This window comes from Tamandua tetradactyla, chromosome 1, assembly GCF_023851605.1.
Source record: "Tamandua tetradactyla isolate mTamTet1 chromosome 1, mTamTet1.pri, whole genome shotgun sequence".
Classification (NCBI taxonomy): domain Eukaryota; kingdom Metazoa; phylum Chordata; class Mammalia; order Pilosa; family Myrmecophagidae; genus Tamandua; species Tamandua tetradactyla.
Genome location: NC_135327.1, coordinates 187136683 through 187280861, shown reverse-complemented (window position 1 = coordinate 187280861; position 144179 = coordinate 187136683). Strand labels below are relative to the sequence as shown.

General features: G+C 38.2%; 4 protein-coding genes, 1 non-coding gene and 2 pseudogenes across 6 annotated transcripts; all 7 read left to right on the top strand.

Moving 5' to 3' along the window:
* The first annotated feature begins 1525 nt into the window (after positions 1-1525).
* On the top strand, positions 1526-18828 carry LOC143673671 (TRPM8 channel-associated factor 2-like). Its single transcript, XM_077148483.1, has 8 exons — positions 1526-1662; positions 6517-7146; positions 11679-12649; positions 12929-13026; positions 13730-13943; positions 14267-14506; positions 15341-15678; positions 16795-18828. The coding sequence occupies exons 2-8, from the start codon at positions 6524-6526 to the stop codon at positions 17050-17052; spliced, it is 2742 nt and encodes a 913-aa protein (XP_077004598.1). The 5' UTR covers positions 1526-1662; positions 6517-6523; the 3' UTR covers positions 17053-18828.
* A 14167-nt stretch (positions 18829-32995) lies between these two features.
* Positions 32996-33149, top strand: LOC143653657 (small nucleolar RNA SNORA62/SNORA6 family). The gene has a single exon (XR_013161454.1). It is a non-coding gene; the product is annotated as a small nucleolar RNA SNORA62/SNORA6 family (small nucleolar RNA).
* Positions 33150-41443: 8294 nt separating this feature from the next.
* On the top strand, positions 41444-69520 carry LOC143673678 (olfactory receptor 10AC1-like). 2 transcript variants are annotated; one of them, XM_077148495.1, is made up of 2 exons: positions 41444-41653; positions 65341-69520. In XM_077148495.1, exon 2 carries the CDS (start codon positions 65363-65365, stop codon positions 66338-66340), a length of 978 nt encoding a protein of 325 aa, XP_077004610.1. In that variant the 5' UTR covers positions 41444-41653; positions 65341-65362; the 3' UTR covers positions 66341-69520. The 2 variants fall into 2 exon arrangements, with proteins under 2 accessions (XP_077004610.1, XP_077004613.1); XM_077148498.1 differs by lacking the exon at positions 41444-41653 and adding an exon at positions 64697-65141.
* LOC143673686 (golgin-45 pseudogene) lies at positions 49687-52270 on the top strand (annotated as a pseudogene).
* Positions 51742-52779, top strand: LOC143682041 (golgin-45 pseudogene; annotated as a pseudogene).
* Positions 69521-92806: 23286 nt separating the features above from the next.
* Positions 92807-93748, top strand: LOC143687589 (olfactory receptor 2F1-like). The gene has a single exon (XM_077164678.1). The coding sequence runs from the start codon at positions 92807-92809 to the stop codon at positions 93746-93748; it is 942 nt and encodes a 313-aa protein (XP_077020793.1).
* A 32796-nt stretch (positions 93749-126544) lies between these two features.
* LOC143687580 (olfactory receptor 2F1-like) lies at positions 126545-127486 on the top strand. Its single transcript, XM_077164667.1, has one exon. It carries the CDS (start codon positions 126545-126547, stop codon positions 127484-127486), a length of 942 nt encoding a protein of 313 aa, XP_077020782.1.
* The last annotated feature ends 16693 nt before the right edge of the window (positions 127487-144179 follow it).

Below are 144179 nucleotides of genomic sequence, written 5' to 3'. Positions count from 1 at the left end.
ACGCAATGTAGCACAGTCTAGCAGCTTGGCATTCCTCAGCTCAGCACTTGCAGCTCAGCCCGGGCCCTTGGAGATGGAGAAAGAAATCACCCCGGGGAAAGTTGTTGGAACCCAGGGGCCTGGAGAGAAGACCAGCAGAGACCATCCTGTGCCTTCCACGTAAGAAAGAACCTCAGTGGAAAGTTAGCTGCCTTTCCTCTGAAGAACCAACAAAATAAATCCCCTTTTATTAAAAGCCAATCCGTCTCTGGTGTGTTGCATTCCGGCAGCTAGCAAACTAGAACAGTAGGTAAAACTAAAACTAGACAGCTACCTTCAAAACCCATTAAAAACTATCTCTATTTGGCACAAAGTACTGTGCATTAAACAAATAGTTACATGGAATAAAGAAATTCATCAAATTAACCATTATGCACGCTATCTTCCAGCGAATGGACATTTAAAGTATAAGCACTTGGTAAATCCATTTTCAATGCAATAGCTCTTCTTATATCATGGAACTCAGAATACTCAGCCTGGCCCTGCCTGGTCTGCACTGGTATTCCAGTTTCCCAACCTAGGATCAAAAAGCAAAGACAGAAGTCCATGAATGAGCGTCTTCTAAGGAGACTCACTAATGCGACACACCCAGAAGTGCCACTGACACTGCTATTGCTTTTCTTGTTAAGGCCTCTATCAGCTTTCCTGGGCTGCTATAACCAAGGACCAACAGACTAGTTGGCTTAAACTAGAAATTTATTGTCTCACAGTTCTGGGAGGTTGGAAGGCTGGGAAAGAGATGTCACATACTATATCTTTGTTGATAGACCCATGCTTCCTTTTAAGGGAAATAATCCATTCCATGCTTCTCCCTTGGCTTCTGGTGGGTGACCAGTGATCCATGGCATTCCTTGGCTTGTGGCCACATAACTCAATCTCTGCATTCATCCCATGCCAATCTAGTCTCTCTGTCTATGTTTCTTTTATTAAGTGTATCCAAATTTCCTCTGCTTATAAGGGCACCGGTCATATTGGATCATGGGTACACCCTAATACAGTTTGGCCTCATTTTGGGGGAGGAGGGGTACATGGTCTGGGATTCGAACCCAAGTCTCCTGCAGTTTGCCCTCATTTTAACCACATCTTCAAAGACCCCTATCTCCAAATAGGGTCACATTCAAGAGACCAGAAGCTAGGACATGAACATATCTTTGGGGGTGGTGCAACTCAATCCATAACAGGGCCTTACATCATCCAGTCAACTTTTCCTATAAATTTTTGTCCATGTTTCTCACTAAAGGTGTCCAGAATTTTGCAGAGACTCTCTTGCCCACCACAGGGAAATACCATCATGTGGTATAATGATGATATATGGAGAATACTTAAAGGTGCTAGGGAAAATCCAAGAACCTGAATCACTTCAGTTGTGGTTACATACTCAGATGCAGAGACAAGTAACTTGGAGACTTGCAAAATGCACAACTTGAGTGCGGCTCATGTATCCAGGGGAGTTTCCCAGCCAAGCACCACCCTTCCAAAAGGAAGTAGGAAGAAGAATATTCTTAAAGATAACCACACTTTCTTCTCTATATATACCATCTCCAGACCATCTGCCCCTCACTTCTGTACAGAATTCTCTTCTCCCTCCACACTAGACCCGAGCTGTAATCGTAAGACAAATAGGTAAGCTTCTCCTCTGACTGTTTCTAGTATGTCAGTTTCCTCTGTTGTGCAGGCATGGAGGGTGGGAGGACCTACTGACAGTCCTTTCTTTGTGTGTAGAAGCTGGGGGTTATGTACCTAAGGTTTAAGGTAGCACTGAAAGATTGTGATCTGTTAGGTTTTGTATCAGTGAAAGGTCTAAATGTGTGTGCTTTAATTAGAGACTTCCTGGGCACAAAGGTGTCCAAAGTGGGTGAGAGAAGATTCTGTGCTGTTTATTTCTATTTCTGATTTCCTTAGTTCTCTGATTCACTTCTGCTTCATCCTCTTTTTTTTTTTTTTTTTTTTCTTTTAATTTTCATGCCTCGTTTCTCTTTCTTGGGACTTGTCCGTCAAATCTGGTTTTGTCTCTTTGGCTATCATAGGCAATCAGATTACCAGGCTGATGGGGATTTAGAGAATAGGGCATGTTGTATTTCAGGTGAGAAAACTATGACCCCGAGAGGTAAAAGAACTAGCTTTATATCACCAAAGTTTTCAGGTCTAATGGGTGGGCCATGTTAGGCAGCAGTAGAGCAGGTGCTTCAAAAACAATTTAAATTATTTCTGAAATGATTTCCACATTTAATGTTTCAAAAAACTTTTCATGTTTAATATTTCACTGCTGGAAAAATCAGAATGGAGTTTATTTTTCTCTTATAGTTTAGTATATGGTTTGAATTGTAATTACATACAGAGTACATGAGGGGCACCACCATCTAGCCAGCACTTTAAGGCTCTAACGTTCTTTGTCTGGTTCAGAGCATCATATCAGTAATGACATATGATGGTCTTGCTCTTAATCTCATGATCTTTAATCTACAATCTTGAAAGCAAAAGAGATGTCACATACTATATGTTCTTTTGATAAAATTAAATTCTACTCCAGGCCTCCTTCCTGCTAGGAAAGTTGCTGACAGCTATTTAATGGTGGATCTTTCCAATTCTACCAGGGTTTTGCAAAAGTAGGGGTGTGAAGCAAAACACTCAGGAAATCTAGTCTGGCCCTTGATCCATCCTAGTCATTATTGAGATGTCCACCGTTTAAAACATGATGGCCCCTTCAAATCTAATGGTTTTGCTGCTTTCTTAGGCTAGGAGATCTATCTGAATGGATCCATTCTCCTTAGAAATAGCACCCAAACCCTCCCTCATCATCTGAATCTCAGATGTTATATATGAGATTCTCCCATCTTCCTGGGAGCACTTCTCAGAGGCTGGCCACAGGTGCCCTGTACCCATGGAACCCACTGCATCCCTTTCGCTCCTTGGTCTCAGCCAATCTCTCACTTCAGTCTCACTGCTTCCACCTTCCCACCTTCACCCTCTTTTAAATATACTCCTGTCTCTCTCTCCTTACATCTTAGAGGAGCTTAAAGTTTCAGAAAACAATATCTAGGAGAGGAGCTACAATTTTTGGTCTTGTAACTAAATTTCCTCCTTGGCTTTATGGCAGACACATTATGATTCACTTTTTTTTTATTAGAAAAGTTGTGAGTTTACAGAAAATCAAGCATTAAATACAGGATTCCTATATCCCACCTCACCACCACCAACTTCTATTGATGTGGAACATTATTCCAAAAAGGAACCTTGCACATTTTAAGCCTTAGCTTCCCATTCTTTATTCCCACCCTATCCCCTGTAGTCTATATTCTAGATTCTAATGAGTTTGCTTATTCTAATTGTTTCAAAACAGTGAGATTATGCAATATTTGTCCTTTTGTATCTGGCATATGTCACTCACATGAGGTCTCCAATGTCCATCCATGCTGCCGCATGTATCAAAACTTCATTCTTTTTTATGATGGAACAATATTCCGTTGTATGCATATACCAGATTTTGTTTATCCATTTATGGGACGATAGTTGCTTCCATCTTTTGGCAATTGTTAATGATGCCACTATGAACATCGGTATGCAAATATCTGTTTGAGCCCCTGTTACCAATTCTTTGGGGTATATACCAGTGGCTAGAATGCCGAGTCATACGGTTGTTTTATATTTAGCTTTCTGGGGAACTGTCAAACTGCTTCCACAGAGGCTGCACCATTTTATATTTATGATTCACTTTTGGTCTTCCAGCCTGAACCTTCCCCCATGCATCTTCATCCTGAGAGCCCTTGCCTCTGATAAAAGAAAGGCTTGTCATGTAGTTTAAGAACTCACAGCTTTATTGAGTGATTCATGAATTGCGCAATGTCCCATTCAGAAAGTAAAAGGGAACTTTTCAGGGGGTGTGGAAAGAGGAAGCTCCTCATATAGGGCAAGTGAGGAGATGTTCTGATTGACTGACATTAAGTCTCCATCATATATTGGGGGGGTGGGGGGTCTTTCAAAGTGGAGAGCAGATATTCTTTGATTAGTGTGTTAAGTTTGTCCATTTTGATAAACTATCTGTACTGGACAGAAACAAGTTTTACCACCAGGTGTTGCTTATAAGCAATCCTGTAGGCTGTGTTCCATTTTCTCAGAAAACCCCTGTAGGTCAATTGTTTTGTCTTCTGGACAAGGGTCTTCTCTCAGCAACATCCAATATCATTTTCCTGTACTTAATGCTTCCCACTCCCCTGTCACAGGTGCTCAGACTTGCGCTTTGAGTGGAAGACATCTGCCCCATGTATGACTGTCCTATCTCCATCTGGTATCTATCACCAGTTTTATTATCTGCTTGGTCATCTCTCCTCTTTTATATCCTGATTCTCTGGGGTGAAAGGAAAATGGGTGCCAACTATACCTAATCTCTAATGAAACCAGAATGGCCCTTTAACCTGTGCCTCTCTGTTTGCCCAAGACCTCCCCAGGCTAAGCATACCTTGGCTTCTGCATTACCAATCTTGTGTTCATCATCTCAAGCAAAGCCAGGAAATACACTTTTACCTTTCTTTCAACACTTAAGTCTTGTCTCTGAAATATTTCTTTCTGAGGTTGAACAATATCCTTCCAGGTTTTATTACATAAAACAATAGATTGCTTCATCAAAATAAAAAGTGCCTTTACAAATACATCCAGCCACAACACTGATAACAGATCAAAACACTTACCCATTAGTTAATTATTAGTTAATCTAGACCACAGGCACTTGGAAAGCCGACAGAAAGAAATATGGTCACTACTGGTTTCCTTAAACTTGCAGAGGGGAAATTAAGTCCTTTATCTGAGGACCTATTTTCTACTGTAGCTCACAGAGCCTGTGCTAGTGCCACTGATGATGAATCATTTGCTGTGCCTCCTTGCCTCTCAAAATGAGCATTGAAATTCCCCTACTCTTTCTTCACCCATCTCAATAGATGGAAGAAGCAGAGAGGATGTTTAGTTTGACTGTTGTTTAGCTACTAATCAGAGTAGCTTCTCGACTGTGCCACTGTTCACATCTGAGTTCCAAAATGGACCAAAACTATGTTTCATGGCTCTGAAGAGCCACCTATGGTCAGTGCCTTCTATGAAAAAGGCTCAGTTCTCAGAATAAATATGGAAAGCTTTTCAGAAATTGCCTTCTAATAGATATTTTTAATTTTAGTAATGAGAGTTGGAAAAATGGAAGGGAAGGAATGTGGCTTTACAGGAAATCATGACAAACACTAGAAGTCAAAGGCTATGTTCACATTTGCCAAGATCCTTTTCTAAGGGAAGTTGTAGAAGGCAGAGTTGAAAAACCTTGCAAGGCAAGATCAGGTACCTTAAGTAACCTTAAGTAACAAGGTGAAAGAAGAATTCATATTTTACCTATGGTGAATCTTTGATGGTTTCTTATCAAGGGAATTTATGTGAGAACAGACACCGGGATTGAAGGACCTTATTGGTTTAATCCAATTCTGAAATATTAAGAACTAGAACCAGGTTAGTGGCAATAGGAAAGGAAACGGAAGTAACAGATATTTGACAAAACTTGATTACTAACTGGGTGTTCAAAAAGGAGAGAAGAGGGCAATCATGATTCTAAGGCTGTAGGTTTCCTATCATTTTGAGAAACCAGAAGAGTAATAAAAGTATATGAATTTGGCGGGCCGCGGTGGCTCAGCGGGCAAGAGTGCTTGCCTGCCGTGCCGGAGGACCCCGGTTCGATTCCCGGCCCTAGCCCATGTAAAAAAACAAACAAACAAACAAAATATAATAAAACAAGAAAATGTTTAAAAATGTTTCCCTTTCTTCCTCCCTTCCTTCCTTTCATCCTTCCTTCCTTCTCTGTCTTTCCTTCCCTTCCTCCCTAAAAAAAAAAAAAAAAAAAAAAAAAAAAGTATATGAATTTGATTTTGTTAATATAGTGGACCAGTCTCTTTATACGTGTTTTATTCAATCATTCTTCACATCGCAGCACTTTGAGGCTGATGTTATAGTCCCTCAAGATTAGAAAAGTGAGCTTAATTATTTGATCTAAAAGTAACTATTTAGATGCTAAAGATGAGTTCAATGTCCTATATACAGAGTTTGGACTAATAACTGTAAAGTTCAGTATGATGAAGTCCAGGCTAGGGATGAACAATGAGGATTATTTACAAGAGTCATGGATGAAGAATGATGCAAATATAATCTCTGTGAGCAGAATGGGACTAGAAGAGAAGAGTCAGCTGAGGACAGAGCCATGAAGAACATCTGGGCTAGTTGACGGATGTTAATGTCCGAGTAATGAAAATAAAGAAAGTGAAATATCTTTGAAAGCATGTATATGAAGAACTCTATAACCTGGAAAGTCAACAGCCTAGTTTAAACATATGAGTCTGGTTAAATGCTTTACTGGGTAGACACTATAAAGAAGAAGTTAACTGCTGCCTTTATCATTTAGGATTTGTTTATTCATTCACCATACTGAGCCTGTACTTTCCTCTGCATCAACAGCTAAACCATGATGTTGACTCCTGTTGCTGCTTTCAAGGCCCTCGTGGATGGAGTGACAAGCTGGGATATTCCCCAAAATCTACTCCCCAGTGAACTCCTTCTTATTGGAGAGGCTGCCTTCCCAGTGATGGTGAACGACAAGGGCCAGGTTCTCATTGCTGCCTCTTCCTATGGCCAAGGCCGCCTGGTGATTGTTTCCCATGAGGGCTACCTGACAGACCCTGGGTCGGCTCGATTTCTTCTCAATGCAGTGAGGTGGCTCTGTCCCTCCCCCTGGGCTCCCATTAGAGTGCATCCATCTTTGGCATCACTAGTAAACATCCTTCAGGACTGTGGTGTAAAGGCACATATTGGAACAGAACCAGGTGACCCTCTGGGAGCTTACTGTGTCAATGCCTACGATGATACCATGACTGAAAACCTGATCCAGTTTGTGAAGCATGGAGGGGGCTTGCTCATTGGGGGCCAAGCCTGGTATTGGGCCAGTAGGCATGGCCGTGACAAGGTGCTGTCCAGGTTCCCTGGGAACCAGGTGACGAGTGTGGCCGGAGTATACTTCACCGATGCCTATGGGGAAACAGGCCACTTCAAGGTCTCTAAGGAGATGCCCAAGATCCCACTCCAAGTCAGGTGAGTGATATTTCACTAAGGAGGAGTCTGATCCATTTTAAAGGGCAGCCGAGCTCCTCATTTTGAAGTTGTTTTCAGTCTGGCACTAAGGATAGAATCGTTACAAAATACTAATGCAATTACAAAAATTGCCTGAGGCAGAGAGGGACAGTTCTGTTGTCCTCTCCTAGGTATTAAATGCCTCTCTGTATGGAGCAGTTTACTGCCACCTAAAAATTACTCCAACAATTTCTTGAATGAAGGAAAGACTATTTGTTGACTCTGAGACTAGGTTTGACAAATTTATGGAAGCTCCTTAGAGCAAACTTGCCTTGAAATGGGTTATGAGGAAATGGAACAAAGAGAAATGTAGCAAGAAGAAAGTCTTAGAAATGGGAGAGTGAGTACAATGGAGAGGATTTTGAGAAGATGGGATTAGGATAGAAATGAAACTGAAAGATTTAGGACCTTAAAAGCCAGAATAGAAAGCCTTTAGTCATCTGCATGGGCTATTTTCAGTATTTGGGATTGGGATTTTCTTATCTAGGACACCTGAATGCAAGAATGATGGATGCCATATAGAAAGAGATGGCTGGTAAGTAGAGAAAAAGACTCTGAAGTTCATGGGAGACAAGGATTATATGTGTTTACCATTATGTCACTAGCATGTAGTGCAATATTGGGCCTTCAATAGATGCTAAATAAACACTGAATGAGTGAATGGAATTAAGGTGACTGTATTCCAGGACAGCAAGGAGAAACCAACAAGTTACAGTGTATATCCTTACCTTTGGGAACTTCTCTCCAAGAAACAGAAAGGGTGGAAGTGGGGGAGGGTTCTATTGAGCTGATGAACGTGGACCAGCAAGGTGATGAAGCCAGAGGATGGGTGTCATGGAAGAATCAACTGAGGCATCTCCTTCCCATAGTGGAGCAAGATTCCTTCTTTTTGTAAAGACTACTGAAATATTGGACAGGTGATAGGATTTCTCATAAACCTAAGACTGAATCAAATGTCTATAACTATCCTGTGATTTGTATCCCAAGAAGTTGATACATCAGTTTCCCCTCATTTATCTAATGACCCTGTATATATAAATCTATCTCCTTCTCTGGCACAGATGAGTAGCATTGCGCGGTGTGACTATTCCTAAATTTCTTTAACTGTGGAAATTAAGATTAGATCTAATATGTGCTGCTATTCAAAGTGTCAAAACGATTATCCTTATAAGTCCTTACATACAAGTGTAAATATTTTTATATGAGCCCAAAAAGGTGAATAGCTAGTTCAAAAATATTATTTTTGAAGTATTAATAGATACTGACAAGTTGCCATTTAAAAAGGTAATACCAATTTGCACTCACAACAAAAATATACCCCTAGACCATTGCCAGTACTGAATATTATAATTTCTGTTTTGACATTATTGCTAGTACAGAACGTAAACATGTTATTTTTTTTGTATGTTGTATGGCAGGGGTCACATTTCATTCTTTTTCCATGAATCCCCTTATTGCAGCACAATTTGTTGAATTTTTGTTTTTGTTTGTTTGTCTGCTTTTTGTTTGTTTTTTGGAAAGTACATGGGCCAGGAATCAAACCTGGGTTTCCTGCATGGCAGGCGAAAATTCTTAAAAATGTTTTTTTAGTTTATGTTTCTCTGATTACGGATGGTTGAGAGAATAGATATATTTATGGTCATTTATATTTCTTCTTTGAATAGTATACTTGAACAATCCTTTATCCATTCTTTTTATTTAGTTTTTTGTCTTTACCTTATTGATTATGATGTGCTCTTTATGTATTATAGACAATTCTTTGTCTATATTGTATGTTGCAAATACTTTTTCCACTATTTGTGGAAACTGTTTTTGTGCTATATTTTAAGAGGTCAAATTTGTCAGTCTTTTTCCTTCATAACAACTGTATTGCTTAAAAAGGCTTTTCCTATTACAAATTTATTTTAAATTCTCCTTATATTTTCTTCTAGAACTTTTATGGTTGTATATTTTACATTTAGACCTTTAATCTGAAAGGATTTTTGGTATTATGGGATATATATTAGTTCTAAATGTATGGAGAATTATCATGGCTCGATTTATTGAAAAGTCTATATTTACTCACTGAATTTAAAGGTTACTTTTACATATAATAAGTTTCCATATGTATATAAATCTGTTTTCAACTCTATCCTCTGATCCATTGACCTGTTCATCTAATTCTGTACAAACTGTATTGCTTTCATTACTGCAGCTTTGAAGCGGGTTTTAGTATCTAGAAAAACGAACTCCTCCATCTCCACATATCATATTACTCAGCTCTTTCAAAAATGTCTTATGTGCTTTGGAAGTTTATATCTATAGATTCAGCTATAGAATCAGCTTTTTAAGTCTTTTAAAATATTTTGGCATTTTGAGTGGAATTTCACTCAATTATTATTTGGAGATCATTGAAAACTTGAAATAGTGGATCTATTCATCTCATTCATTCATGTATTCATTATATTCTTTAAATTTTATAGATTTCACTAGAAAGGCTTTGCATATTTCTTTGTAGAAATATACTTGATTTCTAATAGTTATTTACCATTGTGGATTATAAAATTATCCATCTTCTGTTTATTGCTGATTGAATTTTGATTTCTTGAATTCAAACACCACACTGAAGTCTTTATGGCTTTATTTTTTAATAATATTTTGTCATTTGATTCTCTTAAATTTTCTAGTACATGGGATCTTGCCAGCAAATAGTAGAATTTTTTATTCATTCCATTATATTTATTTCTTGCATTATCTAGTGCAGGCATTAAAATTGTGAATAGTAACAGTAAAAACTGGCATCCTTGCCCTTTTCCTGATTTAATAGAAATGCTTCTATAGTTTTGATATTATGTTTCCTATAGACCTATTTTAGCGGATGCTCTTCATTTATATAAGCAAGTTTCTTTCCCCTCATGATTTGTTCTTTCTAAAATTAGGAAGGAGTTTTGCCAAATGGTTTTTGATATCTATAAAAATTAGAAGTTTGTTCTCTTTAAGTTAACCACTAAGTTACATTGATATATTTTAGAAGTTCCTCCCTCTCCCAGAAACTAAGGTGTTGAGATGAAAAGGATATTTTTGCTTATGCTTCATTAGACGTAATTTTTTGTGAACTACCACCCTTATTCTATAGATAGTGTAGCTTAATCTCTCTTGTTTCCTAGTACTGGCAGCAGTGCTTGTTCACTCACAGAAAATCTCAACCATAAGGAGTTTTTCTTTTAAATTTCCAAGTTCAAAGATATCAACTTGACATCAAAGATAGGAAATCTTCAGATAAAGATAGAGAAAATAAAGAAATCTACAGAGTTGGGGCTTAAACTAAGGGCTATTCATTGTTTTAAGAATGAGCAGAAAAAAATGTCAAAGCATTTTCTCAATTTTATGCTAAAAATTTATTAAGAAGTAACTTTCAGTAGCTTATATAAAATATGTGCTGAATTAAATTTAAATTTTAAACATATATAAAAATCACTATTTTTCTGGTTATGAAATTAAATTCAGGAAGTGTAGAAAAACACACACAAAATTCATCTATAGTGATTCTACCCAGAGCTAATTACAGGTAACATCCCAACATATATTCTTAAAGTTGTTTTTCTACACTTTCAATAATATTTTCAATATGATTTTAGATTTCTCTGCATACACTATCTTCATAGGCTGAGTTTTACACTGACTTTCAATTTTTGCAATTTAACAAATATAGGCCCATATCAATATTTATTTACTGACCTACAATTTTGGACAGCTAGTGAGAATACAATTTAATATTGAAATATTTTATAGTAGTTTAAACAATTGATATTTTCTTGCTCAACTTAATAGTTAGTAAGGAATAGACTAAACAGTTTTCTCTATATAATAATTCTAGAGGATTTATTTATTTATTTATCTTTTTTTTTTTTATATGGGCAGGCACCGGAAAACGAACCTGTGTCTCCAGCGTGGCAGGCGAGAACTCTGCCACTGAGCCACCATTACACCACCTAGAGGACTTATTTTTATAGTACAAAAAAATAATTATAGCAAAAGACAGATCAGATCTCTAATAAACGTAGCTTAAGAATTTCGCAGCTTTTTAAATTTGTACGTGTGTGCATGTGTATGTACGTATGCATGTGTGTGTGAAATATAAGGACTCCCCTCTATAGCAAATTTATAAGCAGGACTACTCTCTATTGCAATGATAAATGCTATGTCTTGTTTTTAACTACACAAATAAACAAATTATAGATCAAAATACTTAACAATATTGACTGAGATAGCAGATTATCCTGGAAAATTTCTCTGGAAAATTCAGGATGTTGGGTATAAATAAAAATATCACTGCTTTGTGATATTAATTATGTAAAATCAAAACTGATTTAAAGAAGATGTACAAAGCAAAACTAAAATAGTAATCTCTTTCCTCTTGCAGGTTTTGTACCAAATGAGTTCAACTCTTGAGTATTAAATTCTGTCTTATATTCTCCTATTGGCACTAATGAGGGAAAATGTCTCTTTTCCAGATGTGGGGAGGATCTCAGTAAAGATCAGCAGCAGCTCCTAGAAGGGATCTCTGAGCTGAACATCAACGGAGAAAGACTGTTCTCCCATGTTCTGGTGCATGGGGCCCTGGCCTTTCCTTTAGGGCTAGATAACTCACTTGGCTGCTTTCTTGCAGCTGCCCGCTATGGCCATGGTCGGGTGGTGCTAAGTGGCCACGGGGGTTTTTTACTTGATCCCAGGAATCACCCATTTGTGGTCAATGCTCTGCACTGGCTGGTGGGGCATCAGAAAGGGAAAATTGGTTTGAGCTCAGAAATGCTAAATCTGGGCCCTCTGTTATCAAACAACAACTTGGAGTGGAGTAGCACAAACCTTATGACGAGTGACTTGAGTGTCTTTTGCTGCACCTCATTAGACAACCTGGATGTCAAGAAGGTGGAAGAATTTATTGCAGAAGGTGGGGGTTTGCTGACCGGCAGCCAGGCCTGGTGGTGGGCCTCCCACCACCCAAATCATAACTATATGTCTCAGTATTCAGCTAACAAATTCCTTACACGCTTTGGCCTTGGAATCTCAGATGAGATCATCAGTGCAGGCTGTTTCCCAGTTCCCAAGCCCGGGGCTATGAACTACCACATCCGTGGTGCTCTATCCCAATTCCAGTCTATGCTGCACAACAAAGGAAGAAGTATGGATAAGAACTGGCTGGAGAAACTCATAAAAGACTGTTCCCACTTTTTTCTAATCCCACATGAAGGGATTCCTATCTATGAGTCCGTGCACAAAACCATCTTGAAAATTGTGCAACAGAATGGCCTACCACTTGTGAATAAGGAAAACCCAATCAGTAAAGGCAGCAATCAAGCCGTCCTGATATCCTTGGCCAAAGACTTGGCTAAATCAGGAATAGACTGCTCTCTGTTGCTCCGGGGTCAGACTCACTCCTTTCTCGGTCCCACAAAATCTCCCATCACCATTGAGATCAGCCCAGGTAAGAAATGAAGAAGGGGCTTAAGGCATATTGAGATTAGCTGGCTTCAGTAGCATGCTAGGGACTTCCCTCAAGAAGACCATCTATTTTCTTCCATGAGCCTTTAAGAAGATGGGCTTTAAGAGTTCTAAGTGAATTGTGCGATGCTTGAGTCAGGATAATAGTTGAGGTAAGGTGTGCAAGGGGTTTGTAATCGCCCTGGGAGTGATGGTGGGAATTCTGCTTGAAGACAGAACTATAGGGAGGGGAAGACTTCACCTTTCTCATGGTTCTTGTCAGACAACAACAATTCCTGGGTGAGCACTGGACTCTACTTACCTGAAGGACAAATTGCAGAAATTACACTGCCTGATGCTGCTGTCACTGCTGGCTTGAGGGTAAAGCATTCTCCTTCCCATTAAATTAACTTTTGTCATGTCCTTAGGACTTTTACTTCTACAATCAGTAATTTCTTTGTTTCTCTAAACACCACCACCAGGAATATAGGGTATGCACCACCAGATCAGGAAGTCGTCATAGAAAACCCCAAGGTTGTTTGAACAGCAAGTGGAAGAAAGACTATAAAGCCCCTGGCAGAGCCTGGCACATGACAGATGCTAAAGAAACTTCACTTTCCTTTATCTCTTCCCCCTCCTTTGCCTGCTATCAAAGCCTTTCCAACGTTTACTCTTTCTCACAGCGTCTGAAAGGTTATGACCTGCCTGGCCAGGCTCCAGACCATACCCTAGTTATGCGGACATCCACAGACACGGACTTTGCCCTCTCCCATCTGAGAACCTTAGGAAAGACCAGAGGCATGAGCAGTGTTTTCTCTGCATCAGTATTTGCCTTGAGACTGATTTGGGTTTAATCAAAGAAAAAGATTCCCGAAGTCTATTAAAAAAACAGGGAATAATTATGACCAGAAAGGGGCGCCCTGGAGAAAATGGATAAATAGTAACTAACTTTTTTGAGTTGGGATTCTTCCCATGCCAGAATCCTGTCACACTCCCACACACACACACACACACACACACACACACACACACACTCCCATGGTGATTTCCTCCATCTACCCTTGGTGCATTCTCACTGTTACAGGTACAGATTGGTTGTCACGTTGATAACATAAGTGGTGCCGAAACTTACCATCGACCTCCTGAAGTGACTCACAGTTACAGGTTGGATAGAACAAAGAAGTCCATCTCCTGGCTGTGGGGGGGCCTTCTCTACATCATCGTGCCCTCCTACAAACGGCTGAGCCCTGTGTCTCTTACCATCAGTGGTGCTGTGTCTGCTCCATACTTCAAGCTGGGTGAGAGGGGGATTTAGGATCAAGTAGAACCTTGTGCAGAGACAGGTCTTTGGTGGACAAGGGCCAAGTTGTAAGGGAGGGCAGTGGCCTGAATGATGGAAATAAGGGGAGTGAGACTTGAAAGCTGAAAGTGAGTTGGGAAATATGGACACACAGTCCTTGGAGACTTAAGAGAAGGGTGGAGTAATGGACAGGATTTGCATTTTATGTTATAACAAGAAAAAACTTAATTAAGTACAAGATTATCTCCCAGTGTGGTCAAAGTCATATAGTTTAAACCCAAAAAAAGTGGTATGGGATAGGCTGCTAACCTTTATTCTCAGGTCAGACATCCCAGGAGGAATGGAAGAGGTGCATCCAGGAGAACCCAGTTCCCTGGGGAGAGCTGGCAACAGACAACATCATCTTGACAGTGCCAACTGCAAACCTCCGTGCCTTGGAGGACCCTGAGCCTTTACTCTGCCTCTGGGATGAGGTAATGCAGGCGGTAGCCAGATTGGCAGCTGGACCCTTTCCTTTCTGCCGTCCTGAGAGGATTGTTGCTGACGTGCAGATCTCAGCTGGTGGGTGCTCCAGGGGAATGCTCTGGAAATCTATTTCCCAAACAAGCAAATGTAACTGAATTACAAAGCATAATTCTTCTAGGATCAGTGAAATTAACAGTACATTATGACACTTAGAATTCTGTAAAAATGTTCACATGTAAGAAGGTAAATTATTTTAAATCTCTAGACAAAGAAGAGTCACAGAGTAATAAGAATGGAGAAAAAAATCAGTGCTAGATATACTCATATGACTTCATGGAAGACATAAGAATTGAGTAGGGTCTGAGTTGGTGACAAAAAGTGGCTGGGGAGGTACATTCTATAACATTGAGCGGAGTAAAGATGTTTGTTAAGTATTGAGAAAATTGGAAAAAATGCAGGCATTTAAGAAAAAAGTGAGTAAGTCTGATTGTCACCCTCAGGCTCTCAAAATGATTCTAGGAGATGGATTAAGCCTAATTGAAGAAGAAAGGACCATACTGTTTTCCCTCACAGAATCCCAAATCTAGACACAGAACACCATAGTACTGATGTACATAGAACAGTCCCTCCATGTTCAATATGGAACAGTCATTCATTTATTTCCATTTTTACGGAAATGGAAATAAATGAACGGTAACATTAATATTTACATTCTATATACACATACTCTTTCAAGGTAGGGAAAAGAGCATAAAATTCTGGTATAAGAAACAGGGAAGGGGACCAAGTAGATTTCAAATAAACTTAGGAAGAGAGGTAAAGTCAAGTGGGAGCATCAAAAATACTGAGTCTCCTGGGTTGGTGAGGACATATATTCTACAAAGAATGTGATATAACATCTCATCTTTTCTTCCTTATTGCATTCTTCAGGCTGGATGCATTCAGGCTACCCCATCATGTGCCACCTGCAGTCAGTGCCTGAGTTTCTTAACAAGGAGACCATAAGATCCACAGGCATTTGGGGTCTCATGCATGAGGTGGGCCACAATCAGCAGCAACCAGGATGGAATTTCCCCCCATACACCGCCGAAGCCACCTGCAACCTCTGGTCAGTCTATGTGCATGAGATGGTCCTGGGCATCTCGAGGACTCAGGTTCACCCTGATCTGTGTCCTCCAGAACGAGAGAAGAGGATCAAAACATACTTGGATAAGGGAGCTCCCTTGCAAGACTGGAATGTGTGGACAGCCCTGGAAACATATTTACAGGTATTGGGCAGAAATGGAGAGAGATGAGGACCACTAGACCCTACACCCATGTAGCATCCTGCTGATCCAGAGCCCTCCAACTCCTTCAACACCTCCTCTAGCCATGGTTGTACCACCCCTTGTGGAGAAAGGAGCTGGGCTACATGAGGGTGTCTCCTTGCAGTTCAGTTTTTACATGTCTGAGATGGATAATGCATTGATAATGATATGTTCCCAGTCTCCTCCTCTACCTCAGAACACTGTCTGCTTACTAGGCAATATAGAGGAACTTCTCTTTTTTTGCCTTTGTAACCCTGGTGTTTAGCACAATGCTTGGAACAAAAAAGACATTTAAAAATTGTTGATTATAATTAGTATTAGACATCTCCCAATGTGTCTGATGGCAGCCAAACAATAATGAAAGAATGGCAGTGGTGCTTGTTGAAAATTTCTACCTTATCTTGCCCTGTAGGCCATGATTCCCCAAGGTCACAGATTTCTAAATGATGGTCCAAGAGTCTGTCCCTTCCAGATCTAAGCTCTATCATCCTGACAACCATGGATCCAGGATTATAGAGCACCAGTCTCAATTGTATGAGTCCATCCTAGGTTTAGCCACACAAGATACAATCTTACATATCTGTCAGCCTCTTCTTCATCTACAAGTTATAATCCATACTTGCTAAGAATCAAGTCTTCAACAAAAAATAGAAATTTCATTATGTGTTGGGTGGAGGGGAGGTTTTCAAGTAGTAGGATTCCAGATTTCCAGATATACAAGATGAGAGGACATCCTCACCTTAGTCAGATTCAAATCTTTACCACTAAAGCTTAGGAATGAGAGAAATAATAAGACCAAAAGTGACTACCATTTATTGAGAGTCTACTATGGATCAAGCAATGTGCAAGCACAAATTCTATCTTTGAGATTGGCAGAGGTAGGATAAGATATGGGACCAGTCAATAGAATTGGCTATTAGACAATAGAGAAGAAAGGGGCCACTGATAAGAAAGAAATCAATGTTAAAAGATGGCTTATACCTAAACATGGCCATGTAATTTTTATGTGGGGTGGTGGTGGTGGCGGTGGCTTTTATAGACTAGATACCTCACTCTGCTCCTTCTTTATTTTTCCAGCTCCAAGAGGCCTTTGGGTGGGAACCGTATATCCAACTTTTTGCTGAGTATCAGACCCTGTCCAACCTGCCCAAAGACAACACTAACAAGATGAACCTGTGGGTGAAGAAGTTCTCTGAAAAAGTACAGAAGAATCTCGTTCCTTTTTTTGAGGCCTGGGGCTGGCCAATCCAGAAGAAAGTGGCTGATACCCTGGCCTCTCTGCCAGAATGGCAGGAAAACCCCATGAAACGGTACATACCTTTTAGAGGAAAGTGAAAGATTGTAGATCTGTTCATTATGGAACAAGATCGTTGGATGCAACAGACTTATTCCTTATTTAAATCAACCCGATTTTCAACTTTATTGTATTTTTAGCCTTATTCAGAATCATCCTAATTCTTTTTACAAAGTAGAGAGTAATTAGAGAGTGATTTTCAAAATTAGTAGTATGTGCAACTCAAATTTTCTCTAGTTTAATTTTAAAACTTGAAGGATTTGCTTTCTGATTTGTTTGTTAAGATTTTGCATTTGCTTTATTGGGCAGCAGGAAATGCTCAGACTGAGACTTCACCCTGGGAATATCTTTCTTTGGATCCCTTTGGAACACCTTTCTCCTAATCCTAAAATTATTGCACAAATTTCTCAAATAAGTTTTCTCTAGGGATTTTGAACATAGTAGATGGTCAACAAATACTTGTGGATAATGAATAATATTAACTATGTGATGGAGAACCCATTATGTGCCAGTCAGGGTGCTAAGCACTCTAACTGGACTGAGTCTTTTCATGAAGGCAGCAACCCTATGAGGTAGGAAGTATTACAGGCAGACCTCATTTCTATTAGGAGAATGTTTCCTGGAAGTGAAAGCTCTAATGTAATAGGTTAAACTCTATAGAGATATGTTCCATGAAGCTACTGAGAGGTTATTGACATATATTTACCCTCCCAGTGTTCTTTAGACTTATTCTCTTAGTGCAAAGGACCATATTCATCCATCTGATGTCCACAGGCAGAATTTGCCACACAGCTTATCAAACATCCTATTTTATTTACTCTTTGAGAAATAAAAAATTCGCTGACAATTAAAAGTCTGTTATCCTCCCTGCCCTTAAATTAGCCATTAATGGCAGAAAGATAGACCAAAGTAAGCAAATTAAATAGATGCTGGCTTGTGCCATGCAAACCAAGGAAAGCTTGGCAAGCATGCTGTTACTTTTTAGTCCAGATCTTGTGCAAAGGCAGTCTTCTATGCTTGCACAACAGTGCCTTTGCAAATTCACGCTGACTGGGGTACTGCTACGTCATATATGCATATGTATATAATTTTCACTAGCAGATTAGGAAAATTGAATTACAAAGTGTCAAACTAATGGTGGGGTAAGATTTGAAACAGATACTTAATTCCAGATCCAGTGCTCTTAACTGAAAAAATGTACAATCATAGGTATTTTCCCCAAATTTCAAAAGGCCAATATATATATATAAAATATATAAAATTGCCTTTGTTTAGAAGACTCTTTCTTTTTCGTCTTCCTATGAGCCTTTCTTTTGAGAACAGCCTCTACTTTCCCCATGAATTAAATGGGGCTGTCAACCAAGGGACTCCAGCATTCCCATCATAGTAGGCATGAGATCATGGATGGCCAATGAGAGAATTCCACCACCTGAGACCTAGAGACTGCTCCTTGGAAGTTCACACGACCTCAGAAACACCTGTCAGTGTCCTTTCTTGTTGAGTGACAAAAATCATTGTCGGAGAAAGCATTGATTTCTTTTAGAGATCATGGATTAACTAGATCATTTAAGCCTGGAGCTGCCTGGGAATGCCATGATTTTCACACAAAGAGAGTCTGATGAACAATGAAACCAACATAAAGGAAAATGATGACAAATCAAAAACAAAGAGCTGTATTCCCAAGAATATTGTTCAGGACTCTAGATCAAATAGTGTTTCAAGCTCCAGATCAACTCCCAGATTTTTTGCTTCCTTATCAACTAATTACTTATTAAAATTTTGTTTTGACCAGTTTGAATTGGGTATCTATTATTTATCAGAAAAGCCCAAATAAAATATTTTCCTCTTACTCAAATCCTCTCTAGTTTACTATTAGAGCAGTGTGATTCCTGTCTTTTGTTGCAGAGTATTTGCCCTGAAACAAAGCCTCCAGGCTTCATGTCTCCTTCCTCTACTCACAGTAGGTGAGTTTCACACAACACAAGTGCAGGTTTGGGCAGCACAAGTCAATTGACGCCTAATGGTTAATGATCATTAGGCCCTATTCTAGTTTGCTAGCTGCTGGAATGCAATATACCAGCGATGGAATGGCTTCTTAAAAGGGGAATTAAATAAGTTGCTAGTTTACAGTTCTAAGGCTGAGAAAATGTCCCAATTAAAACAATTCTATAGAAATGTCCAATCAGAGGCGTCCAGGGAAAGATACCTTGGTTCAAGAAGGCCGATGAAGTTCAGGGTTTCTCTCTCAAGGGAGAAGGCACATGGTGAACACAGTCATGGTTTCTCTCTCAGTGGGAAGGGCAAATGGTGAACATGGCATCATCTGCTAGCTTTCTGTCCTGGCTTACTGTTTCGTGAAGCTCCCTGAGAGGTGTTTTTCTTCTTAATCTCCAAAGTGCTGGCTAGTGGACTCTCTGCTTCGTGGTGCTGCAGCATTCTCTGCTCTCTCTGAATCTCTCTCATCTCCAAAATGTGTCCTCTTTTACAGGACTTCAGAAAATAATCAAGACCCATGCAAATTGGTGGAGACATGCCTCTACCTATTCCATCTTAATAGCCACTCTTGATTAAATCACATCTCCAGGGAGATGACCTAATTACAATTTCAAACATCCAATGCTGAATAGGGATTAAAGGAAGCAGCTGCCTTCACAAAATGGGATTAGGATTAAAACATGACTTTTCTAGGGTACATACATCATTTCAAACCAGCAGAGGCCCCCACTTACAGAATTCCATGAATCTGGGACCATGTAGTCTTCTGTTTTTAAAAGTTCCTTTGGATAGATAGGATAAACAAAGGAACTAGTTTTCCCAGCTTTGGAAAGACACAGTCTCCTCAGAAAGGCTGACTAGTGGTTTTTTGACTCATCTTTTGGCCCCAGTTTAAAGATCGTTTCTCAGAAGACACATTCATGTCTTATATATCCTGTTCATCTACGGTCATACCAACTATACTGCATTTAATTCTTTTCATCGCATTTGCAGTCAATGCTTTTTAATGTTTTCAACCCCTCTAGACTGTAGGTTCCATAAAGGCAGGGCCTATGTGTGTGTTTCTCTCAGACTTATCCCCAGTATGAAGCACAATGGCTGGAATATAGAAGGCATCCAACAGTTATTTTCTTTTTAAATGTTTATTCTAGTAGCATACAGGAACATCTAGTAACACATAGTAATTCAAGTTGCTCCAGTAACACATAATAACTCTAATACTATATAGTAACTTCAGTAATTCTAGTAACATGTAGTAACTCAAAATTTCTCATTTTATCACTTTCAAGTGTGCAATTCAGTGTTACCAATTGCATTCACAATATTTTCCAGTCGTCAATAATATCCATTACCCCAACTTTTTCATTATCTCAGACAGAAACTCTTTGCCTATTACATGTTTTGTGGACTAAATAAATTCATACAAGACTGATCAAAGATTTCCAACTTCTGTCCCTACTAAATATCCTATAGCAACCTACAATATTTACTGATTTTCAAAGAAATGTTTTCATTACTCTAGAAAGAAGTTTCAAATACGACTTTAATCTTTCCTCCATTTTTTTTCTACCTCAAACAGGCCCTAAAGTTTGGTCACTTTGGTGATCAGATTGAATGACAGGAAATATCCCATTAGTCTCCTTTCTTCCACCCTTTAACATATCAGATTCAGTACTTATGAGAATGTTTTCCTCAATTTTTATGTGAAAAATGATGATGGAAAATTTCAGGGGAAATAATCAGCTTTTTATTAAATTTCTTAGATGTTGACATTTCATGGACTCTGTCTCCCCTTCTTTCCACACCTTTTCTTTCCTTACTTGACCTTTAACCAACATTAATTTTGTAGAAACTCTTCTTTTCTCTGAATTATCATCTTATCTGGTCCTATGTGTCATTAAATTCTTCATCAAGGACATTCCCTTAAGTCAGTGTGATCCCTAAATCTCTTTACATCATTAGCCAAAATAGATCAAGTCCTTTCCCATCTTTCCTCAAGATGGCAGACTAAGCACAGACTCCAACTTCTTCAATCCTTGCCCTGAATTATGAGCAAAGACAAAGACCTTTTCTAGAACTCTAAAACCATGTTAGAAAACTAGAAAGCAGGCTTTCCCTAAAAATCTGGGAAGATGGTATCACATGGTAAAGGAAACTAAGAACCTGCACAGGACAAAGTGCTGGAAAGCGCAGGAGTGACTGGGGATTTCCCCCAATCCAGAGAAAGCAAATCAGGGGAACAGAAATATCTAAGGAATTCAAGAATGATGCAGTTCAGTAACATATGTATATTTGTATATTCATATATTATGTGAGAAAAACTTTTTGACCATGCAGAAAAATAAATTGAATAGTTTATGACTCATTCATCATTACACGTTTTCAGGAAACTAAAGTAGAGAGAAACTTTCTATAACGAATAGTGCATCTACCGTAAACCTTCAGCAAGCATTATACTCACTAGTAAAATGTTAGAAGTATTCATTCACATAAAATTCAAGAAAAAAATAAAAATGCTCGCTTTCAGTGCTACTTTCAGCATATACATGGGAGTTATCAATGCATTGAGACAAGAAAAACAGGCAAACTGGAAAGGAAAAGAAGAAATGGCCATTATATCTAAAAAATAGGATCCTCTGTATTTTGGGAGTGGAACTAATAGACTTAGTTGATAGTCTGAATGTGATGGGGAGAGGTAAAGGGAAGTCAGGGTTAATAGCTAGGCTAGGTCATCAGTGTTTTGGCTACCTTTAACTGAGACAGTGGGCAATGAGAGTATAGGGATAAGAGAAAATATCAAACAGTCAGTTTGAGTCTAGATTTTAGAGATTTGGAGTGGGAATTAAGAAGAGGTACTAAATAAGCAGTTTGATATAAATTTTAGATAAAAAGTCAGGGCTAAAATATAAATTTGTAATAATCAGAGTATAGACAATCTTCAAAGCTTTAGGTCAAATGGAATTACCTAAGAAGAGAACATTGAGAATGAGGCAGGCAAATGAGATTGGAAGAAAGAAAGCCTGAACTTATTATAGTATCACAGGAGTGTGAGGAAAAAATAATCCCTCTTTCCCACCCCCAAATAAAGGGGATGTCTACAGTCATGTTGAATGCTGATGAGAAAGTCATATAAAATGAGGGTGAAATACCATTGAAATCATTAGGTGAACTTGACAAGCAGGTGGTGGCTGAGTTAGAAACCCAGCTGGGATAGGATGAGGAAAGATTGGGAGGTGAGGAATTTGAGATCACCCATACTGAAAACGTTTTTGATACATTTTTCTTGGTGGATAAATGGAGTGATAATTGGAGGGGTAAAGGGTCAAGGGAAGGGTTAGATTTTTAAGATAAGATACTGGAGAATATTTATGCATCAATATGAATAATCCAATAGAGAGGGAGAAATTGTGGCTTGGTTTCGAAGGAGAAAAAAGTAAAATAAGTTTAGTTTTACATGTAATTATAAGATAGTTTACAAGTAAATAAAAACAGATTAAATAAAACGTGATCCATAGTACAGCCAAACAAGCTGATTTTCTTTCAAGCTGATTAGATACAATATTTGTTATAAGCTTGATGTTTAAGGGACTAATGTCCCTTAAGAATACATATTTTGTTTCTTTTAAAGAGTATAATTGGTTCAGATATTGTTTTTGTAATAATGAAATATCTGATTTTTTTCCTAATAATACTATCTAACGTGAGTAAATATTTGTGTTTCTGGGATGTACCTACATTGACAAAAGTCTTGTTAATTCAGATCTAAAAACCTATGAATAAAAAAGTATAAATTTGATTAGATAGGGGGTGCCTAAATCAAACTCCCTGTTTGAATCTAAATGGGAGGCAAGGTCTTTCTTCATAGCACACTAACTAAAATGCCAAGTATTTATATTCCTTCCCCTTGCCCAGTGTCTCCAGTGTAGTTACTCAAAGTCCACTGGGACTTTGAATCCTAAGCAAAGGACTGAAGGAAGAGTAAAAGTATGGCTTTAGTTCTGTTAGTGGCATCCAGGTCCAGTGGTCACAGCAGCAGCATCCTAACCAGACCCTTCTGTGGCATACATTTGATTTGCTTCTAACATCTAGATCCTTGGTTCCTAGTGTCCTCAGGCCTTGTGTTCCACAAATACCATCAATTATGAGAGTTATCCAAATTGCTTCTGGTAAATTCCTTTCCTGCTGAAGTTCAGCCAGATTTTCTCTTCTGTTGCTGGCCAACCAGGATCCCTGAGTGATTCACTAAATATGCTCACAGCTATGGCATCATAGAAGAGGCTTTCCTTGGGTTCTGCTCCAATCTCCGGAAGCCCAAATAGTACCTACATTTTCTTCTTTGCATAACCGTTATTTATTTACAGGTCCTATTTTGCTCACAGTAACTAAATCTTGGCCACTTCAAGTTGTTTTTAGAATCAAGCAGAGGAAAGAGAGAGAAAGCATGAGTATGATAACACTTATATCCTAAGGAAAGACCTCCAGACCTCTAGAACACAAAATCCATGCTCCTTTCCTCTGTGTGTGCCACCCTTCCTAATGACTAATTAGTGCATTGCATATAGAAGGGTCTCGGTAGATATTTGTTCAAAAAAATGAAGCCAGAAAAAGAACTGATAGGAGTACAGAGTAGTGGAGCAAGAGGTGAGGTTAGTGTCAAGAAATAAAATATTCTCTTCCTTTCGCTGATGCCTTGCACTACTCTCTGGCTATCATTTCCCTTATGTGTAAAATGAAGAGGTAAAACAGCTCAAAGTATTTTTTTCAGCTCAGAAATTCTTTGATTTGGTAATAACTACACTTAGGATTGGGAACTAGGACTGACTCAGAACTCTGCTGTGCAAGTTAAAAAAAAGAATTCTTTCTTTAGAAAGAAAAGGTGGGGATATATCTTATTTATTTATCCCAGCACTCATCAAAATAAATGTAGCTTTCTTAATTAGTAGCATTGCAAATGTTACTACTACTGTGTGTTTTCCTCTGCGCATACAGGTATGAGCTATCATGGGGAGGTACTGAGTTCCTGCCCCATGAGCTGAACTGCAATGTCAATTGTAAATATTGCCTTGGAGACCTGGCCAACGGGTATTCCCACAGCATTTCCTAGGGCTTCTCTCTCCTGCTTCTCCGGGTTAAACTCACTGATGCAAATTGCCCAGCTGGGTTTTAATTAAAGCACTGCTTCCACTTTCCTTTGGGTTTTTTTTTTTTTTTTAATTATATGTACTTCTCCTCTCTGTGTCCTCTGCGATCATCTTTCTCTTTTCCCTTAACCTCCTCCACAGAAGGCCCATGGTGAGGAGAGCTGACAATAATGAGCCTCTAGGAACTGGTTCAAAGCCTTCAGTAAAACTTTCTAAATTAAACCCTTGAGATTTTAAGAGTTGTAGTTAGAATGCATGATTAAAGTAAACGACCATAACCCTACCATCTAAATGGCATAGCCCTGTGCCCACAATATTGCCAAAGCCCTAGCAGAGATGGCTAATTCCTGCCATTGACCATCCCACCTGCAAAAGTGTCAGTGTTCTGCTTGAACATTTTGCAAAGTGTCTCAAATCTCCTGTGATATGAAGTTAGGAGATTTCATTTTTCACTCTTAGAATCAATGATTTGGTGAATATCTATGGGGACAAGTCTTTGCATTGGTGATAATTTCCTCAAAATAGATTACTAGAATTGGAATTACAGAGTAGAAAAGTTAGAAACATATTAAGAATTCAATATATATGCCATATTTCTTTCCTTTTATTTGTTCATAAAAACAAATATTTACTGAGCACCTATTACATACCAGGCGCTCTCCTAGGTGCTTGACTATGGATGTCAACAAGACAAAAGAGGTTTCTCATGGAGCACATGGTTAAGGAAGTTAATAAACAAGTAAAATATATATATATAATTGTGAATGCCAACAAGCAATATGAAAATAAATAAAATGGCCTGATAGAGAGCGGTGGTTTGTTTTTTCCCTCCTTTCATACCCTTATACAATTCATCTGCAAATTTTGTCGGCTTTACCTTCTAAATATATACACAAGCATTTCTCACCACCTTTACTGCTGTATTTCTAATCCAAATTACCACTTGTCTAGACTTTTGCAATAGCTTTCAAGTTGGTTTCCCTATTTCCCCCCTTCCTCTGCACTCCTCACGATATAGTCCCCCCACAGCAGAGTGATTTTTTTTAAGTGAAAGTCATAACATATGACAAGGCTGCAAAAGTACCTCTAATAACTTCTCCTTTCTTTCAGAGTAAAATCCAAGTCATTCCAATGACCAATCAGGGTCTCCATGACCTGGGCTCAGCTACCTCTCTGCCCCACCTCTACCACTCCATTTCAGTCACACTGGCCTCTTTCGGTTCTTCAAACAGACTAAGCATGATCCTTCTCCAGGGTGTTTGCACTTGGTCTTTCCTGTTTTGAACATTCTTTCCCCAGACATCCCTCCTTCCTTTGACTGAGAAATAGTCACTGACTATCCCAAATAAAATAGCATGGCCGCGCCACCTCTTTCTTATTTGTCCTGCTTTATTTTCTGTCATTTCTCTTAACATAACTTGACATATTTATTTGTATATTTTGTTTATTGATTGTTTTTACCCACTAAAATGGAAATTTCTTAAGTAAAACAGCTTTTCTGTTTTATTCACTGCTGTATCCCTTGTGCCTAAATTGATACTTGTCATATAGCAAGGACTCATTATTTGTTGAATGAATGAATAAAGTTCCACATGGAAAGTATGTGTATTAATATATCTAGGGCTGCAAGGCATGTACCCTGTCTTCTTTCTCATTTTTGTGAATGACATGCATCAAAAAAAATAGGTCATCCAAAGTACTGTATATACCATCTGTATCAGAATCATTTAATGTTTTTCAAACTGAAGGGAACAAGCTATTAGTATACCATGAAGACTGTGGACAGGCTTTTCTTAACAAAAGAGAATAGAGCCTGGCTGGAACAAAATAGAATTGAATTAGGGAGGAAATCATTTATCACACATAAAAAAAGGTAAGTGTTGCTCTGTGAAACTTTGCTTTATACGTAGAAAGGATTTTTTGTGTGCGAAATAAGACATGATATAAAAAGTACTTCTTACTATATGTCACATTAAAAAAAGTTTAAAAAATAGTGGCTCAGAGTATCAATTACTATGTCTATCAAGAATCCTCAAGAAATGATAAAAATTACCAGAGAAAACAATGAAAATGAAAATGTTTTTAAAAAATAAATAGCAGACAGAAAATCAAAGAGCCAAAGAGTTAGTCCTTTGAAACAATTAACAACATTAATAAATAATTAGCCAAGATAAAAAGCAAGGAGATACAATCAACAATTTCAGGAATAAAGGAGGGGACATCAGTGAAGATCCTATAGAAATGTATAGCCATAAAGATAACAACTTAGAAGAATAGACATGTTCCTTGACAAACACAAACTAGTAAAACTAACTGAAGAACAAATAAATAAATGAATATTCTAATATATATTAAAATATTAAATTCATGATTAAAAACTTTCCAAGATAGGAATCGCCAGACCCAGATTTCTGTGCTGGCAAGTTCTGTTAAACATTGAAAAGAAAAATTTTACCTTTTACACAAGTTTTTTGCAGAAACCAAAAGAGGAGAGAATGCTATCCAACTTATTTTATGAGGCTAGCGTTACCTCATGCTGCAAATAAAGACTTTATAAGAAAACTATAGAGCACATATCCTCATTAACTTAATAATCCTCAGTAAAACACTAGCAATTGCCATCTAACAGTATGTAAAAATACAAAACATCATGTCTAAGTGAGGCTTATCTCAAGCATGCAAGGATGACTAAACATTCTAATTTAATCAAATTAATTCATCACAGTAAACAAAAGAACAAAGAGTTATATTTTCATCCTTCGTATTGCAGAAATATCATCTGACAACATTCAACACACATTCATAATAAACATTCGCAAGAGGTTAATAATAGAATGGAACTTCCTCAAACTGAAGCAGAGCATCTATATTACAACCTACTGCTATGATTGTCAATAGCTGTGATGGCTAGGTTCTGGTGTCAACTTGGCCAAGTGACAATGCCCAGTTGTCTGGTCAGGCAAGCACTGGCCTGACCATTGCTGCAAGGATTTTTCACAGGTGGCTGATAAACTGGAAGGCCGGTTTATTAAACCATCCATCAGCTGATTGAATCTGTGGCTGATTACATCTGCAATCAGCTAAGGCATGCCTCCCCCATCAACCAGATAATCCAATCAGTTGAATACTTTTAAGGAAAAAGAGAGACATTTTCACTACTTCTTCAGCCAGCGAGCCTCTCCTGTGGAGTTCATCCAGACCCTTCATCAGAGTTGTCATCTTCACAACCTGCCCTGCAGATTTTGGACACCACCATTCCCACAGTTGTGAGAGACACCTTTATATATCTCATATTTACAGACATCTCCTGTTGGTTCTGTTTTCTAGAGAACCCTGCCTAATATAATAGTGAAAGGCTAAATGGTTTACACCTAAAATAAGGAACTAAGAAAGGATGCCCATTCTTCCACTCTTTATTTGATTGACATCATATTGGAAGTCCCAGTCAGTGAATAAGACAAGAAATAGAAATAGAAGCCATACAGAGTATAATAGAAGAAATAAAAATGTCTCTTTTTGCAGATGACCTGACAGAAAATTTAGAAAATCCCAAAGAATCTGAAAGAAATATTAGAACTAATGAGTAAGTTTAGCAAGATCAATGGATAAAAGGTCAATACGGAAAATCAATTGTGTTTCTTTATACTACCAATGGAAATTGAAATTTAAAAAATAACATAATAACACTAAAAAATATGAAAAACTCTGATGTCTATTGAATTAAGTATGATTATGATCTGTACACTGAAAATTCCAAAGCACTGATGAAAGGAATTAATGACATAAATAAATAAGAGATATAACTTGTTCATGATTTGAAATCTCAATTCTCCCTCAATTGTTCTATAGATTCACTGCAATCCTAGTCAAAGTCTCAGAATTTTTGTAGAAACCAACAGCTGATTTTAAAATTTGTATGGTTACAAGACCCAACACATTTTTTAAAAGATAAGTTTGGGGCACATAAGCTACCTCATTTCAAACTTTACTATAAAGCTATGAAAGGATAGATACATAATCAACCTAACAGAGAGTTCAGATGTAGACTCACACATAAATAGTTTATTTATTTATTTATTTTTGACAAAGGTACAAAGGCTATTCAATAGAGAAACGGTAATCTTTTTAACAAATGATGTTAAAAGAATTGGACATCCATGTGCAAAATAAAGATCTTGACCCAAACCTCACACCATATATAAAAATTAACTCGTATAAACCCATATAACCCATACGACCCATATAAACCCATATAACCCATATAAAATTAATCGTAGGCTTAAATGCAAAAATACAAACATTCTAAAAGAAAGGACACACTTTTTGATACCTTGTGTTAAAAATATACTTATTAGATACATAATACAAGAACACAATCCATGAAGATACACTTTATAAATGGGACATCATCTAAATGTAAGAACTTTTTCTATTTGGAAGACACTGCTAACAGCATGAAAGGATAAGCCACAAACTGGGAGAAAAAATTTGCAAAATATATTTCTGATAAAGAATGTGAATCCAGAACATATAAAGAACTCTTAAAACTCAAAAATAACAAAACAAATCATCTGAATTTTAAAAAGAGCAAATTATTTGACCAGTCTTTTCACCAATGAGGATTAACAGATGGCAAATAAACGTAAGAAAAGACTCAATATCATTCTTGGTAAAAATTGTCTTCCTTATACTTTCCTGATTAAAATTTTCTATTATTAATATAATCATATTTTACTTTTATAATCAGAAAAGATAATGTGAGAATTACATGTGCATTTATAATCACGTTTATATTTTCAAAAATCATGGAAAGCAAAAATTTATACAAAAAACATACCAATATTTTTTCTGGATGATTATGTTTTTCTTCTTTCTATATTTTCATATTTTTCAACTTTTACTTAGTGAGCATGTGTTATTTTGATACTAGAAAACAATATGTATGAAATCAATTTCACAAGCATGGAATGGGAAAATACTGTCTTGTTAATAATCAAAGTGGAAAATTTCTAGATCATTAATTGAAAATAAGTTGAAAACGAACAGTGCAAATATCTTTAAATACAAACTTTCTTGTTTGCCTACATTAATAATGGCTTGAGCCTAGGAAATAATTCTCCCCTTTTCAAATCACCTCTCGAATAGTTCATGCTATTCTGGGCATCATTTCAACAGGAGTGGTGACCAAGTCAAATGCACCCAGAGAAGAAGGGCCAAGAGGCAAATAGTCTGGAAAATGCGTTATGTTTGAAACTCTAAATATAACCTAAGTCTAAGAAAAATATGAAAATGTTCTTTAAATACCAGTGAGTCTGTCATTTAATAGAAACTTTGCATTAATTATTGGAGAAATGAAATTCCATCAATTACTAAGAATATCTCTGGTGAATACAATTCAAGAACTGGGGAATAACTACCATATGGCTTGGAGTCCTGTCTGACCTATTATGAGGTAGATTTGATAAGATTTCACTTGTTGCTTGAGTTTCAGAAGTTTTCTCTGACTGGTGGACAACAGGGGGTCTTCAAGAAATAATATTAGCTCAGAACCAGTACCCAAAATTCCCTTAGGCTCTGGGTCATTTTTGAATAGCATATTTAAACTGAATAAATAGTCCTAGATCCCCTAACCTTGGAAGAAAGTCCATTTACCTCATTTGGGGTTATTACAGCAGAATTTATCTTGGAAAAAAACTCAGTCTTTCCTTCATTCAAGGGGTCTGGGTCTGTGATGGACTCAGTTCTGGGAATTAGATAAAGGGATTCTCCACCTTTGTGGCTCAATAGGCCTCTGTTCATCAGGACTTTTGTTCATGTGCTCTTAAAATAGAGTAGGATTTTAATGGCTGGCAGATCTATCTCATTCCTTAGAATCCTATTAAACACATATAGCTGGAAATTTTCACAAGTTCAATCACTCCATTTAGCACTCTGTTCTGCTGCTCATATTACTATGCCGAGTTGACCTATAGTTAAATGAGCTTCTTCAGCTTCTATCACCCTTCCCACCATGTAATCCATAGTCAGAGAGAAATAGAACACGGAAGAATGTAGAGAACTCAGAAATGTCAGAGCCAGGAACTGATTCATTTGGCAATAGGTAGATTCTTAGCCTGATACTAAAAATGTCAGCGAAACTTTGACTCTATAATCCAACAACTTGCCCTCTTTTGTGGTAGTAATCAGGATGAGAGGAATGTATTCCAGGTACTCCACTGCTCCTTCTTTCTCCATTCTTGGCTTCAAAATAACAAACTGAGAATACAGCTACCTCAGTCAACAACACAGAGATACAGAAGTGAGAAGTAAAAGCTTCTTGTTGTATGACATTGAGATTTTGTGGTAGGTTGTTACATAGCAATAGCTGACTGGAATACAAATTGGTGCCAGAAGTGAAGTACTGCCATAACAAAACCTTCAGATATGTGGTATTGGCTTTAGACTGCAAGGAAGTCATAAGCAGAGCTGGAAAAAAAATGGTAGGATGTTTCATACAGTGGCAAAATATTGGGTAAAACTGCTAAGTGAAATGTGTAAGGTAAAATATATACTGAATGAAATTGTATCATTAGGTAAAGAAATTTTGAGGAGGAATGGTGAAAAATGAGCTGATTGCTCCTAGTTGCATTATTAATGCTCTACTATAAGAAACAACTGAACTGAGGAAAGAATTTATCATTTTCCAAGAATTTAGAGGACATTTAAGAGAATTGATGAATTGCAGGGTTGGATAATAAAGGAAATTCTCCCCAAATCCAAGTTTGGCAATTACTACAAAGCCTCAGAAGAAAGATCAAATCAAGGGTAATATTCTCACACTCTTTGCAAAATCTCTGAAGGGATTAAAGTTTCATCTTAGTAAATCTTTGCAGTTGAACAAAATGTTTAGGGTATGGTCCAAAGAATCCTAATAAACCCAAAGTGCACATAATTGACTCTAGAGAGGGAGGCACATGTTTTTTTGGCACATGTTGAAAGGAATCAAATATATATATAACCCACATAGTTTTGAGAAAATTATATTGTATTGGAAAAAGTGCCACTAATTTGGACTAAAAGAGGCTGAGACTGTGTAAGATATAAAAACACTTCCAGGTCCTAAACTTACTATAAATAAGAGGCAGGTAGAGATAGCTTTTCATTTGCCAAAAAGGACGCATTCGCTAATGTCCTCTTCAAAAGTAGTCAAGGGGAATGATGGAAAAGGAAAGACCTTCCAGTGGGCAGAACCAACAACCGTAAAGAACAATAGATTAGTAAATTAATCCTAAGAAACAGAATTGGAACCTATCAAGAAACATTCCTTATCCCAGTCTAAAGGACCTGGAAATATTTACTCAGCAGGATTTCAAACTGCTTTTGAGCAGTAACTTCTATATGCTTCTCAATCTTTTTTAAATGGAAGTATCTATTTCTGTTATTGTATTGTATCCATACTCTTCAAATTAAGTTTGTGGGTAACAGAACGTTTCCACTTATCATGCATAGGTCTCTGACACAAGGAAAGCCACATTCAGACTGAGGAAAGTGCAAAATCCTGGGCCTGATACAATGAATGGTTGAGGCTGGAGGGAGTGGAAATCAGGACCAAAAGTCAGACCAATAGATTGAAATATTTACCCAAATTCTTCACCTCCCTTTGATAGCTTTACACATCCATATCCTCTTCATGGCCTTGTGGTAGGTAGAGTCCCCCGCCCTTGGACTGTGTGCATGGCTAAGTGAATTGCTTTGGCCCATGGAATTTATCAGATTTGACATGATCAGGAGTTTTAAATGAAGCTATGCAGTTCAGCATTTCCTTTAGTATAGTGCCATCATCATGAGAAAAATACAACCTAGAAGATCCTGCCACTGCAGTTTGAGCCCCAGAAAGAGACATAGAGCTGAGCAATCCCAAACAAACTGCAAACATGCAGCATGAAGCAGAGCCACCTCAGTCACAAGTGGATAAATGAGCAGGAAATAAATGCTTACTACCTGCCACTGATACGTTGTGGTTTTTTGTTATGCAGAAGCAGCTGAATAACATGATGCTCTATTCCCCTATGATTACTCAAATGTTCTCAAAAGAGAACACGAGAATGAGGCATGTAATCATGATATAACTCAATATGCTGTAAAAAAGAAGAAATTTTCTTATGCTTTACAGTCTTGAAACTACTAAAGATAAGAAATTGTTTCAAAAACACAGAAAGTACCCGGGTTTCTACAGCATTATAGTTCTTTGGTTTCACACAACTATGGCTAGCTTAAACAAGAGAGGAATTATTGAAACGTTATCAGAATGTAGTAGAATTGCCTGGGAGCCTACAAAATCAGCCTTGAACCTCATAGGAACCAAGGTAGTTACTGGGGTCTAGGAGGCAAGAAAGCAGGAAATGCCTAATTTAAAAAGAAATCAGGTTAAGATGTTATGGATGGCATAGATACACTCCAAATATTTTTAGACTTGTTTTACCTGTTCTGAAGATTCAAATTCCAAAGAGAAAGAATAAAACTGCTCAGCATGGTTAACATGCACATCCCTGAAGAGGAGAAAACAGGACCCCTGGTTACAGTTTCACTAAGCTATATCTTAAGAAAAAATTAATCTTAAAAATGAAATCTGGCTGTTGTCATAGAGAGAAATATAGGTAAAGAAGAAAAAAGAAAAAAATACATCTTCCATATTTGATAAACAATAACGGCCCTGTGGTAGATGGGAAAAAAGGACTTTTCAAAGAATTTCCGTTTGCTATGAGATTTGCTGCTTCTTCTCAACCATCACTAAAATGACAGTTGAAAGGTTACTGTACTAACATGGTAAGTGCCAAATCATGAAAAGGCTGTTTAGAAGCAATAAGATTATGCATATTGTTGAAGATTGGAGGTAAGGCTGCTGGCTGGCTGATGAACTCTCAAGTTTAGGCAGTGTGCTACTTGATGGGAAATTTTTTCCATACAGAGACTAGAGTCTCTGATTCAATGAGTAAAGTTTGATAGTAATTCTTGCTATAAATATTTTTCAAAAAAAGAAAAGAAAAGCCGTAGAACCTCCTGGCCCCCTAGTGGGTTTCTCCCCGACCCACTCATTGGCTTGGTGTAGAGCTGGCTCACTTTCTCAGTGCAGAATTTTGGTCCCTGTTCCAGAAGGAACATCATAACCTTTATGCACATATTGGTAGTATGTATGTCTGGCCAATCTCTCTGAAACCAGCCTGAGGAACTTGCCTTTCTAGACTGTGTCCTACATATAGAAAGCAGCATACAAGTCTTCCCTTCAGAACACTGTGAAATAGCATTCAAGTGGCTGTCTAAGATAATGGATTGCTGGCTTTAGGACATAGAGTGCCATGCCCATTTCATGAGGAAACTATTTCCTAGGAAAGAGTGGAAATTCAGAACAATTAAACAGAGGAGTTCTTAGGGCCACATGTTCATACCTATGATAAGCATTTGCAGAAAGGATCAGGGAGGCCTGTATGGTTTGACCTGGAGCTATTCTCTAAACTTCTTGTATAGGTCAGCTCGGAAGGAGAGAACCGTACAAGTCAATCTGTAAAGACTGGGAAAAGTGTTTTCTCCTTCTCCTTCTCCTTCTCCTTCTCTTTCCTTCTCCTTCTTCTGTTAGCACCTGGCATTCAAGGAACACTGTCGTAACACTAACTGAATACAAACCTAAGGAACACATGCTTCAGAGTTTAAATTCTAGTGGTTAAGATATCAAAATGCTCAGGTTTCAAAAGAAGATTATGAAACATATAAAGAAACAGGAAATGATGACTCAGGCAAAGGAGAAAATTAAAACAATAGAAACTATCAATGAGGAGGATAGGCATGGGAAATTCTTTAAGAATTTTTCTTTAAGAAAAGGATTTAAAAAAAAATAGTCCTAAATATAGATGTACACAAAGAGAATATCAATAGAGAGGTGGAAATTAGGAAAAGGAATCAAAGAGCTGATGCCTACAATAGCAGAAATTTAAAATTCTCTAGAGGAGTTCAATAGCAAATTGGAACTGGCAGAAGAAAGAATCTGTGAACTTGAACATAAGACTACTGAAATCATCCAATTTGAGAAGCAGAAAGAGGAAACAATAAAGAGCCAGAGGAACTGATTGGATACTATCAAGTGTACCAACATTTTCACTGTGGACAAAAAAGAGAGAGAGAAAGGTGCAGAGAGAGCATTCAAGGAAATAATATCTAAAAAATTCCCAAATTTAATTAAAGATGTTATTTACATATTCGAGCTCCTCAATGAACTTCAAACAAGATAAACTCAAATAGACCCATACAGCACCATTTTGATTATAATAAAATTATCAAATGTCAAAGATAAAGAGAGAATTCTGAAAACCACAAGAAAGAAACAATGTGTCACATGTGAGGGAGCCTTGATGAGATTAAATGCCAATTTCTCATCAGAAATCATGGAGGCAAGAAGACAGTGGGAAGACATTTAAACTGCTGAAAGCAAAAACTTGCCAGCCAAGAACTATGTATCTAGAAAAATTATTTTTCAAAAATAAGGATAGGATTAAGACATTCCCATATAAGAAAAGCTGAGGGAGTTTGTCACCACTAGACTGGCCCTACAAGAGATGCTAAAGAAGAATTCTGCCATGATAAGTACATGGAATCTTGAATAGGGCATGAGATTTTATTCATTTGTCCAGGTTAGTGTGATGCCCCAGTATATTCCAGTGTAATCTGGTCAGTGCATAAAGAAGTATTTTCAAAATTCCTTGGGGGACTGGGGAGAAAGGAGTGAAATATTCATCTTTCCCATTTGGAGACTTTCTGATAGTCTCAGAAGCAGTGGGGGCAACCAAATTAATAGGCAAAGCCCTTCAATCTTGGGGTCCTCTCCTATGAAACTCATTCCTGCAAAGGATAGGCTAAACTTACTTAAAATTATGCCCAAGACTCACCTCCAGTGATTCTCTTTTGTTGCTCAGATGTGGCCTCTCTCTCTAATCAACTCAGCAGGTGAACTCACTGCCCTCCTCCCTATATGGGGCTTGACTTCCATGGGTGTAAATCTCCTTGGCAATTGTGGGACAGAAATCCCAGGATGAGCAGGGACCCAGCATCAAGGGATTGAGAAAGTCTTCTTGACTAAAGGGGGAAAAGAGAAATGAGAAAAATAAAGTTTAAGTGGCTGAGAGATTTCAGAATCTAGAGATTATCCTAGAGGTTATTCTTATGCATTATATAGATATCTCTTTTTAGTTTATCATGTATTGGAGTGGCTGGAGGGAAGTACCTGAAACTGTTGAGCTGTTTTCCAGTAGCCTTGATTCTTGAAGACAATTGTATAAACATGCAACTTTTACAATGTGACTGTGTGATTATGAAAATCTCTTGCCTGATGCTCCTTTTATCCAGAGTGGGGACAGATGAGTAAAAAAATATGAATAAAAAATAAATAGATAATAGGGGGTAAAACAAAAGGTAAAATAAATTAGGTAAACGGAAATACTAGTGGTAAATGAGAGGGGGAAGTAAGGGGTACAGCATGTAAGAGTTTTTTTCTTTTTCCTTTTTATTTCTTCTTCTGAGTGATGCAAATGTTCTAAAAAATGATCATGGTGGTGAATACACAACTATGTGATGACATCATAAGCTGTTGATTTTACACCATATATGGAATGTAAGTGTGTGGAGATTTATCAATAAAAATATTTTTTAAACTATATAAAAAAAAAAGAGGTCTGCAAATTGAAAGATAAAGACAATAGACAAAAGCTGCATGAAGAAATGAAGACCCCCAGTGAGAGTAATCACGTGGGTAAACATATATGCCACTATTTTTTGGTTTGTAACTCCATTTTTCACTTCTTAGAGGATTTAAAAGGCAAATGCATACACTATAATGGCAAATCAGTGGTTCTTGGTTTATAACATAAAAACATATATTTTGTGACAAGATCTATATAAAGGTAGGAGATAGAGAGGTATAGGAACATAATAGGTACAAAATATTGAAGTTAAGTTGGTATCAAAGGAAACGAGATTGTCACAGATTTAAAATGTTAAATTTAAGCCCTCATAATAACACAAAGAAAATATCAGAGACACAAACTCAAACTCATAGAGACAGAGGGTAGAGTGCAGATTGCCAGGTGGAGGGGGGTGGGCAATGGAGAGTTAATGCAAAATAAGTGTATCATTTCTGTTTGGGGTGAAGGGATAGATCTAGCAATGGATGGTGGAAAGGGCACTGCATCACTGTCAACGTGATTGATCCCACTGAATGATATGCTTGAGAGAAGCTGAGAGAGGAAGGTTTATGTTATATATGTTTTCATAATTAAAAATATAAAGAAAGATAAACTGTGGAGATAGTTACAATTAAATATAGTACATGATACTGGATGTGATCTAAGAATGGAAGAGAAAAGGCTCAAAAGGACAGCATTGGGACATAAGAAAAAAATTGGAATAGAGCTTTATAGAACTGTTAAATCTCTTAAACTTGATTTTAGGAGAGTGTAATGGTTTAATTCAGGTGTCAGCTTGGCCAGGTGATGGTGCCCAGTTGTCTGGTCAGGCAAGCACTGTCCTAACCATTGCTGCAAGGATATTTTGTGGCTAGTTGATAAACCACAAGGCTAGTTTATTAACTCATCAGTTAGTTGATTGCATCTGTGATAGATTACATCTACAATCAATTAAGGATGTATCTTCCACAAATGAAAGAATCCAATCAGTTTTATCTGATCCAATCAGAGGTCAGTGAGCCTCTCCTGTGGAGTTTGTTGAGACCCTTCATTGGAGATGCTAGCCTTGAGCGTCCCCTATGGATTTTTGACTCTTTCATCCCCATGGTTGTGTGAAACACTTTTGTAAATGTCATATGTACAGACATTTCCTGTTGGTTTTGTTTCTCCAAAGAACTCTAATACAGGTGAATATCCTTTTTCATAAGAAATGTACATAGACACATTATTTGTTCAAGGATTATGCTATGTGCTCTCAAATGCACAGCAAATAGGTAGATAGAGAGAGAGGTGATGATAGAAAGACAGATAGAATGATATGGCAAAGGTGGCCAAGTGTTAAAACTGGAGGATCTGGGTATCTTGGAGTGGTGGGGTGGTGGTGCAAGTATGTTGGAGTTCTCTGTATGAGGTTTGTATTATTCTTTTAACAGTCCCATAAGTTTGAAAGTATTTCAAAATAAAAAGTTTAAATATGAGAGAGAGAGAGAATGCGAGTACAGATGACAATGAAGTTTACATTTTGCCAAACAGATGGATGAGGAACTGATTTAGAAGACCAAGGAAAACAGAAATCTAAACCAGCAGTACAGTAGCCCTAAAGGCCAGATTTACACTGCAGGTTACTAGAAAGACTGGGGAATTGGGAATGAGTGAGGAGTTGAAGGTATAAGAATACGAAGGCTAATTAGAAAGCTTGTATAGGAACAGTCAGGTCCCCTGTAGTCAATGAACTTGTCCTATTCCACCCCAGCAGAAGATGAGGGATGTTGAACTAGGGGAACTCTGTGCTCAGGGACTCTATAAAAAATAGGGGTTCTAAGCTGAAAACAGGGTGATTCTTTCCCCATATCATCTCAGACGTTTTTCCTCTGAAGTTCTTAGTATCTTCACCCACAACTAGTATATTTCTTTCTGAGTAAGCTGTCAAAGTTAATAGAAGAAACCTGAGCATTGTAAGAAACCTGAGCATTGTGACATTTCAAGGTCTCCCAGCGAAGTAGCTGAGGCCTGACCCAATTGTTGAGGTCCACTAATGAGCAAGTTTACCTGCACATACTCATTCTAACCAGTTTAATTGACTCATTCATAAATATAAGCAAAAAATCCAAAAAGCACCAGTCATTTTTCAAACTCTCTAATATTAGAAAAGATACAGAGAAGAAGAATCTCAGGGCAAAGAGCAATGCTATTGAATGTATATGCAACGTATTTCCTCGGAGACCTAAGAAAAGACACTGTGTCTGTGAAATAAGAACATGATACTAGAAGCGATAGAACAATGCTTCACAATTCTGAGATTATGATTTCCAACGCAAAATTTTATGCCCACCCAAGGCATTAATCCTTTCTGTGGGCAGATAAAAGAATTTTCAGATATTCAAAGTCTCTGGAATTTTATTTTCCCAAGTGTCCCTTTTTAGAAGGCTCCTAGGGGATATGGTCCAGCTGATAAAAAATTCAATCCAGCATCCAGGAAATAGGGATCCAAAACGAGAGAAAGTGAAGGCAACCTCCAGGATGGTGGTAAAGGGGGATGTCAGGAAGGCAGCTGTGCGGTGACTTCATGTGGGAGGTACAGGAAGAACATCTCCACGGGAAAGGTAAAACTGATCCGTACCTGATATGCTTAACGCACTGAGAGATTCACACTGTTGACTCGCTGCACAGGAGTGAAGTAGTGATAATTACATAGAAAGCCGGACAAATAAAAAATGTGGTAATTATTAACTCCAATGAAAACAAAAAGTTTTACGAAAAGGAAATGTTGTAATTCATGATAATAGTATGATCTATGACTCAGCCATGAATAATATTTACGGAGTTTTAAACAATGTTCTCAGTAAATATTGTTCTGTACCAAAATCATGTTGATATTATTCGGGGAAAGGAAGTACGTGTTGTCTGCGTTTGTGCTGGGAAGAAGGTGTATGAGAAAGTCAGATTCCCACCTTCACAGGAGAAAGTGGAGAGAGAATAGGTAAAACTAAAAACAATTGACTGATAACATTAAGATAGTGTTGTCTGTTTGTGTTTTATGTGCCATGTCAGAAGAAAAACTAAAAGAGTTGAAACAGGAGAAGTCACATGCAGGAACGGGTAGGGGAGAATACTGATATTTATTTCAGCCTTATAAAATCATTTTCCTAACATTGATAAAATAAAAATTATATTTAAAATGAAGTGTATTTTCCTGCCAGGAGCTTGAGGATGAAGCAAAGTGTATGGCAAAATGCATGAAACAGGTTTTCAAGGAACCATATGGCCAGCAGTGTGGAGAGGTGTCTGATTTGCTCATCACAAACTGGGGAAGCCAACTGAACTGTGACTTGCCTCCTACAGCTCTTTCTAGGGAATATGGCCATCTGCTGAGAAGTGTTCATAGAACAACAAATGGCAGAATCCCTGAGATGAGGCTCTAGAAAGGAAGTGGAAAGATGCTGCCCTGACAGCCAATAGCTCTGAAATGAGAATTTCTATCAGCATTTTGGAGTCAGTAACCAAATTGAATTTTGAGTACAAGCCTGCTTTCAGAGACATTCTAAATTCAAGGGACACATCCTGAGAACATGCAGTGGGTCAGTCCTCAGGGGAAAGACTGTGGACCTTCTAGGCTCTGTGATATCTTCACAAGGAAAATAAGAAGGTAATAATAACGCATGATATTTACTGAAGATTTATTCTCAGCCATGTACTGTACTCATCACATCATGGAATAGTAATTTTGCACCCCCACTGTAACCCTATTAATTGGCATGTAGAGAACATTGTCTGAGCATTCACTATATCCCAGGCACTGTGCTAATATTTCACTAAACTCTCCTAACACCACCACCACCTCCTACTCAATGTAGGTACGATGCTATCATCCCCAAACTGAGGAACAGATAGTTCATAATTTGCCTAATTTCTTACAGTTAATAAATAGCCAAGACAGGATTCACATTGGAAGGGTCTAACTCCTTAGCATGGCAAAACTGTCTTTCCTCTTTTTACATGGGCAGACTCTAGGAATTGGTGCTTTCAGAGACATTCTGGCACCACCGTTGCACTGCCCAAAACTGTCTTTCAAAAATGAGAGAGAGAAACAGGTTCTGGGAAAGATGGTGGAGTAAGGAATTACACGACTCATTCCCCCTCCAAAAACAGCTATTAGACAAACAGAATCTATCTGAAACAACTGTTCTGGGGCTCCGGAGAAGAGAGGATCATTGTACTGCATCCAGGAAAGAGAAAGACAAGGAGACTGAAGAACAGCTGCTGATGATCATTCCCCATCCTTGAAGTGAGCTGCATTGGGTCCACTTCCTGGTAGGCTGCTGGGGATGGAGAGGAATGTGGAAGCCCTCTTATTCAAGAACAGGGAGGAGCAGCATGGCCAAGAACCAATCACAGCTTTTGATCAGCAAATTTCGATAGCTGAATCCTGGCTATGGACCAGTTATAGCCTGCCTTGGACAGGGACTGCCACAGCCATTGTTTCAACCCTGCCCTGACAGGGACAAAAATGAAGGAGGTTTAAAGAAACAAGGTCTTCCTAGATCTACAGGAAACACTTTGCTGAGGAGCATCATCTGCTAGGCAGGTCAGTGAAGTGCAGCTCCAGGGAACTATCCAAAAAGCTTTTTGGTGTCTTTCCTGATCTTCTCTCCAGGGCATTTTAGTTCTGGTCTACACTCTGTCTGTGGATCCCTAGCCCTGTTTAGGCTGGAAAATACTGACATGGGAAAGTCTCCTCTGCAATGACACTCTTCCAATAATTTGCTCTCCAGGCAAAAGCAGCTAGAGGCAATGCAACAAGAGTAAAATATACCATACAGGCAAAACAAAAACAAACTGAACAGATTAAGATTCCTAGAGCAGGAACAGATGAAAGGAAGCTTTCTCCTGGAGGTCAAACAATTGCACAAATAAGGCAATCTTAAAGATTATACCACATACCCAGAACAAGAATCAGTTGAAGAAAAGTTGAAAAAAACTGCTCAGTTAAACAAGGGCATTTCTAAATTTCTAAAATAACTTGAACTAATGTTAAAGAACAACCTTCACAAAAAGCCAATCAACAATAAAACTTAGGTAAAAAAGAGAAACTGACTATGCTGGTTTGAATTTGTGGTGGATCCCAGAAAAGCTATGTCCTTTAATCCTCATTCAACATTGCTGGCTAGGAGCTTTTTTTTGAACGGTGCCTAACTCTTTATTTTTCATAACCTACATTTGTTTTCAAATTAGACAGTTTTACACTGAATGACACAAAAGGAAGCTTAAATTACCAATAGTTTACATGTAAGATTGATTCCAGTCTTAATGAAAAGAAGTAGAACAAAAACAAAAACCCTCAAAAGATTCCACATTACACTCCATTTTTGTGAACTGGCAGCTGATAGCACTCCCCTTAAATCTTCGATTGTCTGCTGCTTTCTGTGTAATAGGTTACAAAGCACATAAAATTCATAACTAAAGTAGAGTAGTTGCTAGGAGCTGTTTGATTGTTCCCAAGGAAATGTGACCCACCCAATTGTGGGTGGAAACTTTTGATTAGATGATTTCCATGGAAATGTGTCTCCACACATTCAAGGTGGGGTTGATTCCTGGAACCCTTTAAGAGGGAACCATTGGAAAAGAGTTACAGAGCCAGCGCAGCACAGAACTTTGGAGATGAAGAAGGAAAATGCTCCTGGGGGAGCTTCATGAAACAAGAAGCTGGGAGAGAAAGAGAGCAGAAGCCACCATGTTCACCATGTGCCTTTACAATTGAAGGAGAAATCCTGAACTTCATCGGCCTTTCTTGAGCGAGGGTAACCTCTTGTTGGTGTCTTAATCTGGACATTTCTATAGTCTTGCTTTAATTTGGACATTTTCATTACTTTAGAACTGTAAAGTTGCAACTTAGTAAATTCCCCTTTTTAAAAGCCATACTGTTTCTGGTATATTGCATTCCAGCAGCGAGCAAACTAGAACATATTTTAGTACCAGAGAAGTGGGGTTCTGCTGCAGTTTGCAAATATTAAACATGTTGGAGTGGCTTTTTAAGTGGAAAAGGGGAAGGGTCTGGAAGAGTTAGGAGAATCTTGATAGAGAAGGCCTAGAATGCTTTGAAGAGACTACTGGTAGAAATGTGGGTATTAAAGATACCTCTGATGAGGCTCTAGACAGAGATGAGGTATGTGCTATTGTAAACTGGAAGGAAGGTGATCCTTGTTTTAAAATGGCATATAATCTAGCAAAATTGACTAGTGGCTTTGACAGGAAGGCTGATTTTAAAAGCTGTGAAATTGGATATTTAACAGAAGAGATTTCCAGATTAAATGTGGAAAGTGTGGTCTGGTTTCTCCTCACAGCTTATAGTTAAATGTGACAGGAAAGAGATAAGCTGAGAACTGAATTCTTTAGTACAAATAAATCAGAAATTGATGTTCTGAACAATTGGGGGCTTCTGGGAAAGGAGACTCCAGAGAATAGTACCCCACATGAGGATTTAACAGGATTTAACAAAATGTGGAACCAGTCAGCCATTTCAGAAAAAGTCAGGATTGTAAATGGAGTTATCCAGGAAAGATTTGTGGAAAGTCCTGCTGCTGTCTGGTGAGCATGATCCTTGTTTGCTACATAGAAAGCCAACAAAAGTGCTGTGGGATATCTATAAATGGAACTGCTGCCAATCTTGACTGGGGGGCTCAGAAAAGGGACAATGTGAAAATAAAACAAGTTCAGAGGCAGAACTATGGAGCTAAAGTCTAAAGTCAAGAAACCTTAGGCCAGGAGAGTGGACCTACCTAAGTACTTGGAGAGAATGGGTTTGCCTCAAAGGCAGAGGATGGGCCTTCCATCTGGTTGCAGTGGAAGAATCGTGTGACCTCAGGCTTTGGAGATGGTGCAGCACATTCCTTGGGGATTGGGGAGAGTCTGGCTGCCACCACATAGACAGGTTGAGCATTTGCCCCAGAGATGGCAGAGAGCCCAGATGTGGCCCTGATGCTTGGAGACAGTGGAGCCGAGAAAAAGGTGGTCTCCCCAATGTTCCCCAAGATTGTATTCAGAGACAGGTGTGCTGCTGCATAGGCCCTTGGAAAGGGTGGGACTGCAGTTTTCTAAAGTCCTGAAGATAAATGAATCTCAGACTTTGAAATCTAATGTCGTTTGCCCTGCAGGTTTTTGGAACTGCTTGGGTCCAGTGATCCCTGTGTTCCTTCCAATTCATACCTATGGAAGTATATATGCTAGGACTGTTCCTCTTTTGCATGTTGGTAACAAATAACTTGTTTGATTTTCACAGGTCCAGAGCCAGAGGAAAATTTTGCTTTAGGACAGATCATACCTGTAACATACTTTGATATTTTGTACTGTTTCTGACTTTGCATTGTATTTGTATTGTTACTGAAATGGTTTAAGGATTTCTGACATTGTGATGAAATGGATGTATTTTGTATATGGGAAAAACATGTCTTTTTAGGGTCCAGAGGGTGGAATGTGCTGGTTTGAACAAATTTATGTACCCTAGAAAAGCCATATTTTAATCCTGATCCAATTTTGTGGAAGCAATGTTTTTTTAATCCTTATTCAATAATGTAGGTTGGAACCTCTTGATTAGATTATCTCCACAGAGATGTGGCTCACCCAATTTTGGGTATTAACATTGGATTAGAGGGAAATGTGACTCCACCCATTCCAGATGGGTCTTGATTAGTTTACTGGAATCCTTTAAAAGAGGAAGCACTTTGGAAAAAATCTTGAGAACAACAGAGTCACGAGAAGAGGAGTCCACCAGCCAATGAGCTTAAGAGATGAAGAAAGAGAATGCCCTTGAAGGAGCTTCATGAAGCAAGGGGCCTGGAGAGGATGCTAGCAGACGTCACCGTGTTGCTATGTGCCTTCCCAGTTGAGAGAGAAACCCTAAACTTCATTGGCCTTTCATGAGTGGAGGTAATCTCTTGCTGCTGCCTTAATTTGGGCATTTTTATGACTTGCTTTAATTGGGATATTTTCTTGGCCTTAGAACTGTAAACTTGCAACTTATTAAATTCTCCTTTTTAAAAAGCCATTCCATTTCTGGTATTTTGCATTCTGGCAGCTAGCAAACCAGAACATTGACCTTCAGGGTACACTCATAAGATAATCAGATGTTTCAACTACAGCAAAAAATTACAAGCCATACTAAGGAACAGGAAGATATGGCCCAGTCAAAGAAACAAGACAAAACTTAAGAGGAGACACAGTATTTGGAATAACCAATCAAAGATATTGAAACAAATCTCCTTAATCCAAGGAGATGAAGGAAAACATGGCTAGAGATATAAAGGGTATCAATAAGACACTGGGTGAGCATAAAGAAGAATGTGAAAGTATGAAAAGAATGTATGGGAATGAAAGGTATGATAAAAAAGATTAAAAGTACTTGAGAGTGGGCAATAGTGGCTCAGCAGCAGAATTCTCTCACCTGCCATGCTGGAGACCTGGGTTTGATTCCTGGAGCTGCCAGAAAAAGAAAGTAAGGAAGAAAGAGAGAAAGAGAGAAAGAGAGAGAGAGAGGGAGAGAGGGAGGGAGGGAGGGAGGGAGGAAGGAAGGAAGGAAGGAAGGAAGGAAGGAAGGAAGGAAGGAAGAAAGGAAGGAAGGAAGGAAGGAAGGAAGGAAGGAAGGAAGGAAGGAAGGAAGGAAGGAAGGAAGGAAGAAAAATACTTGAGGCATACAACAGCAGATTTGAACCAGCAAAACAAAGAATCAGAAAACTAGAAAACAGGGCAAATGAAATCTTAAAAGCAGAAGAGTAGATAGAGAAAAGAATGGGAAAAATGATCTCAGAATTAATAACTGCACAAAGCACAAAAGCACATGCATCATGAGTGTCACAGAAGAAGAGAAGGGACTAGGGGCAGAAGGAATATTTGAGGAAATAATGGTCCCAAATTTCCAGACTTTTATGGAAGATATGAATGGATATGTCCAAAATACACAACATACTCCAAACAGAATCAATCCTAATTGGCCTACTTGGAGACACATACTAATCAGAATGTCAAGTGCCAAAGATAAAGAGAGAATCCTGAAAGCAGCATGAGAAATGTGATATATCAAATAAAAGGGAACCACAATAAGATTAAGTGTTGATATCTCATGAGAGACCATGGAGGTAAGAAGACAGTGGTGTGTTACAGTTAAGGTACTGAAAGAGAAAATCTGTGAGCCAAGAATTCTTTATCCAGTAAAAGTTTCCTTCAAAACTGAAGGATAATTTAAAATATTCACTGATAAACAGAAATTGAGAAAGTTTATCAACAAGGGACCTACCCTACAAGAAATATTAAGGGGAGTTTTGCAGCTGAAAGAAAAGACAGGGAAAGAGGTTTGAAAATGAATGTAGAAATAAAGATTATAAATAAGGGTAAAAAGAGAGATAAAAATAAGATATAGTATATAAATAGCAAAGGATAAAATTGTTAAAGTGAGTATCATCTTTACAGAAATGACATTGAATAGTAATGGATTACACTCCCCAATCAAAAGACATAGATTGGAAGAATGGATTTTTAAAAAAAGGTATGATCTATCTATACGCTGCTACAAGAATCACACCTTAGAGCCAAGGACACAAATAGGTTGAAAGTGAAAAACTGGGAAAAGATATTCCACACAAACAATAACCAAAATAGAGCTGGAGTAACTATAATACTATCAGGCAAAATAGACTGTAAATGCAAAACTGCTGTAAGAGACAAAGACACTATACATTAACAAGAGGAGCAATTCACCAGGAAGAAACAACAATAATAAATATGTATGCAGTAGGCACGGTGCCCAAAAATACATGAGGCAAACAATGGCAAGGTTGAAGGGAGAAATAGATGTCTCTACAATAATAACTGGATACTTATGCACCACTTTTATCAATAGGTAGAACAGCTAGACAAATGGTCAATAAGGAGGTGCAGAACTTGAATAATAGGATAAATGAAATAGACTTAACAGACATATACAGAACATGGCACCCCCAAACAGTAGAATGCACATTTTTCTCAAATATCCACAGAACATTCTCCACAATAGACCATATGTTGTGTTCCAAAATGTCTCAATACATTTAAACAGATTGAAATTATGCAAGCACTTTCTCTGATCACAATGGAATGAAGTTGGAAATCAGTAAAAGTTGTAGAAGTGGAAAACTGACAAATATATGGAGGTTAAGCAACACACTTAAACAATAAGTGGGTCAAAGAAGAAATTGCAAGAGAAATCAGTAAATATCACAAGAGGAATGGAAATGAAAACACAATATATCAAAACTTATGGGATATAGCAAAGGAGGTGCTGAGAGGGAAGTTTACATCTCTAAATGTCCATATTAAAAAAAAAAAAGAACTAAAATCAAAGACTTAACTGCACAGTTGGAGGACCTAGAAAAAGAACAGCAAACTAACCTCAATGTAAGCAGAAGGAAAGAAATAATGATTAGAGCAGAAATAAATGAAATTGAGATTGAAAAACAATAGAGAGAATGAAACCTAAAAGTTGATTTTTTGAAAGATCAATAAAATTTACAAACTCTTAGCTTTACTGAGAAAGAAAAAAAAAGAGAGAAGATGCAAATATATAGCATTAAAAATGAGAGGGGGACATTACTACCGACCCCACAGAAATAAAAAGGATCAAAAGAAGATATGATGAAGAATGATATGCCAACGAATTTGACTTAGTTGAAATGGGCAAATTCTTAGAGGTCCATGAACAACCCACACTGACTCTAGAAGAAATAGAAGACCTCAACTGACTAATTATAAGTGGAGAGATTGAATCAGTCACCAAAAACTTCCCAACAAAGAAAAGCCCAGGACTAGATAGCTTCTCAGGTGAATTCCATCAAACATTCCAGAAGAATTAATATATATCCTGCTCAAACCCTTTAAAAGAACTGAAGAGAAGGGAACACTACCTAATACATTCTATGAACCCAACACCACCCTAATACCAAAGCCAGATAAAGATACAACAAGAAAATAAAATTACAGGACAATTTCTGTAATGAATATTGCAGGAATCCTCAACAAAATACTTGCAAATGGAATCTAACAGCACATTAAAAGAATTATATACCATTGGGTCTTATCCGAAGTATGCAATGGTGGTTGAATACAAGAAATTACATTAATGTGATATACCACATTAACAAATCAAAGGGAAAAAAACACATGATCATCTTGATTGATGCAGTAAGAGCATTTGATAAAATCCAACTTCCTTTCTTGATGAAAACACCAAGAAAAACAGAATTGAAGAAAACTTCTTCAATATGATAAAGGGTATATCTGAAAAACCCACAAGTAACATACTCAATGGTGAAAGACTGAATGCTTTCTTTCTAAGCTCTGAAACAAGACAATGATGGCCACAGTCACCACTGTTATTCAACATTTTGCTAGAAGTTCTAGCTACAGTAGTTAGGCAAGGAAAGAAATAAAAGGCATCCACATTGTAAAGGAAGAAGTAAAATTTTCAGTTTGCAAATGACATAATCCTATATATAGAAAGTCCTGAAAAATTTACAACAAAGCTACTAGAGCTAATTTAAAAAGCAAAGTGGTGGGATATAAGTTCAACAAGCAAAAATAAGTAGTGTTTCTATACAGTTGTAATGAGCAGTCTGAGGAAGAAATTCTTTTAAAATACTATTTACAATAGTAACTGAAAGAATCAAGTATCTAGTATCAAAGTGATATCAAAGAATCAAGTATCTAACCAATGAAGCAAAGGACTTGTACACAACATTTTTGTCAACTTATCAATACATAACCTTGTTGTATATGTGTTTCTATTTAATTAGACACCTTATTCAATATATATTGTTGATTCATTAATATTGAATTCTTAGTTAAAAGCACTTTAGCACTCATACCTAAATGAAATTTGAGTATCTAACACAAGTCACATCACAGCTTTCTGTGGCGCTGTTACACTTCTTCTTACTTATTTTACTCATCATTATAATTTGAGATTTACTGATGCAAACTCCAGTCTAGTTCATTATTTCTAACTCCTGCATGGTATTCCATCTTTCATATATACCACATAGTATTTATCCATTTCTCTAATTATGGACATTTTAATTGTTTGCCAGTTCAAACAATACTGCAATAAACTTCTGAGAATTCATCTTTTGTTTATCTAAAGAAGAGTATCTGTGGGATGTAAAATCAGTGGTGTAACTGCAAAATCATAAAATATGAACATAACGGAATTTCACTAGTTTTAAATTGTTTCCTAGAATGACTGCATTAATTTATACCCCCACTGGCAGAACAGGAAGGGTCTTATTTCTCCACAAGCTCCCAACACTTTATATTGCCTGTCATTTTTATATTCACCAACTGATGGATTTAAATGAACTTCTCATTTGTTTTTGCTTGTTTGTTGTTTGCTTGTTTCATTTAATATTTTGTTTAGCACCTCTTAAGTGTCAGCAGTGATGCTCCTATCTGTGCTAAATCACTTGGCTGAGATTGGGGTGGAAGCCTTGAAATCGCACTTGGTAAATACAGCACTACACAAGCTAGGGTACAACAGTAGTTCAAAAGGCATAAAATATATTTACTACCGAACTTCTGAAAACAAGAAAAAAACCTTTAGTGGGTTACATTTTCCAAACAAACTGCAGCCAATTATTGTGTAAGGGACCTCTGCTCCTAGTGGCATGGGAAAGAACATGGACTCAATGCAAGATAAACATGGTAGCCAACACTTGAGCTGGCTCATGCAAGACTGCTTGGTTGTCCTCTAATGGCTTTTCTTGGCGTTGTATCCTCTCTGACCACTGATCTGTACTTAAATCTCTTGAGAAATTGGACAATTTTGCTATTTTTTTTCTTGGCAAAAGACAGCTTTATCTTGAAAGTCTTATGGGAAGATGTGGTTAATATGAAGGCCACCATCTAGTGGTGATGTTGGAGAAAGGAAGAAGAGATTTCAGGGTTGTTTAAATTTTGTTATCTCTGATTACTGATGATGCTGAGAATCTCTTCAATAATTTATTATCCATTCAGATATCATCCTTTGCTTATTTTTCTTTCCTTATTAATTAGTAGAATTTCCTTACATAATTTTGGATAGATTTTGTTATAGATGTTGCATAAATAAATTCCTGGACCATTATTTCTACTTACACTGTCCTTTGTTAAACAAAATATGTACTTTAATGTAGTTAAATCCATCAATTTTCCTGTTAAAGGACTATGTATTTTACATATTTGTAGTATATCTAGAGTGTTTAATTTTTCTCCATATAATGAGCCTACTTTTCATAAATGATTTACTTAAAAAATAAATCATTTTTCACTGGTTTATGAAGCCATCACCATCATTTACTAACTTTATTTAGAGATACAGTTTTGTTTCTTGATGTTTTGGTTTGCTAAAGCTGCCAGAATGCAATATATCATAAATGAGTTGGCTTTTATAAAGGGAATTTATTAAGTTATGAATTTGAAGTTCTAAGGCCATAAAAGTGTCCAAACTAAAGCATCAAGAAAGAGATATCTTGACTCAAGAAAGGCCAATGTCTGTTACGTGGGAAGGTACATGGCTGGTGTCTGCATCTTCTCCCAACTTCTGCCTTCAAATGGCTCTCTTAACTCCTGTGGATCCATCTGGCTTCTAGCTTGCTTAGCATCTCATGGGAAGGCACATTATGACATCTGCTGGGCTCTATATCTCCAAATGTCCATTTCTAGGTGTCTGCTCTCTCTCTGAAAGCAGTCCAAACATCTCCTTCAGCACTCCAATATCTCCAAATGTCTGCATCTCTGTGGGCTCTGGTTACTGTCTAGCTTCTGTTGGCTCTCTCAGCTCCTGACATTTCCTGGAGCTTCTGCATTTTCAAACATCTGTGTCTCTGTCGCTTCTGAGCTATTTTCCTCTCTGTTAAACTCCCTTAAAGACTCCAGTAGTGGAAAAAAAAGACTCCAGTAAACTGATTAAGACCCATCTTCATCTAATCAAAGGGTCAAAACCCTATAATATTGCATCACATCTCCACGGAAACAATCAAAGTTTCCACCCTAAACAATAGGTCTATTTCCACAAGATTGGATTAGGGAAAAAGGACATAGCTTCTCTGGGGTATGTAGCAGTTTCAATCCTAACACTTGTGTTTATATTCAGAACTGTATTCTTGTTTGACCATGTACAAGTTTCTATTTTATGAATTAATGGTTGGCTGTGTGACTTAATATCTAAAAGGGTTAGTTATTTCCTCTCCATCTTAGTTCAAATTTTAAATATTTTATTAACTATTTGGGGATGTTAATTTTTCATATATATTTTGAAGTGAATGTCTATTTTCCACATAAGTCACACTGGAATTTTTATTGAAAGTATATTAAATTATAGCTGACACTTGGGAAAATAAAGTATTTTTACAAGGTAAAAGATTTCCATGACTGAACATGTTCATCTCTACATTTATTTGGATATTTTTTCTTGTTCTTTAATAGAATTTTCAAAATGTGGTGAAATTCACATAATATGCTATTAACCATTTTGAAATGTACAACCACCTGCTCTCTCTAGTTTCAAAATTTTTTCATCACCTCATACAACATGATCAAGTAATCACTTCCATTTTCTCATCCCCATACCTTTTGGTAAACTTTTATATGCTTCCATTCTCAATAGATTTGCCAATTCTAGATATGCCATACAAAATGAATAATCTAATATATGATTTTTTGTGTATGGCTTCTTTCACATAGCCCAATGTTTTTGAGATTCATCCATGTTACTGTAGTTATAAGAACTTCATTCCTAGTTATGACTGAATAATATCCTATTTTATATATATTCAGCATTTTGCTTATCCATTCATTTCTGATGAACATCTGAGTTGTTCCATCTTTTGGCTATTATGAAAAATTCTGCTATAAATATTCATGTACGGAGTTAGGACTGCCTAAACATGTTGGCTTTGGAATGGAAGAGGAGGGTGTGGAAAAGTTATCCAGTGATACTCAGCTGGATAATCTGTGAAGTGAAATCAAGAAAGAAAGAATCTCAGAGATTTATCAGTAGAAGCCTTGAGGTGAATTGTCATTGGCTAAGAGAAAAACAATGACTACCCTTGAAAGTTTAGAAATCAAAGCCACCCTTACTTCACCCCAATCCGAGGAGCAGGAGATGGAAAGAAAACTGAGGAGCCATCCAAATCTGTTGAAGTCACCTCTGACTTCTGTAAAGAAGTCGCAATCTATACAGCATCACAACCTTCAGAGTCCATGGAAGAAAGCAATTCTGTTAGATAGCTCAGAAGTACTTCAGCTAGGGAAGATTCTCCCTGAAAAAGCAGTGGAAGTTGAAGCTGTTAGAATATTAGGTCCCAAAGCTGCTATAATCCATGTATTCCTAACAAAAATGCAAAGATTTAGTCTCTGGGACATCATAAAGGACAAATCCTTGGTCAGTTAGAGGGAGTTATAGAACCTAGGAAGAAACTATTAGAGGTAAAGATTATACTGGAAAAGCTCAAGAACTCTGAAAGGAAGTAACTACAAGACAAAGGTCTTTCAAACCTGTTGCAAGTACAGTCAGAGGTAAACAGTGAGTTTAAAAAGTTGCTCGTGTTCCAAAAGAAGAAGTCGATTGTGATGATAAAAGAATATTTAAGCCTTCTAGCCTTCTACATTCTGAAGCAGCTAGAAGGAAAAATATGAGCGGATAGTATGGTAGCCCATGACAAACCCTGGGATCTGTCCTGTAACTACTTGTTGAAGAGTGCTTTGAAAACTATTGCTTTTTTATTTCTTTACTTTGTATATATGTTATAGTATACAAAAAAGAAAAAACTTAAAAATCACACACACACACAAAGTACAGTGCTATTTGGAACAAGGAACTGTTTTAGTAATGGATGGTGGTGAAGGTAGCACAACATTGTGAATATAATGAACAGCACTGAGATATATATGTGATTGTGGTTAAAAGGAAAATGCTATATAGTATATATGGTAATAGGATAATTATGAAACTGCATATACAAACAGTAAACTCTAAGTTAAACCATGGACCATAGTTAATAGTATAGTTACAAAAATGTGCTTTCACCAGTTGTAACAAACATTCCACACCAAAGCAAGGTGCTAATAATAAGGCAGTATATGGGAAACCTGTATTTTATGCATGATTTTTCTGTAAAGCCACAATTTCTCTAATAAAAATAAATATACAAAAAAAAAAGCTGCTGGTGGCTTCTGTTGGGGATGATCTTCAATAGCAATAACGTCTAGCCAGAGAGAAAAATCAGTTTATTTCAGAAAATGAAGCCTTAGGGTGAAACACAGCTCTGCTTTCTGAACAGTTAGAATGTATGTTAATATAGTGTGATGTACAGTGAAGTAAATTCCTTGCAAGCAGTTATAGCAGATGAACTAACCAACTCTACAGCAGTTTTACAGTGTCAAAATCGTGATGCACAGATTACTATACAAGATATACTGAGTGAACGAAAAGTTTTTCATCAGGAAATGATAGCTACCAAGAAATCATTGGAGGAGCACGTAGTCTCCTTGCAGTGGGAAAGGTAGCAGACTTACTAATCCAGTGCACAGCCTTACAGCACGACAGAGTTGACATTAGCAAATCACAAATTGGCACAAGCATACATTCTCAGCTTCTGGAAAATGTTGGCACTAATATAGTCAAAAAAAGATTTCATCCATAGTTGAATTCTGCAATACCCCAGCAGAAAAAAATGGCTGAAATGATTTGTACACATTTTGGATCCAGTTACCTGTACAGAAAGCTCATCTGATAGTCCATTTTCTGAGTCTTCACCAACCACCTTACTTGCTAACAGGAAAAATATTGGATGATTTCATCCCTTCGTACTAAAATATAACTTTCAATTTCTGCAATCACTTCCAGGAAGAACCTATTGTCCTTTAACTTTCAGTATTTAAGACACTCACTCATAACCTAAGAGTCATTATTGGAAGCTGGGGTTCTTATAGTGTGGAGGGTAATATCACTTTCTATTTTAATAATACATATGCCCAAAGATGTTTCATATACTGAACTCCAGATTACCCTTTCTTAATAAATATCTCAGGGTAAAAATAGTATGACACTTCGTAAATATATTTAGACTAGAGAATACTTTACAGACAATACAGTATGCTTTTCCTAAAGGACTCTAAAAGATAAAGATTCTATACCTTTCCCTCAGACTCTAAATTATTATTTATCTTGCTGGATATTTTACATGAGCAGATTAAATTTTGGTGCTTTAAAAAGGGATCAGCTGCTATGGCCTTGGGTCAAATTTGGCCACACTCATTCATTTAACATTATCTATAACTGCGTTTATGTTACAATGGCAGAGTTGATCAGATGCAACAGGACTTGTATGCCCTGCAAAGTCTAAAATATTTACTGTTGGGGCCTTTACAGAAAATATTTTCTGACTCATACTCTAAAGTAGTAATTGCTGGGGACGGGCACAGGGGATTCCTTTCCCTTTTTTGAGATTTTATTGGGGCTACAAAAGTGGCTTAGGGTAATCCTAGAGGAAAAGAGAATAATCTTTTAAAAATAAATGCTATCTATTAGGAAAATAAAAAATATTTTAAGGACAAATTTGCAGGTGCTTCAGCAAAACATGTTCTCATGTTAATTTTGTGCAGGGGATCCCATAATCTAAATGGACGCAAGCTGACATAAGTTTAAGAAGCAGATTCTAACTATTCAGCTAAATTTACCAAATGTGAAACACAATAGAAATATCCAACTTGATCTTTATAAAATATGGTGCAGAGGTAGGATCTTTCTAGAAAATTTGCAATTTCAAAGAAAAAATGCAATCTATAAATTAATATATATTTTATAATATGCAATATTGTTTATTTAGAATGAATGATCATAAAATGCCAGTTTATATGCCTTTACAAATATCCCCAAAATAATTTTACCAAATCACTCTAATTGGTTGCAGAAGTGCCTATCAATAGAGGACTCTCCAGAAGAGAAGTCCAGACAAATATTGTGTTTTGTCGGCTTAATCTTTCTTAGCTGATTCATCTGATAAAATTGCAGTTTTATGTGGCAATAAATTTCTCTGCCTTCTTTACTGTGAATATCTCCTCTCCCTGAAGAAAATAATGTGCTTTGGTTTCAGCATTCATCTAACTTACATTATTTACTATTGATCCTTCAGCTTTTTCCTTTAGGTGTGCTTAGTTTACTGATGATTATATTTGCTTACATTATACATATCTTTTGCAAATAGGGCTATTAAAATAATACATTATAATAAAAATGACACAAATACACTCATGGAAAAAAGTCACTTTATAGTATTATAAAATCAAGTTTTTATCCATGGCATCTCAGTTTTTATTTGTAATTTTAAAATTGATAAGCAATTTATTTATACTTTTATTTAAATGAGGATATAAAATGCTTAGCACAGTCCTGGCACACAAGTAAATTATCAATAAATATTGTCTACTATTATTACTATACTGAATATTCTAGCTTGAAGATGATCCTTGAAAATAAAAAAATCAAGTATAAAGTTAAAAAAAATTCATGTACAAGTTTCTGTATGGGTATGTTTTTATTTCTCTTGGGCATACACCTAGGGATGGAGCTGCTGGGTCATAGAGTAGTTGCTTGTTTAACTTTTCGAAGAACTGCCAAAATGTTTTTCAAAGTGACTACACCATTTTATATTCCCACCAGCAATGCATGCGGGTTCCAATTTCTCCATATTCTCACCAACACTTGTTTTGTTTTCTTCATAAAAGTCCTTTGCATTTTTGTTAGATTAATTTTTATATATTTTATGGGTTATTTTACTACTGCAGTGATAACCTTATTTTTTATTACATTTTCTGATTTATTATGCTGGCATAATAAATAAATAAATACTCAGTTTTACACGTTGATAAAATCAAAGGAAATCTTGTTGAACTTTATTATTAATGTAACCAATTTACCCATCAGTCTCTTGGGTTTTCAATATAAATGGTCAAATCATCTGCAAATATTACAATATTTTCTCCCACCTTCTGATTATTATTTATCTTTTTTCCTTACAGCATTGATTATAACCCTTAGCACTATGCTGACAGGTACAATTTATACAAAACATCTTGTTCTTAAATTTAGAAGAAATACCTTTGAAAGTTCTTCATTAAATATGAAGTTTGCTAAAGATTTTTTTGCATCTAGGTTGTCTTATGTTATAAAGTACCTGCTTATTTCTAGTTTCCAATTTTTCTATGTTTATTAAAATGACTTTCTGTTTTCTTTTAGTCCATCAAAGTAATAGTGAATTGATAAAATTTCTGAAGTAAACTATTCCTTGTATTCTTGATAAAAGTGTCATTAAGTTAAAGTATGTTCTGAAAAAAAAACATTGAATTTGCTTGGATAATATTAAAATGTTTTCATCTATAAAATTAGTGTATACTTTTATTCTGTCCTTAGAACATTTTAAATCTAGGTTATGCAAACCTCATAAAATGAGTTGAAAGATTTTTACCTATGTTTTTTTCATTTTCTGGAAGCACCTGTATAATATATGGAAATTATGTGTCCCTTGAAATTTTGGTGAAATCCATCTGCAAAATTACTTTCTATGGGGATATGAGGAGGGCATGGAGGTTATCCTTTTAATAGCAATACGTCGTTATTGATGATTATGTCCAAGTTTTTTTTTTCTTAAACCAAATGGACTTTTATTTTCATATATATGTCTATTGTATCCCTGAATGCCTTGTAATAATATTCCTCTATTATTTGAATCTCTTTTGAATCTTTTTTTTTTTTGCTCAGGGAGGTACCAGGAATCGAACCTGGGTCTCCGGCATGGCAGGCAAGAGTACCTGCCTACTGAGCCACCATGGCCTGCCTTCTATTGTATCTATTTTAATTTCTACCTTTTATCATTTTGTTTATTTGTATCTTCTCTCATTCTTCCTTGTTGAAAATACTAGAAATTTATCTGTCTTTCAATTTTCAAAGAACCAACTTAAGGTTTTGATAATCATCTCTTTTTTGTTTCTTTACTATGCCATTGAATTCCTTATGTATCATTATAATTTCATTCATTTTTGATACTTTAGGCTTCCTCTATTCCTCTTCCTCTATCATCTGCATTTTCATAAATTTACAAACATTATGCAAATCCCCAAAAGAAGTAAACTTTTCCTCCTTAGGTCCATAGATATTCATCAAACTTAATTAATTTAGCCCACTTTTTCTCTGCGGAAGTCAAAGAAGGACAGTATCCTTTCTCCCTGGAACCAGAAATTCCCCCAGTCAAACTACAATCTGGTGACAAATGGGTGAGAAATGTGGAGTCAGTGCAAATATTCAAGTCTCTATTCAAACACAGATCTCACATTATTCCATGTCTGGGAAACTCAAAGCAAACTTCCCAGAGGGGACAGAGACACCACCGGTCTGAGGAATCTGTAGGCCCAATTAGGGGAATTCCATTTGTTGACATGGCTATTCAAATAAAGCCAGCATCCAGCCAAAGAAAACATTGCATACAAAACTCAAACTTCTGTCACTGGTAAACTTTGCTTCGGTTCAGGGCTTATACATCCGGAAAACTATGTCCAAGATCCTCTTGGCACTATTTCCTTAATTCTGAGTCATAAATATCTCGCCACTTGTGAGTGATGTCATCATATCCGTGATTCCTGATCACTCGCTGCTTGTGAGACAAATTACCCGTGACTCCCCTGCGTTTCTAGTTTCTTCTCATGTCCCTCCTAACATCGGAGTACCACAGGGCTCAGTTTCTGGACCCTTTCTTTTCTCAGTTATACTCATTCCCACAGTGACCTCACCTAGTTTCATAGCCACCCATAACTGATGACTTTAAATCTATGCTATACCTTGGACCTCTCCCCTGAACTCCAGATGATAAGCTTAGCTGCCCATTAGACATGTCTGCTGGGATATCTAGTAGACATCTCAAAGTCAGTATGCCCCATACTAAACTTCTGATCTCTGCCTCCTCTCAAAACATGCTTCATCTGAGGTCTTTTTCATCTCGGGTAATGATACCTCTATTGTATCTAATGTTCAGACAAAACTAAGGAGTCATTCTGACCCCTCTTTTACTTTCACACCCCATATCCAATCCATGAGAAACTCTTGCTGGCTCCACATTCAAAAATAACTCTAGAATCCGATCACTTCCTACCACTTCTGCTGCTAATGTGATTTGAGCCATCTTTTCCCTCATCTGGGTTGCTATAATGCTGATCTCTTGTTCCCACGCTGGTCCCCTATAGTGTATACTCACCACAGTAGTCAGAATGGTCCTTCTATATCATTCCAATCCTTCAAACCGCCACCGTCCACCCCACCCCATCACAATCACCTACAAGGCAGGCAGCCCACCTCTTTTTTGGTCTTATCTGCTACTGCTCTAGCCTTGCTCACTGCACTCCGGCCCTTATGGCCTCATGCTGAGCCTCAAACATGCAACCCTGCTCCCACTTCTAGGCCTCTGCCTGGCTTGTTCTTCTCCCTGGAATATTCTTCCCCCAGACATCCACATGTCTTATATCTGTACTTCCTTCACGTTTTGTATCAAATGTCACTTTCCCATCGAGGTCTGCTCCAAACATCCAATTTAAAATTGCATGCCCCCCCCACACACACACACACACTTCCTGTCCTCCTTTACTCTTCACCATTGGATTTATCACTTTCAAATAAGGCATATAACTTACTGATATTGGTTATTCTCTTTGTCTTCTCCCTGAAATGTAGGCTTTATGAGGACAGGATTTTTTGTCTATTTTATTCACTGCTCTATCTCCCAGTATGTAGAGCAAAGCCTGACACTTAGTAGGCACTCAAATATTTATTGAATCAGTTAATAAGTGAATTTAAACAATGACCTCTAAAGTACTTTGATTCAGGTGCACATATACACATGGATGTGCAGAAAACTAACCAAACTAAACAACCTAGAGCAAGTCTTCAGCTCCCAAAAACAGGGTGGGCCTGCTGGAGTCACCACTTCATATACCAGTATTATAGCTGGTATATGTATGAGTATCCCTTGCTATAGGCTCCCACATGCATAAAAGTTAAGAAAGTACATTCATGCATTTTGGAAGCCAATTTCCTGTTCATGCTTCTACACAGGTTCTAGAACTGTCTGGTCCAGTGTGCAGAGATGGGAATAGCTATGATGAGAGAGAAACAAAGTACACTCCAGGGAAGAAGAGTGGTACTGGTGGGACACACAGCTCTGTGGACAGGTGGGCAGGTGGGCAGCTGCAGACAGGAACCATTGTTTCTCTTAGGACTGCGGGAGAGCCATTGTCTGTCTGCCAAGCCCCTCCTAGGTCTCCAACCCTGAGGAGGGATTTTGCAGTAACAAATGAATGAATCACAGGGTGCTTTTGCTCTTGCCCTCCCTCATGAAGGGATTAGCCTCCTCCTCCCCTCCCCATCCCCCAGTCCCTGAAGTATAAAGCAAGCTAAGGTTATAGCTTCAACCAGGCACAGATGATCAGAAACTACAAGAAATTCCTGTCTGGGTTCTTCTTCATATTTCAGCTTCTCCATCGCTTGTTTTCTCCCCTCTATCCCTCCTCTCCTACACACCCTACCCACTGCAACTTCTTTTGTCTGTGATCTTGCTCTTCATTTTTCTGTGACATCTCATCAACCTCCTGCCATCATGATCTGAGTCTTCTCTCTATCCATCAACAAGGCATCCATCTTCCTGAGCCCAGGTAAGGAGAGGCATGGGGACTAGGAGAATGGCGGGAGAGGAAGAGAAGGAAGCACTGTGAGTAAGCATGGACACGAGGAAGTCAAAACACTTCCTAACTATGAAAGACATAACTGCTTGTGAGGAAAGTATTTACTCCCCTGCCATCATTTTCCTCAGATCAGATCCTGTATCCTGCATCTGTAAATCACAGCACACATGGCGTTCAACAGGCTCTAACGTGCAGGACACTTCAGTCTTGGCCGTGTGTGGTGAGGTGAGGTGAGGTGAGGTGCGGTGAGGTGTGGTGCGGTGAGGGGAGCGTAGATTCTGCTTCTGCTTTTACTGGCTGCAAACTTCTGCTTCATCTTTTCCATCTGAAAATGGCAGAGTCTTGTTTTCTTCTCCAGTAAACAAAGGCTTTCATGGAGAGAGGCATACAATGTTATTTTAGTAATATATGAGAATAGAATTGAGGAAAAATGCTATTTCTCCAACTCTTAGAGGCAGAATAAAGAGTATTCAATAAGATATTATCCAGCTCCACAGGACACTAAACTTGTCCATTGACAGTACCAAGGCTAAAAAAAAAGTCTCTATTTATTCCTCCAATCCTGGCCAAAAAAGATAAATTCTCAGGCACAGGACCACATCAACCACAGGGTTGCCCTTTGAAGAGAACCCGAGCTCCTCTTCAGATAGTGACCCTTCAGCTGGTTGAATCCTATACATTATATTTCATTTCATTTAGTCATTTGTTGCTCTTTCTCAAAAAACCACAGGGGTATGTGGTTGAAACACAGAGGGAGGTGTTATAATGGTGGGAGGAGAATCCCATTAGAAAGAACTCTCAAAGCCAAAAACGTTCACACGACTCTTTCTCAGGAGCCTGTGGCTCTCTGAGCCAGTATTCTAAAGCCTTCAGCAGAGCTCTCTCCTGGAGGATGGCTCACGCAGGAGATCAGTATTTTTTTCTGATCAGTGATTTTTGCATTTTAATGAATCATGAAAGTGCCCTGGTAGTATTGAAATAGCCTTGTCTTCCTCATCCGAGCAGCTGCCTTGCCCCCAGTTGCTTATTTCCAGCTCCTAGTCTTTGGCCAACATGAAACTAAGAAAAGCATATTTAAAAAGATAGATCTTTCAGATTCTAAAGGAAGTCTCTTTGGCTGTTTTGTAGCACGAGATGCAGTTGCAAGTTCAAAAGTATTTTCAAATCTACTAGAACAGACTTTATGGAATATGATACTTGATTATAAAAATAAATTTCATGAACAGTATTCATATAGAAACAAGACACTAATATTTTTCACTGAGATTAAAAAAAAAAAACTGATATTCTGGCCTAGGATACTTTCCAAAATGCAACAGTACAACAATCATGCATTTATTGTGTGATAAAGTTGACCTTCACAAATCCAGAACTAGGACAGTCTCTTTGCCAGACAATGTTGATGTTAAACATTAAAGTGGTCATTTTTAAAGCTTATCCTTCGTTCTCTGATGAAATCCTGGTTTAGAGGCATTGGTTAAAAGGGATGCTGCTTCATTTAAGCAGAGAGCTTCTTTAAAAACATCAAAGGCAGAGAGCCAGCTCTAAGATCAATAGGACTCCTAGATTTTCATAGTTCAAAGCTCTTGTTGAGATGAAAATAAAGAGAGCAGGAAGCCTGAAATGATACTTTACTCAAAGCCCTAATCCCACAAATGACATTTGGAGAAAGAACTAACAGTAACAAATATTCAAGGAGCTCTAGACACAAGTGCTCACTTTGTCAGGAGTGGTAATTCTGATTTGTCAGGAAGGTTGAGGAGAAAATGGTGACCTGAAAGCACAACCCAAACTAATACATTATCCCAGAGCTACAGAACTGAAAGTTTTGCCATGGAATCACCATTTTCAAGAAGGTTGCAAAGTAGGCTCTGCAACTATTCAGGGTATCTCATTTTTATGACAGGTAAGATCACAAAGTATTTCAGAAAACACCATAAAGGGAAAAAGCATGAATGTGTGTAAGGAAAACATTTCTTATTAGGTCTACTTAAATGTTTTTAAGGGAAAGAGATGCCTATAAGAAATTAAAAAGGGATTTATTTTATTCAGACATAAAAAACTTTGATAGGACATGATACCAAATCTAATCATCATGGACTAAGATGACTAGTTTATCATGAAAAAAAGAACTGGCTTACAGCTCAGAAACACCATGCAGGAATAAATAGACATGTCTCCTAGGGAGCAAGTGTAGATCATAAATGTTTGGAAGAGGGAGTACCCAGTGAATTCTCTAAATCCAAAGATGACATCCTCTGAGTAAAGGAATCACCAAACCAATTACAACAAACCACTAAAAGATTAAGCTTGTACAAGAGAAAACAAAAATATACATGGATTTTAATTCAAGGGACTTTCTGAAAACAAATCTAAATTTGAAATACATAATGCTAATATACTAAATTAATGAGTTACAAGTTGTCTGTCATGAATGAAGGAAAGGCCTTAAGACACAGAAAACAGCAATTACAGATGTCAGCTGCTATCCAGATGGAGCCCAAAGGTTGACATGATATAAAGTTCTGGTTATAATACAATGTCACTAATAACTCCTTTGTATTGCCCACTTTGTGCCTGGCACTATATTATGGCTCTTCTTTATATTACACCTAATTTGAACAACAACCCTACAAACTAGGCATCATTATCTTCACTTAGATGTAAAGATACATAAGATCAAGAAAATTGAGTATATAACACAAAGTTAATATGGCTAGTAAGTGGTTGAGTCAGGATTCGAATCCATAGACTGTACAATTAGAAACATATTAAAAACTTAGGAAAAATAAAAGTAGAGAGATAAATGGACATAAACAGAAATACAGATGGATGATGGACACAGGTGTTTCAACATGTATGTCCACTTATCTCCCCATGGGGTTCCTATACCCATAATACTATATATCCTTCTGCTTCTGGGGCCTCAGAGGGACAGGAAAGGTACAATCAAGCAGTAAGGAGACCTCACAATGAAGAAAAGAATACTCAGAGGAAATATGACCTAAGTTTGTCAAGTCATGATGGAAAGACAAAATGAGAATGTTTTCAGTCTTTTTTTGCACCTAGTCCATGTCAGGTTCTGTACTTGAAGCTTTTACATGTTTTCTCATTGAATCTTCATAAAATCCCTCTTTCTTTACCCCATAAGTCCTTGGAAGAGTTAACTAACATGCTTCACCCGACCCCCCAACCCAAGTAAAGCACCCAACAAATAGCAAAGACTTAAACTGTGGAGATTCTTCTTACTTACCAAGGAGTAAGGCTAAGAAAAGATAATAACATCTTTTGAATGTATAGTTTGTTATTCCTAAAAATAAGCTCAGGATGCAAATAGATTCAAGAACAATTTGTGTAAATTCACAGAGCAGCAGCCCATGATAGATTATCCAGTGATATTAGGGAAATCCAGGCATACTCAAAACCTCTTAAATTTAACTTCCTACAGGACAATGATCAAATTTTGCTGTGACCTCTCCTTTGGTGCTTTTGTAAACTATAATACTGGGTCAATAGGCTCAGGTCTTCTCTGGAAGATAGTTCTTGGGGAAATGGAACAATTCCACCAGGAGTCATAAGACAGATGGGGACGAGAGACCAGGGTAGTTATATGTGACCGCTCTGGGCCTCACTTGCTAGAATCTGAGGCATCTGGACCAGATGACCTTTAAGATCCATTCCAGTTCAGTTCCATGGAATCCTCATGACTCAGAAGGGACTTACCTGTCTGTTACTCACATCTCTTCAGAAGGGCTTCAATTTGCTATTGAAATGACCAATGATAAAACATCATAATTTAAGGATCATCTTAATTATTCTGCATAGCAAAAACCAAATCCCAGATCAGCATCCTCAGCCCAGTGAGACTCCCAGTCACATCCAGATGGCCTGGGCACCAGCCAGCTATTACTCTGCGGGTGCTCTGTGGAGCCTTACACAATTAGGAAAATGAATCTGCCGGAACAATAACCACAGTAGCAATGAATGTCAAGGCTAAGGAGAATTATTTTTAGATTTGCTATCTTAGATTATCTGCATTTCTGCCCGTATCCACTCGTCCTCAAGCAAATGTCAATGAAGGGAAATGTGAGGACAGCAATGCCTAGAAGAGTGTGGGTATTTCTGGGTAGGAGGGGTGGGAGGTGTGGGAAGAGGATAGGATATCTTACAGGGTAAGACTGTACAATGGATAAAGCCATGGATTCAGGAGCTGGATATCATGGGTGCAAAACCTGGCTGTACCACTATCCAGCTTCATGGTACTTAATTTCTTTGGACCTCTATTTCCTCATCTATAAAATGCCTGTAATAAGAACCCTCCTACCTCATCTGATTGTCACTAGGATTAAATGTGTTAAATGAACAAAGTTCTTAGGACCATCTTCCTGGCTCTCTTAAGTGCTAGCTATTATAATTGATATGGTCATCTGTAAGAGTAAGGATATCTGCCTTTCTGCCTCTGATGGACAGGGTGGCTCAGGGAAGCCTCATAGATTTTCTTTTCTCTGGGTAGCTTCTACTGCGAGGATGAAGCCAGGTTTTAAATGGACTGAGTAACTGCAGTGTTGAAAGTGTCTGTTCTCCCCCTCCCAGAAAAAAGACATGTGTACCACATATCCTAGAGTTTGGGACAAATTCTCCTAAAAATGAAACAAAGCAGAAACATTCTTCAGCCTCCTTTTGATTTCATTGACCTATTTGGGTTGCTTTAAAGTCTTGTTTCTAAAACTTGATGGAGCCTTCAAAACATATCTTGAGGTCATAGTTTTTCGATGCCCTCCCTGGCCTCTCTTGTCATCTACACTGCTGTGCAATATGAACAAGAAGGAAAAGGAACTGGATTGTTTCTGTCTCGCTTCCCCATCACCCTGCTTCTCTGAAGAGAGGGAAAGGGAGAAGAGGGGGCAAACAGAAATAGAGAGTGAAGACAGCTATGGCAGGTGCTTTGGCAGCTCCAGCCTGCAGGAAAAGCTCTGAGACAGCCAGACCTTTATTTCTCTTGCTCACATGTAAAACTACAATACCTAGCAAAAAAGTGGCCTCAACACAGGCTTGTTAAATTTGCTCAATAGATTGACTATTAGCCAAACAAGAAAAAGTGAGAGTCTAAAGCAGATGGGAAATTAATTCACTTCTTCAGACCCACATAAAACCCCACCCTACTCCTCCTTCATTAGACTGAAAACATCTATTTGAAGGGGCTCCCTTCAGATGATGAGAAAGAGCACAGGTGGCACATAACTGTGAACCCTCAGAGCCTTAGATAGAAAAAGCCAATCTTTTTGCATTCCTTCCAGTTCTTTCCTCTGATTTACCTGTTGTCTTTTGACTTGCTTTTTTGTTATTGATTTGTTTTTGTCTCTTTGCATATATGTATTTGTGTATTTTTTCATACACACACATAGAGGCAGATATGTGATATGTATGTCATGGAGAATTTTGTTCACAACATTTTTGTTGTTGTTGTTTATTTGTTTGTTTTGGGGGGAAGTACATGGACCAGGAATCCAACCTGGGTCCCCAGCATGGCAAGCGAGAATTCTACCACTGAACTACCCATGCACCCTTTGACCTGCTTTTTTGCTACTATATGGTTTAACAAGTAATAGACAAATTCCTCTCCTTATATTGATTATAAATAGTGATTCAGAGTCACAAAAAAGAGATTAGGAAATAAAAAGAGATATTCTCAATATTTGAAAAAAATAGGACATCTTCCTCCAATTTGCAGTCTCAAATTCCTTTCCCTTAATAGTTCCCACTCCAGACATTAATGATGAGCACAGCAGCCCTACATGTTTTCAATGTTTTCCAAATGGTGCTTGAAAATGAGTCACTGGATAATGCTTAGAAAGAAACCGTGTTCTGATGGCAAATTTAGAATGTACTGCTAACTTTTAAAGGCAAGTTAGAACAGATACACATCACCTGTTCATGCTGACAGAATATTAATACAATGTTAGGTACATATTGTTCCTGCCGTGCCAAGTGAGGCCCTCCCACAAACCCCCCCCCCCCCCCCCCCCGCTACTTCTGTGTCTGCCCCAGTGCCTGGCACAGACCCAGGTTTCTATTTAAGGCTAAATAAATATGGTTTGACTGATTAATCTAGACTAACCTTTCTTACAACCTCATATGGGGTCATGGAAAGTCCCTGGACTCCAGATTCTGTTTCTAATTTTCTGTGGGTAGGTCAGCCCTTCAACACCCGGAGCTTTAAAATTATGAGGGTATGATCTCTTAAGTTCTTTGCCTCCATGAAGTTTTTGTGATACACCATAGAAAAGAGCTTAGACGTGAAAGAATCGGGCAGGAAGAGGGAACTAGAAGCAGAGATCAAAGACACTTTTCTCTGCTTTGGGGAACGCAGACGTGGATGTACAGGACCCACAGAACGACACCTCGAGTGTGAAGGCACCTTGAATCCTTTGAAGGTGGGGGTCAGGAGTCAGTCAACTTCAAGGAAAGAGGGCTTCCTTTTTGAAGCAGCTATAGGAATTCCAGGTACTGTAGGAAGGAGCAACTTCAAAGTTCCCTTAAGAGTCCATAAAACTTCCCTCATGGGAAAGAAGGGTGGGAATGGATCCAAGAACAACCACCCCTCTTTCTGCAGCCACCACTCCTTCCTCACAATCTAGGTTCCACTTGACCCTTCCAGGGGGCCCACACGTCCCAGATTGCTTCCCGCATTTCTCTCCCACAGGTGCCTCCAGGTGGGCGGGTCCATGGAGAACACCAGCAATGCCACAGCGCCTTGTGGCTTTCTCCTTCAGGGCTTCTCTGAGTTCCCGCGCCTGAGGCCAGCGCTCTTCCTGCTGCTGCTGGCTGTGCACCTGGCCACCCTGAGCGGGAATCTGCTCATTCTGTTGGCGGTGGCCTGGGTGCCCAGCCGGCCGCCCATGCTGCTCTTCCTGTGCCAGCTGTCGGCCATCGAGCTCTGCTACACGCTGGTGGTGGTACCCCGCTCCTTGGCCGACCTGGCCGCGCCGGGCCACGGCAGGGGGAACCCCATCTCCTTCTTGGGCTGCGCCACGCAAATGCAGATGTTCGTGGCACTGGGCGGGGCCGAGTGCTTCCTGCTGGCCGCCATGGCCTATGACCGTTACATAGCCATCTGCCACCCTCTACGTTATGCCGCTGTGGTGACCCCCGGGCTGTGCGCGCGCCTGGCCCTAGTTTGCTGTCTCGGGGGACTGGCAGTGTCCCTGGGGCTCACGGTGGCCGTCTTCCACCTGCCTTTCTGCGGTTCCTGCCTGCTGGTGCATTTCTTCTGCGACATCACGGCGCTGCTGCACTTGGCTTGCACGCGGAGCTACGCCGACGAGCTGCCCTTACTGGGCGCCTGCCTGGTGCTGCTGCTGCTGCCCTCCCTGCTCATCCTGGCCTCCTACGTCGCCATAGCCGCCGCCCTACGCCGCCTGCACTCACCCGGGGGCCGGCGCAAGGCCGCCTCCACCTGTGCCTCGCACCTGGCAGTTACCTTCCTGCACTATGGCTGCGCTACCTTCATGTACGTGCGACCCAAGGCCCACTACTCCCCGTGGTGGGACCGCACCCTGGCGCTCGTCTACACCAACGTCACGCCGCTGCTCTACCCGCTTATCTACAGCCTGCGGAACCGCGAGATCACTGCAGCCATCCGCAGGGTCCTGGGGCGGCAACGGCCCGGCCAAGCCGCGGGTCACGGTCTGTGTGAGCCCTGAAAGCAGGCAGGGACCAGGCCAGAGTGAGCAGCTCTGCTCCCTGATGTTTCCTCTGTCGTCGGGTCTCTGCATCGGGAATGCAGGAGGGGCACGCGGGCCCGATTCAGGATAGACAATTGTCAACGCAAAGACAGCCGCCAGCAGTTGCCCCATCCTCCACCCCTCCTTTGTCGGCCCAAACTATAGAACTATAGAACTCCAGACCTGTATTTAGTGGTTCAGGAAACAGCTGTTGAGTTTTACCATGTATTAGAGCCCTGTCAAAGTCCCTTGGGATTGCAATAATGAAGGAGGCACAATTCCTGGCCTCTAAGGAGCTCACAGTCTAGTGGGTGAGAAGGACAGATGTGAGGGGATAACACTCTACACGATGGATGGGGTGGCTCATAAGCCAGGCTACCCATGCAGACTCTGAGGGAAGAGCAGTCAGGGAAAGCTTCCCTGGGGAAAGACGGCTGAGTGCAGAACTAAAAGATGAGTGTGGAGGTTAACCTGGTGAAGAGGAAGGGTGAAGAATGCTCCAAATAGAGACTGTTAAACAGAGACCATCTTGGTCAGGACCTTGCAAACACCTGAAGGATTTTAATTCATGGAGTAATATGATCTGACGTGCCCTCGTATGAGCCCTTTGCCTGCAGCGTGGAGAATGGACTGGAGGGCAAGGCTGGAGGCAGGGAGGCACACTTAGAAAGCTATTGCCATGTTCTAGGAGCAAGATGATGGAGGCTGGATCGGAGGATCAACAAAGGGGATTTAAGAGACACAGAAGCAGGAGATTTGCTAAGGCAGCGGAAGCTGCAGGGCCCTGATTGGGCATGCGGGTGAGGAAGAGAGGAGTTACGGATGATATCCAGATTTCTAACCCAGGGTGGTGGGTGGATGATGGTGTCATTCACTGAAGAGAACACAGGAGCAGGTGGGGAGAGGGGAATGTGAATGGTTCTGTTTTGACCCTGTCGAAGGAAGTGCTGCTGGGACAAACAGTGAAGATACTGACTGAGGAGGCAAATGCACCAGTCCAGAGCTCAGGGGAGAGGTTCACCTGGAGGGATGAATTTAGAAATATACATGGCTGCTGAAACCATGGAAGTGGGTGATACTACCCAGGGGATGCGCATAAAGGGAGAAAACAGGCGCCAGCCAGAACCCTGAGAAAGGCTAGCATTTAAGGGACAGGCAGAGGAAAGGAGCATACAGGAGGCTTCAGAGCTGCTGGGAAGCTCTATGACCTTGGGTCATCCCTTTGCCTCAGGGGCCTACAGGCAATGAATGCTAAGATTTCTACCTGCTTTCTGATCCATTAGGATGCGACCTGCAAAGATACACAAAAATCGCTTAAAAAGGAATGAAAGGAAATAAGTGTTAATAATTTAGTGCCAACCAAATGCACAAGGAATGACAAATAGGGAATCAGTGTAGTGATTAGAGACAGATGTTATTAATTGAGGAGGTTTTCTGGAGGGGCTAGATTGTCTGAAATGACTTTTGGAGGAAGCAGTGGATTTGCTTTTATTCAGATTATCTGGAAGTCAGTTGACTCACTAACCTGACTCTGAGAATCTATTTGAAAGCTGAGTGAGTGGATATAGAACCCACTCCACATGCTTTTTTCGACCCCTTCTCTCATGAGGAGTCACTTTGAAGTTAAAGATGATCTCTGCAGGGAATGAGAGTATAGATTTGCTATCAGATTGGTTAACAGTTATCAGTCAGCTGACAGTTATTTCAGGATAATTGGGATGATAGCCATAATGGAAGATACATTTGGAAATCTAAACAGGGGATTTTGAATCCACACTTTGGCTTTTTCCTTTGGGTTTTTGGGATAGGAATATGATACTCACATCATACTTGAGGAAGATAAATTGGCAAGAACAGGGCAAATCAGAGTGAAGGATGATGAGATTAGTGAAAGAATATTGAAATATTTCACAGATGAGGAGACTCTAAGCTAGAGTCATATCTGGAATATGGAAAGGAAGGGATGGATGAAGTAGTAGAGGGTAAAGGCTTAACCATAACCAATGTGGGAAGGAAAAATATAGCCATGTAAAATAAATAAACTTAGATCTTTACCTTAAAACGTACACCAAAGTATTTAGAAGATGGATTGAAGATTTAAATGTAAAATATAAAATCATTTTTTAAAATCTTATAAAAGAATATGTTATAAACATAGCTTGTCTCACAATGGGGAGAGATGTTCTAAGCATAAGGGCAAAAATAAATCATGTAAAAAAAAGACTGATAGATTTCATTACGTAAAAGTTAATTCTGCATGTCATCCAGGGATGAAAGTCTCCCTGGCCACGTGGAAGATGACTCCCAGGGATAAATTCAGACCTGGTACCGTGGGTTCAACAATTACATGCTGACAAAAGGGGGAAAAGAAGTGTGACTAATAAAGTATCAGTGGCAGGGAGAGTTCAAATAGAGTCCAGAGGCTACTCTGGAGGTTGTTCTTAGGCAAGCTTCAGGTAGACCCTGCCACCTGTCATAACCTGCCAACCCCCAACCAGGACCATTCCAGCCAATCCTAAAGAACACCTAGGGCAATACATGAGATTCCACAAGGGTTCCATGCACTACAGTAACTTTCCAGAAACCTACAACCTCCAGATGGGTCCCTGGTCCAGATAAGTTCTGAAACCTAGAGGGGCCAAGCTCTCCAGAACATCAGATGTTCCATCTCCCTACCCCATATTAGTGACAGACCCTTCCAATATGAAAAATTTAAAATTTCCAGAGCCCAGACACCCCTAAAGAGAGGGATAAACAGATCAAAGGTGATGGTGGAGTTATACAGAGAAGATAGGATTTAACAAATGAATATGAATGCTGAATCATTAAATGGATATCTCTTTTAGTCTCCAGTATTTTAGAACAACTAGAAGTAAAAACCTAAAATTGTGGAATTGTAACCCATGTCAAACTCCAAAATATCTTCTACAACTAATTGTAGTGCTGTGTTTTGAAATTTATTGCTTTTTTGTATGTGTTATTTTTCACAACAAAAGAAGGAAAAAAGTCGATTGTGATAATAAAAGAAATTTTTAAGCCCTCTAGCCTCCTCTATTCTGGAGCAACTGGAAGGAAAAATCTGAGAGGATCATATGGTAGCCCATGACAAACTCTGGGATCTGTCCTGGAACTACTTGTTAAAGAGTGCTTTGAAAACTACTGTGTTTTTTTATTTCATTGCTTTGTATATATGGTATACCATACAATAAAATTTTTTTTAAAAAAAAGTCAATTCTATGTGTACATATATATATATAGTTTTTAAAGCAAAAGGCAAACTGGAGCTGTGTAATTCAACAGGTAATTATAATTAAATTGCTAATATTATAGTTTTTACCAAAAAAAAAAAAAAACCTCAAAAAACATGAACATCATAATGGGAAAAAATTAGCAAAGAGCAGAAACAAACAGTTTGTGTAATGACTTTAAACTATGAAACAAAACTCAACTGCACTGATAACAAAAATTCAGCCAGCAAACTATTTATCACCTATCAAACTTGAAAAGAATTTCTCAAGTAATTCTCAGTGTGAACAAGGTCATGGTAAGAAGAGAACTTTCCGTTCTTTAATGAGGCCATCACTCCCTATTTAACATGAATCTCACTAGGTTCATTCTCTTTGTTCCACAAATTTCACTCCTAAAATCCACTCTGAGGAAACAATCAAGGATATGCACAAAGATTTTTGCAAGGGCCATTAATTGCAGTGCATATTAGAAAAACATTCAAAGCAATGTGCAGGTCTGATATTAAAATAATGTTAGATAAATATAATGGAAGATTTACAATCTGTGTAAAGAGAGTTTTCTGAGGATCTACTTTTTGACTTAAGGTAATCCTCATGATAAAATGCTGATTGAAATTTTCAAGAGATAAAATCAAAGATCTAAAAAACATACTACGTATGCACCCACATAGATATATACAAGACTTGATAAAAAGCACCAAAGAGTTAATAATAGCCATCTACATGTGATGAAACTATGAGTGGTTTTTATTTTATTTTACATTTTTTAAATTTTTCATAATGATTTTCAATGTACATTGATTTAATATTTTAAAATTATGATTTTAGGGCCGGCGATGGTGGCACAGTGACAGAGTACTCGCCTGCTGTGCCAGAGACCCATGTTTGATTCCCGGTGCCTGCCCATGCAAAAAAAAAAAAAAAAAGATTATAATTGCAATTTTAGAAAAATGATATTGGGGCATCCTCAGTGAATCAGAGAGGCCTGTTCTGAAAACTTTTTCCTTATCAATGGCTCTAGAGTAAAGTGAAGGGAAAATTAAAGCAAGCTTTACAGGAGTGAAACTAAATAATATATCCATGTACCACAAAGAATTAAGTGTACCCAGAGATATTTTAATCCACCAGTAGCTTGGAATAAATATTATTGCTACAGATAAAGCAAGGAGACATGAAGAGAAAGAATTACGATTCACAGACCCTTCTGACAATGACTAGAGAAAATAAATTCTCTCTCTGTGACTGTTTCTGTATAATGTATATCAGTATATTCTACCATAGTAAAGGGTACAAACTGGCACAATACTTTAAACACAAATGTTAGGCCACCCTAGGAAAATTCCAGAACTTACTCGCTTATTTGTGCAACAAATAACCGTTTATTGAGTGACTGTTTCATGCTCAAAACAGTTTGCAATGCAACAGTGCTGAAAATGTCAGCACCTCATTCCAAATTAATAAAGGAATGAAGATGAGGCTCATATGGAGTCTGATATCAACAGGGAGATTCAGGCAAATAAACAGGCACGTGCACTACAATGTGATAAATACTATGATGGGAAAAGTACAAGATGCTGTAGGAAGCACTGAGTCCAGATTTGAAGTACTGGGAAGATGGTAGAAGCAACTGGAAAGCTTTATGGAAAAAGTAATGTGTAGTAGTTAAAGGATAAGTAAAGATAGCCAGAGTCAAAGAAAGTCCTGCATATAGAGTTCAGGCAGAGGCAGGCTGAGGGGAGAAGTTGCTAGATATTGCTAATATTAAGAGATTTTGCCAGAGGTAGAAATTGGAGCCAGACCATGCAAGCCTTGAAAGCCATATTAAAGAGTTTGAACTTTACCCTTAAAAAGTCATTGAAGGTGTTTATTTTTTCCAGAACCCTAAATTTCCTATAGCACATAATCTAACTCAATCTATCTAGATAGTTCGTTTAAACAATTAAAGCACAAGGAGCCAAGAATAAGAATGAGGGCCTTTAATCCTATATAACTTAATGTAATGCCTCGATACAACCTGGAATATAATAAGAAGATAATAAAAAAGTTTGGGCAGAGTTCCTTGAGGGATGGGAGGAAAAATATGAAATTATGGAACTTTACCACTGGGAAAACCCCTGATACTGTGTCAAATATTAGGGACACCTAAATCAATAGGTGAAGCCCTTGATCTTGAGGCTTGCTCTTGCAAAGCTTATGTATATAGTGGAAAAGCTTAGCCTATCTGTAGGTGTGCCTATGAGTCGCCTCTGAAGGATCTTTTTTGTTGCTCAGTTGTGGCCTCACTCTCTCTAAACCCAGATCTCCTAGTGAAATCATTACCTTCGCCCATATGTGGGACATGATATCCAGGGGTGAAAGTCTCCCTAGCAGCATGGGAAATGACTCCAAAGGATGAGTCTGGCCCCAGCACATGGCGTCAACAATGCCACTCTGATCAAAAGGGGGAAAAAAAGTATAACAAATAAGGTACCAGTGGCTGAGAGAGTTCAAATAGTGTCAAGAGGCTATGGAAGTCATGCTTACACAAACTTCAGTTAGACATTGCTCTACATATTATACCTTGCCGAACCCCAACCAAAACTAGTCCAGACAATCCTAAAGAATACCTGGGGCAATATATAAGATTCTACAAAGGTTCCATGCACTATGGTAACTTTCCAGAAACCTACAACCTCCAGATGGATCTCTGGACCAGGTAAGTCCTGAAAGCTAGAAGGGCCAGCCTCTCCAGAACATCAGCTAATTCATCTCTCTATCCCTTAATATTGATAGCCTCTTCCAATATGAAAAAATGTTAGAAGGGGCATAGCCCAGATACCCCTAAAGAGTGGGAGAAAGATCAAAGGTGATGGTGGAGTTATACAGAGAAAGTATGGTTTAACAAATGAGTATTATTGCTGAATCATTATGTTGCAGTTAGAATTGAAAATCTAAAATTGTGGAATTGTAACCCATACCAAACTCTGAAATCTGTTCCACAGCTAATTGCTGCGCTTTGCATTGAAATTCATTGCTTTTTCGTATGTTAAGTCGGGGGAACGGGGAAGGGCACTGCAACTGGAGCTGCAGAGGCTGTGTCACCCCTCCCAACCTGACTTCAGGAACTAATGAACCACCTCTTCCAGATTTCACCTGACCTCCATACTTAAAAGCTGCCCACACTGAAGCCCGCATGCTGACTCACCTCTCTCCATCTTGGATTCGGTGAGCTCTGCCCGGGAGCCCAGAAATAACCCCCCCACACACACTTTAAACTTCCAGGTCTACCTTTCTTCTTTCTCACCCTCTTGCCTCTTAAACCTTTCATTGCATATATGTTATTTTTCATAATATATATATATATGTTCCTTCTAGCCGCCAATGTTCTAGAGTAGCTAGAAGGTAAAATCTGAGAGGATGGTATGGTAGCCCATGACAAACTCCAGAATCTGTTCTGTAATTACTTTTTGAAGAGTGCTTTGAAAACTATTGCTTTATTCTTTGTTTGCTTTGTATATGTGTTATATTATATAATTTAAAAAAGTTTAAAAAAGAAAAAGATTGTGGTGCTCATTGCATGTTTGTGGGTAAAAGAGAAAGAGGAGTCCTGGATGACATGTAGATTTTTGCCTGGAAAATATGATGGGTTGGACTCAGTAAGATGAAGAACACAGAAAGATAAACCAGTTTGAGGGAAGAACAAGGTGAAGATAAAGAGTACATTGAGGACTTCCGGAGAAGATGGCGGCTTAGTAAGACACACGGGTCTTAGTTCCTCCTCCAGAACAGCAACTAAAGAAACAGAAACAATACGAAACAGCTCCCGGAGCCACAACAGAGACCAAAAAGACAGTGTACCCCATTCTGGAATGGCTGAACGGACAGGGAGAATCTTCTGCGGTGAGATACCCGAGGGGCGCGCGTTTTCCTGGCCGGGGCGGCTGGCGACAGGGGTCCCCTCCACGCATGTGGCTCCCCGGTCTGACTGGGAATGTTGGATAGCGGGGCCCTCCCGCCACACTTGGCGTCTCGGGTCAGCTGGGCAATTTGGACCAGCACTCCCCCAAGCCGCGGCAGCCGGCGACCCCCCCTCCACGCGCGGTTTCCCGGGCCAACTGCGAGATTCGGATTGGCAAGTTAAAGGAGCCACAGCATCATTTATTGGTGGGACCCGCAGACAGACGAGCGCCACCTACTGGGCAGGAAAAGAAAAACAGAGCCCAGAGATTTCACAGAAAAACCTTTCAACCAGCCGGGTCCCACACCCAGGGAAATCTGATCAAATGCCCAGACACCAGCAGAAAATAATGGATGACGCTCAGAAAATTGAAGATATGGCCCAGTCAAAGGAGCAAACCAATAGTTCAAATGAGATACAGGAGCTGAGACAACTAATGCTGAATATACGAACAGAAATGGAAAAACTCTTCAAAAACCAAATCAATAAATTGAGGGAGGACATGAAGAAGACATGGGCTGAACAAAAAGAAGAAACAGAAAAACTGAAAAAACAAATCACAGAACTTATGGGAGTGAAGGACAAAGAAGAAAAAATGGAAAAAACAATGGATACCTACAATGGTAGATCTAAAGACACAGAAGCTACAATTAGTGAACTGGAGGATGGAACATCTGAATTCCAAAAAGAAACAGAAACTATAGGGAAAAGAATGGAAAAACTTGAGCAGGGGATCAGGGAACTGAATGACAATATCAAACGCACAAATATACGTGTTGTGGGTGTCCCAGAAGGAGAAGAGAAGGGAAAAGGAGGAGAAAGACTAATGGAAGAAATTATCACTGAAAATTTCCCAACTCTTATGAAAGACCTAAATTTACAGATCCAAGAAGTGCAGCGCACCCCAAAGAGAATAGACCCAAATAGGCGTTCTCCAAGACACTTACTAGTTAGAATGTCAGAGGTCAAAGAGAAAGAGAGGATCTTGAAAGCAGCAAGAGAAAAACAATCTGTCACATACAAGGGAATCCCAATAAGACTATGTGTAGATTTCTCAGCAGAAACCATGGAAGCTAGAAGACAGTGGGATGATATATTTAAATTACTAAAAGAGAAAAACTGCCAACCAAGACTTCTGTATCCAGCAAAATTGTCCTTCAAAAATGAAGGAGAAATTAAAACATTTATAGACAAAAAGTCACTGAGAGAATTTGTGACCAAGAGACCAGCTCTGTAAGAAATACTAAAGGGAGCACTAGAGTCAGATACGAAAAGACAGAAGAGAGAGGTATGGAGTAAAGTGTAGAAAGAAGGAAAATCAGATATGATATATATAATACAAAAGCCAAAATGGTAGAGGAAAATATTATCCAAACAGTAATAACACTAAAAGTTAATGGACTGAATTTCCCAATCAAAAGACATAGACTGGCAGAATGGATTATGACCCAGCAATACCACTGCTAGGTATCTACTCAAAGGACTTAAGGGCAAAGACACAGACGGACATTTGCACACCAGTGTTTATAGCAGCATTATCTACAATTGCAAAGAGATGGAAACAGCCAAAATGTCCATCAACAGACGAGTGGCTAAACAAACTGTGGCGTATACCTACGATGGAATATTATGCAGCTTTAAGACAGACTAAACTTATGAAGCATGTAATAACATGGATGGACCTAGAGAACATTATGCTGAGTGAGTCTAGCCAAAAACTAAAGGACAAATACTGTATGGTCCCACTGATGTGAACTGACATTCGAGAATCAGCTTGGAATATATCACTGGTAATAGAGACCATTAGGAGTTAGAAACAGGGTAAGATAATGAGTAATTGGAGCTGAAGGGATACAGACTGTGCAACAGGACTAGATACAAAAACTCAAAAATGGACAGCACAATAATACATAAGTGTAATGTTGGAACACTGAATGAAGCTGCACCTGAAATACAGTTTTTTGTTTGTTTGTTTGTATCTTTTGTTTTTGTTTTTTTTCTTTTTCCTTTTTATATATATATATTTTTTATTAGTATTATTATTTTAATTCTCTTCTATATATTAACATTCTATATCTTTTTCTGCTGTTTTGCTAGTTCTTTTCCTAAATCGATGCAAATGTACTAAGAAATGATGATCATACATCTATGTGATGATACTAAGAATTACTGAGCGCATGTGTAGAATGGAATGATTTCTAAATGTTGTGTTAATTTCTTTTCTTTTTTTTGATTAATAAAAAAAAATTTTTAAAAAGTTAAAATATTGAAATGTTAGTAATCAATGAAAGGGAGTGATAACGGGTATAGAAAAAATAGGGGAAACAAAGGCTAAAATATATTGGGTAGATGGAAATACTAGGAATCCATGAGAGGGAGGGGTTAGAGGTATGGTATGTGTATTAGTTAGGGTTCTTTAGAGAAACAGAATAACAGGAAATATCTGTAAATATAAAATTTATAAAAATATCTCATGTAACCATGAGAACAGAGAATCCAAAATCTATAGGGCAGGTTGTGAAGCTGACAACTCTGATGCAGGGTCTGGGCGAACTCCACAGGAGAAGCTCACTGGCCGTAGCAAGAAGAGAAGAGAGCCTGTCTCTTCTGAATCTTCCTTAAAAGCCTTCCAGTGATTAGATTAAGCATCACTCATTGCAGAAGACATTCCCCTTGGTTGATTACAAATGGAATCAGCTGTGGATGCAGCCGACATGATCATGATTTAACTCTACGAAATGTCCTCATTGCAACAGACAGGCCAGCACTTGCCCAACCAGACAAACAGGTACCACCACCTGGCCAAATTGACACATGAACCTGACCATGACAGTATGTATGAGTATGAGTTTTTTTCTTTTTATTTTTTTCCTGAATTGATGCAAATGTTCTAAGAAATGATTATGGTGATGAATATACAACTATGTGATGATATTGTGAGTTATTGATTATATACCAAAAATGGAATGATCATATGGTAAGGATGTTTGTATTTGTGTGTTGTTATGTTAAAAATTTTTTTTAATTAATTAAAAGAAAAGAAACCTATGGTCATCTATTTGAAGGAAAAAAAAAAGAGTACATTGACACAAGGTATGAGATGTATATAGTCTCAGTTAGATATGGTCAGGAGAATCTGGGTTAGAGAAACATATCTGAGAAATCATCTGCATAACAACGATAATTGATGTGGCTGAGCTGACTCAGAGAGAGACAGAGGGTAGAATCAGAACAGAAGAAGTTCCAAGTTAGGACACTGAGGAGCACTAACACCAAAGGATGAGATGACTGCTCAAGCATGACGTAAAACACAGAATTTATTGATTGCATTAAGAAAAGTTAAAGCTTTCTGCTTGGGATTCTACCTTTAACAAAATGAAAAAAGAAAAGGCAAACTTGGAAAACCATATCTAACATATGGAAGAGGCTCATTTTATTAATACTTAGAGAGTTCTTGTCAATCTATAAGAAAAAGACTAATAATTCCAAGGAAAAATGGGCAAAGGATCTGAAAGGCTGTTTATAGAAAAAGAAATACAAATGACTTGTACACATGGGAAAATAATTTCAACCTTACTCATAGGAGAAATGCAAAATGAGAATTTATCCAATTGACAATGCTCTGAAAGATGAACAGCATAGGATTGGAAGGGTGAAACAGGCACTATTAAACATTGTTGGCAATAGTATACATTTGTACAAGTTCTATGGGGGAAGTTGGGCAATATCAATGTAAACTAAAGGCACATATCATGTGTCTCAATAATTTACTTCCAGGGTTTAGCCCTACACATTTATTTGCCTTGAGGGGAAATATTTATGTTTTAAAAATATTCATTTCTGTATTTCTTGTATTTACAAAGAATTTTTACTTTATCCCTATAATGGAATTGTATGCAGGCATCTAAAAAAAGAAGCAGCTTTATATGTGACAGTTATGAAACTCTTTCTCATACATGTTAAGTGAAAAACGCAAGATTATAGCACGTATTAAGAAGTCATCCTCAATTCCACCCTTTCTTTCTGACACATCTCTTTTCACTTATTTTCACTGCCAGAATGCTCTTCCCACAGATCTTTGGAGGCTAGATTCTTGTCATTCAGATGCTGTCTCAAGTCAATATTGAGTCTTCAAAGAGACCTTCATTGATCACCCTTTGTAATGTTAAATCAATGACAGCTGTCTACTTTATACATATAGTATTCCCAATTATTAAACAATGTCTGGCATTTAGTAGTTGCTCAATAAATTGCTGAACAAATCAATGTTTATTGTTTGCTAACATTTATATATATATAATGTATATTTATATATATATATATATATATTCTGACTTTATATATATATATATATATATAAAGTCAGAATATAATGAGTGCTGTACCTGTATATGTCCTGTGTGTATTATGTACATACACATACACACACAATGTAACCAAATTAAAGTCTGGAGACTAGAAGACAGAGGTAGGACAGACCTTTACTTTCAATTGAATACCCTCCTTTCATACATGTTGATATTGCTTATTTGATAAATGATTTAAAAAAAAAATAAAAGATAGACAGTTAAAAGAATGTAGAGCAGAGATTTTTTAGAAAAGATCAGAAAAGTAGGAGAAAACTCAAGATATTGTGGTGTCATGGAAACCAAAGAAGGAGAATTGTTTGGAATGATCAACAGAACCAAATGACACTACCATTTCTAGGGTAATATGATACCAAAGCCAGGGATGACCTTAGAGATTCTCCAGTCTAGCCCAAAGAGCACCAAATTCACCTGAACAAATCTCAACAAAGCCAAGTCCTGGCAACCAAACAAATAGTTCAGGTCCAGAAGCCCTGCCTAGAAGAGATTATGCCAGGTCCCAGCCAGTACTGAAAAAATGTGGAGAAATTCAAACAGTGTTTAATCAACTGCTGAAGTAGGAAAAACATCAGCTCTAATTTTAAATGCTGAAATATTTAGCACAGAAAGTAAAAATGATACCTAAGACAGTGCATGTGGACAAAAATATTTCTTTGGCCCTTCAACAGAAACCATCACTGATTCTAGCTGTCTTCATGCTATTTAAATTCCATCATGGAAAGTGTCCCAGCAGCTTGAATGACAGAAACTTCTATGTGAGGATGAAATCAATCCCTCAATGTTGTGGATTGAAGTGTGTCTACCCAAAAGGTTAAAGTTCTAATCTCCAGTTCTGAGAATGTGACCTTACTTGAAAATAGGATCTCTGAAGATGTTTTTAGTTCAGATGAGGCCAAGTTGGATTAGGGTGGGCTCAGAACCAGTGTGACAGACTTAGAAGAAAGGGAGAATTGGACACAGGCAGATGGATATAAGCTACAATGGCATTATTCATGGGGGATATTTTTTGGTAGGCAGAATCAGACGCTGAAGTCTCAAAGCTATTTTAGGTAAAGAAAATTCTTAGCCTTACATCTGAGGCCCCATAACTTAACATGACACACCTTAGAAGAGAGCATATGTGGTAGGGCATGGAAAGGGGTGTGTCTGGCTGGAAGAGTAAGAAGAAAAAGAGACACAGGTTTCCATTCCACTTTTTTTCACTTCTGTTTTAGTGGGTCTGTCCAAGCTCTTCAGTTTTTGTCATTGTTTTTATTGTTGTTTCTGGATGAATTGGGGTTCCCAAGGTGTGATGGTTTGAATCTGTTCTATACTCCAGAAAAGCCTATGTTCTTTCAGTCCATCCCTATCGGTGCAGACCTATTGTCGGGGGGACTTTTTGCCTAGATTGTTTCCAAGGAAATGTGACACAGCCCATTCAAGGTGGGTCTAACCTTTAGAGGTCCTTTATGAGAGGATAAAAGGTTTGAAGAGAGATAAGAGAAAGTGTCCTGATAAATACTAAGAGAAAAAGAAATGTCCAGAGGCACTTTGGAGACAGCCACCGATACAGAATCAGAAGAGCCAGCAGACATTGCCATGTGACTTTCCCCTGTGGCAGAGGAAATCCGATGCCAGCAGTCTTTTTTTCAAGAAGGTATCTTCCGCTTGATGCCTTAATTTGGATATTTTCATGGCCTTATAGCTGTAAACTTGTAACCTAATAAAATCCCAATTGAAAAAGAGAACCCATTTCTGATATATTGCATTCCAGCTGCTGTAGCAAGCCAAAACACAAAGATTGCTGTTTTTGTGTTGCTAAACTGTTCTTTGACTCTTTTCTTTCTGTTATGTAGGGACTTCTGAGATGGGAAGGCTAGTGGAATGAAGTGCCTATAAAGGTTGGCAGTTGGGGAAAGGCTTCAGTGTTGGGGTTCAGATCAACAAGATATATCAGAGTTTATAGTAATTGAAGTAGAAAAATATTTTGTAAGGGATATTAAAAGACTTGCAGAGTCTCCAGGAGGGCTGTAGAGTTGGGTGTGGTGACAGCAAAACCAGCTTCCCACCCACACCACACAGCAGGACTGCTCTGGTCTGCTGGGACCAGTCCACATAGGCTGGGGGTCAGACACCAGCCCTCAGCCCTGAGAAGCTGGAAACTTCCACCACCTCCTTCACTACATGGGATGCCTGTTTCTTCACAACACCCTGTTCTAAAACAAAATTGCACTTGGGCCTCTGAATTAAGGAAGCCTAGTTTATGGGAAAAAAGGCAGCTGAAACAAAGGAAGCGATTCTAGTGGAAGATCAAAGACATGTAAGGTGATTTTTAGGGAAGATTGCTGTATGATGAACATGGTAGCCCTCCCTCCCTCAACCCATCAGACTCCATGGTGAAATCAGTATTTCTGTCCAGTGTATTTGGACTCATGACTCATGTGGAGGATGCAATTACCTCCTGGCTACAAGCAAGAGAAGTCTGAGGATCGATCAAGTTGTCATCAATTTAATATTTTGTAATATTAGCAAAATATGGGCCAATGTTTTGTAATATTAGCAAAATATGGGCCAAGTTTCTCCAATATCACTACTAAATCTAATAGTTTATCATTGATAAAATGCTTTGCTGCATGGATAGCTGAAATTAAAAGCTTCAGCAGAAGAATTCATTCCCAGTCATTTTTAATACCATTTTTCCAAAATATTCATGGAAAACACTATTATCAAAAACCATGCTGCAACACATTGTGTGCTCCTACAAGAATGATATTAAAAATAGAGGCCTGGCATTCTAGTAAAAAATTATCTCTAAATTAATCCTCTACAGGGCCTAAATTGTACCATAAAATAAAAAGTGTTATGTCTTCAAAATAATTAAAAACTATAAAGTAATTAATAATACTCTAATGCTTTATAAAATGTGTATGAACAGTACCTTTTTTTAATGAAATGGGTACAGGCCATTAATGGTAGATAAAGAGCATTAAAAATGTAACCTAAAGTTATGAATTTAATTTTTTAAATAATATGCCAGTCATAGTAATATTTAATAAATTATTTTGTTGTGCCTTCTTAGCATTTAGAAATCACTTTAGAATAAATATTTGCACAACCTGAGTATCTTAACATTGTTTTTCAAGGATATTAGAAATAGATATCTTTCTTTTCTCTAAATAAACATCTCTTTAATAAGCATAAGTCTTAAAAGTCATTCCACTGATCTTAAAGCTTCCACAGACTGATAGAATAAATTTTAGATATATGTTTGATAGTAGCGATATTAAATTGAGTAAAAGTTGGATAACTTTATAAAGACTAATCATTAAAAGTATACAATTAAGCAGCATTTGGTACATTCACAATGCTGTACAAACATCACCACTATCAAGTTCCGAGATATTTTTATCACCCCAAAAAAGGCCTCATACCACTTTAAGAAGTCACTCCCTAGTCCACTCTTGCCCCAACTCCTAATTACCAAAAATGTGCTTTTTCTCTCTATTAATTTACCTGTTCTGGATGTTATAAATAAATCATACAGTATGAGATCTTGGTGTCTGAGGTATAGAGTTTTGATTTTACAGTGCTCTGGATATTTTAAATAGCAAATTGAATATGTCCTTGGGACTGAAAATCCCACCCTGACTATGACTTTTTCCCAAGACCATAAACCATTTTCAGTGTCAGACACACTCTTTACCAGGGATAACTTTATCTGTTGTGCAGACTATGACAGGGTTGGAGCAGCATAGCCTACTGGCTAAGAGTGTAGGCTCTCAACTCTGAATGCCTGGGTCTGAATCCTGGCTCCCAACTTTCTGCACTTGTGACCATGGCCAGGTTACAGTCTCTGTTGCCTCTATTTCTTCAAACGTAAAATGCAGTGAATGCTAATATCTGTCTCATGGGGCCCTGTGGGAATGAAATGAGATAATCCATGTAAAGCACTTAACCCAGTGCTCAGTCTATGGTAAACACTGAATAAATGGTAGCTATTTTCATGTTTCAATCCTCTGAACACTTTAGAGGAAAGCTGCTAATCAAATCAATGCTACAAATAGAAATTACTTTTTTCCTCACACATTTCCTTCTATCATATTAAACTTTGGAAACTTAAATTTTTCTCATTATTCTCTTTTGCAATATACAGGTTGTTTCAGGACTGCTCTTCTTCAAACCCCAAATATTTTATGCCTCCCTTAGAATTCTGTGAAAGATGTTTGGAAGCACCATTTCAGAAGCTCCATTGTCTGGGTTTGTTCCTCGCACTTTCTATTAAATGCAGAAAACTTCCATAGCTTCTGTGCTGGAAGCAGACCATGGCCCCCAGAAGGCACTGAGGGATACCAGGAAGGAGAGGATGGATGCCAAGCCAGGAAGCCTTCCCCTGACCAAGTGAGTGGCGCAGGAACACTGAGCTTCAAAGGCAACTCAGAAAATCAAAGTGAGTATAGGACTGGGACATCACACAACAGCTTGGTTTCCATTTTTGAATCCAGAAATTATTCACGGAGGCAAGGAGGATGCTTTCATATCTTGCCTCTGTTCCTAATAATAAAGAAAGGATCAAGAGGGTGAGGTTTGTTGCCCCAAGAAACTGCCTTATAGACATCCTCCCTCTCTCCATCAATCTCCAAGAGTCTCCAGGAAATCCAGTGAAATTCCACCAACTCTCATAGAAAGACTTTGATCTTACCAGGCTGCAACTCCACTTCTCCTTTATCCCATGAAAAATAGAGAAAATGTCAAAAACTATACATGTGTGTAGTGCTTAATAATTTTCAAAGAATTTTATAGTTATTATCTCATTCAAAACAGGGAAAAATAATTGAATCTGAGCTAGGGCACACAAGACTTGCCAAAGGCAGGTCTGATTCCAAACCTTGATATTAAATTGATTTAAAAGTGTCAGTGTATGAAGTACTGAAATCCTTGAGCGTTTCTCCTTGAATCTCACCGCCCTCTGACCTTCCTACCTCCCTTTTATAAGGACCTTTGTGATTATGTTGCTCTTACCTGGATAATTGATTATAATCTCCACATCTAAAGGTCTTAGGCTTAATCATGTCTGCAAAGTCCCTCTGTCATATAGGTTAACATTCAGAGATTCTGGGGATAAGGTTGAAGACATATTTATGGAAGATAATGCTCATCCTACCACAGGATGAAAAGTGTAAGGGCAAAATTGAGAAAAATGTTTAGGCCTCCAGGTGAGCCACAGGCTCTAGACACAAAAGTAAGTCAGTTTCCTTTTCTAAAGGCCAGGAAGAAAATTGTACTTGATAAGAGTAGAGGAAACACTCAGACAGAACCCTGCTCTCTGTTTCTTCGGGGTATTAAGAGACACATCAGTTTGCTTAATTGGGTCATGGAAAGATCCTGACAACAAAAAAGATGTTGATTCCCCTCCTGCTAACATCTATGTATAGAACTTCAAAATGCCAGGGCATGAGGAGGCCTCAGGGCTCATCCACTGCAACCATTTCATTTTAGAATGAATGGAGGAAGCAGCATTTTTCAGTGAAAAGAACTTGATGTTTGACACCAGACACATCTCGATTTTCATCTTAGTCTGGTTCTCTACCATTTGTCCAGCGGTGGCCAAGCCTATGCTTACTTCACAGACTTGCTCTGAATTTGACAAATAATTTTTTTTCCTCCCTCTCACTCCTTATGACATCCTTTAAGGACCAAGTTAGGGAAACCAAAAGAGCTTTTCAGAAAGAATCAGGCAGTTGTTTTATCAAATTATTACATGTGCCTTATGGTTAATGTTCAAATCTGATTGTCATGTAGCTGCTTGATTCTGAAGCTAGCACAATGGTGGCTGCATTCCTTTATCCTCTCCTCTATCTACCCACATGGATCCACAGCCCCAGTTCTGCCATGGAACTGAATGACTGCCAACTAAGGCCAAAGGCCAAGAAGAAGCAACTGAACCCAAGATGAATGCTAGGATGTGTATAGAGCAGAAAGATGAAAAAAAATTAGAAACCAATAAGAAGAGAAAGGAAGAGAGTGGTTCCACAGAGGGTTTTTCCATAATGAACCAGGAGAGGGACAACCACATGGAGTTGAAGACAAAAGCCCACCCTGTCCTTTGGGAGCCAGATGAAACGAGCTAAATAAAACAGAGAAGAGAAAGACTTCCTCTCCATACAAGACAGACACTGTTTAGACAGTAGTTAGTATAACAGGGGTATACTCTGGGAATACTAGATAAATAGATTTTTGTCTTTGTTAATCCTATATTTCTAGATGCACTGGGGCACTTATGTTAAAAAACCATAGCCTTCAGACTTGAACACTGAAATGGTGATAAACTAGGGGCATAGGGAACTCAGGATATGACATACAGGAATTTCCTGCATCCCAAAAAGAGGTGGAAAAAATTCCCCTTAGCATAGGTGCAGAGAGAAGATCAAAGAAGGAAAGATAAGAGAAACAGAGTCCACCATATATGTCCTGACCTCCCCACTAAGGGATTTAATCCCTCGATTCTTGAAGGTGATTGTATATATATAGCTTTTACAATGTGACCGTGTGATTGTGAAAACCTCATGGCTGATGCTCTCTTTATCATGGATATGGACAGAGAGTAAAAAAAATTAAGAACAAAAAATAAATAATAGAAGGGGGGATAAGGGGGAAAATTGAATAAATTGTAATACTCATCTGGAGTGATACGAATGTTCTAAAAATGATCATAGTGGTGAATACACAACTATATGGATGGAAAAGTGATAATATGAAGAAAGTGCCAAAAATAAAATTGCTTTCCTGATCCACCTTCGAAGCCTTTGGAGGAAATTATTGTTCAAGATGGTTCAGCATCTCCAAGGAGTTATGGAGACAATAGAGCAGCAGCAGCGGTGGAAGATGCCAGACAGAAAAATCTGAGACATAATACCTGGCTGTCCATAGCATCAGTGTACTTTCAAGTTCCTGTATGCCTCAAATGGGAGGTGCTGAAGGCAACTGAAAGTTCATCTAGAGAATCTGCCAGGAAGGATCAGAATGATAGAGAAAAAGTGGTCTTAGGCTTAAAATGCAAGTTGGATTTCCAAGCCAGTGGTCTGAAAGGAATCACAATTAGTTTTTGGAGATGATGTATATGGGTTTATACATGGGGGTAGGAGTAAGGAATCACAGCATCAGGAAAAGCCAAAGTGGGATCCTTACACATGATATAGATGTCCTTTTTTTACCTTATGGTGCATTGAAATGGCCATAGGGAAGTACCTGAAACTGTTTAACTGTACTTCAGCAGCCTTGATTCTTGAAGATGATTGTATATATATATATATATATAGCTTTAACAATGTGACCATGTGGTTGTGGAAACCTCATGGCTGATGCTCTCTTTACCATGGATATGGACAGAGAGTAAAAAAATTAAGGACAAATATAAATAATGGGGGGGGGTAAGAGGAATAAACTGAATAGATTTCAATATTTACCTGGAGTGATACAAATGTTCTAAAAATGATCTTAGTGATAAATACGCAACTATATAAGGATATTTTGAGCCACTGATTGTATACTTTGGATAGATGCATATGTATGGTACATGAAGATATCTCAAGAAAAAAAATATATATATAAGAAGGAAACTACATAAAGTTTCAATGAGATGATTTTTATAAAGTAGTTAGTGTTCATAAATATTAGTTGACAAGTCTCTTTCTCATCTGTAAACTTGCACTTAAGTGGTTTTCCCCAAGTCACAGAGCTGGTTTGGCAGAGACAGAAAACCAAAGCATGGAAATTGCATTTTAAATTGTTCTTTGTGGTAAAGCTAAGAAGTAGAGCAGTATTCAGACCCTATCATGATGGAGCTAATTTGTGAAGAGATGTATACAAGTCTTTGAAGGTGCTAGCAGACAGTGGCCATCAGCTCAAGTAACATGCTTCCAAGAAGGTGTATCTTGACATTTTTCTGAAGGAAGTTGTGAAAAAGTTTATTCTGGGAAAAAACTCACTGGGAAGAACTGAACAGGAAAGGTACATATTGAAACCCAGATATAGTACTTCCTTAGCAGTGAACTAAACTATTCCTAATAGTAAGAAAATCTGTGACAAAGAGATGTTACAGTAAAGAAATAAGGGATAGGGAAATGGGTAGTCGTGGGCTAAATTCCAAGGGTTAAGGAAAAGAAATAGGCAAGCCTCAGTTCTGTGTTGCACAGATATTGCAGGAAATTAATTACATCCAAAGGCTGGAAGTCTGAATAGTGAATAAAATATTGTCTCCTTCAATAAAACTCCTGTGTGGATGAGGCTCAAAGGAATGAACTATTTCTGCCCTCCTCAGTACCACAGCTTGGACCCACTGATGGTCTGACTCCAGGGTCAGACTTCAGCATCTAGAATGAAACAAAAACACTGTAATGTACACACTGAAAAACACAGACTTCCAGAACTGTGGAACCTTAGAGGTCTTTGCCAAACCCCTTGTTTCATAAATGAGGAAACAGACCTAGGGTTATTAAGAGATTCGCCCAAAGCCATAGAGTATTTGTACTAAAATCAGAGTAAGAACTAATTATCCTGACTCTAACCTGGAAGGTTTGCCATTATAGAGTAGTTACAACTTACCTTTATGGTATAAATGATTCAAAACTTGTAGTCACATGTACTTTGCTGAGAATGAATTTTAACTGCACTTTTCCTCCATCCTTTAACATTCACCTGTGTTGCCCAAAGGATATTCAGCAGCTAGACATGAAAACAAGTTGATTGTCCAACATACCCATCTCAAAGAGCTATCCATCTCAATAAGAATTTTTTTAATTATATGTAAATTTATATTATAAAATAATGTGTATTTATTTCAGAATTTTTTCAAAAGAAATAAGCAAAGGAACAAAATAAACATATCCATGAACCTACTATCCAGATAATGCTTTGGCATTTTATGACCACCCATCCAGATCTTTTTCTATGTTGCTATGTGCACATACATTCAACCGATTGTGTATCATCTCTTTGCCATTTTGGATCACGCAGAATCTATTATTGTCTATTTTGTTTTTTTTTTTTTCCTTTGTACCTATTTACATATTGTCTATAGCTTTAGCATTTAGGAAAATAGGAAAGATACTTTCTGACCAGCAAGGAAACATTTTTATTAGATAATCACCCACTCTGTAGTCCAGAAGATGGTGGTCAGAGATTCTTTTCCCTTACCTTTGAGTCATCTATATCCATTCATAGCAAGTCTACCTTTGATGCGCATCAGTGTCCCACCACTTTGGTGTCACTCCCTCATTCTTTTCTCTATAGTAGAATAACACCTTCCCTGACCACTATTTTCTCCACACCTTCTAATAATTACAGTGAGATGATTAAACTTTGGGGAAGATGTCCAGGAAGTGGGATTCCAGGAACTGGGAGAACAAGATTAGTGAAAGCTGGAAAAGCTGCTGGTGGTATGAAAATATGCAGAGGAAACACTTAATTCCACAGAAATGTGACATGGGAGACCACCAAAGAGTCTATGGAAAGATTTTAATGGCTGTGTACCTGGGACTCCTCATGGTTCCCAGGCTCTGGACATGATGTTTCCCCTGTGTGATGCCTATTCACCAATCCCTGGCTCCTAAAGCCAGATGTGTGAGGGTGAGAGAGATGCTTTCCTATTCTTCACTTAGGAAGAACTCAATGCACTAAGATTTTAGTTCTTCATCCCTTTTCCAATCACTTTCAATGTCTTCCCACAAGATTGGAAGAGGAAATATGTCTGCATCTAAGCCACCAAAACTCTCCAACAATGCCATTGCCTTTTATGGACAGTGAAAGACCCAACAGAACCAGGGAAGGCTCATTAGCCTGAGATGAAGGACAATTAAAAGTTGAGATAAAATGTTTTTGGAATGTCTATTCTGTAGGGAACTTAGAAGAGGGGGAGCTGTTGTTGCAGAGAAGTAGACGGAGGGATGAGGAATAAAAGAGTACACTAGAAGCAAGTAATTGCCCTCTGGGGAGTCTTAAGCTCTGAAAAATTATCAACTAGGTCTGAGAAAGTCAAACCTCCATCCCCAAGAAGAGGATGGACAGCTGCTTTAAGGACTTTCCGAGAAACATGATGCTTTTCATTTAGCAAGAGTCTTGTGCACTCAGGTGAGTACTCAGGCTTGCGGGTCCCCAAAGGAAGACTCAAGAGCAGGTGGTGAGGGGATAGAACTGAAACACCAAGAATAGCCAGGGCTGTCATGGGATCCTACTCTGAGTTTTCATACTGGGTGTCACTGGAGGTTCTTTGGATTCTTCCCACAACCTAGATGATACAACTCATTGTTTGTGAGTCACTCTATAGAGTCCTCATTCTTCATCAGTTGACAAATCAACAATATAAACTGAAGTGCGTATACAGACTTTTGTTCAAAGAGCTATGTGCGGAGGACAAGAAAGGGTAAGTCTCTTTTCTTGATTTCAAGGAATTTGACGTATATTGGAGATCAGAAGAAGGAATGGAGAAGGGTTGGATTTGGTAAAAAAATTAAAGATAGACATTGACATCATGTTTCCTTGGAAAATAAGATGGTGAATATGTTCAACCATCAAGGACATAATTCCTATGGAACTAAGGCAGGTGTGGGCCATGATCTAGTGGAAAATTTGCTGTTGGGGTACCCCATTCTAGGAATTATCTGGAATGGACTTTGTAAAGATGCTCACATATCAGAAAACCACAAGTCTTTCAGCCTTGATCCAAACAGCATGAGTTCCTTCCCTCTTTCATTCCCTTTTTCATTAGAACAAGTCAACTTGATCTCATTCACTGGCATATCTCTAACAGTTATGTGTGGTATGAATTCTTTGAGTCCAAAACCCAGTAGGACATAATATTTTATTGGCTACAGCCCCACTAGCTAAGCATACTTTGAGTGAGCAAAGACTGTAGAATTTAATTTTTTTCTTTTTATGCACTATAGTTTATCGCTATTCATTTATCACAACAGCTAGAATTTTAAATCAACAGTATATTCTGAAATACTCAGAATATGCAGATGTACATTCAAGGAACTATGAATGGAGGATAAAAAGGAAACTTTTATTTTCATGATCTTGAGAAATTTGCCAGAAGAAATCTTTAGAGCTGGTAGAAACCTTAATGTTTATCTAATCTAGGCATCTGATTTTACAGATGAGGAATCTGTGGCCCAATGTAGTAATTTTCCCAGGAGCATATGTGTAGTTTATTCATCAGGGCAGGTAAAATAACAGATCTCCTTACTATCAATCTAAGTACACACTGAATGAAATCTACTTTTCATGAATCAAATGCACTGGCTGTTTCTTTCCTTCTTTATTATTTGTAATTATCTGCCCAGTTATTTATGTAGACATATCCATAGACATGAATATATCATGTCTCCAGTTACCAGACTAGACACATGAGCTTCCTCTAGACTGTTCTGATAAGTTATCATTACTCATGCACTCTACCTTCCCTGACAGGCTGAGCTCCTGGAGAGGGAGACCAGACCATACTGATCCCCCTTATCGCAGCACCTGGTATTGGACCTGGAAGTATTCTGGGCTCACTAAATGTTCACTGATTTCAAGCAAAGTGTAATGGAATTATCTCATTCTCACAAAACCTGAAAAGGAGACTATCTAGAAATAAAGAAAAGCTTGTTATCATCTAAGAAAAGTATCAGAATGTATTTTAAAATGTATCGAGTTCATACTGTATGTAGAATGTAGTACTGCCCACATCCATCTAAAACTCCTCTCTTTCCTCAATAACTTAAGCTTGTGGAGAGCTGGGAATATGCATGATACCCTTGTACCTAACTACCTAACTCCAGCTCATTCCTAAGGAGTCTGACACCTGGGCAAATTTCACTCCCTTTGTTTCCACATCTATAAATTAAAAGGTGTGGAAAACATGGTCTCTATGGTTCCTTTCCTTTTTAACATTTTCTATTCCTCTGTATTTTAACAGTGTCCTTCTGGAGGGAATCTCAGTCCATGTCAGAGATTCTGAAGGTGAGAATTCTGATTGCTGTAGAAGGACTGTAATGGATCAGAACTGAGCTACTTCCTCTGCTGATACAGGGAGCTCCAGGTTAACAGGTGTAGGACACAGAAGCCTGGACCCTGGGAACAGCGCTTTGGACCCAGAACCTGATTTCCAACCCTGAGAACCCATACCCACTTTCTATTCTTAGAACTTCCTACAGTTTCTACATTTTCTGGCTGCTGCAGGGCCAGGGAATGGAAGGCAAAAGATGTCTGGTCCCCATTCAAGTTCTCTGCTCTCTCTCACCACCATTAACAGCCCATCCACTGTTACTAGCCAGAAGAAATCTAGATTGAGTCATGCTTTGATTCTATTATATTTGAGTCTGTGGTTCTGCTCTGATTTTCTTAACATTGATTATTGCATTTCTGTCCCAGTTTGGTGGACATATATTTCACAATGATGCTTGCATTTGATTCTCACAAATTTCTACCAAGATTCAGTTTTTTAAATTTCTTATTTGATTATGTGGCACTGCCAATTTTCTAAACACAAATTCTTAATATTGGAAGGCAGTGTTTCCTAGATGTATGTTGAAACGATAGGTTCTTTCTTGCATCAAATTCAGTTCTTTCCATTATAAGGCCTTGTGACTTAGTCGAATTTATTTATCCTTGCTAAATTAAAGACAATAACAGAATTAATCCCACAGGGTTGTTTTGAGAAGTCAACTAAGTAAACTATTTGAACGCTTTCACAGTCAGCATTAGGTAAATACTAACTGCTATGATACTTGTCATAAAGCCTCACCACATATGAAATGCTTTCATACACAATTATCAATATATCATCCAGCACATCAAACAGTACCTGATAGCAGGGCTTGCCAGTAAATATTTATCGAATAAATGTTCTTACCCGAATTCAAATTTCTGTATCATGGCTTTTGACAGAAGCCTAATAAAAGCACAAGTTGGGAGAAGAACAAAGGCAAGCAATTCAAGGTAATGTAGCCACTAGCTAAAGGTATGGTCCAAGGTAAAGTTCTCAATATTTCTTGTCCTCACTTTTCCTATGTTTCAAAGGAGAAGTTTCTTTCAAATGCTTTCAGAAAGACTTCCACCAAGAAGAGTCATTGAGCCAATAAAAACTGTGGTCCATTCTAAGAAATAGTCCCCTCTCCCAAAAGCCACTTCTAAAATCTTCAGCAAAAAGTTAAGGAGTGGATATTTTTCTGTGATCCCACTTATTAGGTGCAAGGATGCTTTAAAAACAAAACTCATATCTGCAGTCTCTTGCCTTCCTCCTTCTCCTTCTAAGTGCAGCAATAGTTGTCCTCAGTGATACCCTGCCCTGAGGCTTCAGCCAATGCAAAGGTCTCTCTGCTCTCTGTTCCCAGAATAGATACCAGCCCTGCCATGTGCCATAAACTTTTGGTTTTGCTCCTCACCTCTGTTTCCCTGGCTGCCTTTACTCACAGGGAGCAGCACCAGCACCCACACAGTTGCTCAAAGCACAAAACTGGAAATTGCCTTTCTTTTTGTTCACCTCCCGCATCCAAACATTTGAGGAGATTTTTAGGATATTGCCTCCAAAATTCATTTCAAATCTCTACATTTCTCTCTTTCGTCATTAGCTTTGCTCACCTGGACCATTGCAACATCTTCCTAAATTATTCATTTTCCATAATCTATTTTCCACAGATCAGTGAATCATCACCTTAAATCCTAATTTGTATCCTTTCTCTCACCTGCTTAGAAATTTTCAATAAGCTGACCAGACGTGTGATGATGAAGTGTTTACACGTAACTGTGTGTGAGTGAATGTGAATGTATATGCTGTAATAATATTGTGGGAATTTCTGTTTTGTTTTTAAGTCCTTACCTTTTAAAAGCTCTATTCTGAATTAATGTTTTCTATTTGTTTGTTTGTTTTTTTATCTTACAATAGTTCTTCATCATGCTTAAAAAATCTGATCTCCTTATCTTTGTCTGTAAAGACCTGCATCATCTGGTCCCTCCCTGTCCTTCCAATCTCAGTTCTGGTCACTCTCACTTTTGCTCCTAAAACACTGCACACCGGGCTTTGTGCTTCTCATCCCTCTGTCTGCAACTCTTCTTAGCTCTCCGCATGCTGTCTCCTTCCTTCCTTCTCCTCTTCTTTCGATGTTAACAACTTGGGAAGATCTCCCTGACTGCCCCATCTAAAGTAAGCATCTTCCCCTCCATCACTTCATTTGTTGTGTGTATTTACTGTAATTAATACACTTTATTTTGTAAAACAGTTTTAATTTACACAAAGATTGAGCAGATAGTGCAGAATTCTTTTTACCTCCATCCATACATACAATATCACCTATTTTAAATATCATGAATTTGTTTGATACCTTTGTGACAATCATTGATCAATATTGATAACATTATTAAGTAAAGTCATAGTTTATATTAGGATTCCCTCTCTGATTTATCCAGTTCTATGAGTTTTGACAAATGCATAAAGTCACGTAACCATCATTCCAGTGTAATGAAAAATAATTTCACTACCTTAAAAATTACCTGTGCTTCACCTGTTCACCCATTCCCTTCCCCTACAACACTTGGACATTCACCTTTTTTCTTTTTTGTTTTACATTGATGGATTATATCTTATATAATTATAAAGGTGCTGGGCTCTACACATAGAAAGATGACCAAAGTGGAGACTTCATCTTTGAGAACTCACAGTTTAGGATGAGAACAAAAAGCTCCTTCCTCTAAAGTCTTCAATTACATGCAACCAAACCACCTATCTTGAGGATTCAAAGGGTTGTGCCCCAATTTCAGCTCCATTTAACCCATAGCCTAATCCAAGGTCTTGATTTAGAAAGTGATTCCTTAAGTGTGACTTTAACTTCTCTTTCCTGACTTTACTTCAAACCTGAAAGTCATGCCTGTCTCCTATATGTGGAAGGACAACCTAACTTGGGTAAATGAGTTTGTCCTAATGGGCATCTCCAGTGACAGGCAGACACAGGCTGGACTCTTTGTCCTGTTTGGTGCTGCCTACCTGCTCACCTTGCTGGGCAACGGGCTCATCATCCTCCTGATTGGGCTGGATTCACGACTCCACCTGCCCATGTACTTCTTCCTCTGCAACCTCTCAGTCGTGGACATCTGCTACATCTCCAGTGGTGTCCCCCAGATGCTGGTGCATTTCCTCCTGGAGAAGAAGACCATCTCCTTCACCCGGTGTGGAGTCCAGCTCTTCTTCACTCTGGCTTATGGTGGAAGTGAGTTCCTATTGCTGGCTGCAATGGCCTATGACCGCTATGTGGCCATCTGTGACCCACTGCATTACGTGTCAGTGATGAGCCCAAGGCTCTGTGCAATACTAGCAGCCATCTCTTGGCTTGTGGGCCTGGCTAACGCTACCACAGAGACCATAGTCACCATGTGCTTGCCCACTTGTGGTCAAAATGTGTTGAATCACGTGACCTGTGAGACACTGGCACTGATTAGATTGGCCTGTGTGGACACCACTTTCAATCAGATGGTGATAGTGGCCTCCAGCATAGTGGTGCTGCTGGTGCCCTGCTGCCTGGTCTCACTGTCCTACTGCTATATTGTGGCCACCATTTTGCAGATCCACTCCACACAGGGCCGCCGCAAAGCCTTTGGGACCTGTGCCTCCCACCTCACTGTGGTCTCCATGTCTTATGGGATGGCCCTCTTCACCTTTATGCAGCCTCACTCTGCTGCCTCTGCAGAGCAGGACAAGGTGGTCATGGTCTTTTATGCAGTGGTAACACCTATGCTGAATCCTTTCATTTATTGTCTACGGAACAAGGATATGAAGGCTGCTCTGAGTCAAGTTCTAAACAGGAGCTCTAAATTAAAACATTAAAGTGGGTGGGCCACAGTGGCTCAGCAGGTAAAGTTCTCACCTGCCATCCCGGTGCCTGCTGTTGCAGAAACAAAAAACATTGAAGTGATTTGTATAATGATAGGGCTTCACTCTGAAAATAATAGACATTGGAGCTTGTCCTCCACATAATGTAGAGGGAGTAGACAGTGGATGTGTGTAAAGGGACAATTTTTGAGAACCACAATCAATACTAATATTCCAAAGTAACAGAAAAATGGAATTTTAATGTTTTGACTCCAGTTTTTGGACCCTGTCTTATTTCAAAAAATGAGAAATTGAAACAACTTGGAAATATATGCAGCCATGCAAAAAGAAAATATATATACACATACATACTGACTTATCAGAATTAGAAAGGAAGATAAAATAAGGAGTCAAGACAGTACACAAAATTCATACCATGAAAATCTGTTTCCTTACTAAATCCTGAAAATGTATGTCCAAGCTTTCCTACAACCAGGACAAAAGGGAAAAAAAGTCTATAAGTTACAAATTCACTATACCCATGGATATAAATTGGCCCTAGTCCACAGGTGCATGAGTTACCAATGTGATTCACTACTGGCCCAATAAATTCCTGTGGCTTAAGATAAATATATTTCTATTCTCCATGGCAGGACCGCAAACATCTTGATTATACAAGAATGGTAACAATTCATTAAGTTAAAAAGAAAGGACTCCAAAGATTTCCGTATCTCTTCCACTGAGAAGAACCATTTGCTTCACCAAGACCCTCCTGAGTGGGGTCATTCTGGCGGTGAACTCACCCTTGAGGTGTCTTATGAACAGATGCAGCAATCACCCGATAAGAAGGGTCTACACTGAGCTCAAAAAACTTAGTTCACAACTGATCCTGGTCACAGTCTCAAAACATCAACTGTCTCGTGTGATTCTTGATTAATTTTCTCACAATACACTAAACAGAATAAGAGAATTCATTCATGGAATAGTTATATTTAAAGTCCACCTGATTTTTCATATGGAACGCTGGACCAGGAAGTTGAGATAAGCAATTATTGAGCAAGAAATTAAAGTGTATTTCAGATAGAATGCCTATAACATGAAGGGACCAAGTAGCTTCCCTTTTAAAAAATGGACAGACTATTTTCCACACGTAATCAAGAGGGATCCATATTTATAATGCCAATAAAAATGAGTGTTAGTGAGGATTGAAGCCCACCGTCCAGAGCAGCAATCCATAGTCTTGGGTGCACCAAATTTCCCCTGGGATCTATTTACCTGGAACTTTAAACAACCATATGTACTTTATAGGTTTTGCTTAGTTTTTAAAACTATAAAATAACAGTATAACAAGGCAAAATTTTAACAGCAAGGAACGGTTTGTCTAACTGAAAATTCATAAATACTTGCATCTAAACTTGAACTGAAATTTCTTCAAAGCAAATGCATTCCAAGATGTCTAATAAATTGTTCTAATATTTCCTCCCACAGTGAATTCCTGGAAAACATATCATAAAGTGCACTATCAGAAAGCTGCCAGTATTCTACCTTTGTAAAAAAAAGAAAATATATTTTAATAGAATTTTTGTTTGACAAACACTTCAGCATCAAATTAATTATAAACTATGAGTAACACTTTTTCATAAAGCATATAACCTTAGAATAATTTAAAATAGGAAAATGTGAAATAATCCAATATATCCTATAAAATGGGGATTTCCAATAATAAAATGTTCAAATAGCCACAAAAATTTAGTCATGTATTTCTATAAAATTGAACAAACCTGCAAATACTAGGTCTATCAAATATATATTTAAAATGGTTTATGCAAATTGCATGAAACTTTATATACTCAAAAAAGCAAATGTTAGTATATGTTAATTTAAAAATTAAAAATATAATTGCTTAAGTTTAAATTTAGAAATACCTTTTGACTCTTTTTTCTCTTTAGATTGTATCAAAGTATTTAAAAGACTCCTACTAATCAGTAGCAAAATGATGACACACAAGAAAAAAATGGGCAAATGAATTGAAAAGAAAATTTATACAAAGATAGAATGATAAATGGCCATTTAGAATATGAAAAATATTCAATCAGCAATAAATAAGGACATACAAAGTCAGCAATAAACAAAGAAATACAAATTAAAATAATAAAGTGTTTAAAGCTAATTGGCAAATATTAAAATATAAGACCAACTGTTGAGATGGCTTAAGTGAAATGAACACACTCTAACACTCAGGATGGGAGTTTAAGTTCCTATTAACATTGGATACTTCAGCAATACTTAACAATAGCTTTAAAAAATATTCATGGCTGGACTCTCAGCTTAAATGGTATCTGCTCATTATCTCCTGAAAGGCGTGATTCCAAACTCTAATACAGCCTATATGATATCAAGAAAGATGAAATCTTAGACAAATTATAAAAAGCTCTAAAAAGCAATGTAATACTATACCCTAAGAAAGTTTGTTCCTCATATCCATTTAATCCACAAAAATCTAAAAATACTACCCATCAAAGAAGACAACATTTAGCTTTCTACTCTTGAGTACAGTTTTCCAAAACAACAGTTAAATAATACTCTGCACATGCATCCCATAAGCATTTAGAGAAAATGCCCAAAAATAACAGGACAAGGACATCATCAACATGGTGATGTAAGACATCCACTGAAAAACCATTCCTGAGATTCAGCAAGAAAGATAAAGAAAACGTCTGGAGACATTCCAAGATGGCAGGTTAGTGAGGTGTGGAATTTAGTTCATTCTCGAGAGCAGGAAGAAAAACTTCTGGGGCCACATCAGTGACTGGACACACAGCATACATCATTCTGGACAAACTGGACCAGCTGCAATCTCACCCAGAGCTGTGAGTCTCTCAGGCTTTGGAGGCCAGAGCCCCTCCCCCCTCCACTAGTTCCCAGAGGGGAAAGGAAAGAGACTTTACTAACAGCAGGGGCTGAGCTCAACCAAGTGCCAGTTGTGGAATTAATTAACAAATTCTGACTACTAAAAATTGGCCCCCAGCTCAGATAAACCTCAAATAAAAGCTGAAGTTACTAGTTTTTGCCCCAGCACAGACAGGTTAGGGGCACACACAAACACACAGGCTTTTTGGATCAGACAGCACAAGATATTTGAAAAGTCTGGACTCTAAAAAGAAAGTGGGGGCACATAGGACCCAGAGATACATAGAGCAACATACCAACTTAAATTCTTGATTAACAAACCAGAGGAATTAGGGGTCCTACTCTGAAAGGATTTTTTTGTTTTGTTTTGTTTCTTTTTTTTTTGCATTTAAAAAAAAAATTTTATTATTATTATTTTTTAACATGGACAGGCACCAGGAATCAAACCTGGGTCTCCAGCATGGCAGGTGAGAACTAAGCCTGCTGAGCCACCATGGACTGCCCTTCGTTTCTACCACTTAATGGCCTGTTAGTTACAACTGCAAGGCTTCTCAGGCTCCAACTGCCCCAGGCAAGAGTGGAATTAAGCTTTACTGAGAGACAAAGAGGCTGGTCAGGTGAAAGGAATTAATTACCTGGAGGCTGTGCCTTCCCCAGGAGAAAGATGGGACCCAGATCATGTGGAATCCCTCCTTCAAGGACTTCAGATCCCAGGGACTGGAAAACTGATGCAATTAAGGCCAGCCTACAACCTCTCCTCTATTTCAATCACGCCCTCAGCAGAGAGAGTCTGCTGAAGTTAAAGGTACCTCATCAATTTATGCTGATGGAACCTGCAGGCAGACAAATGCCATATACTGGGTAGGCTGGGAAAAACACAGAATCTAGAAGCTTCATAGGAAAGTCTGGCAACCTGCTGAGTCTCATGCTCAGGGAAAATTGATGCAGGTGATTCTTTCCTCCTGAGAGGAGATCAGTCTGGTCTAGGAAAATCTGACTGGGGTCTATAACATCTAAGTAGAACCTCCTAAGGAAAAAAAAAATCTCCATACAGGCAGGGCAAGAAACAAGAAAACAAGAACTGAAAAATTCTGATCCAATAAACAAAACCTATGCCAGAGGTCTAGAATAAGCTGAATTGAATGTCAAAGAACAAATAGAGGAAAAAACCATCCAGCAAGAAAATCCTAGGTAAAAGAGTGAAAACAATCTCCAGAATAAATTAATTAAGGAAATTAAATGCCTAAACATAAGCAAAAAATAATGAGTCGTACTAAGAAAATTGAAGATATGGCCCCAGTCAAAAGAACAAACGAACAATTCAAATGAGATACAGGAGTTGAAACAATTAATTAAGGATGTTCAAACAGATATGGAAAATATCACTAAAAATCAAATCAATGAATTGAGGGAAGATATAAAGAAGGCAATGAGGAAAAAACAAAAAGAAGAAATCAAAAGTCTAAAAAAACAAATAACAGACTTTATGGGAATGAAAGGAAAAGAGATGAAGAAAACAATGGAAACCTATAATGTTAGATTTCGAGAGGCAGAAGAAAGGATTAGTGAACTGGAGTACAGGACATCTGAAATCCAACAAGCAAAAGAATTATAGGGAAAAGAATAGAAAAATATGAGCAGAGGCTCAGGGAATTGAATACAGCATGAAGTGCATGAATATACATGTTATGGGAGTTCCAGAAGGAGAAGAGAAGGGAAAAGTAGAAGAAAGACTAATGGAGGAAATGATTACTGAAAGTTTCCCAACTCTATGAAACACTTAAAATTACAGATCCAAGAAGTGCAGCATACCCCACACAGAATAGATCCAAATAGACATACTTCAGGACACTTACTAATCAGAATGTCAGAGGTCAAAGAGAAAGAGAGACTTTTGAAAGCAGCAAAAGAAAAGCAATCCATCACATACAAGGGAAGCCCAATAAGACTATGTGTAGATTTCTCAGCAGAAACCATGGAGGTGAGAAGACAGCAGTATGATATATTTAAGATTCTGAAAGAGAAAAACTGCCAACCAAGAAATATATATCCAGCAAAATTGTCCTTCAAACATGAGAGAGAAAAAAAGAGGGGGAAATTAAAACATTTTCAGACAAAAAATATCACTGAGAGAATTTGTGACAAAGAGACCTGCTCTGCATGAAATAAGGAAGCACTAGAGAAAGATAGGAAAAGACAGGAGAGAGCGGTGTGAAGAAGAGTGTAGAAATGAAGACTATCAGTAAAGGTGAAAAGAGGAAAAAATACATATGACATATAAAATCCAAAAGGCAAAATGGTAGAAGAAAGTACTGCACTTACAGCAATAATATTAAATGTTAATGGATTAAACTCCACAATCAAAAGACATAGACTGGCAGAATGGATTAAAAAACAGGATCCACATATGTGCTGTTTACATGAGATGCATTTTAGACCCTAGGATAAACATAGGTTGAAAGTGAAAGGTTGGGAAAAGATATTTCATGCAAACAGCAATCAGAAAAGAGCAGGAGTAGCTATACTAATATCCAACAACTTAGACTTCAAATGTAAAACAATTAAAAGAGGCAAAGAAGGATATTATGTATTAATAAAAGGAGCTACTCAACAAGAAGACATAACAATCATAAATATTAATGCACCAAGAAGAGTGCTTCAAAATACGTGAGACAAACACTGAAAAGAGAAATAGACACATCTACCATAATAGTTGGAGACTTCACTTCCCCACTCTCATCAATGGACTGAACATCTGGACAGAGGATCAATAAAGAAACAGAATTTGAATAATACAATGAACAAATTAGATTTAGCAGACATTTATAGAATGTTACACCCAACAATAGCAGGATACACCTTGTTCTCAAGTGTTCATGGATCATTCTCAAGATAGACCATATACCAGGTCACGAAAAAGTCTCAATAAATTAAAAAAGATTGAAATCATACAAACCACTTTCTCAGATCATAAAGGAATGAAGTTGGAAATCAATAACAGGCAGAGGACCAGAAAATTCGCAAATATGTGGAGGCTCAACAACACACTCTTAAACAACCAGTAGGTCAAGGAAGAAATTACAAAAGAAATCAGTAAATATCTCCAGGCAAATGAAAAGGAAAACACAACATATCAAAATTTATGGGGTGCAGTAAAGGCAGTGCTGAGAGGGAAATTTATTGCCCTAAATGCCTATATCAAAAAAGAAGAAAGAGCAAAAATCGAGGAATTAAGTGTTCACTTGGAAGAACTAGAGAATGAACAACAAACTAACTGAAGCAAGCAAAAGGTAAAGAACAATAGTACAGCAGAAGTAAATGAAATCAAGAACATGAAAACAATTGAGAAAATCAACAAAACCAGAAGTTGGCTATTTGAGAAAATTAATAAAATTAAGGGACCCATAGCAAGGTTGATAAAAAGAAAAAGAGAGAGGATGCAAATAAATAAAATCAGAAATGGAAGAGGAGACATAAGTACTGACTCCACAGAAATAAAGAAGGTAATGAAAGGATATTGTGAACAACTTTATGCTAATAAACTAGACAACATAGATGAAATGGACAACTTCCTAGAAAGGCATGAACAACCAACATTGACACAAGAAGAAATAGATGACCTCAACCAACCAATCAGAAGTAAAGAAATTGAATCAGTCATTAAGAAGCTCCCTCAAAAGAAAAGTCCAGGACCAGATAGTTTCACATGTGAATTATAGCAAGTGTTCAAGAAAGAATTAGCACCAATCCTGCTCAAACTCTTTTAAAAAATTGAAGAGGAAGGAAGTCTACCTAACTCATTGATGAGAGTGGGGGAAGTGAACATCACCCTCATACCAAAGCCAGACAAAAATTCTACAAGAAAATTATAGACCAATCTCTCTAATGAATATAGGTGCAAAAATCCTCAACAAAATTCTTGCAAATCAAATCTAGCAGTACATTAAAAGAATTATACATCATGACCAAGTTGGATTCATCCCAGGTACATAAGGATCATTCAACATAAGAAAATAAATTTAATACATCATATGAATAAATCAAAGCAGAAAAACCACATGACATCTTGATTGATGCAGAAAAGGCTTTTGACAAAATTCAACATTCTTTCTTTTTGAAAACACTTCAAAGGATAGGAATACAAGGGAACTTCCTCAACATGATAGAGGGAATATATGAAAAAAACCCACAGCTAACATCATCCTCAATAGGGAAAGAATGAAATCTTTCCCCCTAAGATTAGGAACAAGACAAGGATGTCCACTGCCATTGTTGTTATTCAACATTGTGTTGGAAGCTCTAACCAGAGCAATAGACAAAAAAGAGAAATACACGGCATCAAAATTGGAAAGGAAGAAGTAAAACTCGCACTGTTTGAAGATGATATGATACTGTATGTCAACCCCCCTCCCCCCCAAAAAAAACACAGCAAAACTACTAGAGCTAATAAATGAGTACAGCAAAGTGGTAGGTGACAAGATCAACACTCAAAAATCTGTAGTGTTTCTATTCACTAGTAATGAGCAGTCTGAGGGGGAAATAAAGAAAAAAATTCCATTTACAATTGCAACCAAAAGAATAAAATATTGAGGAATAAATTTAACTAAGGATACAAAAGACCTATACAAAGCAAACTTCAGGAAATTGCTAAAAGAAATCACAGATGACCTAAATAAGTGGAAGGACATACCATGTTCATGGATCAAAAGACTAAATATAGTTAAGATGTCAATTCTACCTAAATTGATTTATAGATTCAATGCAATACCAATTAAAATCCCAAAAACTTACTTTGCAGTAATAGAGAAACCAATAACCAAATTTATCAGGAAGGGCAGTTTACCCCAAATAGCTGAAAATATCTTGAGAAAGGAAAATGAAGTCAGAGGTATCACACTATCTAACTTTAAGACATATTATGAAGCTACAGTGATCAAAACAGCATGGTACTAGCATAAAGATAGATATACTGACAAATGGAATTGAATAGAATGTTCAGATATACACCTTCTCATCTATGGACAATTGATCTTTGATCACCTGGGGCAGAACAGTCTCTTCAATAAATGGTGCTAGGAGAACTGGATATCCACATGCAAAAGAATGAAAGAGGAGCCATATCTCACATGCTATACAAAAATTAACTCAAAATAATCAGCGATCTAAACATTAGAGTTAAGACCAAAACTTTTAGAAGAAAATGTAGGGAAATATCTTATAAAACTTTTAATAGGAGGTGGTTTCCTAGATCTTACACCCAAAGCATAAGCATTGAAGAAAGAAATAGATATATGGGAACTCCTCAAACTTAAACACTTCTGTGCATCAAAGAACTTTGTCAAGAAAGTAAAAAGGCAGCCTACACAATGGGAGACAATATTTGAAAATGATATATCAGATAAGGTCTAGTATCTGGAACACATAAAGAGATTGTTCAACGCAACAGCAAAAAGACATACAGCCCAATTTAAAAATGGGCGGAAGAGATGAACAGACACTTCTCAGAAGAGGAAATACAATTGGCTAAAAGGCACATGAAAAGATGCTCAACTTCCCTGGCTATTAGGGAAATGCAAATCAAAACCATAATGAGATATTTCTCAAACCCACCAGAATGGCCATTATCAGTAAAACAGATAATCCTCTCCAGTGTTGGAGAGGATTTGGAGAAAGAGGTACACTTATCCACTGTTGGTGGGAATGTCAAATGGTACAACTGCTGTGGAAGGCAGTTTGGTGGTTCCTCAGGAAGCTAAGTATAGAATTGCCATATGATCTGGCAATTCCATTGCTAGGTATCTATTCAGAGGAAATGAGGGCAAGAACACAAATGGACGTTTGCACACCAATGTTTATAGCAGCATTATTTACAATTGCCAAGGGATAGAAACAGTTCAAATGTCCATCAACAGATGAATGGCTGAACAAGCTGCGGTATATACATACAATGGAATATTATGCAGCTGTAAGACAGAATAAAGTCATAAAGCATGTAACAATGTACATGGACCTTGAGGACATTATGCTGGGTGAAATTAGCCAGAAACAAAAGAACAAATACTGTATGGTCTCACTGATATGAACTAACATTAATTAATGAAATTGGAGAATTCCAGTTCAGAACAGAGGTCATCAAGAGATAGAAATAAGGTAGAGATTGGGTAATTGGACCTAAAGGGATACAGATTTTGCAACAGGACTGATTGCAAAAATTCAGAAATGGATAGCACAATACTACCTGATTATAGCACAGTTAGGTAAGTACACTGAATGAAGCTTAATGTGAGAATGAAAGAGGAAGGAGGTCTGGGGGCACATATGAAACCAGAAGAAAGATAGATGATAAAGACAGAGATGGTATAATCTAGGAATGCCTAGAGTGTACAATGATAATGACTAAATTTAACAAGTTAAAAACTGTTTTTGCATGAGGAAGAACAAAGGAATGTCAGTATTGCAGGTTGTTGAAAATAGATGGTTATTCATGTTTTAAAAGTTCAACTTCTGTGTGAGGCTAAGGGAAGAAATGTTATTTGATATGAAATTTATATTTTGACTAGTACATTTCCTAATTTAACTTATACGGAAAGTTTAATTGAACACCATAAGTACATGGAATCTTGAATAGGGCATGAGATTTTGTAGGTTTGTCCAGGTTAGTGTGATGCCCCAATAAATCCCAGAGTGATTTGAACAGTGAATAAAGAAGTGTTTGCAAAGTCCCCTTGGGGGAATGGCAAGAAAGGGGGAAAATTCAACTTTCCCATTTGGAGAATTCTTGATATTCTCTCAAGCAGTGGGGAAAACCAAATCAATAGGCCAAGCCCTATATCTTGTAGTTTGTTCATTTGAAACTTATACCTGAAAAGGATAAACTAAGCCTACTTAAAATTAGGCCTAAAAGTCACCCCCAGAGAACCTCTTTTGTTGCTCAGATATGACCTCTCTCTCAGCCAACATGGCAAGCAAACTCACTGCCCTCTCCATCTCTAGGTGGGACATGACTTCCAGGGTGGAAACTCTCTGGCAACATGGGATAGAAATCCTAAAATGAGCTGGTACTCAGCATCAAGAGATTGAGAAAACCTTCTTAATTGAAAAGGGGAAGAGAGAAATGAGACAAAATAAAGTATCAGTAGCTGAGAAATTTCAAACAGGGTGAATTAGAGTGGCCAGAGGGAAGTGCCTAAAACTGTAAAGCTGTGTTCAAGTAGCCATGTTTTTGAAGATGATTGTATAATGATATAGCTTTCACAATGTGACTGTTTGATTGCGAAAATCTTGTGTCTGATGCTCCTTTTATCTACAGTATGGACAGATGAGTAAAAAATATGGATAAAAAAACAAATAATGGGGGAAAACGTTAAAATAAATTGAGTAGATTGAAATACTAGTGATCAATGACAGGGAGTGGTAAGTGGCATAAGAAAAAAAATAGGGAGAACAAATGTTAAAATATATCAGGTAGATGGAAATACTAGTAGTCAATGAGATGGAGGGGTAAGGGTTATGGTAGGTATGCATTTTTCTTTTTTCTTTTTATTTCTTTTTCTGGAGTGATACAAATGTTCTAAGAAATGATCATGGTGATAAATATACAACTATGTGATGATATTGTGAGCCACTGATTGTATACCACGCATGGGAAGTTCATATGTAGAGAATGTTTGTGTTTGTATGTTGTTTTGACAATAAAAATATTTTTTAAAAAATGTCAATTGCTTAGTGCTCCAGAGGAAGGTGAGCACTGGAGAAGGATCTCACAAATGCTGAATCAAAGAAAGAGTAAAATATCAGATAGAAAATTCTCATCTTGAACAGACTGGTCCTCATCCCTCTCACTTACTCAGTCCCATGCATGTTGGGAAGTACAAGATAGGAGACTGCTGGCAACCCCTTCACCACCCACCAGGGACATAGAATATCAAAACTGTCATAGAAGTGAGTCAGATCCCATATATATATGCAGACACAGAGACCCACAAGTCTACAGAGACCCATGGAAGGAGTAATGAATACAAAAGGGCACCAAGGAAGAGCCTTGAAAATGAAGGATAAGAGACAAAATGGTGGGACTTACTTCTTTCCCAAAAGCAGCAAGTGGCCAGGCAAAAAACTGTCTGAATCAACTGCTTGGGAACCCAGGAGACAAGAGAGGACATTTCAACACCCAGGTCAGTGCAGGAAGAAGAGACAGAAAACATGGGCAGAGACTGTAATTCTGACCAGGCCTGCTGGTACCCATCCCCACCCCCCCTTGGAAGGAATGCAGCAGTAGGCGCTATGACCCTTGCCTGAGGGATGGCTGCAGACTGGAATAGTTGCACAGTCCTCTGCAGCAAATACAGAGGGAACACAGAATAACATGAATCAGATATTCATCAACGAAGTGAGCTCCCTGCAGTTTCAACTACTTCAGAGAAGGGAAAAACAACTGAAGCATGCCATCTATTGGGCAGGCTGGAAAGTTTAGGAGAAAAAAGAGGCTTTGGAGAGTCTTTCTAGACCCTGTCCCAGGGCCCTTGGAGCTGGTCTACAACCCCTGCATAGATACCCAACCCTGTTTTAGCAGGTAAATATTGAAGATCCAACTGGCAAAGCAGTGCTCTAATATATATCAAAACAGCAACTAAATACTAGAGAAAGATACCAACCTTCAGAAGAGACCCAGTAAGATAATCAGATGAACAGACACCAACCAAAAATTACAAGGAATACTAAAATACAGGAAGATATGGCCCAGTCAAAGGAAACAATTTAAAAGTTGGAGGAAACATGGAATTTGGAATAACTAATCAAAGATGTGTAAACAAATCTCCTAAACAAATTCAAAAAGATGGATAAAGAGATAATGGATATTAAGAAGACACTGGGTAAGCATAAAGAAGAATCTGAAAGAATACATAGAAAAATAGCATTCCTTATGGAAATCAAAGACCTTTTGGTGAAATTTAAAATGTACTACAGGCATACAACTGATTTGAAGAGGCAGAAAAAAGCATCAGTGAGCTAGAATACAATGAAACCAAATTTGAATGGACAAAAGAAGAAAAATGAAAAAGTTTGATTAAGGAATCAGGAAAATTATTGACAGCAGGAATCACTCAAACATATGCATCATAGCTGTCCCAAAAGGAGAAGAGAGAGAGGAGGGACAGGAAGAAGACTTAAGGAAATCATGGCTGAAAATTTCCCAACCCTTATAAAAGACATAAATTTGCAAATCCAAGAAACACGCCATACTCCAAACAGGATAAACCTGAGTAATACCCACTCCAAGACATATAGTAATCAAACTGTCAAATTCTGAAAAGAAGGAGAAAATTCTGAAAGCAACAAGAGAAAAATGATTCACCACATTCAAAGGAAACCAAATAAGACTCTGATTTTTTCTCATCAGATACCACGAAAGTGAGAAGCACTGGCATGATGTGCTTAAGATACTGAAAGAGAAAAAACGCCAATCTAGAATTCCCTATCGAGCAAAGCTAGCCTTCAAAAATAAGGGTGAGGGCGGGCCACGGTGGCTCAGCAGGCAAGAATGCTTGCCTGCCATGCCAGAGGACCCGGGTTCGATTCCCGGTGCCTGCCCATGTAAAAAAAATAAAATAAAATAAGGGAGAATTTAAAATACTCGCAGATAAACAAGCTGAGAGAGTTCATTAACAATAAACAGGCCCTTAAAAACTACTAAAGGGAGTTCTGCCAGCTAAAAAGAAAAGACAGGTGGGAAAGCTTGGAAGAGAGTATAGAAAAGAAGATAACTAATTAGAGTAACTAAAAGGAGAAAAAGAGTGAAAAAAAAAAAGACCTGATAAATAAAAGCCAAAAGATAAAACGGTTGAAATAAGTATAGCTTTTACACTAACTACATTGAGAATGAACTACCACAATTGTTAATGGATTAAATGCCTCAATCAAAATGCAGATTAGCAAAATGGATTTAAAAATATGGTCCAACTATATGCAGTTTACAAGGCACTCATTTTAGACCCAGAGATAAAATTGGTTGAAAGGGAATGTGTGGAAAAGATATTCACAGAAGCAGTAACCACCCCCCACAAAAAAATCTGGTGTAGTAATACTAATATCAGACAAAATAGACAAGAAATACAAAAATGTTATAAAAGGCAAGGAAGAACACTGTATATTAATAAAAGGGCAATTAACCAAGAAGACATAGCAATCATAAATATTTATTCACCTGAATAAGCTGCCCCAAAGTACATGAGAAAAATACTGGCAAAACTAAAAGAAATAATTGATGTCTCTTCAATAATAGTGGGACAATTCAACAAACAACTCTCTTCAATAGATCAAATATCTAAATAGAGCATCAATAAGGAGACAGAAGGCAGGCCACAGAGGCTCAGCAGGTAGAGTTCTTGCCTGCTGTGCTGAAGATCCAGTTTTGATTCCCAGTGCCTGACCATGTAAAAAATAAATAAATAAATAAATAAATAAGGAGACAGAGAACCTAAATAACAAGGTAAATGAACTGGATGTAACAGACATATAGAGAACATTCCACCCCTAAATTGCAGATACACATTCTTCTCAAGTACTCGTGGAACATTTTTCAAGATAGAACACATACTGGAAATAAAATAGTTCTCAATAAATTTAAAAGTATGGAAATCATAAAAAGCATTTTTCCAATTGAATGGAATGGAGCTGGAAATGAATAATAGCCAGCAAGCCTGCTATTAAACAATCCATGGGTCAAAGAAGAAATTGCAAGAGAAATCAGTAAATATCTCAAGATGAATGAGAACACAACATGATAAACTTTATGGGGTACAGTGAAGGCAGTATTACAAGGGAAATTTATAGCCCTAAATGCCTACATCAAAAAGCAAGAAAGAGCAAAAACCAAAGCCTAACTGAACACCAGGAGAAGCTAGAGAAAGCACAGTAACCTAACCCTAAAGCAAACAGAAGGAAAGAAATAACAAAAAAATTAGAGCAGAAATATATGAAACCTATATATAAACAACAACAACAAAAAATGCCAAAGAGAATCAATAAAACAGAAAGTAGGTTCTTGGAGAAAATTAATAAAATTGACAAACCATTAGCTTAAATTACAAAAACAAAAGGAGAGAGGTCGCAAATAGAGAAATGATAGGTGGGTCATTACCACAGACACTGAAGTAATAAAACAGTTCATAAGACGATACTATGGACAACTACATGCCAAAAAATAGACAACTTAGTTGAACTGGACAATTTCCTAGGAACATAAGAACCTACAGTGACTCAAGAAGAAATAGAAGACTTCAACAAACCAATCAGAAGTAAAGACATGAATAAGTCATTAAAAAAAAAAAAAGACCAACAAAGAAAAGCCCAGGACCAGATGGCTTCAAAGGCAAATTTCAACAAACATTCCAACAAGAATTAATACCGTTCCTGCTCAAACTCTTGGAAAAGTTGAAGGAGAGATCATGCCTAACTCATTCTCTGAAGCCAACATGACCTTAATACAAATGTTATAAAGTTACTACAAGAAAAGAAAACTACATACCAATCTCTCTAATGAATATACATGTGAAAATCTCCACAAAATGCTTGCATATTGAATACAATGGCACATTAAAAGAATTATACACCATGACCAAGTGGATTTTATTCCAGTATGCAAGGGTGGTTCAACACAAGAAAATCAATTACGAAATATACCACATTAACAAATTGAAAGTGAAAAGCCACATAATCACCTCCATTGATGCACAAAAGGCATTTGAAACAACTCAGCATCCTTTCTTGATTAAAAAAAAAAACTTCAAAAGGTAAGAATTGAAGGAAAGTTCCTCAACATGATAAAGAGCATATACGAAAAAAAAAACCACAGCTAACATATACTCAATGGTGAGAGACGGATAGCTTTCTCTCTGAGACTGGGAACAAGATAAAGGATGCCCACGGTCACCACTTTTATCAACGTTGTGCTAGAAGTTCTAACTAGAGCAATTAGAACAAGACAAGAAATAAAAGGAATCCAAATTGGAAAGGAGGAAGTAAAACTTTCACTATTTGCAGACAACATGATCCTATATTTAGAAAGACCGAACAAAAAGCTATATAGCTAATAAATGAGATCAGCAAACTGGAAGGATGCAAGATTAACAGGTAAAACAATGTAGCATTTCTATACACTAACAATGAGCTAAGGAGGAAGTTAAGAAAAAAGACCCATTTACAACAGCAACTGCAATCATCAAGTATCTAGGAATAAGCTTTAACCAAGTATGTAAAGGTCCTGTATACAAAAAAATACAAAACATCCATTTAAAAAACAAACTAAATAAATGGAAAGACATTCCATGTTCATGGATTGGAAAGCTAAATGTCATTAAGATGTCAATTCCACCAAAACTGATCTACCAATTCATTGCAATACCACTCAAATTCCAACAGCCTATTTTTCCAAAGTGAAAACACTAATTATCAAACTTATTTGGAAGGTAAGGGCTTTGAGTAGCCAATAACTTCTCAGAAAAAGAGAATGAAGTAGGGAGGACTCAAAATTCCTGATTTTAAAGTATATTATAAAGCCACAGAGGTCAAAACAACATGGTACTGGAATGAAGATCAACATATTGATAAATGGAATCCAACTAAAAGTTCAGAAATAAACTCTCATATCTATCATGAATAGACTTTGACAAGGCTCCTAAGTCCACTCAAATGGGACAGAACAGTCTCTTCAATTAATGGTACTGGGAGAATGGAAGAAGACCCCTATCTCACACCCTAAACGAATTTAATTCAAAATGGATCAAAGACCTATATATAAGAGCCAGTACATTAAAATTCTTAGAAGAAAATGTAGGGAAACATCTTCAAAATCTAGTGATAGGAGGTAGTTTCTTAGACTTAAACCCAAAACACATTATAGAAAAGGAAAAAAAGATAAATGGGACATCCTCAAAATCCTCAAAATTGAATATTTCAGTGCTTCAAAGGACTTTGTCAATAAGATGTACAGGCAGTGGACTCAATGGGAGAAAATATTTGGAAACCACATCTTTGATAAGGGTTTGATATCCAGAATACATAAAGAAATCCTATAACTCAACAATAAAAAGACAAACCACCCAATTAAAAATGGACAAAAGCAAGAATAGGCATTTTCCAAAATAGAAATACAAATCACTAAAAAGCACACAAAAAATATTCATCTTCACTAGCTATTAAGGAAATGCAAACCAAAACCACAATGAGATATCATTTGATACCTACTAGAATGGCCACTACTAAACAATCAGGAAACTACAATTGTTGGAGAGGATGTGGGGAAATAACACTTATTCACTGCCGATGGGAATGTAAAGTGGTACAGCTACTGTAGAAGACAGTTTGGCAGTTCCTCAGAAAGCTAAGTATAGAGTCGCCTTATATTCCAGCAAGTCTACTAATACAATCAAAAGATCTGAAAGCAAGAGATGCAAACAGACGTTTGCACACCACTGTTCATAGTGGCATTATTCACAATTACCAAAATATGGAAAGAACCCAAGTATCCATCAACTGATGAATGAATAAATTAAATGTGATATATGCATACAATGGAATGTTATTGAGCAGTTGAATGAATGAAGTCTTGAAACACACAACATGAATGAACCTTGAAGATATAGTGTTGAGTGAATTAAGTCAGACACAAAAGGACAAATATTGTATGATCTCACTAATATGAACTAATTATAGTAAGTAAACTTGTATCCATTACATCTAGAATATCGGTTACCAGGAGAAAGAATGAGGCTAGAGAATGGGGAGTGGCTGCTTAATATGTGCATAATTATTAACCAGGTTGAACTTAATTGTTTAGAAACAGATAGAGGTGATGGTAGCATGCTATTGTGAATTAATTAATAGTGCTATATTGTGTGTAAATGTGATTGAAAGGGGAAGTTTAGAGTCATGTGTGTCACCTGGAGGAAAGCTAGAGGTTAAAACAACGGAATGTGTGATACAGTGAATCTTGTAGTGGATGATGACTGTGATTAAAGCAAAAATATTAAAAAGTTCTTTCATGAAGTAGAACAAATGTACAATATTACAAAAAGATAATAATAGAGTGGTATATGGGAGAAAATGTACCTATTGCAAACTATGGACAACAATTAACAGTAATATCTTGTTTTAATTTGCTAAAGCTGCCAGAATGCAATATACCAGAAAAATGTTGACTTATATAAAAGGGATTTATTAAGTTACATGTCTATAGATCTAAGGCTATAAAAATGTCCAAACTAAAGCATACAGAGAAAGATACCTTGACTCCAAAGAAAGGCCAAAGTCTGTCACATAGGAACGCACATCATTGATGTCTGAGGTCCTTGCTCCCTGTTTGTTGCTTCCAGCTTCTTATTCCGGTGGCTTTCTCTTCAAGCATCTGTGGGCTCTCCTTTAGCTTCTCCAGAGCAAAAATCTTGGTTTCATCTCTGAGCATAGCATCTCCCAGGGCCAGAGATTTCTTCTCATTAAGCATCCGTGTCCTGGTTTCATACAGCTTCTCTAAGCAGCTCTCTTAACATTCCATGGATCTTCTCATATCTGTGACTGAGCTGTCTCCAAAATGTTTCCCCTATTAAAGGACTCCAGTAAACTGATCAGACCCACCTTGAATGAGCAATCACATCTCCATCTAATCAATATCCATGGATATTGGGTGTGTCACATATCCTTGGAGACAACCTAATCCAGAGTTTCCACCCTACAATATTGAATCAGGATTATGGAATATGACTACCCCCACAGATTGGATCAGGATTGAAAGAACATGGTTTTTCTGGGGTACACAAAGAGTTTCAAACCAGAACATATCATAATATTCTTTTATCACAGTACAAATGTATCACACCAATACTAGGGTTCAATAATGGGGGTGAGGATAAGGGGTTTAGGATGTTTGGGGTTTTCTTTTTTTTTTTAAGAGTAATGAAATATTCTAAAATTAATTGTGGTGATGAATGCACAACTATGTAATGATACTGCAAGCCATCGATTGTGTACTGTGGATGGATTATATGGTGTGTGAATATCTCTCAATAAAATTGCATTAAAAAATAATAGGGAAGTAAAGAACAAAGGAAGAAGGATAACATGATGTATTTTCATTCACATAAGTAAAAGAAATTCAAATAGAGAAAGAAGCGAGAAAATCCCTGTATTCATATGCTCTATGGATTGCATTTTGTTCATTCAAATATAGGTATAAGACAGCTGTAATAAAAGAAGATCCCACAAAAGATCTCTGAGCATCCCTAAAAAAGACCTGTTAGAAGCTGGAAGAGACTCATAAACTGGGCATTATTAACCTGCCCTCCAAGAATAGATCTGAGAAGAGAAATTGACTGAGGGGCACCAAGAGTAATCCACATGCAGTGCACACTGGCAAAGACTAAATGTGGATTTGTCTCATCATAATCAAAGATTAGTAAAGAGAGAAATATTTTCAAAATATGGAATTATGAAAGAGTGACTGCAAATAGAAAGGGAAGTGCATCCTACAGAACTAGAGGACATTTACTGAAGGCTGACAAGCACGGCTTTACATACACAATAACAACAGATGGTCATCAGGAGTAAATAGACTGAATTAAAAGTCAAAATGATGAGATGTAAAGGAAGACTAATGAATAAAACATATGGTAAAGCTCCTCATAAATGCTAGAACCCCTAGTGTAGGTGTTCTTTCCACAGAGTAAATTTCCCTTCTTTATGGCACTTTGGAGATTGATAGCTTTATGAACAAATCCCCACCTGCCCACTTCAAAGTGAATTCTATCACATGATATTATTTATCCACATATTTGGAGTTTTGATGGCACTGCCCATTAAGGGCAGAGACTTATACAAATGTAGTCTACCCTCACAATTATAGAGAAAATCTATTCCTACTACATAATCATCCCTTCTTAAATATAAATGGGTCACTCTTGTTGCTGAAATTTTAAACATATGGTTGAAAGATAAACTAGAATAGTTACCTAAGAAAATAGAACAAGAAATAAAAATTATAGTAGCTTCTACTTCCAGCCATGGGCAGTAAAAGAGTCTAGAATTTCTCAGCTAGCATAATCAAATAGAGAACTAGAAAACAACGAGGAAGCACTATTTTCAGACATCGGAAATCAGGCAGCACAGAAATACCCAGATGTTTAACAAGGAGGTGATATCCAGAGTGTGGCACAGAGAGAGGGAATCAAAACAGAATCTGGAAATCTTGTTGACTTGAGGAGACAGAGATTGAAGTTGGAGGATGCCAAGGAGAACAGTACTGCTCCAGGGAGGAGCAAGCTCTGCAGATGAAAAGGTCCAGAAATCTGTAAAAGTTCCCTTTGAGACATTAGTTAGAAACCAATCTGTATATGAGTAAGAATTCCCACAGGCTGAAAAAGAACAAGTTCCAGGGAAAGAAAAATTACAGGAGAGATACAAAGCAAACAGAACTCACGCAGGACCAAGTTTCATTCATTTGGAACTTTGCAGCTAGAGCTGATAAATATTACTGCATAGGCAGGGAGAAAACTGCAGAGCAATTCTTTAGAGGCCAATCAAAATTAGTCCTCGAATAAAGACTACATTGAGCCTGCCCTAAACAAACCACAAAAGGACCAAACTAATCTACAAATAACTTAACTGATTATCAGAAAAAGTCCACCATGCCTTAACAAAATACAACAATATCAAGCACTCAATAGCTTAAAAACCACAATATCCAACATCCAATAAAAAATTACTAGGCATAGGAAGAAGCAGGAAAATATAACTCACAGGCTTCAGGGCTGGAGTTCAGATCAACAGGGCATATCAGAGTTTCTAGTAATTGAAGTAGAAAAATATTTTGTAAGGAATATTAAAAGACCTGCACAGTCTCCAGAAGAGCTATAGAGTTGGGTGTGGAGACAGCAAAACCAGCTTCCCACCCACACCACACAGCAGGACTGCTCTGGTCTGCTGGGGCCAGACCACATAGGCTGGGGGTCAGACACCAGCCCTCAGCCCTGAGAAGCTGGAAAATTCCGTCACCTCCTTCACTACGTGGGATGCCTGCTTCTTCACAACACCCTTTTCTAAAATAAAATTACACTTGGACTTCTGATCCCCTAGTTGATGGGAAATAGGTGTCTGTAATGAGGAAAGACACTTCAGAGGAATAGCAAAAATATTTAAGGTGACTTTTAAAAGTCTTGTGGTGTGTGTACGTGGTAGCCTTCCCTCCCTCAACCCATCAGACTTCATGGTGAAATCGGTATTTTCTGTCTAGTGTATTTGGACTCTTGATTCCTGTGGAGGATGCAATTGCCTTTTCTCTTAATAAATCTCTTTCATAAACAGAAGCCTTAAAAATCATTATACTGATCTTTTTTTTTTAATTTTTTTTTGTTGTTGTTGCACAGGCAGGCACCAGATTTTGAACCGGGTCTCTGGCATGGCAGGCGAGAACTCTACCTACTGAGCCATCATGGTCCACCCTATTACACCCATCTTAATACTTCCAGAAACCAAAAGAATAATATTTTAAATAAATGTTTGATGGTAGTGATATTAAAGTAAATAAAATTCAGACAACTTTATAAAGACTAACCATTTAAAGTCTGCAGTTCCACAGCATTTGGTACATTCACAATGCTACACAAACATCACCACGTCTAGTTCCAAGATATTTTCATCACCCGAAAAGAAGCCTCATACCACTTTAAGAAGTCACTCCGTTGTCCCGTCTTGCTCCAACTTCTGATAGCCAAAAACGTGCTTTGTGTCTCTAGATTTACCTGTTCTGGATGTTTCATATAAATCCTACAGTATGTGGTCTTTTTGCCTGAGGTACAGAGTTTTGATTTTGCATTGCATTGGGTATTTTAAATAGTAAACAGGAAAGAATATTCTTGGGACAGAAAGTGACAGTAAACTCTTTTATTTTCCTTCAAGGACCAGGAAATTTATGCTACACAGTATGGATTTCAACTAAGGATAGTGGAAGAAATATCCTCAGAATGCAGGTTTGAAGGTATTGGAGTGAGAAAGAATAAAGTTATTTTCTGCTTGCACTCTATGAACTCAGCTTCCTTCAGTGAGCCACTTCTTCTAAGTTTGTAGAACATGATAGATTTAAGATTTGGTGGTCTGGAGCCTCGGCTTCCCATCCTGGCTGTGTCATTTTCCCAAGACTTTTGAAAGGTTTCTGTCTCAGATACACTTTACCAAGGGTAATTTTATCTATTGTGCAGACCGTGAAAGGGTTGGAGGGAGCATAGCCTACTAGCTAAGAGTGGAGGTTCCAAATTCTGAATGCCTGGGTCTGAATCCTGGTTCGTCCCCAGTTTGTGGATTTGTGGCCATAGGCAAATTAAAGTCTCTGTTGCCTTAATTTCTTCAAATGTAAAATCAGGTGAATGCTAATATCTATTTCAGGGGGCCCTGTAGGAATGAAATGAGATAATCCATGAAAAGCACTTAGCCCAGTGTCCACTCTATGGTAAACACTGAATAAATGGAAAAACTGAATAAATGGTAGCTATTTTTATGTTTGCAATAATCTGAACACATTAGAGGAAAGCTGCTAGTCTGACCAATGCTGCAAATAAAATTACTTTTATCCTCACATATTTACTTCTATCCTATTCAGTTCACATATTTACTTCTATCCTATTCAGCTTTGGAAATTTAAAATTTTCTTATTATTCTCTTTTGCAATATACAAGTTGTTTAAAGACTGCTTTGCTTCAAACCTCAAATATTTTATGCGTCCCTTGGAATTCTGTGAAAGATGCTTGGAAGCACCATTTTAGAAGCTCCATTGACTGAGTATGTTCCTCAAACTTTCAATTAAATGCAGAAAATTTCCATAACTTCTGTGCTGGAAGCAGACCACGGCCCCCAGAGGGCAGCTGAGGGGTATCAGGAAGGAAAGGATGGATGCCAACCCAGAAAGACTTCTGACCAAGTGAGGTAGGCACAGGGACACAGAAGCTCCAAAGGGAACTCAAAAACAAACTGAATATAGGGCTGGGACAGCACTCAAGAGATTGGTTTCCATTTTTGAATGCAGAAACTATTCATGGAGGCAGCAAGGATGCTTTCACATCTTGCCTCTGTTCCTAATAATAAAGAAAGGATTGAGAGGGTGAGATTTGTTGCCCCAAGAAACAGCCTTATAGACATCCTCCCTCTTTCCATCGATCTCCAAGGGTCTCCAGGAAATCCAGTGAAATTCCCCCATCTCCCATAAGAAAGACTTTGATCTTACTAGGCAACAGTTCCACTTCTCTTTTATACCATGAAAAGTAAAGACAATATTAAAAACTATGCATATACATCTAATTTTCATGGAATTTTATAGATATTCTCTCATTCAGGACAGGGAAAAACTTGAATCTGAGCTAGGGCACACAAGCCTTGTCCAAAGGCAGGTCTAATTCCAAGCTTTATTATTAAATTGGATCTTTTATTTAAAAGTGTCAGCAAGTGAAGTACTATAATCAATGAGTGCTTCTCCTTAAACCTGGCCTCCCTCTGGCCCTTCTGCCTTCCTCTTATAAGAACCCTTGTGCTTATGCTGGTTTAACTTGGATAATCCATGATAATCTCCACATCTAAAGGTCTTAGAATTAATCATGTCTGCAAAGTCCCTCTGTCATATAGGTTAACATTCAGAGGTTCTGGGGATTAGGTTGAAGACATATATAGGGAAGATATTGTTCATCCTACCACAGGATGAATATTGTAAGGGCAAAATTGAGAAAAATGTTTAGGCCTCCAGGTGAGCCACAGGCTCTAGACACAAAGGCAAGTCAGATCCCTCTTCTAAAGGCCGGGAGACAAATTGTACATGATAAGAGTAGAGGAAACACTCAGCCAGAACCCTTCCCTCACCTTTTTCTGGTTATTAAGAGACACATCAGTTTGCTTAATTGGGGCACAGAAAGATCCTGACAACAGAAAAGATGCTGATTCCCATCCTGCTAACATCTATGTGCAGAATTTCAAAATTCCAGGGCATGAGGAGGCCTCAGAGCTCATCCACTGCAACCATTTCACTTTAGAAAGAATGAAGGAGGCAGTATCATTCAGCAAAAAGAGTTTGAAGTTTGAAACCAGATGTGTCCTGATTTTCATCTCAGCCTGGCTCTCTACCATTTGTCCAGCTGTGACCAAGCCTATGTCTACCTCACAGACCTGTTAATTTTTTTCTTCCCTTTCACTCCATATGACATTGTTTTAGGGCCAAGTTAGGGGAACCAAAAGAACTTTTAAAAAAAGTCAGACAAGTTGTTCATCAAATTATTACACGTGCCTTATGGTTAATGATCAAATCTGATTGTCATGAGGCTGCATGATTCTGAAGTGAGCACAATGGTGGCTGCATTCCTTTCTTCCCTCCTCTACCCACATGGATCCACAGCCCCAGTTCTGCCATGGAACTGAATGACTGCCAACTAAGGCCAGAGGCTAAGAAGAGGCAACTGAACCCAAGATGAATGCTAGGATGTGTATAGAGCAGAGAGTGGAAAAAAACTAGAAACTAATGGGGAGAAAGAGAAAGAGAGCGTTCCACAGAGGGTTTTACTGTAATGAACCAAGAGAGGAGCAGCCACATGGAGTTGAAAACAAAGGCCACCCTGTCCTTTGGGAGCCAGGTGAAATGAGTTAAATAAAAGAGAGAAGAGGTGCCTGCCTCTCCATACAAGACAGACACTGTTTAGATAGTTGTTGGTATAACCGGGATATACTTTAGGAGAACTAGATCAATACATTTCTGGCTTTGTTAATACTGTATTTCTAGATGCACTGGGGCAGTTATATTAAAAAACCATAGCCTCCAGACTTGAACACTGAAATGGGAATAAACTAGGTGTCTAGGAAATTCGGTACATGACATACAGGAAATTTCTGCATACCAAAAAGAAGGGGAAAAACTTCCCCTTGGGATAGGTTTAGTGAGAAGATCAAAGAAGGAAAGATAAGAGAAACAGAGTCCACTATATACATCTTGACCTCCCCACTAAGGGACTAAGTCTCTGAGGATGGAGAAGGGATAATATGAAGAGAGTGCCAAAAATAAAATTGCTTTCCTGATCCACATTTGAAGCCCTGGGAGGAAATTATCATTCAAGGTGGTTCAGCATCTCCAAGGAAGTTGAGGACAATAGGGCAATGGCAGTGGAGGATGATGCCAGACAGAAAAATATGAGACATAATACTTGGCTTCCTATAGCATGAGAGTACTTTCAAGTTCCTGTATGCCTCAAATGGGAGGTGCTGAAGGCAACTGAAAGTTCATTTGAGAATCTGCCTGGGAAGAGCAGAATGCTAGGGAAAAAGTGGTCCTAGGTTTAAAGTTACAGTTTGGACTTCCCAAGCCAGGGCCCCCAAGGAATATAAATTAGTCATTGGAGATAATGTATATGTGTTTATGCATGGGGGTAGGATTAGAGAGTCTCAGTATCAGGAAACGCCAAAGTGAGATCAAGTCAGTAAAGAGATTGCAACTGGGCCCTGGTATAGCCAAAACAACAATCAGCACACGGGACCCTCAGCCACAGTCTTCAGACTGACTACATCCCAGTAGAAACCAGTGAAGTGTTTTCCTGATGATAAGAACAATTGCTCAGCTACAAAGACTAACACCAGGATTAGCATGAAACTGGATTCTACACCCCTACCCCAAATTCCATAAGTCAGCCAGTTTTTCTCTTATACCCTGAAGCCATCTTGGGAAAGTAGAGAAAGAAACAAGCCACTCTGGTAAGAGTTGAACTTTGAAATTAATTAAATATTTATCTGGAAAAACTATGTTAAGTCAACAGAGTCTGTTTATACTGTAGAATATAAGACACTTTTCATTATCACTTACATGGTTTGCTTTTTCACCCTTTGCACACTACCCAGCAGAATGGAGATTCAGGAAGATAAATCATAGAAAACAAAGAAGCTTCAGTTTCTCTGAACATCCCAGAAGAGTATGTTTATATTTGTTACTCCACCACTGCAGCAAGTCAATCTTGAAGTAAAGATTGTTTTGGATTTCACATTTATGCCATAAATCTATTAAAGAAGTACTTCTTTTCCAGAAATGGGCTGGTATTTGTAAAGTCCAACAGTAATATATAGTTAGGATGAAGGCATGGCTATGTGATTGTACTGGGAACCATTGACTTTTTATTTAGGTTGGATTTTATGAGTGTGGATAAAATTGTTTAAAACTGAACAAAGAGATACTCACTGTTGGTAGGGAAGCAGAGTTCTGCATCCACTCTGGAGAGCAGTGTGGTGATTGCACAGGAGGCAAGGGGTGGGGTTGCCATGTGATCCTGCAATCCCACTGCCAACTGTAGACCTGGAGGAACTCTGAGTGGGGACACAAATGCATATGTGCATACTAGTGTTTGGTGGCAGTGTTCACGTTTTGCAGTAGATGGAGGTGGCTGAAAGGTATATTGATTAAGCAATTGAAAGGGGAACTGTGGTGTATACATACAATGAAATACTGAGCTGCCACAAGAAGGAATGAAGTTGGGAGGTATGCAATTAGGTGAATGAACCTTGAGGATAGTATGTTGAATGAAATGTCAGAAACAAAAAGATAAATATTATCATGCCTCACTCATACAGACTAATGATAATATACAAACTTGGAGAATTGAAGTCAAAAGTATAGTTTATCAGGTCAGGGACTATTATAAATGTTCCTGGGTGTAAGCTTTTATGGTAGTCACATCTGTTCCAGAGTTGTAACTGTTATTTCTAAATTCTGAGAATTTAGAATGACAATGCTCATCTGACAATGAGCAATTAGTGTATAACTTGGTCATTTCCTGAGACTTCAGATATTTGTGTGACACCTGAGACTCAGAGTTAGAGCTTTGAAGCTATGAAAGTCAGCACTATCCCATACAGCAATTGTTTAAAAAGTTGAAAGACCAGACTTCAACTAGAGATAAGAATGAAGCTGATCTGGATAAGACTAAGGTAAATCAGAATACAGGGTATTTTGGTTTCTAAAGTTGCCAGAATGCAATATATCAGAAATGAACAGCTTTTAAAGGGGAAATTATTAAGTTGTAAGTTTAGAGCTCTAAGTCTATAAAAATGTTCAAACTAAGGCATCCAGGTAAGGGTGCCTGGGCTCAAGAAATCTGAATGGGTCTAGAACAACTCTGTCAGCTGGGAAGGCACATGGCTGGTGTCTACTGGGGTCTTTGACTTTTCATTTCAAAGAGCTTCTCCAGGGGCATTTTCTTCCTTCATCTCCAAACTTCTGGATCTCCTTTTGCCTCTGAAGCTTTTCCCAAATGGTTCCCTCTTAAAGGGCTTCAGTAAGCAACTCCACCTTGAACGGGTGGAAACACAACTCCATGAAAATCATCTAATATAAAGTTACCACCCATAATTGGGTGGTTCGCATACAGTGTCAGACTTTAGCACCTAGAATGAAATAATAACACTGCAATGTATACACTAAAAAGAAGACTTCCAGAGCTGTAGGACTTCAGAGGTCTTTGCCAAACCCTGTCTTTCATGAAAGAAGAAACAGACCTAGGGATATTAAGTGATTTGCCCAAAGCCATAGAGTATTTGTACTAAAACCAGTGCAAGAACTAATTATCCTGGCTCTAATACAGAAGGTTTGCCATCATAGAGTATTTACAGATTTACCTTTATGGTACAAATGATCCAAAACTTGTAGTCACATGTACTTTGTTGGTATTGAATTTTAATTGTACTTTCTCTCCATCCTCTAACATTCACTTGTGTTGCCAAAAGGCTATTCAGTAGTGCAAGACATGAAGACAGCAAATAGATTGTCCAACATCCCTATCCCAAAGAGTTATCTAACACATTAAGAATTTTTAAAATTATATGTAGATTTATATTATAAAATACTGCATATTTATTTTAGAAAACTTTCAAAATAAATGTACAAAAGAACAAAATTAACATAGCTATGAAACTACTGTCCAGAAATAACCCATTGGCATTTTATAACCATCCATCCAGATCTTTTTCTATGTTTCTATGTGTATATACATTCAACTGTATGTATATCTTTTTGCCCTTTTGTATCACACAGAATCTATTATTGTCCATCCTGCTTTTGCTTATTGACATTTTGTCTATAGTCATGGAGTTTGGGACAGTAGGAAAGATATTTTCCTATAAGCAAGGACACATTTTTATTGAATAATCAACCACTCTATACTCCAGAAGATGGTTGCCAGAGATTCTTTCCCCTTAACCTTGAGTCATCTATATCCATTCATAGCAGATCTACCTTTGATGTGCATCAATTGTTCCACCTCTTTGGTGTCACTCCCTCATTCTTTCTCCATAGTGGATAAACACCTGTCCTGACCTGCTGTTTTCTCAACACCTTCTAATAATTACAGTGAGATGATTAAACTATGTGGAAGTTGACCAGGAACTGGGATTCCCAGGAACAGGGAGAAAAGATGACTAAAAGCGGAAATAGCTGCTGGTGATATGAAAATATGCAGAGGAAATACATATTTCCACATAAATGTGACATGGGAGACCACCAAAGAGTCTGTGGAAAGATTTTAATGACTGTGCACTTGGGACTTCTCCACGGTTTCCAGGCTCTGGACATGATGTTTCCCCTGTGTGATGGCTACTCACCAATTCCCAGATCCTAAAACTAGATGTGTGAGGGTGAGAGGTGCTTTCCTATTCTTCACTCAAGAGTCTACGCTCTGAGATTTTAGGTCTTCTTCTCCTTTCCAATCACTTTCAATCCCTTCCCACCAGATTGGAACAAGAAATATGTCTGCATCTAAACAACCAAAACTCTCTAACAATGCCATAGCCTCTTATGGACAATGAAAGACTCAACAGGGCCAGGGAAGGTTCGTTAGCCTAAGATCAAGGACAATTAAAAGTTGAGATAAAATGTTTTCAGAATGTTTATTCCTTAGGGAACTTAAAAGAGGGGGAGTTGAGGTTGCAGAGAACTAAGTGGAGGGAAGATGGAATAGAAGATTACACTAGAAGCAAGTAATTGCCCTCTGGGGACTCCCAGGCACTGAAAAATTATCAGCTGCATCTGACAAGTAAAATCTCCATCCCCAAGAAGAGGATGGACAGTTGCTTAAAGGATTTTCTGAGAGACATGCTGCCTCCTCTTTGGGTAAGAGTCCTGTGCACTCAGGTGAGCACACAGCCTTGTGAGTTCCCCACATGAAGGGTTTAGAGCAGGTGGTGAGAGATTAGAGCCAAAACTCCAGAACACCCAAGGCTATCTTGGGATCCTAATCTGAGATCTCACACTGGTTGTCACTAGTGGTTCTTTGGATTCTCCCTACAGTGTAGACAATACAACTCATGTTTGTGAGTCACTCAATAGAGTCTTCAGTCTTGATCAATCAACAAACTAAACCACTTATGCAGACTTTTGTTCAAGGAGCTATGTGCAAAGGACAAGAATGGGTAAGTCTCTTTTCTCGAGCTCAAGGAATTTGCATTACACTGAAGATCAGAAGAAGGAATGGAGAAGGACTGGACTTGGTATGCAAACTAGACCCCATACTTCCTTGGAAAATAAGATGGTGAATATGCTTAACCATCAAAGAGCATAATTCCTATGGAACTAAGGCAGGTGTGGGATGTGATCTAGTGGAAAATTTGCTGTTGGGGTCATCCCCTTCTAGGAATTATCTGGAATGGACTTTGGAAAGATGCTCACCTATCAGAAAACTACAAGTCTTTTAGCCTTGACCCAAGTAGCATGGGTCCCTTCCCTCTTTCATTCCCTTTTTCATTAGAACTTGGTCTCATTCATTGGCATGAAACAGTTACATGTGGTATGAATTCTTTCAGTCCAAAACCCAGTAAGTCATAATATCTTACTGGCTACATTCCCCTTAGCTAAGCATACTTTGAATGAGTGAAAGACTGTAGAATTTAATTTTTCTCTTTTTATGCCATTTTAAACTGCAGTTTATAGCTGTTCATTTATCACAACAGCTAGAATTTTAAATCAACAGTATATTCTGAAATACTCAGAATATGCAGATATACATTCAAAGAACTAGGAGTGGAGGATAAAAAGGAAACATTTATTTTCATGATCTTGAGAAATTTGCCAGAAGAAATCTTTAGAGCTGGAAAAAACCTGCATGTTTATCTAATTGAGGCTTCTCATTTTACAGATGAAGAAATCTGTGGCTCAAAACACACTAATTTGCCCATGAGCAAATGTGCAATTTATTCATCAGGGCAGGTAAAACACCAGGTCTCCTTACTATCAATCTGAGTACACATTGAACCAAATCTACTCTTCATGAATTATTTACTTCTATTTTATTACTTGTACCTATCTGCCCAGTTATTTGCATAGACCTACATCATATCTCCAGTTACCAGATAAGACACTCGAGCTTCCTCCAAACTGTCCTGATAAGTTATCATTACTCATGCACTCTACCTTCCCTGGCAGGCTGAGTTCCTGGAGAGGGAGACCAGACCATACTGAGCCCCTTATCTCAGCACCTGTTATTGGACCTGGGAGTATTCTGTGCTCACTAAATGTTCACTGATTTTCAAGCAAAGTGGAATGGAATTACCTCATTCTCACAAAACCTACAAAGAAGAGACTATCTAGAAATAAAGAATACCTTGTTATCATCTAAGAAAAGGATTAGAATGTATTTTTAAATATTAGAGCTTATAGTGTATGCAGAATGTAGTACTACCCACATCCATTTAAAACTCCATCCTCCCCTCAATAAGTTAGGCTTGTGGAGAGCTAGGAATATGCACAATACCCTGTAGCTAACTCTAGCTCATTCCTAAATAGTCTGACACCTGGGCAAATTAGTTCCATTCCTGTTACTTTGTTTCCACATCTATAAATTGAAAGATATGGAAAACATGATCTCTATGGTTCCTTTCCTTTTAACATTTTTTATTCTTCTGTGTTTTAACAGTGTCCTTCTGTAGGGAATCTCACTCCATGCCCGAGAGTCTGAAGGTGAGGATTCTGGTTGTTGTAGAAGATTGTAATAGATCAGAACTGAGCTGTTTTCTCTGCTAATACAAGGAACAAGCCACAGGCTAATAGGTGCAGGAATCAGAGGCCTGGACCCTGGGGACAATGCTTTGGAGCCAGAACTTGATTTCCACCCTCAAAAATCAAAGCCATTTTCTACCCTTAGAACTTCCTACAGTTTCTACATTTTCTGGCTGCTACAGTGCAGGGCAGAATGGAAGGCAAAAGATACCTGGTCCATCCAAGTTCTCTGCTCTCTCTCACCACCAATAATAGCCCATCCACTGTTACCAGCCCAAAGAAATCTAGATTGAATTATGCATTTCCGTTGTATTATGCTTGAGTCTATAGTTCTGCTCTCATTTTCGTAATATGGATCTATTGTATTTCTGCTCTGGTTTGGTGGATATGTCTTTCACAATCATATTTGCATTTGATTCTAATATGCTTTTACCAAGATTCAGTTTTTTTTAATTTCTTATATGATTATGTGGCACTGTGGAACTTCTAAACACAAATTCTTAATATTGAGATGCACTGTTTCTTAGACCTATGTTGAAAAGATGGGTTTCGTATTAGACTGTCTGCCATCAAATTCAGTCCTTTCAATTACAAGCCCTTGTGACTTTAAGCAACTTATTTATCCTTGCTAAATTTAGGCCTTTGTAAAATTGAGACATTAATAGATCCAAGCCCACAGGGTTGTTTCGAAATGTCAATTAAGTAATCTATTTGAAGACATTTACAGTCAACATTTGGTCAACATTAGTTGCTATGATCCTTGTCATAACACCTTACCACATATGAAATGCTTTCACATACACAATTACCAGTATATCATCAGCACCTCCAACAGTACCTGCTAGCAGGACTTTTCAGTAAACATTCATTGAATGAATGTTCTTACCTGAATCCAAATTTCTATAACATGGCTTTGGACTGAAACCTAAGAAAAGCACAACCTGGGAACAGCAAAGGCAAAACAATTCAAGTCAACACAGCCGCTGACTAACCGTCTGGTCCAAGGCAAAGCTGCTAACATTTCTGGTCCTCACTTCACCTATGTTCAAATAAGGAGCTTCTTTCAAATGATTTCAGTAATGCTTCCACCAAGAAGATTCATTGAGTCAATAAAAACTGTGGTCCATTCTAAGAAAGAGTCCCCTCTCCAAAAGCAACTTCTAAAACCTTAGAAATAAGATAAGGAGTGGCTATTTCTCTACAATACCCCTTATTTAGATACAAGGACTCTTTACAAACAAATCCCATTTATGGAGTCTCTTGCCTTCCTCTTTCTTCCTCTAAGTGCATCAACAGTTGTCCTCAGTGATACCCTGCCCTGAGGCTTCAGCCAATACAAAGGTCTCTCTGCTCTTTGTTCCCAGAATAGATACCAGCCCTGCCACGTGCCATAAACTTTTGGTTTTGCCCCTCACCTCTGTTTCCCTGGCTGCCTTTACTCACGGGGAGCAGCACCAGCACCCACACAGTTGCTCAAAGCACAAAACTGGAAATTACCTTTCTTTTTGTTCGCCTCCCACATCCAAACATTTGAGGAGATTTTTAGGTTGTTGCTTCTAAAATTCATCTCAAATCTATCCATTTTTCTCCTTTGTTATCATCTTTGCTACTCTGACTATTGCAACATCTTCCTGAAATTATCCACTTTCCGTAATCTATTTTCCACAGATCAGTGGATCATCATCTTAAATCTTAATTTGTATTCTGCCTCTCTCCTGCTTAGAAATCTTCAATATACTGACCAGATATGTGATGATGAAGGGTTTACGTGTAACTATGTGTGTGTGTGAACGTGAGTGTATATACAGCAATAATCATGTGTGGATTTCTGCTTTGTTTTGGCATTTAAGAGCTCTAATTTTGAATTAGTTATGTTTTTTTTTTTAAATCTTACAACAGTTCTCATCGTGCTTAAAAAATCTGATCTCCTTATCTTTGTCTGTAAAGACCTGCATCATCTGGTCCCTCCCTGTCCTTCCAATCTCAGTTCTGGTCACTCTCACTTTTGCTCCTAAAACACTGCACACCGGGCTTTGTGCTTCTCATCCCTCTGTCGGCAACTCTTCTTAGCTCTCCGCATGCTGCCTCCTTCCTTCCTTCTCCTCTTCTTTCGATGTTCACAACTTGGGAAGATCTTCCTGACTGCCCCATCTAAAGTAAGCATCTTCCCCTCCATTACTTCATTTGTTGTGTGTATTTACTGTAATTAATACACTTTATTTTGTAAGACAGTTTCAGTTAACAGAAAAAATGAGGATAGGACAGAGTTCCATTTACCCCCCTCATCAATATACAATATCATCTATTATAAATATATTGCATTTGTTTGATACTTTTATGTCAGTCATTGAATCAATATTGATAACATTATTAAGTAAAATCAGTTTATATTAGGAGCATAATGTATGTAACCATCATTCCAGTGTAATGCAAAATAGTTCACTACCCTGAAAATTACCTGTGCTTCACCTGTTCATCCATCCCCCTCCCCCACAACCCTTGGCAACCATGGGATGATATTCACCATTTTTCTCTTTCTTTCTGCATCGATAGATTATATCTTATATAATTATAATGGTGCTGGGCCCTACACATAAAAAGATGGCCAAAATGGCGACGTCATCTTGGAAAAGCTCACAGTTTAGGGTGAGAAGCAAAAAGTTCCTTTCTCTACGCTCTTCAACTACATGCAACCAAACCACCTATGCTGAGGAACCAAAGGGGTGTGTCCCAATTTCAGCTCCACTTAACCCATAACCTAATCCAAGGTTTTGATTTAGTAGGAGATACCTCCAGTGTGACCTTTACTTCTCCTTCCTGACTTTACTTCAAACCTGGAAGTCATGCCTGTCTCTTACATGAGGAGGGACAACATGACGTGGGTGAGTGAGTTTGTCCTAATGGGCCTCTCCAGTGACAGGCAGACACAGACTGGACTCTTTGTCCTGTTTGGTGTTGTCTACTTGCTCACCTTGCTGGGCAACGGGCTCATTATCCTCCTCATTGGGCTGGATGCACGACTCCACCTGCCCATGTATTTCTTCCTCTGCAACCTCTCAGTCGTGGACATCTGCTACATCACCAGTGGTGTCCCCCAGATGCTGGTGCATTTCCTCCTGGAGAAGAAGACCATCTCTTTCACCTGGTGTGCAGTCCAGCTTTTCTTCATTCTGGCCTATGGTGGAAGTGAGTTCCTATTGCTGGCTGCAATGGCCTATGACCGCTATGTGGCCATCTGTAACCCACTGCATTATGTGTCAGTGATGAGCCCAAGGCTCTGTGTGACCCTAGCAGCCATCTCTTGGCTTGTGAGCCTGGCTAACTCTGCAGTGGAGACTGCAGTCACCATGAGCTTGCCTACTTGTGGGCAAAATGTACTGAATCATGTGAGCTGTGAGATACTGGCACTGGTCAGATTGGCCTGTGTGGACACCACTCTTAATCAGGTGGTCATAGTGGCCTCCAGCATAGTGATACTGCTGGTGCCCTGCTGCCTGGTATCACTCTCCTACTGCTATATTGTGGCTGCCATCTTGCGGATCCGCTCCACACAGGGTCGTCGCAAAGCCTTTGGCACCTGTGCCTCCCACCTCACTGTGGTCTCCATGTCTTATGGGATGGCCCTCATCACCTATATGCAGCCTCACTCTACTGTTTCAGCAGAGCAGGACAAAGTGGCAATGGTGCTTTATGCGGTGGTGACACCTATGCTGAATCCCTTCATCTACTGTCTACGGAACAAGGATATGAAGGCTGCTCTGACTCAAGTTCTAAACAGGAGCTCTGAATTAGAACATTAAAGTGATTTGTATAATGACAGGGCTTCACTCTGAAAATAACAGGCATTGGAGCTTTGCCACTCACATAATATAGAAGGAATAGGCAGTGGACATATGTATAGGGAGCAGTTTTTAGGGCCACGGGCAATCCTAATATTTCAGAGTAATGGAGAAATGAAATTTTAATCTGTTGACTCTAGTTTTTGGACCCTGCCTTATTCAAAAAAATGTGAAACTGAAACAACTTGGAAATATATGGAGCCTTACAATAAGAAATACATATACATACACTGGCATATCAGAATTGGAAATGAAGATCATAAGCAGTCAGGACAGTACATAAAATTCATAACATGAAAATCTATTTCCTTTCTAAATCCTGCAAATGTATGTCCAAGCTTTCCTGAAATTAGGAGAAAAGGAAAAAAAAAGGCTATAAGTTACAAAATTCACTGTATCCATGGATACAAAGTGGCCCAAGGCCACAGGTGCATTAGTTACCAATGTGACTAACTGCTGGGCCAGTAAATTCCTGTGGTTTACAACAAATACATTTCTATTCTCTATGGCAGGACCGCAAATATCTTGATTATCCAAGAATGGCAACAATTCATTAAGTTAAAAAGAAAGGACTCCAAAGATTTCCCTATTTCCTCCACTGAGAAGAACCATTTGCTTCACCAAGACCCTCCTGAGTAGGGTCATTCTGGCGGTGAACTCACCCTTGAGGTGTCTTATGAACAGGTGCAGCAATCAACCGATAAGAAGGGTCTACACTGAGCTCAGGAAACTTAGTTCACAACCGATCCTGGTCACAGTCTCAAGGTAGCTCATGTTTTTCTTGGTTAATTTTCCCACAAGGTGATAAACAGCATAAGAGAATTCATTCATGCATTAGCTATATTTAAAGTCCACCTGATTTTTCGTAAGGAACACTGGACCAGGAAGTCGAAACTAGCAATTCTTGAGCAAGAAATTAAATGTATTTTAGATAGAATGCCTATAATATGAAGAGACCAGTGGCTTCCTTTTAAAAAAAATGGACAGATTATTCTCTGCATCTAATCAAGAGGAATCCATGTTTATAATGCCAAGAAAAATGAGGACTGGTGAGGATTGAAGCCCACCATTCAGGGCAGCAATCTGCAGTCTTGAGTGCAGCAAATCTCCCCTGGGCTCTATTTATTTGGAACATAAATCACCATATATATTGTATGAGTTTTGCTTAATTTTTAAAAACTATCTAACAACAATATAGCAAAGCAAAATTTTAATAGCAAGGAAAGGTTTATCTAACTGAAAATCCATAAATACTTGCATCTTAACTTAAACTGGAATTTCCTCAAAGCAAATACATCCCAAGATGTCTAATAAATCGTTCTATTATTTCCTCCTGCAGTGAATTCCTAGAAAACATATCATAAAGTATACCATAAGAAAGATGCTACTATTCCTTTTTTGTAAAAAATAAATAAATAAACAAAAGAAAACATATTTTTAATAGGATTTGTGTTTATTGCCAAACTTCAACATCAAATTATTTATAAAATATGAGTAACACTTTTTATAAAGTGTAAGTCCTTTGAATAATTAAAAATAGAAAAACATGAAATAATCCAAAATATCCTATAAAATATATCCTATAAAATGGGGATTCCCATGGGGTGCAAGGGTAGTTCCGTGGTAGAATTCTCACTTGCCATGCGGGAGACCCATGTTAAGTTCCCACCCCATGCACTTTCCCAAAAACAAGCAAGCAAACAAACAAAAAATTCAACAAATGATGCTGTAATTACAAGATACTCACATGGGAAAATAATGAAATTCATTCAGCATACAAAAAAAAAAACAAAGGGAATTCCAAATAACTAAATGTACAAACAGCCATAAAAATTTAGTCATATGTTTTTCATATATTTGAACAACCTATGATATAGCTCTCTCATAATACATATTTTAAATGATTCTGTAAAATGCATAAAACTATATACTCAAAAAAGTCAATGTTAGCATATGTTCATTTAAAACTTTAAAAAAATTATAGCTTCAATTTTAGAATTTAGAAATATTTTTGAGTCTTGTTTCTTTTAAGAACGTATCAAAGCAAAGGGCAGCGTAATGGTGGCTCAGTAGCAGAATTCTTGTCTACCATGCCAGAGATCCAGGTTCGATTCCTGGAGCCTGCCCATGCAGAAAAACAAAAGAGTGTATCAAAGTATTTAAAGGGCCCCTAGTAATCAGCAGCAAAATGATGGATACACAAGAAAAACATGGGCAAATGAATGAAAAAGAAAATTTACACAAAGGTAGAATGATAAACAGCCATACAGAATATGAAAAATATTCAATCATCAATAAACAAAGGAATGCAAATTAAAATAATAGACTATTTTAAGCTATCCAATTGGCAAATCTTTAAATATTAGATCCACTGCTGAGAAGGCTTAAGTGAAATAAATATATTCTAACGTGCATGGTGGGAGTGTAAATTACTGTTAATATTGGATACTTTAGCAGTACTTAACAATAGCCCTAAAATATACTCATGCTTTGACTCTCAGTTTAAATTCATTCTCTCCTGAAGGACCTTATTCCAAACTCTAATACAACCTATATGATAATGCCAAGAAAGATGAAATCATAGACAAATTTTAAAAAGGCATTTAGAGAAAACAACTCCCAAGAATAATAGAGCAGGTAGCATCATCAATACTGTGATGTAAGACATTCACTGGAAAAACCCTTCCCAGAGCTTCAGCAAAAAAAGAAAGAAAAAAAAAAAAAAAGGACAAATGTCAATTTCTTAGAGGTCTAGAGAAAAAAGGTAAACACTGGAGAAGGATCTCACAAATACTGAATGAAACAAAGAGTAAAATATCAGGTAGAAAATTCTCATCCTGGACACACTGGTCCTCACCCCTCTCATTCACTCACTCCCATGCAGGTTGGAAAGTACAGAATAGGAGACTGCTGGCATCCCTTCCACCACCCACCAGGGATACAGAATATAAAAACTGTCATAGAAGTGAGTCAGATCCCATATACATACAGATGTAGAGACCCACAAGTCTACAGAAACCCAGGGCAGGGCACAAAAAGCTGAGAAGTAATGATGCAAAAGGATACCAAGAAGGAGCCTAGAAAATGAAGGATACAAGAGAATGACAGAATTTACTTCTTTCCCAAAAGCAACATATGGCCAGGCAAAAACTGTCTCAATCAATTGCTTGGGAACCCAGGAGACAAGAGAGGACATTTCAACACCTAGATCAATGCAGGAAGAAGAGTCTGAGAAAACCTGGGCAAAGACTATAATTCTGACCACAGCTCCTGGTACCCATCCTTCACCTGGAAGGAATGCAGCAGCAGGTGGTCTGGCCCTTGCCTGAGGATGGCTGCAGACTGGAACAGCTGCAGAGGGCACACAGACTAACATGAATCAGAATATTGGTCAATGAAGTGAGCTCCCTGCAGTTTCAGCTCTGCCCAGTCAGATACTGATGGGCACTATAGTTTCAACTACTTTAGAGGAGGAAAAGCCAGGTGAAGAGTGCCATCTATTGGGCAGGCTGGAAAGTTTAGGGGAAAAAAAGGGTTGGAGGAGTCTTTCCAGACCTTTTTCCAACCCAATGGAGCTGGTCTAAACCCCCCTGCATAGATACCCAACCCTGAATTAGCTGGCAAATGCTGAAGATCCAACAGGCAAAGCAGTGCTCTAACGTAAACCAAAGCAACAACTAAATCCTATAGATACCAACCTTCAGAAGAGACCCATCAAGACAATCAGCTGAACAGATACCAGCCAAAATTCAAAAGGAATACTATAAAACAGGAAGATATGACCCAGTCAAAGGAACAAATTAAAAAGTCAAAGAGATATGAAATTTGGAACAGCTAGTCAAAAACATTCTGATAAATCTCCTAAACAAATTCAATGAGATGGATAAAGAGATAGAGGATATTAAGAAGACACTAGGTGAGAATAAAGAAGAATTTGAACGAATACAGAGCTCATGGAAATCAAGGCCGTGTAGGTGAAATTTAATATATAGGACAGACACATAAGTGATTTGAAGAGGCAGAAAAAAGGGAACAATGATCTAGAATACAATGCAACAAAAGAACAAGACTCCATGGTGAAATCAGTATTTTCTGTCCAGTGTATTTGGACAGATGATTTATCTGGAGGATGTAATTACCTCCTGGCTATAGGCAAGAGAAGAAGTCTAAGGAGGATCGATTAAGTTGTGATTATATTAGCAAAATATGGGTCAAATTTCTTCAATATACTACTAAATTTAAAAGCACTTTATCATTGATGAAATGTTTTTCTGCATGAGTAACTGCAATGCAAAGCTTCAGCAGAAGAATTCTTTCCCAATCATTTTTAAAACCATTTTACCAAAATCTTCACAGAAAGCCAGATTATTAAGGTTTACACCATGCTATAACACATTATGTGTTCTTACAAGAACAGTATTAAAATAGAGGTCTGGCATTCTGACTAAACATTGTCGTTAAATTAATCCTCTACTCGCCCAAAATTGTACCATAAAATAAAAAAGTCTTTTTAACAAGTCTTTAAAATAATTCAAAACTACAAAGTAAAGAATAACACTCTAATGCTTTATAAAATGTATGCAAACAGTACCTATTTTTAATGCAATGGGTCTAACTATAAATGATATGTAATGAGCATTAAAAATATAACCTGGTGGTATTATGAATTTAATTTTTTAAATAATGTGCCAGCTTTAGTAATACTTAATAAATCATTTGTTGTTTTTCTTATAAATATTGACCAACCTGAGTGTCTTAACATTGTTTCTGAAGGATATTAGAAACAAATATCTTCCTTTTCTCTAAATGAACAACTCTTTCATAAGCAGAAGCCTTAAAATCATTCCACTCATCTTAATGCTATCTCAAATTGATAGAATAAGAGTTTAAATAAATGTTTGATGATAGTGATATTAATAATGATTACAGTATTTCTTGCACTAACATCTTAAGAATAAAAGAACCAATTTATTATAAGCTTTAGAGTCAGACCCCTGACTTATAAGATAATCTGCCTTCAGGCCTACCTCAGATTCAAATTTCTCCTTTCTTGAATGAGATAATGTCTATAAAATTCCTTGAAAATAATTCAGCACTATACACATGTAAGGTTTTTTACTTCTCAGGGTAAAAAGGAGTGGGACTGCTGCCTAGCAAGATCGAAGTCTTTCTTATGGGAACTGGCAGGATTTCACTGGATTTCCTGGAGACCTTTGGAGATAAATAGGGAGAAGGAGGCAATTCCTCAGGGTAATAACCCTCACCCTCGCTATCCTTTCTTCATTATCAGGAACAGAGGCAAGATGTGAATGCATTCTTGTTGCTTCTATGAATAGCTTCTGGATTAAAAAGCAGAAACCCAGCTCTTAAATGGTCTCCCAGCTCCTGTACTGACATTGTTTTTCTGAGCTGCCTTTGGAACTTCGGTGTCCCTGTACCTACCTCGCTTGGTCAAGGGAAGGCTTCCTGGGTTGGCATCCATCCTTTCCTTCCCGATACCCCTCAGCTGCCCTGTGGGGGGCATGGTCTGCTTCCAGGACAGAAGCTATGGAAGTTTTCTGCATTTAATGGAAAGCTTGAGGAATAAACCCAGCCAATGGAGCTTTTAAACCTGGTGCTTTCAATCATCTTTCACAGGATTCCAAGGGAGGCATAAAATATTCAGGATTCGAGGCAGAGAAGTCTTGGAACAACTTGTACATTGCAAAAGAGAATAATAAGAAAATTTTTAGTTTCCAAAGCTTAACAGGATAGAAGTAAATGTATGATAAAAAAAAAAAGTAACTTCTATTTGAAGCTTTGGTTTGACTAGTAGCTTTCCTCGAAAGTGTTCAAAGGATTGCAAAAATGAAAATAGCTATTGTTTATTCAATATTTACCATAGACTGGACACTGGGCTAAGTGCTTGACATGGATTATCTCATTTCATTCCCACAGGGCCCCATGAGACAGATATTAGCATTCACCGCATTTCACATTTGAAGAAATTGAAGCAACAGAGACTTTAAGGTGCCTATGGTCACGAATACACTAAGTAGGGAGTCAGGATTCAAACTCAGGCATTCAGAATTTGGAAACTATACTCTTAACCAGTAGGCTATGCTGCCTCAAACCCTGTCATGGTCTGCAAAGTAGATAAATTAATCCTGGTAAAGAGTGTATCTGAGGCAGAAAATGTTCGAAAGTCTTGGGAAAATGACACAGCCAGGATGGGACTCCTAGGTCCAGACCACCAGATCTCAAATCTATTATGTTCTAGAAGCTTAGAGGAAGTGGTTCATTGAAGAAGCTGAGTTCACAGGGTATAAGCAGAAAATAACTTTATTCTTTCTCACCCCAATACCTTCAAACCTGCATTCTGAGGATAGTTCTTCTGCACCCTTGGACAAAATCCATAACATGCAGCATAAATTTCTTTGGCCCTCTAGGAAAATAAAACAGTGTACTGTCACTTTCTGTGCAAAGGACATTTTCATTTCACTATTTAAAATTTCCAGTGCATAGAATGAGCTGGGACTCAGCATCAAGAGATTGAGAAAACCTTCTCGACCAAAAGGGGGAGGAGAGAAATGAGACAAAATAAAGTGTCAATGGCTAAGATATTTCAAAGAGTCAAGAGGTTATGCATAATACAGATGTCACCTTTTTAGTTAAGGTATATTGGAGAGGCTGGAGGGAAGTGCCTGAAAATGTAGAGCTATAGCTTTCTCGATGTGACTGTGTGATTGTGAAAACCTTGTGTCTGATGCTCCTTTTATCTATGGTATGGACAGATGAGTAAAACATATGGATTAAAAATAAAAAAATGAGAGGGGGAACAAATGTTAAAATAAATTTAGTAGATTGAAATGCTAGTGATCAATGAAAGGGAGTGGTAAGGGGTATAGAAAAAAATAGGGGAAACAAAGGCTAAAATATATTGGGTAGATGAAAATACTAGCAGTCCATGAGAAGAAGCGGTAAGGGTTATGGTATGAGTGTTTTTCTTTTTATCTCTTTTTCTGGAGTGATACAAATGTTCTAAGAAATAATATTATGAGTTTCTGATAATATACCAAGAATGAAATGATCATATGGCAAGAATGTTCGTGTTTACATGTTGTTATGTTTAAAAAAATGAAAAAATTAAAAAAAAAAATCCAGTGCGATGTAAAGTCAAAGCTCTGTACCTCAGACACAAAGGATCGCATACCGTGTGATTTATATGAATCATCCAGAACAGCTAAATCCATAGAGATGGAAAGTACACTTGTGATTTCCAGGAGTTGAGGCAAGAAGGAAATGGGGAACAACTGCTTAAATGGGTATGAGGTTTCTTTGGGGGTGATGAAAATATCTTGGAACTAGATAATGGTAATGGTTACACAACACTGGGAATATACTAAATGCTGTTGAATTGTATACTTTAAATGGTTAATGGTTAATTTTATGTTATCTGAATATTACCTTATTTTTTAAAGTTAGAAAAGCAAAACAAAAATCTCTGAACCTCACTCTAAATTGAAGCTTCTCCCACCCCTCAGTTCCAGAAGCCTGAAATGGGGAAGGAAGATAGTCAGCTTCTTCGGTCTTCTCTAATCTTCCTCTTTCTCGCCTCTTCCTTGTCTACTCCTCTCCCCACCCCACACGCTCATTGCACTGCTTCTGACTATTCCTGGTTTGGAGCAGGGTAAAGACCTCTGTTGACTGGCACAAGCATAATTAGGCAATTCAGGGGCAGATTTCCAAGACTGAGAGTAATCAGAGGTACCCTCACGGTTTCCTAGGAGGTTCTCCAACTGGGACTTCCATTGCAACTCCCTTGATATAAGTAAAGCTTTTCCCCCACCCACTGCTGATCCCTTACAATTCCTCCTTCAAACCTCAGGTATTTAGGGGTTCACCCCTCCCTTGGGGTCACATATCCTCCCCAAGTAGTCTTTTAGAAAACAGTCAAAGAGATTCCCAATCAGCTCACTCCCATGGAGACCCAATCTCTTACTACCTTGAACATCTCTCTAATATTGGCAGAAGTGCTACTTACTAACTGTGCAGCCCTCTTCCATCTGTCTGCATGACCATCTCCGGCCTCTCCAGCTGCTCTTCCTTTTAGCAGCTCTTCTGCTTTCCAGACATAAGGGATGATTATAACTGAATCAAAAGAAGTTATGGCTTAAGGTGAAGGGAAAACACTCCCATCTCTCATGAATGGGGTGAGAGAAAAGAAACACTAAAGAACATTGATTTTCCATCTCTTTCCAAAAAAATTCATCTCCCTCCTCTTTAGTTTTAACCCTTTTATACTGAGGTGGATAATAAGCCAGGAGTCACAAATCAATTTTTACAAACCCTCTTTGAAAACCGTAGATAGACAAGCAAGAACTTTATTTTGAATGTCATGGGTGGGTGGCATCAATTTGATTGTTCTCAAAAACAAAACTGAAACAAAGTCCATTTTAAGATCCTATCCTCTTCAGAGCCTTTGGAAGAATGGGAAAGCAAGGTTAGAAGTGAAGATCTCCTGGTATCCAGTGACAGATATTTAATAATCTCTCATGGCATAGATTGCCCTCTGGGACCTAGGAGGCTAATACATCGTAGATACAATTATTATTAATTGTATCCATGAGACACCCTCAGTTTCAGGCCAAGAGAATCAAGAGACTGTGCAGAGAATCCAACACTCACTACATGGGAGATCCCTGTAAAACAAGCCAGAAAAAAAGTGTCCCTTCATCACAGAACTTAAAGCTAGCCAGCTGATTTGCCTCCTCTGAGGAAATATGGGAGACTGATGATCAAACAATTCAAAATAAGTCCGTAGTTTGAGAGACAGTTATGAGAGAAAAAGGGGTCATAATAAGAAAACAAGGTAAAGAATGGAGGACAGGATCAACACTATTTGAGATTCCCCAGATAAGTGGGGAATGAGGGAAGAGATAAGAATCTGTATCATTTTTTCATTGCTGCTGTAACAAATTACCACAAACTCAGTGTCTGGAAAAATCATGAACTTATTCTCTTATAATGCTAGAGTTCAGATGTCCAAAATCAAATTTACCATGCTAAAATCAAGGTGTCAGCAGAGCTGCTCCCTTCTGGCAACTTCAAGGATATATCCATTTCCTTGCTATTTTTAGCTTTTAAAGCCCACCTGCATTCCTTAGCTGGTGACCTCTTCCCCATATAACTCCAAATTGTCATTTGCATCATCACATCACCTTGAATCTTGACCTCACTCTGACCCTCCTGCCTTCCTCTTATAAGAACCCTCGTGATGACATTGGCCTTACCTGCATAATTCAAGATAATCTCCACATCAAAGGGTCTTTAACTTAATCATGTCTGCAAATTTTCTTTTGTCTATAAGGTAACATAAACAGTTCTGGAGATTAGGTTATAGACATACTTGAGGGGCTATTTTTAATCCTATCACAAAATCCAAAATATTAGGGTGAATATTTAGGTCTCCATGTGAGCCATAGGCTCTAGACACAAAAGCAAGTCAGCTTCCTTTTCTAAGGGACAGGAAGCAAATTGCATTTGATAAGAGTAGCAGGAAACAATCAGCCAGAACCCTTCTCTCTGCTTCTTCTGGGTTAAGAGACTCATCAGTTTGCTTAATTGGGTATGGAAAAGATCCTCACAACAGAAAAGTTGCTGCTTCTTCTCTTGCTAATATCTAGGTGTAGAATTTCAAAATGTCAGAGCATGAAGAGACCTCAGGTCTCATCCATTGCAATGACTTCATTTTAGAAAAATGGAAGAGGCCGCATGGTCTGTGAGAAAAAAGCATGAAGTTTGACACCAGACACTTCCCAATTTTCATCTCAGCCTCACTCTTTACCAATTGTCTAGGTCTGGCCAAGTCTGTGCCTACCTCACAAAGTTCTTCTGATTTGACTAATAACTTTTTTTCCTCCCTCTCACTGCCTATGACATGGAACACTCTCAGTCCTCCCTTAGCACAAAGTTAGGAAAACCAAAAAGGGCTTTTCAAAAAGAGTCAAACAGGCTGTTTTAGAAAAATATTACACATACCTTATACTTAGTCATACAGTTACTTGATTCTGAGGTCAGATCTGTGGTGGTTCTATTCCTTCATTCCCTCCTCTGCCCACCCAGATTCACACCCCAGTTGTGCCATGGAAGAAATTAATGGAAATGGATGACTGCCAACTAAGCCCAATGTTCCAAGAAGAAGCAACTGACCCCAAGATGAACGTTAACATGTGTGAAGCAAAAAATGGTTGAGCATATTCACCATCTTATTTTCAAGAAATGATGGGTTTATGTCTACCTTTAGTTTTTGTACCAATCCCAACCCTTCTCCATTCCTTCTTCTGATCTCCAACATAATGTAAATTCCTTGAAATCAGGAAGAAGGCTTTCCTAGGAGGAGTGGAGAAGACAGTTATCAAGGTTGGTTTTTATATCCTATATTTATCTTCCCATTTCAAGAGCAGTGGCCCATATCCAGTAATAACAATAGAAGATGGGTCTTTGATAAGATGGGAAGTAAAAATGGAGACTTTGTTAGCATAAACCCATTGAATTTCTGTAATAATCTGTCAATATTAGCAAAATAGATGATTAATTATCTTGAGGATTTATCACTCTAGTGATAATGGACCAGGAATAATAGTTTTACTTCACGTTCTTCCCCTTTGTTCAGAACCATAGAACTTAGACCCACCTCTGCTTCTCCTACAACCCAAATAAGCCCAAGACCCAAAGGCTCTGAAGTTCCCTGACTTCAGGTCTATGGGAAGGGAAAAACAGATGGGATCTTCTGACTAAGAGTGGTAGCAAAAGCATGAGGTGGAGACTAGTACCACTAGGAAGAAGAATATAAACTGAAGTGCTTATGTAAAAAGGGGAACCATTAAGGAGCACAATTCCTATGGCACTAAGGCAGGGTTGGTCCTTCATCTGGCGAAAAACTTGCCTTTAGTGATCATCCCATTCTATGACTATCTGGGATGGACTCTGGAAAGATGCTTATGTATCAGAAAACCACAAGTCTTTCAGCCTTAAACCAATAGCATGGGTCCCTTTCATTAGTCTCTGGTTTCAGGTCAACTTGGTCCCATTCATCAGCACTTCCCCAAACAGATATGCGCTATATGAATTCTTTGCATTCAAAACCCAGTAATAAGTAATATCTTATTGCTTACAGTTCCACTAGCTATGCATACTTTGAGTGATCACAGAATGAAGAATTTCTGTCTTTCTATTTATGCCATTTTAAACTATAATTTATGATTATTCATTTATCACAATGGTTAGAATTTCAAATCAACAGTATATTCTGAAGTGCTCAGTAAGTGTAGATATACATTCAAAGATATGAGTGAAGGAAGAAAAGGAAAAGATTCTTTTCTTGATCTCAAAAAACTTGCCAGAAGAAATCTTTAGAGCTGAAAGAAACTTTGATGTTTATCTAATCCAGCTAGCTCATTCTACATATGAGGAAACTGTGGCTCAAAAATGTAGGGATTTAACCAAGAACCCATATGTAGTTTATTATATAGTCAGGCAAAAAAGCGGGTCTCTATATTAGAAAACTAAGTTCATACTAAAATACATTTATTTTTTTATGAGAGAAATACAGCTGCTGTTTCTTTGCTTCTGCTTCATTGTTTGCACATAGCTAGCTGCCTAGTAATTTACATACCCTTCCACTGTCTCTAGTTACCAGACTTGACACTTGAGCTTCCTCTGAAAACTCCTCTGAAAAGGTCATGGTATCTCACCCTCTCTATCTTCCTTGCTAGGCTGAGTTCCTGGGAAAGGACACCAGGCTGTATAGATCTTTCTTATCCCAGCACATGCCATTGGACATAACAGTTGTTCCTGCTGAGTAATTGTTCACCAAGTCAAGCAAGGTAGAATAGAATGATCTAATTCCCCATAAGCTGAAAAAGAGGCTATCTATTAATAAGAATAGCTTGTTATCATACAAGAAAGACATCATTATTTATTGAAGAAAAATGTATTGAGCTCTTACAGTATGCAGAACATGGTACTGCCCAGGGGTAGATGTCTTCTCTATCTTACTTCATCACTGTAGATAGGTCTTCATAATTGGATAATTTAGGCAGTAAATTTGTTGCATAGGAGCATGAATGGCCCAGATTCTGTTCACTATCTGACCTTTCCAGCAAATATTCATTTGATTCTTCTACCTATGTCACTGGGAAGAATTTATTTCAATGACATGAACTTGTTGAGAATAATAATAGACATATTTATTTAATACTTTATGAGGTATATTAACATTCATTTCTTAATTGGATCTTACTCAAAGCATGTTGAGGTAGGCATATTTTTATTTTTTCAAATGAAGAAATTGAGGCATGGAGACATCAAGTAGATCACTCAGAGCACATAACAGGTTAGTGGAGGAAGGGAACAGGAACTCGGACTCCGTAACTTCTGATCCAAAGCTTATCCCACTCATATTACATTTCTCTACTAGCAAGATAGCTGTCCAGGGCCTCCAAGCTAAGATGCCTCAGGTTTCTGCCTTTCTAGACCACATCCTCCCAGAACTCCTTCCCTCCCCTCAATAACTTAGGTTCATATAGAGCTAGGAATATGCACTGCAGTCTTGTACCTAGTTCCAGTTAGTTCCCAAGTAGATCTGAGACCCTGGAAAATTAAGTCTGCTCCCTGTTCCTTTTTTTTTTTTTTTCACATCTATAAATGGAAAACATGGTCTCTATGGTTCATTTCCTTTTTAAACATTTTTTATGCTTCTGTATTTTAACAGTGTCCTTCTGGAAGAAATCTCAGTTCATGTAAGAGATTCCGAATGTGAGGATTCTCGTTTCTGCTGAAGGATTGTAATAAATCAGCACTGAGCTAGTTACTCTGGTGATACAAGGAACAAGCCACAGGCTAACAGGTGCAGGACACAGAAGCCTGTCCCCTGGGGACCATGCTTTGGCCCCAGAACCTGATTTCCAACCCTGAGAACCCACAGCCATTTTCTATTCGTAGAACTTCCTACAGTTTCTACATTTTCTAGCTGCTGCCGGGCCAGGGCAAAATGAAAGGCAAGAGATGCTGCTCTACCCAGGTTCTCTACTCTCTCCACCATCATTCATAGCTCATCCACTGTTACCAGCCAGAAGAAATCTAGATTGAGTTACGCTTGCCAAACTACTGTATTTGAATTTGTGACTCTGCTCTGCCTTTCTTAACATTGGTCTACTGCATTTCTTTTCCGATTTGGCGACTATGTCTTTCACAAACATGCTGTTATTTGAGTCTCACGAATTTTCGCCAAGATCTTTTTTTTTAATTTCTTATTTCTTTCTGTGGCATTGCTGATTTTCTAAAAACAAATTCTTAATATTGGAAGGCAGTATCTCCTAGAGGTAGGTTGAAAGCACAGGTTCTATATATTACACTACCTGGCTTATAAGCCCATGTGACTTTGAGCAGCTTATTTATCCTTGTTATATTTAGGCCTCTGTAAAATAGAGCCAATAATAGAGTCAACCCCACAGGGTTGTTTTGAAAAGTCAATTAAGGAATCTATGTGAAGAGTTTTACAGTGAGCATGTGGTCAACAATAGCTGCTATGATACTTGTCATAAAGCCTTACCACATATGAAATGCTTTCACATAGATAATTACCAATATATCATAAGCATCTCAAACAGTACCTGATAGCAGGACTTTTCAGTAAGCATTTATTGAGTGGATATTCTTACCTGAATCCAAATCTCCATAACATGACTTTTGACTGAATCCTAAGGAAAGCACAACTTGGGAGAACAAAGAAAAACCAATTCAAGGCAATGCAGCCACTAACTAATGGTCTAGTCCAAGGCAAAGCTCTTAACATTTCTGGTCCTCACTTCACCTATGTTCAAATAAGGAGCTTCTTTCAAATGATTTCAGGAATGCTTTCACCAGGAAGATTCATTGAGTCAATAAAAACTGTGGTCCATTGTAAGAAATAGTCCCTTCTCCAAAAGCAACTTCTAAAACCTTAGAAATAAGATAAGGAGTGGCCATTTCTCTAGAATACCCCTTATTTAGATACAAGGACTCTTTACAAACAAATCCCATTTATGGAGTCTCTTGCCTTCCTCTTTCTTCCTCTAAGTGCAGCAATAGTTGTCCTCAGTGATACCCTGCCCTGAGGCTTCAGCCAATATAAAGGTCTCTCTGCTCTTTGTTCCCAGAATAGATACCAGCCCTGCCACGTGCCATAAACTTTTGGTTTTGCCCCTCACCTCTGTTTCCCTGGCTGCCTTTACTCACGGGGAGGATCACCAGCACCCACGCAGTTGCTCAAAGCACAAAACTGGAAATTACCTTTCTTTTTGTTCACCTCCCGCATCCAAACTTTGAGGTCATTTTTAGGTTATTGCTTCCAAAATTCATCTCAAATCTCTCCATTTCTCTCCTCTGTCATCATCTTTGCTCACCTGAACTATTGCAACATTTTCCTAAATTATCCGTTTTCCATTATCTATTTTCCACAGATCAGTGGATCATCATCTTAAATCCTACTTTGTATTCTGTCTCTCTCCTCCTTAGAAATCTTCAGTATACTGACTGGATATGTGATGATGAAGGGTTTTGGGTAACTGTGTGTGTGTGAATATGAGTGTATATATGGTAATAATATTGTGGAGATTTGTGTTTTATTTTCAATTCCTTATCTTTTAAGAGCTCTGTACTGTTAGTTAAATTTTTTTAAACTTTTAAATAGTTCCTTATCACACTTAAAAAACAGACTCCTTATCATCTTGTCCCTCCCCCCTTTTTCCAATCTCATTTCTGGTCACTCTCTCTTTTGCTCTTAAAATACCCACTGTTCTTTGTGCCCCCTGGTCCTGGTGTCTATAACTCTTCCTACAATTCTTTAATAATTTTTTATAATTCTTTGCACAGCTGCTTCCTCCCTTGCTTCTCATCTTTGTTTGGATTTGACTGCCCCATCTAAAGTAAGCGTTTTCCACAACCACACCTCACTCAGTGTGTGTTTGTTTTAATTAATATATTTTATTTTATTTTTTGTATGCTGTATGGTGGGGGTCACATTTCCTTCTTTTTCCATGTGAGCATCCCATTATTACAGCACCATTTGTTGATTTTTGGGGGGAAGTTCATGGCCAGAAATCAAACCTGGGTCTCCTGCATGGTAGGCGAGAATTCTACACCATATTTTATTTCATAAAATAGTTTTAGTTTTCAGAAAAATTGAGCAGATGGTACAGAGTCCCATTTATCTCTCTCCCCAACATATAGTGAACACTATTATAAAAATATCTTGCATTTGTGTGGTACATTTACAAAAGTCAATGAATCAATATTGATAACGTTACTAACTAAAGTCCATAGCGCTCATTCTGTCTGTGCTGCCCAGTTCTAGGGGTTTTGACAAATGTACAATGTCATGTATCCATAATTATTGTGTCATGCAAAATACTTTCACTACCCTAAAAATCCTGGTGCTATACCTGTTCATCCCTCCCCCTTCTCAGCTCTTGGCAATACTGAATTTTTCTACAGTCTCTGTTGTTCTGCCTTTTACGGAACATCACATAGTTGGAATTAGATAACATGCAACCTTTTCAGACTGGCTTGTACCACTTAGCCATATGCATTTAAATTTCCTCGTATCATTTAGTGGCTTCATAGCTCCTTTCTTTTTATCACTGAATAACATTCCGCCATAGGATGTACCACAGTGTGTTAATCCATTCACTTATTAAAGGCCATCTTGGTTCCTTACACTTTTTACAATTGTGAGTAAGGCTGCTATGAACATTCGTGTGCAGGGTTTTGTGTGGACATAAGTTTTCCACTGAAGTGGGTAAATCCTTAGAAAAGCAATTCTGAATCATATGGTAAAATATGTTTAGCTTTGCAAGAAATTGCCAAACTGACGCTCTCATGCCACCTGATTAGTTTTTAACCTCAGCATCCATGTGATTTACTTCCCAGAACAACTAACAATATGTCGTTACTTTACATTTTAGTTTGTTTAAATTTTCCTGTTTTCCCCTACACTCTGAGAGTGTCATCATAGCAGAGACCACGTCATCTTGATGAGAGTTAAATCCCTGTTCCCAAGACAGGGCCTGGTATGCCCTAGGTACTCACTGGTACTGTTAACAGAATGAATAAATTGTGGGCAGAGGGCAATGCAATGGTGGTTCAGCAGGTAGGATTCTTGCCTGCTATGCTGGAGACCCGGGTTTAATTCTCAATGCTGCCCAAGCCAAAAAAAAAAAAAAAAAAATTGTGGGCAGACATGAGAATGTGAGCATTAGATGGGTCCAAGGGTAAACTGATGACTAGAAACTCCCAGAAAATTATAGGCAATCAGGGCAGCAGTTGTGTCTGGCTTGTTCACCTTTGTGTTTCTACCCTACAGCATAGTGCCTCATTTATTCAATGAATATCTTAATAAATGAGCTAATTAATTAATTTTCAGAGTTGGAAGGATAACTGCACCTAACATTTAAATTTCTATTACGAAAAACTGATGGCATTCTAATTCTATTTTTATAGTGGGCTGGTCAGCATGTTGAAGGGAGATGATCCAGCACAACCCTCGATGAGAAAGGGGATCTCATTCTGTCTGAAAAGGTTCAGTGGATTTTGGTCCCTTCATACTCAGTAGTGATATGTGAGTATCATTGGC

What these genes read in the sequence shown, in the direction of transcription:
- LOC143673671 (XM_077148483.1), top strand. Translation starts at nt 6,524, where the DNA reads ATGATGTTGACTCCTGTTGCTGCTTTCAAGGCCCTCGTGGATGGAGTG. An exon ending in CACCATTGAGATCAGCCCAG is followed by an intron (nt 12,650 to 12,928) that starts GTAAGAAATGAA and finishes GGTTCTTGTCAG; the next exon opens with ACAACAACAATTCCTGGGTG. An exon ending in CCCTGGAAACATATTTACAG is followed by an intron (nt 15,679 to 16,794) that starts GTATTGGGCAGA and finishes TTATTTTTCCAG; the next exon opens with CTCCAAGAGGCCTTTGGGTG.
- LOC143673678 (XM_077148495.1), top strand. Translation starts at nt 65,363, where the DNA reads ATGGAGAACACCAGCAATGCCACAGCGCCTTGTGGCTTTCTCCTTCAG.
- LOC143687589 (XM_077164678.1), top strand. Translation starts at nt 92,807, where the DNA reads ATGTGGAAGGACAACCTAACTTGGGTAAATGAGTTTGTCCTAATGGGC.
- LOC143687580 (XM_077164667.1), top strand. Translation starts at nt 126,545, where the DNA reads ATGAGGAGGGACAACATGACGTGGGTGAGTGAGTTTGTCCTAATGGGC.